Source organism: Silurus meridionalis, chromosome 26 (assembly GCF_014805685.1).
Source record: "Silurus meridionalis isolate SWU-2019-XX chromosome 26, ASM1480568v1, whole genome shotgun sequence".
NCBI classification, from domain to species: domain Eukaryota; kingdom Metazoa; phylum Chordata; class Actinopteri; order Siluriformes; family Siluridae; genus Silurus; species Silurus meridionalis.
Window position 1 is genome coordinate 708,749 of NC_060909.1, and position 143,226 is coordinate 851,974.

General features: G+C 42.6%; 7 protein-coding genes and 1 pseudogene across 10 annotated transcripts in view; 5 read left to right on the forward strand and 3 right to left on the reverse strand.

Annotated features, from left to right (window-relative positions):
• Window positions 1–1,849: 1,849 nt before the first annotated feature.
• LOC124379851 lies at window positions 1,850–4,898 on the reverse strand (annotated as a pseudogene).
• A 3,608-nt stretch (window positions 4,899–8,506) lies between these two features.
• Window positions 8,507–89,530, forward strand: LOC124379852 (low choriolytic enzyme-like). Of its 2 annotated transcripts, XM_046840436.1 has the most exons (9): window positions 8,507–8,694; window positions 87,183–87,272; window positions 87,394–87,424; window positions 87,523–87,588; window positions 88,010–88,162; window positions 88,249–88,366; window positions 88,465–88,643; window positions 88,932–89,013; window positions 89,086–89,530. In XM_046840436.1, exons 2-9 carry the CDS (start codon window positions 87,207–87,209, stop codon window positions 89,210–89,212), a joined length of 822 nt encoding a protein of 273 aa, XP_046696392.1. In that variant the 5' UTR covers window positions 8,507–8,694; window positions 87,183–87,206; the 3' UTR covers window positions 89,213–89,530. The 2 variants fall into 2 exon arrangements, with proteins under 2 accessions (XP_046696392.1, XP_046696390.1); XM_046840434.1 differs by lacking the exon at window positions 8,507–8,694 and having other exon boundaries at window positions 87,094–87,272; window positions 89,086–89,529.
• On the reverse strand, window positions 26,968–39,121 carry LOC124379853 (high choriolytic enzyme 1-like). Of its 2 annotated transcripts, XM_046840437.1 has the most exons (8): window positions 29,075–29,183; window positions 28,901–28,931; window positions 28,738–28,803; window positions 28,356–28,508; window positions 28,154–28,271; window positions 27,871–28,049; window positions 27,547–27,628; window positions 26,968–27,469 (listed from the first exon to the last, which is right to left on the reverse strand). In XM_046840437.1, the coding sequence occupies exons 1-8, from the start codon at window positions 29,138–29,140 to the stop codon at window positions 27,343–27,345; spliced, it is 822 nt and encodes a 273-aa protein (XP_046696393.1). In that variant the 5' UTR covers window positions 29,141–29,183; the 3' UTR covers window positions 26,968–27,342. The 2 variants fall into 2 exon arrangements, with proteins under 2 accessions (XP_046696393.1, XP_046696394.1); XM_046840438.1 differs by lacking the exons at window positions 28,738–28,803; window positions 28,901–28,931; window positions 29,075–29,183 and adding an exon at window positions 39,036–39,121.
• Window positions 52,924–69,608, forward strand: LOC124379847 (low choriolytic enzyme-like). 2 transcript variants are annotated; one of them, XM_046840431.1, is made up of 9 exons: window positions 52,924–53,065; window positions 67,276–67,369; window positions 67,503–67,533; window positions 67,631–67,696; window positions 67,916–68,068; window positions 68,151–68,268; window positions 68,375–68,553; window positions 69,121–69,202; window positions 69,290–69,608. In XM_046840431.1, the coding sequence occupies exons 2-9, from the start codon at window positions 67,304–67,306 to the stop codon at window positions 69,414–69,416; spliced, it is 822 nt and encodes a 273-aa protein (XP_046696387.1). In that variant the 5' UTR covers window positions 52,924–53,065; window positions 67,276–67,303; the 3' UTR covers window positions 69,417–69,608. The 2 variants fall into 2 exon arrangements, with proteins under 2 accessions (XP_046696387.1, XP_046696386.1); XM_046840430.1 differs by lacking the exon at window positions 52,924–53,065 and adding an exon at window positions 54,353–55,438.
• LOC124379854 (low choriolytic enzyme-like) lies at window positions 74,436–77,043 on the forward strand. Its single transcript, XM_046840439.1, has 8 exons — window positions 74,436–74,532; window positions 74,664–74,694; window positions 75,269–75,334; window positions 75,654–75,806; window positions 76,009–76,126; window positions 76,240–76,418; window positions 76,644–76,725; window positions 76,805–77,043. Exons 1-8 carry the CDS (start codon window positions 74,467–74,469, stop codon window positions 76,929–76,931), a joined length of 822 nt encoding a protein of 273 aa, XP_046696395.1. The 5' UTR covers window positions 74,436–74,466; the 3' UTR covers window positions 76,932–77,043.
• A 3,395-nt stretch (window positions 89,531–92,925) lies between the features above and the next one.
• On the forward strand, window positions 92,926–108,245 carry LOC124380174 (ADP-ribosyl cyclase/cyclic ADP-ribose hydrolase 1-like). Its single transcript, XM_046840996.1, has 8 exons — window positions 92,926–93,377; window positions 104,722–104,851; window positions 105,416–105,551; window positions 105,695–105,777; window positions 106,510–106,583; window positions 107,511–107,597; window positions 107,733–107,816; window positions 107,896–108,245. Exons 1-8 carry the CDS (start codon window positions 93,178–93,180, stop codon window positions 107,960–107,962), a joined length of 861 nt encoding a protein of 286 aa, XP_046696952.1. The 5' UTR covers window positions 92,926–93,177; the 3' UTR covers window positions 107,963–108,245.
• Window positions 108,246–113,145: 4,900 nt separating this feature from the next.
• mtmr10 (myotubularin related protein 10) lies at window positions 113,146–141,085 on the forward strand. Its single transcript, XM_046840573.1, has 16 exons — window positions 113,146–114,108; window positions 114,406–114,466; window positions 123,114–123,250; window positions 124,737–124,809; window positions 127,965–128,107; window positions 132,649–132,742; window positions 132,878–133,025; window positions 133,834–133,921; window positions 134,020–134,108; window positions 134,930–135,060; window positions 136,203–136,272; window positions 136,602–136,672; window positions 136,759–136,931; window positions 137,972–138,142; window positions 138,253–138,441; window positions 139,242–141,085. The coding sequence occupies exons 1-16, from the start codon at window positions 114,052–114,054 to the stop codon at window positions 139,845–139,847; spliced, it is 2,301 nt and encodes a 766-aa protein (XP_046696529.1). The 5' UTR covers window positions 113,146–114,051; the 3' UTR covers window positions 139,848–141,085.
• A 1,453-nt stretch (window positions 141,086–142,538) lies between these two features.
• The window catches only part of mphosph10 (M-phase phosphoprotein 10 (U3 small nucleolar ribonucleoprotein)), a 5,733-nt gene continuing 5,045 nt past the window's right edge, over window positions 142,539–143,226 (reverse strand). The window contains exon 11 of the mRNA XM_046840574.1: window positions 142,539–142,802. Coding sequence (XP_046696530.1) covers window positions 142,653–142,802 — 150 coding nt within the window. The 3' untranslated portion in view covers window positions 142,539–142,652. The remainder of the gene's footprint in view (window positions 142,803–143,226) is intronic.

The following is a 143,226-nucleotide window of genomic DNA, read 5'->3' on the forward strand; positions in this document are numbered from 1 at the left end:
AAATTAACTTCAGTGCCAGAATCTGGAACACCCATGGAATAGAAGCCTGTCACCTCGAAAAAATCCTCAAACCGCTCATTCTGCACATAAAACATCAGCAGAGCTTTAAAAGCCGGTGAGGTCTGCTGCTTCCACGACTGTGCCGGCCACACACTGTTTGTTTTTGTTTATTTTTAGTATTTATTCACACATCTACTGTTTTCTTTATATAAGATGCCCATCATTAAATATGACCAGTGTTGGGCAACGTTACTTTTAAAAGTAATGCATTACAATATTGAGTTTCTCCCCAAAAAATAACTAATTACGTTACTTAGTTACTTTTTATGGAAAGTAACACGTTATATTACTTTTGTGTTACTTTTGCGTTACTTGTATCTCTTTCTCGCCTTACAGGTGTAACAGGTGTCATATAGATCATTGCCATTAAACACTTTCCAGTCGCTCTTCTGTACACTGCTTTTCAGTCTGCCTCGCCGTCAGGAATGTAACTATCGTTCGTGTTCATAAGGTTAAGGGTGTGGGCTGCACACCGGTGATGTGGAGGGAGAACATACCTTTCACTGTCATCTCATACAACATCGTGCAATTCTGTAAATATCACCTCGTCCTCGTCTACATCATTCTTCATCATCAGCTTCAAACATTCTGAACGCTTTTACAAAGTTCACGCTTTTATCAGTAAACGTGGCAGTTTATCTTCCCACAAAGAGCATCTCTGTCTCTCTCTCTCTCTCTCTCTCTCTCTCTGTCTCTCTCTCTCTCTTCGCTGTGATGGCATCATACATGTGTCTCCCACGGAAAACTTTTATTCTGAGCAGTCAGTAGATCTGCAGTGGTGGAAAGTCGGCAAAAGTTTTCTATATTTCTGTCTCCATTTCCATATATGCAACATCAAACACACACACACACACACACACACACACACACACACACACACATCTGTAGTGCTGTGCTTTGCATGCAGATGTTTTTTTGCAGTTGACAGGAGCTTTTCACCAACACATAATCTACACTTAACCATTATTAATTTCTCCTTTTCCTCCACTATTTCACTATAATAAGAACACTTCCATCACAGTGATGTAATGCTCTGCCTGTCATCTCCGCTTCTGACCAGCTTCTGTTCCCGCGGCTCGCACGTGTGAGCGCGCGATTCTACGTCACTACGTTCATTTTAATTCAGTATTGATTTTTTTTATGCAGAATAATTTAACTTAAAGTAACTCGCATTACTTTTTAAAAAAAGTAACTCAGATATTAATGTGTACATTTATAAAGTAACGCGCTACTTTACTCGTTACTCCAGAAAAGTCATATTATTACGTAACGCACGTTACTTGTAACGCGTTACCCCCAACACTGTGTATGACTGATCCACTTTTATACACTCAGACTCGGTTCTGTTTTTTTGGATTTCGATCTGTTTTTTTTTTAACTGTGTTTTTTCTGTCTGTTTCTCTACATTTTCTCCATTCTCTGTTTGCATCCTGCATTTGGTTCCTTCATCCCCTGACACGAGTGCTAACAAGAATCAAGCAGCACAGTCTGAAGCTCCAGTTCTCTTTTTCTTTGATATAAACAAACTAACCATTGTAAGTGCAGATGCTAGCAGCTATGGATTAGGAGGAGTTTTCTTTCAATCTTTCTTTCAAGATACGTACAAATCGAAAAGGAATGTCTCAGTGTGATGAAACATGTATCAGTATGTTATTCATCTGCCCACATACTTTTCACAGTATTTAGTGGAAATTACAGCATTATCACCTCAAAACACCAAAAACTAAAAAAGATGCAGCTCAGCACCTGGTATCAAAACATGAATTCAGACACTGATATTTTATATGCATTGTTTTTTTATTGTTTTTGAAATTTGTATGTGGAAAATAAATTCCAGAGAAGCAGAAATAAGAAAAGCATCAAAAGCACAAACTCGAAGTAAAATAATCCTGAATTTGAGAGAAATTATTATACTTTTTTACATTTTCTGCAGGCGGTTTATGAAAGCATGTGAAACACTGATGATGTTCAGAGTGCTGCATTTAAGTGCAGTAGAGCCTGTTAACACGTAGAATATCATAAAAGCTCATCTCAGTAGCATTTCCGAATGAAACATTATTGTCTGGTATGGGGATGATGGTCGGCTGGCCGTTCTTGGAGAAAGCAAACCTGGAACAATGAAGTGTGTTTGCAATAATAACCTTTTAAGGACATTATTAATTTATTAAATTATTAAAGACAATTTCTGAATAAAGAGAATAAAACTTTACCTCTCATATTGCATGATAGAGTTGTAGTCATATGGAGTGTTCAAATTGTTGGTGTTTACTTTTTCAAAATTATCCTCTAATCCTGTGATTATATGAATCAAAATCAGGTGAGTTTACACCTCAGTTCATTGAGAAACAGAATGTTTTGAGTTCTCAGATGCCATGAACAAAACATTAACAGTCAGAGCTTTATGTACAAATAAATTAATAAATTAATAAAAAATAATAAAAATGATAATAAACAAACTTTATTAATAAATAAGATGTATAATTCCTGCTCTGCTCACCAGGTTTAATATTTTCAAAAAGGATTCTGACGTGTTCGTCACGGTCACTACGGTTCTGCTCATGAACAAATCCCAGAGCGTGAAGAAGCTCATGTTGGATAATTTTGTGGTTAACACAGATGGGATGCTGTAGAGACAAATTCTGCGTTCCAAAAATGCGTCCAACAAAGAGTAGCACCTGTACAGCAAAAATACATTCTCAAGACTTTCATTAAATGAGAACTGGATTGGAGTGAAAACATCTGTTTGTAAAATAGTCATCAATAACAGGATTAGTGACATACCCTTTGTCTGAGATGATATTAATGTAATCTACTTCATTGGTGCGACGTTTAAATCGGATACAGGTCGACTTTTGGAAGGAGTTCAGCGCAGTCTCGATATCATCTATTTCAGGTGTTGCTGTCAGAAAGAGAGAAGCTTTTAAACTTATCTAATGGAGTTCTGATACATTAATTTAAAGGCAGGTAAATAATTATACTCACAGTACTGACTGGAAATGACATAAGGCACATAAACTTTCTTATCACTGTTCCTGGGCCACCTGCATGCACGGGTGGGACATTTATCTGCATTCTGGAGTCCAGTGTACACCGCTATATCACCATGTATAATAGTGAAATCACTCTCTAGCTTTCCTGTTTAGGAAAATACACAACATGACTGTATATTTAACAGTGGGATTCTTATTTTTTACAGTTTCATTTATGTGTCAATTTGTTAATGTTTCATATACAGTATGTAAAAAAACCTGTGACACTGAATTCAGAATAGCACTAACTGTCTACCTGGAATCAGACAATCCTTAATAGACATAATTTTTTATTTAAATTAATTATTAAGATAAAACTATTAGTTTTTTCACATGTAATCAAACACTCACAAAAGCAGAAGGCAAGTAGAATAATTCTATTAAATCATTGCTGAAATGTCCACCAACAATCTCCATCCAACCTGACTAAGTTTGAGAAGATGCCATGGAGAACGGCAAAATCCTACAATCTGAATATCTGTGAAGTGCCAAAAGAACAAAGAATAGTTTTATAGTGTTTCACTGAACTTCATTTTATGTTACTAATAAACAAATGTATAATTTTCCACAAACAAACTCAAAAAAGTTGAGACAGAGACATGTTTTCTGTTCTTTGTGGAAATGATTTTGCTAATTGTTCTGATTTCAAAGTGGAATTTTTGCACATTTCTGATGGATATAAGACTTCAGCCCCTCATTACTCTCTCTTTCATGATGCACTAAACGATTTTAATATCGTCTCTGTGTCTACAAATCCACACTGTTGTAGTAGTTACAGAATGAGGTCTGGCACTGCCCTACTGAAATAACCCTCAGGTCTTTGCCTGCACTTTAGTATCTTTCTCTAAAATCCCAGTATTTAGTTCTCCAGTACATTTATGCTGCATAAATGCTAATTTCACATATAAGCAAGTCACTGATGCTCCTCATATCATTACAGGTGCTGCTTTTAAACCTTTCACTGATAATGAGTTGAAACGTGGACTCATCTGACCGCAGCACATGTACTTTATTATTCTAAAAACCTTTTAGTTTTATTCTCTCTCTCTCTCTCTCTCTCTCTCTCTCTCTCTCTCTCTCTCTCTCTGTTTTTCTTACCAGCATTCTTGTTGGCTCTTTCAATTATGGCAATTACAGAGTCATGTCGACAGACATTGTTGTCATCTGTAATGGAATTATAAATATTAGTAAAAAGTAATATGAGAAAAAGATGTAAAATTTAAAAACATTACAGATAAACTCATTAAAAGTGTGACTCTTACCGATCTCCTCAGAGGTTCCATTACCAAATACCTGTTTAATAAATATATTCTGTGAGCTGATATTTTTATTAAGGTAACATTTATATACTTCATATAGAATTTTTACATTTTCTTTATTTTTTATACATTCTGTAGTTTATGTTGTTAATATTTCTGTAACTCACCCTAATGGAACGACTCTGAACACTGACGCTGAGCAGGAGCAGGACGATGCCTTGTATCAGGTACATGATGAAAGTATCAGTGTATCGGCACTGAGAGTGGAGAATGTGCTGCAGGTGAACAGTTTAAATACTCTCAAGTGGTTATCACTTCCCTTTGTGAAGGAAACACACAGAGCTACTGAAGACCTTTTTAGACTCTGTGGTGGCCTCAATCATTTTCTATGTTGTGGTCTGCTGGTGCAGAAGCATCTCTACTGCAGACAGGAAGACACTGGACATGCTGATCAGGATGTTCAGCTCAGTCCTGGAGATCCCTCTGGACACTGTACAGGAGGTGGGAGAAGGAGGATGGGAGCTAAACTATCATCATTACTGCAGAACGTCTCTCACCCTGTATGAAACAGTTTTATCTCTGAGCAGCTCCTTCAGTGACACACAGTTACATCCTGAGGAGCGAAACAGAAGATCTTTTCTCTCTGCTGCTATTAGACTTTATAATCAGAGCTGCTCAGTGAACCAGTCACCAAAATACACACTGTTACTGTTTAACTGCAATAACAACAATAACAACGTTTTTAGTAATAAATGTACCATAACAATAATTTAACTATAATAAATAATGAATTAATAATAATTATGTGCAATATGTGTGAGAGTGTAACTACTTATTGTTTTTTTTACTTTTGTATTTATACACTGTAATATAACCTTTGCTGCTTCTTTGCTATATCTTTTGTAAAATTGTAAAATTTCGTAAAATTCTTCAAAGTCTGTTTGAGGGAAAAATGCCACAAAACTCGCTGATTTACACCATATTTACAATATTTAGAGTTTTTTGTCTTCATGTTCTATGCTGAGTTTGGTTTCACTAATAATAAACATACATTTGCATAAAGCATCAATATTTCTCCATGTTGATTCGAGAATTAAAAACTTCAAAAGTATTAATTTAAGGTAGATTTAGAACAGATACAAATGTGTGATTAACTTAATCACACATTTGTATCTGTAAATGTGATTAATGGCTACTTTTTTACTAAAATACATGTTAAAGCCCATACAGAGAAGCTGAGGAGACCAGGTGGTGGTGGAGACCTAAAAGAGAGAGCAGGTGGATGATGCTTTTGAAGGGACCGAGTTCCAGCCTGACGGGACAGTCAAAAATGGAGGAACAGAGAACTACAGGACAGAAAAGAGAGTTATTAAAAAGAAAACAGGATCTTTTTCTGCTATAACATTTTGGGCTCATCATAGCTGATACCTGAAGATGTATCACACAGCTGGATCACTGAAAATGAGGTTCACTGGTTATTTGTATCTTTTGTTCAACAGAAGTTGATGATCATTACACCCTGGGAGGAGCTGCTTGGATTTAAAGGTTATGGTTGCGTCTGCGCAGGGGTTTGAATATCAGATGGTAAAAAGGTGAATATCAGCACTAATAAATTAACTGCCACTGAACACAATACAAGACCTAAAGCCCTCATTACAGTTTACATAATACTGATCTGCTGAACGATACAAAATAGGTTTAATGTTTTATATATATATATATATATATATATATATATATATATATATATATATATATATATATATATATATATATATATATTCATGGGACTTTGCAGTCCTTTATTCATGACATGCCATTTGTGTTGTGGAACATGATTTTTCTCATGGGCCCCTATGATTGGTTCTTGGCCACCACATTAATAACAATTCCTAGACTCCCCCTGACAGGAACGTTCGTTGAGGGCAGTGGTAGTCCAGTGGTTAAGGCTCTGGGTTACTGATCACAAGGTCAGCGGTTCAAGCCCCAGCACAGCCAAGCTACCACTGTTGAGCCCTTGAGCAAGGCACTTAACCCTATCAGCTCCAGGGGCGCCTGCATCATGGCTGACCCTGCGCCTGACCCCAGCTTCCAGGTGAGTTGGGATATGCGAAAACTAGAAATTTCCCCACTGTGGGACGAATAAAGGTTAAATTATTATTATTATATCGGCATTTTCTTGTCACCTGAGTCCGTGTTGTCCAGGTAGGCTTTTTATTTTATTTTTTTGTTATTTAATGTTTTGTTTAACCGAATTGTGTGTGTGTGTGTGTGTGTGTGTGTGTGTGTGTGTGTGTGTGTTGTTTATAAATTTTTGTAAGGGTGGGTGCTGGTGGTTTTGGTGGTGGTGATGATGCACTTGGGTGGACAGAGCTCATGGTGTATGTGGTTTGAGCATCTCCTCCCAGTTTTTTTTTTACTGTGCATATGTATGTAAAAGCGCAAATTTCTTCGTTCTTCATTTGCTTCACACAGGGTGATTTTCAGTGGTTATTTCTTTTTTCCCCCTTCTATTCCTGATATATTCATGAACGTAGCTTCTTCTTCTTCTTCTTTCGGCTGCTCCCATTAGGGGGCGCCACAGCGGATCATCCGTCTCCATACCCCCCTGTCCTCTACATCTGCCTCTTTCACACTAACTACCTGCATGTCTTCCTCTCCACATCCATAAACCTCCTCCTTGATCTTCCTCTTTTCCTCCTTTTTGGTGTCTCCATCCTCAGCATTCTCCTACTGATATACCCCATGTCCCTCCTCTGCACATGTCCAAACCGTCTCAATCTCACATCCCTCACCTTGTCTCCAATACGTCCTACATGCGCTGTCCCTCTAATAAACTCATTTCTAATCCTGTCCATCATCATCACTCCCAACGAACATCTCAACATCTTCAGCTCTGCTACCTCCAGCTCCACCTCCTGTCGCTTACTCAATGCCACTCTCTAATCCATGCAACATCTCAGGTCTCACCACAGTCCTATAAACTTTCCTTTCACTCTTACAGATACTCTTCTATCACAAATCACTCCTGCTATCACTCTTCTCCACCCTGCCTGCACACTTTTCTTCACTTCTCTAACACACTCTCCATTACTCTGCACTGTTGACCCCAGGTATCTGAACTCCTTCACCTTCTCCAACTTCTCCACCTCTTCTCCCTGCAACCGCACCCCTCCACTGCCCTCCTCTCATTCACACACATGTACTCTGTTTTACTCCTACTGACTTTCATTCCTCTTCTCTCCAGCATGTAAATCCACCTCTCCAGGATCTTCTCCACCTGCTCACTACTCTCACCACAAATCACAATATCATCCGCAAACATCATAGTCCAGGGAGACTCCTGTCTGACCTTGTCCCTTAACCTGTCCATTACCACTGCAAACAGGAAAGGGCTCAGAGCCAATCCTTGATGCAGTCCAACCATTTTCATGAACATATACTTTCCCAAATATTAAGTCATGACCAAGGTGTGCATGTAGCTCTTGTCATCTTGTCTGGGCAGAAGTAACATGCTGTTTTATTTTAGAGTTTTAGTATTTGTGTGTCAGTAATAAGGGACCTTGTTTGCATCTGCATTATTAATCCAGTTATTCAGGTTGCACAAGTCAGTGCACTCTTAGTGCTGGTCCCAAGCAGGATAAATGTGAAGAGTTGCATTAAGAAGGAGATCCAGCGTAAAACATGTGGCAAATCAAATTTGCGGATCACAAATCAGAATTTGTGATCTGCAAAGGAGGAGGTTTATGGATGTGGTGGCAGGTATTTTGTAAATTGCAAGGTGAACTGCGTGTCTGTACATAGTGTCCTTTATTATTAATGTGTTTACTTATGAATGTGTTTATTATTAAAACTTAAAAAGAGTTTGGTCTCCTTAAAATGCTGTCTTATTGCATTAATTCATATTAAGCATGAATAATGTCCATTAATGTCCATCTCTGACTTTTCATTGTTCCAACAAACTTTTTTGGTTGGTTCCCTGGACGATAACACGAGGGTGGGCATACTCGATCATCACACCTAGGTAACTAGATTATCAATAAAACAAATAGTTTTGCATAATCTCTAGTAATATAAACCCATACCGTGTGCCACACTATTATTGATGACTTTATTTTGTTAAACAGTTTCTGTAACTGTAATGTAATATAAGGAGTCTTAAGAATGTATTCATTACTGTATAGATGATACTTGGAAGGCAAATTTTGTCCTTACAAACCATTGTCTGTGTTTACAATCCTGATATTTAACATGCACTTCTTTATTTTCTGGGCTTTTCAGGGCCGGGCTTTTAGATTTATTTAGCTTTAAAACCAGGTCAACTTTAAAGCAAGAACTGTGTTCGGGTATGAAAATCTCACTTTAAGAACCTCAGAGACTGTAAGTTAAGAAAAAAAGCAGTTTATTGATGATTATATATGTTTATAAAGGCAATTGTATTAGGGTAAGATCAGTCTGAGTGAAGGGGAAGAAGATTCAGGGCACAGATGTGTCACAGATGTGAGGCTGCATAAAGTGGTACAGGACGTGTGCAGACATCTGCAGCCAGCATGGTTAAACATCTAAGCTAAAGACACCTTTTTGACTTGTCTTTCAAAGCAACGTTCATGTGCAAGTTAAAAATGTCATCTTACGCCAGCTCCAATTAACGTTAATAATAGACTAAAACTTGTAGCATTATTTAGTGTAAGTTAAAGCTTAATTTTTTGCACTTATATTATTTAGTATAAGTATATTTGGCTTTATGGAGAACTCTGTATATGAAAGAGCTAAAAACATTCATGCTTTGGATAGTTTCTTTATTAATATAAGTAATAAGCATTATAATATATTTGAACAGCATTAGTGAAATCATATGTAAAATTAATATAAAAATGAGAGACAGGAAATTAATTAAAACCGAGGTGTGAAAGATATTTCTAGACAATGTGTGAACATGTTAAAATGGTGTGAACAAAACCATGTATGATGTGCAAAAACTGCAAAGTCAGAAAATGGTTATAAGAAAAGGTGTGAAATTTGCAGGAAATATTTGCAAAAGGTGCAAAAATAAGAGATATTTGGTGGAGGAGGTGTGAAAGCTGCAGGACATGCAAAGATATTTAAACTAAACTATACAGAGGTGAGATGAACGAGGATTCAAAGAAAAGGGAAAAATTTGCCATTATGTGTGAATGTGAAAAGAAAGGAGGATGCAAGACCTCCTGAGATTAGTGAAGAATGCACATTGTTAAAGAGGAGTTATTGGAGAAAATCTGTAAGTGTATCAGGGTGTAGAGAAAAAGGGGAATTTTTTAACTCGACTTTGCACTTTTATGTGCCATTGCTGTTTAGTAGGTTTCTCCTGGAGAGCTCGTTGGGGTGAATTGATTGACTGCAATAAAGCCGATTTGCTCCTTCTCATGTCTTGACTGGAAGATTTATTTGTTGGTGTATTATTTTATTATTTCATAATGAATATTTTGTTTTATTTGTATTTAATTGGTGAAAAGCTAGAAGAGATTTGAACTTCGAGCCACATAGTGAATGTATCTGCTGAGACATGGGGTCTGAGTTCCCATATTTCTTGTTAATTAAGTTTCGTCATTTTTGCTTTTTATAATTGACCATGATACTGTTCATTTAAATTCAGTCATGCATAAAATTAAACTTGGAAATCTGGTAAAAAAGCTAAAACACATCAGTAAGTAAAAGCTTAAAATAAATCACTAACTAACACATCACTGTGTTTCAATGGTACAATGGAATTCAATTTCATTTAATTTTTTTTCATTTGTATAGTGCTTTTAACAAAGAACCTTATCTTCAAGCAGCTTTACAGGAATAAATGTGTTATAAAGTAAATGTATTAATTAAGTGCTTGTAAGTTAATTCCTTACAATTTAATGTTATTCCTAATTAGCAATCCAGTGGAAACTGTGGAAAGGAAAAATTTCTTGAGATGACATAAGGAAGAAACCTTTAGAGGAACCAGACTTAAAAGGGAAAAACAGTTTGAAAACAAACGCATTTCCCTTAACAAGAGCATGAAAAAAAAACAAAGAGCAGAAAAGGAACATGCCCTTACAGGCCGGAGCCAGGAAACGTGGAACGTCGGATGGATCCGAAGGGCCCTGGGCAGCCTGAGGCGCACAGCAACCGGGTTAATGACCTTGGAGATGGGGAATGGTCCCAGAAATCGCAGGGCGAACTTGCGACACACAGCCTTGAGAGGAAGGTCCCGAGTGGAAAGCCACACCTTTTGACCAACCCGGTAATGGGGTGCAGGACAGCTTTGGGAAGCTCTAAGAAGCGCAGTGCGGGCCCTCCTCCAACTGAGTCGACAGCGCCGAAACTGAGCCAATGCAGATGGGACGGAAGCCTCAGCCTCCTGGGTAGAAAATAGAGGGGGTTGATAACCATAAACCGTCTGAAAGGGAGATAATCCCGTGGCGGCAATAGGTAATGAATTATGGGCGTACTCAACCCAAAACAGCTTGGAGGACCATGAGGAGGCATCTTGTGCGCGAAGGACACGGAGTCCTGTCTCTAGCTCCTGATTGAGCCTCTCAGTCTGGCCATTGGTTTGCGGGTGAAACCCAGAGGAGAGGTTGATCGAGACCCCTAGGAGGCGAAAAAACTCCTTCCAAAATCTGGCTGTGAACTGAGGCCCCGGTCAGAGAGGATGTTACGAGGAAGACCGTGCAGGCGGAAAACGTGCAGGAGAAGGAGCGCAGCGGTCTCCTTAGCAGAAGGCAGTTTGGCTAGGGGAATAAAATGTACCATTTTCGAAAACCGGTCCACCACGGTAAGAATGACTGTGCTTTCGGCGGAGGGGGGGAGACCGGTAACAAAATCCGGGGCAATGTGAGACCAGGGGCGTTTAGGCACAGGAAGTGGACGTAGTAACCCCACCGAACGGCCCTTCGGATTCTTGTGTTGCGTGCAGGTGGGACAGGCGGCAACAAATTCACGGACATCTTTCCGGACAGTGGGCCACCAGAACCGCTGCCGGAGGACGGACAGAGTTCGAGGAAACCCGGGATGACAAAACAGAGGTGAGCCGTGACACCACTGGAGGACTTGGGACCGCAGCTGCTCGGGAACAAAGAGTCTGTTAGTAGGGCAACCCTTGGGACCCGGCTGGTCCATAGTGGCAAGTTTAACCCTAGCCTCGAGATCAAGGTCCAGGGCATGCATGGTAACTGAAGGAGGAAGTATGGATGTAAAGGTGGATTCTTCTTCCTCCACAGGGGAGTGTAACCTGGAAAGAGGGTCAGGCTTCCCATTCTTAGATCCCGGGCGGTAGGAGAGAGAGAAATTGAACCTGCCGAAAAAAAGTCCCCAGCGAGCCTGGCGAGGATTGAGGCGCTTTGCAGTGCGTAGATACTCCAGGTTGCAGTGATCAGTCCAGACCAAGAAAGGGGTCTCAGCCCCCTCTAACCAGTGTCGCCATTCTTCTAGGGCAAGCTTGACGGCCAGGGGCTCCCGTTTACCAATGGGGTAATTACGTTCAGCTTGGTTAAGACGGCGGGAGAAGAAGGCGCAAGGGTGCAACTTGTTATCAGTAGTGCCCCTCTGGGACAGTACAGCGCCTACCCCTAGGTCAGAGGCATCGACTTCCACGAACTGGCGAGAGGGATCGGGAAAAACCAGGACCGGGGCAGAGGTGAAGAGGTCTTTGAGTCTGATGAAAGTTCGCCAAGAGTGAATCCCAAGAAGGAGGTGCTAGAGACATGGAACTCACATTTCTCCGCTTTGACGTACAGACGATTCTGGAGGAGGCGCTGGAGTACCAAACCAACGTGGCCGACATGCTCATCCAGAGATCGGGAGAACACCAAGATGTCGTCCAGATATACAAAAACATAATGGTTCAACATATCACGCAGCACGTCATTAATAAGAGCCTGGAAAACCGCTGCCGCGTTGGTGAGGCCAAATGGCATGACCAAATACTCATAGTGACCCGACGGGGTGTTGAAAGCCGTCTTCCACTCATCCCCTTCCCGGATGCGAACGAGATGGTATGCGTTTCTAAGGTCCAGTTTAGTGAAAATGGAAGCTCCTTCGAGCTGTTCGAACGCCGTGTCCATTAAGGGGAGCGGATAGCGGTTCTTGATGGTGATGCTATTGAGACCACGATAATCAATGCAGGGGCGTAAAGTCCCATCCTTCTTCTCAACAAAAAAGAACCCCGCACCGGCAGGGGAGGAGGAAGGGTGAATAAGGCCAGTAGCAATTGAGTCCTGAATGTACTGCGTCATGGCTTTTTGCTCGGGGCCTGACAGGTGATACAAACGTCCCCGGTGGGGCGAGGACCCGGGTAGGAGGTCGATGGCGCAGTCATATGGCCGATGAGCAGGTAAGGAGGAAGCTCGGGCCTTGCTAAATACCTGACCTAGGTCGTGATACACAGAGGGAAGTAACCCTCTGGAGTCTTAGGGTGTTTTTGACCCCTTGAGAGATTTTGATGTGCTCTTACATTTGGTTATTTTTAGTTGCTTTTAAAATATATTATTGACAAACGGCTAATTACAATGTATTCAGCACAAACTGGGCTACCATAATATGTAAACAACTTATATGTGTTTGTTTGTATTTTTGACAAAATAAGGTTTATGCGTGGTTTTTGAAAAAGCAACAAAAAAACTCACTGAAATAAGGCCACAAAACCGATAGTAAACATGTTTCCCCAAGACTTTTTGAGAACAGATCTTCTAATGTAGGTTTTTTTATTTTTAATCATGTGAAAATCATCCTGCCTGCTCATTCACCTTAAACAATACTTTGATTTAAAATTTAAAAGACACTTTCTACTTTGAAAGGCCATATGCGAAGAGGCGTCGACATGCTGTGACTGACAGCTTCGTAGACAATGGGTCGCATAATGAGCTGTCGATTACATAATGAGCTGTGGATCACTGAGCCAGGATCACAGTGAGAAGTACAGTACTACAACAAGGAATGTGTTTCCTTTGTGTTTATTTAAAATACACATTAGCAAGGACAGCATTAAAAAGGGAATTGTGTAACAATAAAACAATACAGTACAGTATGTATAAAAAATAAAGAGTGCAACAAAAACTAACACAATACACTACAGTAGGGTTCTGCAAATCCTAGCCTGTAGGGCTACAATACTATGCATTAAATAATAATAGTGTATCCATTTGAGGAATCAGCAAAAACAAACAACTTGAACCCCCACTTAGTTGGCTTAGCTTTCATGTACTGTGTCCTCCAAGTGTTAGCTTTGCATGCTACCATCCTCTCATCCACGGCTAAATGTCTTCTAGGATGATAAATTGCTTTGCATGTCTTACGGATTGTGTCCATAAGCGGTTTTACTCTGAACAGACGGTCATGTTCAGATGTGCCCCTCTTTCTGTCATTTTCTTTGTCTGCATCTGGGTGACTCATGTGTACATTCCACAAAATGTTCCTGTATCTGTCCCTTGACATTATTGTTGCTGGAAAGGGAACTGTAAAAATACTGCTCTGTCACCAGTAGTCTATGATGGAGGGCAACTTTAATTCAATTCAATTCAATTCATTTTTATTTGTATAGCGCTTTTAACAATGAACATTGTCTCAAAGCAGCTTTACACAGATAATGTGGTGATTAAACATAAATATGTTCTTTGTAAGTATGTTTGTCCCTGATGAGCAACTGTGGCAAGGAAAAACTCCCCGAGATGGCATAAGGAAGAAACCTTGAGAGGAACCAGACTCAAGAGGGAACCCATCCTCATCTGGGTTGCACCAAATGTCCATTTGAAGCAGATATACAATGTTGTGGGGTACAGTGATGATGATCAGAAGCAAACTGCACTCCCGAGTCAGTGCAGCAGACCGCCGACACCAACTACAGTCCAATCCGTCCTCAAAGCACCCGTTCTACTCCGAATTAAGAGACCGTCCCGAGCTGCACAGAAGTGTGAAGATCCAAGGAGGGAAGAGGGGCAGGAACTGGTCACTGGAGCCTCAGGAGCATGTTTAACTCGACCGAAAGAGAGAGAGAGAGAGAGAGAGAGAGAGAGAGAGAGAGAGAGAGAGAGAGGGTGACGGAAGAGAAGGATATGGATTATTAAGTGTAACTATTGGTGTACGAAAGTTAATGTCACTGTGCAGTTTGGACTCCGGCAAGACTCGCTATGGCAGCATAACTAAAAGGGAGAACCAGAAGGTAACACAGACATGAGGGATCTCTGGGATAAGAGACGACCCACCACACCACCGTCAACAAACCTGAGTGAACGTGTGAATGTGAGGGACGACAGCATACAAATATACCAGTTCACCAAACACTCTATATCCATGTTCCCTCCAGATCTGTGCCTTTACCTAAGAGAAATCTACTGATAAAAGGCTTGACTAAATAAATACGTTTTCAACCTCGACTTGAACACTGAGACTGTGTCTGAGTCCCGAACACTGATTGGAAGGCTGTTCCATAACTGTGGGGCTTTATAAGAGAAAGATCTGCCCCCTGCTGTAGTCTTCATTATTTGAGGAACCAACAGATAGCCAGCACCTTTTGATCTAAGTAGGCGTGGAGGATCATACTGGTACAGAAGTTCACTCAGATACTGCGGTGCGAGACCATTGAGTGCTTTATCGTCAGTAGTAATATTTTATAGTCAATGCGAGATTTGATTGGGAGCCAGTGTAGACTGATTAAAACAGGGGTGATGTGGTCATATTTCCTAGATCTAGTGAGGACCCTTGCTGCTGCATTCTGGACTAACTGAAGCTTATTGATGCACTTACTCGCACACCCAGACAGTAAAGCGTTACAGTAGTCTAATCTAGAAGTAACAAAAGCATGAACCAGTTTTTCTGCATCCTGTAACGACATCATATTTCTAATCTTAGCAATATTTCTAAGGTGAAAGAAGGCGATTCTGGTGATATTATTCACGTGAGACTCAAAGGAAAGACTCGGGTCAATAATCACACCAAGGTCTTTGACAGCCGTACATGCTGAAACAGAAACACCATCCAGAGATGCTACGCCATCCAGAGATGCCAGAGATGGACTTTACCATTGCCATGTAAAATAAGAGCCCAATGTAGCGACACATCTCACTCACGGTTACATCTCTCCATTTGTATTTGCGTCCCTTGGCCTTTGCCCTTTTTGGAGCAGGTGCTTGATCACATCTGTTTATGAAACACACACACACACACACACACACGCACACACACACACACACACACACACACACACGAACATCACTAATTGTGTCATTGGTAAAGTTGTTTGCATGTCATACAATGCAATAATGATTCAAACTAAATATAATTTAAGAAAATACAAAATATGTACTTACTCAGGATGATTCTCGGTCGAACTCAAAATGGAGCGACGCCTACATAGCCTGGTGTGAGTTTCCAGTGAAGGCAAGAGTGATGCAGCCACACTCCTAAAAATAATCAAACAATATATTTTAGGATGATGAATAAACTTGAACAATATATATTTGTTAGCATGCATTGTACAGCCTATAGGCCTATTTGTTGATGGGCAATAGGACAGATAAATGTTTGTTGATGGGCCATAGACCATAATGCATCTCAGACATTTACACCATCACCATTTACAGCTGAGCAAATAATATTGTCATTGATAAAGTTGTTTGCATATGACATACAAAGCAATAATGATTCAAACTAAATATAATTTAGGAAAATATAAAATATGTACTTACTCAGGATGATTCTCGGTCGAACTCAAAATGGAGCGACACCTGCGTGGCCTGGTGTGAGTTTCCAGTGAAGGCAGGGGTGATGCAGCCACACTCCTAAAAATAATCAAACAATATATATTTTAGTATTTTTGATGAATACACTTGAACAATATATTTGTTAGCATGCATTGTACAGATAGCATTTACACCTCAGCATTTGGGAACATCTCTGCTAGCTAACACTACATAACAGCCTTTCAGGATGATCAGTGACACCAACCAAAACTGAACTGAGGCTAAAATATAACTTTATATAACATCAACAATATTTAGGGCATACAATCACAAACAGTTAATGTTACAAATGAGCAGATATTGGTGGATATTTGTTGTAACATTAAAAGGCAATGCTGACAAAAGCGAGGCAGAGATGTCTACAAACAATATGAGTTTTATATGATCAGAATGTAAGACTAAATAACTTACAAATTGTAGCAACTTGCTGGAAAGTCCTCGCTCTTCAAAATGCAAACGCTCCTCATCGGAATCGCAATCTTCTTCAGATGAAAAGGTAAATTCTCTGGCATTCTTTTATGCCACTGCCCGGGGTGTGTGTGTGTGTGTGACTCAACGTGTGAACTGTTTTACCTGTGAATAGCGGGGGGGCGTGTCTGCTCGCAGCTCATTATCAGATAATGAGCTGCGGTGGAAAATCTGTGCCTCTACTTGGTTTTACATGATTTACATTTATTGAAAACATATGTTTTTTTATTTCACCGACTTATTCTAAAACTACACACTTTAAGCTGTCTAAAGATATATTTTTTATTTCCGTGTGTCAGCTATTGGCCGAGTTTCAGCGCTTTTTGATGACGCGTTTCTAAACAAAGTTTACGCAGACAAAGGCGACAGATGGCGCACCCTGACTATTTTATTCATTTAAAAAAAATACAACGTTTTGTTTATGTACTGAGCATACACAAATGAAAGTAGACCCTTTACAGATTTAAATGATGTATTACTTTGACATTTTTGATCAAATATGACCGAGCAGTTTCAGCTCTTTTTGCTGGCATCTGAGAAAAAAGCCCGTTTGGGCGCCGGCGGCAATTCAGACGCCAGAGGGTAAAGTCAAGGTCCAAGGCCTCAAAAGAACCAGAGGCTGATGGCTGGACTAAACAGTGGGAATGGCAGAAGGTTCCCCACTCTAGGACTCCACCCGTGGACCAATCCAGGTGGGGGTTGTGTTTCTGCAGCCAGGGAAAAGCGAGCATGACCGGGGTGTGAGGGGAAGAAATGACCAAAAAGGATAGCCACTCCTGATGTTGACCGGCAATGGTGACCCGGATGGGCTTTGTGCGACAGGTTGCCTGATAAAGGAGATGGCGTCGAGGGCTTGAACTTGAAGGGTGGCTGGGAAGGATTCGGTCTCAATCCTCAACTGCTGAACTAGATCCTGATCCAGAAACTCTGAGTCTGCCCCTGAATCCACAAAAGCCACAAGCTGGTGCTCCTGTCCCCCAAAGAGGATGCGGATGTCTAGGAGTGGTGGACCTCTCCATTAGCGACGAGCCCGGTCTTTTACTGGGCAGGAAACCGGCATGTGTCCAGCCTCCCCACAGTAGAGACACAAGCCTCTGGAGCGACGCCTCTCCTTTTCATTTGGGGATAGGTGTCGGCGGGCAATTTTCATAGGACGGGGTGGAGAGTGGGGTTCTGGTACAGTAGTGTCACAAGGGAATGTTCGACGTCGGTATTGCGGTGGAGAGCGGTGACGATCGGAGCGCCGAGAAGTGTGCTCCAAACGCCGCAATTCGCGTAGCGAGGGCAATGAGGCCATCTAAGCCCGATGGAAGTTCCCGGGCGGCTAACTTATCCTTAACTTCAGCAGCCAAACCACGATAGAAGGCGTCATAGAGGGCAGTGGGGTTCCATCCGCTATCCGTAGCAGCGGTGCGGAACTCAGCGGCAAATTCAGCCACCGAACGCTTACCTTAAGTGGCAGAAAACAGCAAGCGTGCCGCATCGTGACGAGGAGAGGCGGAGTCGAAAATTTTCCAGAGTTCGCTGGAGAAGGAGGAGTAAGACATGCAGTGGGTGGTTTGGTTCTCCCATTTAGCGGTGGCCCACTGGAGAGCGGGACCTGATAGCAGGGAAATCACATAGGCCACCTTGGCTACTTCGGTGGGAAAAGAAGAGGGTTGAAGTTGAAAGATAATGCCGCACTAAGTGAGAAAGGGGCGGCAGTGTCCTGGTTCCCCGGAAAAACGTGCCGGTGGTGTTAGGTGAGGTTCACGGGAACTAACCACGACCGGAGCAGGTTCCATCTCGGTTGATGGTGCAGGTGAGGCGACGGGTGTGGCTACAGCCGAGGTACTGGGATTTTGAGCTGTGCGCTGCATGAAATCTTGAAGTGCCGATCCAATCTCACATACACAAAGCCAAAATACAATCTGGCAAGGGATAACAGGAGCCGGCGTCTATTTATACACACAAAAGATGGCTGCCGCGTCGTGCCGGCGCCGCACCGGAAGCGGAAGTTGGATTACCGGAAGTGCGCACGCCGTCGGCTGACAGCCAGACTCAAAAGTCGACCCATTCTTATCTGTGTGGCACCAAATGTCCATTCGTTACATGCATAATTGTTGAGGTAGAGTAATTCATTGAGTAACACTTACATGCAGAACTGTTTATGCAAACAGTGGTCTCCAGTTAAAGAGAACTTTATCCAGATGTAGGGTGTTCAAGTCAAGTCAAGTCAATTGTTGGGATAAATCCAGCAGATATGTAGGACAAGAACACTAGTCCCTTAGGATATGTGTAACTTAACACGGAGAGAAAGAAATGAGGGGCAACAGGGAAAGATAAATAAGGATTAAGTATTCTCATTGTTACTTAAACTTTTAAATACTCTGTACAGTGTGAACAGAGTGCAGGTAGGGACTCCAGCAAGAATAGCTAAGGCTTACCTATGCACTTATTAGAACATCCGGAACATAAAAAATTGCAATAGTCTAATTGTCACCCGAGACTGCCAGCATTTCCTGCTGGTTCCGTAGATCACTCACCTCCCGTGGATTACTATCCTTCTGAGGATTACTCACGGTTCATGGATTACCTCCGTTCCGACGATTATATCGGCTTTACGGACTCATCCCGGTTTATGGTTCGTGACTCTCCGTGACTCTGTGCTGTGCTCTGTTCACATCAATAAACATGATAGAGCTACTCCTGCTTCCGATTCGTGGTCCGTACCCTGACAGAAGGTCTGACCAAAACTGAAAGAGGAACTCCGCTTTGAGAGCCCAGGGGAATTCCCGGCTTGCTTCTCCGGCGAGATGACCGAGTGGGGGCAAATCCTACGGAGCGAAAGGAAGCGTGCTGTTAATATCATGAACAGCAGCTACACTAATTCATCTCCAATGCTTCTCTTTCTCTAGGCATCCTGAGGTTGCTCCAGCTCCAGTCACATCCCACCTTATGAAGATTGTGGACCTTTAAAGAAGTAGATGCCCACAAACATCCCAAACCAACCAGCCAAGATGGTCACATCATCAACGCACTTGCCGATGTAGCTGGTCACTGTTGACGTGTACTCCTTTAATTTTATGAAATTGCCGTTGGTTGCAGCTTCCCTGAACATATCCCAGTCAGTGCATTTAAAGCAGTCCTGGAGAGCAGACATGAATCCTGCTGGCCAGGTTCTCACCTGCTTTCGAGCTGGTCTTGAACGCCTGCTGAGTGGTCTGTATGCTGGAAACAGCATAACAGAGATGTGGTCTGAGTACCCGAGGTGGGGGCGGGGCTTCGCCCGGTATGCGCCCGGAATGTTTGTGTAAACAACATCCAGCGTGTTTTCTCCTTTGGTTGCAAAGTCCACATTCTGGTGAAATTTCGGAAGCACAGTAATAAGATTTGCACGATTAAAATCTCCGGAGACTATAAACAATCCGTCAGGGTGTGTGTTTTGAAGTTCGCTAATGGTCCATTAGAGTATACTGAGCGCTTTCTTAGCATTAGCGCTAGGTGGTATGTACACTCCGAGCACAATAGCGGTGGTGAATTCCCGTGGTAAATAAAAAGGTCTAAATCTCACAACCATAAACTCCAACAGCGATGAGCAGTAGGTAGAAACAAGTACAGAGTTCTTACACCATTCCGTGTTGATGTAAACACACAGACCGCTGCCGCGGGTCTTACCGCACAGAGCTAGAAGCCAGTATTAGACAAGAATGGGACAACATTCCTATTCCTAAACTTGAGCAACTTGTCTCCTCAGTCCCCAGACGTTTGCAGACTGATATAAAAAGAAGAGGGGACGCCACACAGTGGTAAACATGGCCTTGTCCCAACTTTTTTTGATGTGTTGATGCCATGAAATTTTAAATCAACTTATTTTTCCCTTAAAATTATACATTTTCTCAGTTTAAACATATTATATGTCATCTATGTTGTATTCTGAATAAAATATTGAAATTTGAAATTTCCACATCATTGCATTCTGTTTTTATTCACAATTTGTAAAAAAAAAAAAAAAAGTGTCCCAACTTTTTTGTTTCTGATACTCTTTCCAGGCACCCATTTTCAACTTCACTACTGAGTTTATTGGAGCTTACAGATGACATCACAGCCCTGGAGGAGTCCACCAAAACAGCCTGGCCAATGTCACGAACATGACTGAGCGATGCCATAGAAAGCACAAAGGTTGATACTGAATTGCAGGTGATGAGATACGTGAAACAGGAATGGCCAAAGTATCCTTCACAATTGGCAGAGTGCGTCAAGCTGTATGAGATATGTTGTTTGTAAGTCATGATCTTCTAACCTATAGTGACATGTTCATTATTCCAAGCAGCATGAGAGCGAAGGTCAGAAGAAAAAGGTCACATGGGGATTGTCAAGTGCAGAGAGCATGCAGAACAAAGTGTTTGTTAGCCTGGCATTAGCAAGGAGAAAATTTTTCATATTATCAAACAAATCTGAACAACATCAAGAACCTCTAATGACTACCCCATTACCAGATGCACCTTGGTTGAGAGTTGTGGCTGATAATTGCGAGGTTGACAAAAGAGATCTTGTAGTGGTCGACTATTTTTCTAGATTTATCAACATTGCTTATCTTCCAGACATGTCAAGAAAGATTGTGATATTGAGGTTGAGCAAGATGTTTGCCAGTTAGGGTTGTCCTGATATCCTTGTTACTGGCAATGGTCCACAGTTCCGTGTTCAACAGCTTCAGGATTATTCAAAGGCATATGTTTTTTTTTACATGACCACAAGTCCACATTGTTCACAATCCAATGGAGAGGCATAAAAAGCAGTGCGAACCACAAAACATTCTCTAGCAAGAGGATCCTTTTCTAGCTCTTCTCACATACAGAGTTACACCTTTCCAAGCGACAGGATACAGTCCTGCACAGTTGATGCTTGGACGCCAGCTGACGATGCTGGTTCCTGTCTTAGAAAAGAAACTGGTGCCTGAGTGGCATGATTTCTCAAAGGTGAGGGCGAAAAATCCAACAATAAGCTGTATTATAATAGACTCTATAGTTGTCATTTATTGCCTTAACTCAAACCTGGAGATCATGTTGCAGTCAAGATAGACAGTGAGAAAGGCTGGAACAAGACTGCCACAGTTGTTAATTAACACACTACTCTGAGATCTGACATAATTTACACAGAAAATGGAAACATGAGAAGAAACAAAAAATATCTAAATTTTTTCAACTCGCATGAGTTTCACGAACAGAGGAGTGTGGATCAAGAACAAACACAAGCCGAACACCAACAAAATTTTCAAAGTCAAACCAAAGAGCATGATGTTCCAGACCAACCTAAAAAGGTTGTTACTGCCATATAGTACATAGATTGCTATGTGGTAGTGGGAACAGTCACATGGTTGGGCGGAGCAATTGTAATGATGGCCAGGTTTCGCTTATCAAATTAGTGGGTCTATAAAAGGAGCAGTCGGTGTCTGGTGGGAGTGCGTTTTCCTGAACACTGATGTCACCGGATATCCGGCGCAGCTGGGAGAGGTTTGTGTGGTAAGGACTTAGTTGTCATGCCTGTTTGGTAGCCTGATTGTGAGGAATGGGTTCTAAGGGTGGTTTGGTTTCTTCTTTTAATGTGGATTGAGGAATCCAGTCATTATCAGGTTAAGATCATCCCACTTCCTTGTTTAGAGTTTGCGGCACATCGTAACCTGGTTGAACCAGTAAGTTGGTTAACTGTCAGGTATTAATATTTGATGTCAAAAGATGCTAATTTTGTGCTTATTTCTCTGTAATTAGGATGTGAGACACTGAGAGCCATTGTAGTGGGCTGTATTTCCAGGGCTGTTTTACCCGGGCTGTCTTCTTTGGGACGCGCCCAAATGCCACACTACAAGGGGCAGAATAATCCCCAGTATTTGTGTGGGTGACCGGTGCTCTACCCCGACTCCCTAGATAGTCCTTTGTGTGTCTAAATAGACAAGTTTCTTATGTTCACTTCAAAAGAAAACACTGAGTAAGAAAATAACTGCTTGTTTGTAATTATGTTCATGAGTATTGTAAAACACTCATGTTGATACTGCATAATAGATTATAACAACTCAAAAACGGGGAAAATGAATGATAGACTGGTGATACCTTCAGGTTACATACAGTAATATTGCCAGGATCTTCCGGGCACGCGGCGTGCACTTCCAGTTGTGCGGCGCTCACTTCCAGGTCGGCGGCCATCTTGCCCTTTTTCCCCTCACCTCCTGGTATTTAAGGACACCCAAGACTCGGGGCCAGATTATTTCACCGGCTTCCAAAGTCCTTGAGAATACTCTTGCCACCCTGCCAGCTTTGGATTTTGTACCTGTACTCTGTACACTGATCCTGATCCTGTACCTTATTTTTTGGTTTTGAGCTCTGGACTGGTTTCTTGTTTGTGTTTCTCCTCTGCCCTTCATTGTTCTGGTTGCCAGCTCTTTGCTTTTTTGGACTGTTTTTTGGCTTTGGTTTTGTCTTCCCTGGATTGCCCTGTTTGCCTGAGTTAAGAACCTGGACTGTTGTTTTTTGGACTGTTGTTTTGTCTTTGCCCTATCGTTCAGTTTGCTATCTTTATTAAAGCCTGTTTTTTCCTTAATCCTGTCACATCCCGCATTTGGGTCCTCCCTCCCAGTCCCCACTCTCCCAGTCACACCTACATCTCCTGACAGAATAATCTGGCCGTGCATCGTGTCCTGCCACTTCCTGACTAATATAGTGAGTAGCTCCTACCTGTTGTGACATGCTCAGCTAGTATGCGGAATTCAGGGTCAGAAGGTGATTTGGGGAAATTGATCAGAGTGAGAGTTTGCACATTGCTGAGTGGTTGTTAAAAAGGCTCAGAAGCGGAGAGCACTTCTATTACCTCTTTTATTTTCCACCCTAACATTAAACTTCCCATCTCTGAATGTAATTATTCTACAAATTACTCGTTTCTTCACAGAAAATTTATGCAGTGCATGTACATCTAAATACTCACTATTTGCTGCAAGGACAAATCAGACCAAACCAAAAAACCAAACTCAACACTTAACCATGAGTTCTCTAAGAGTTAGGGCCGCTCTCTCACATGCTCTAACGCCTTTTATTTTTAGCGCTCTAAAAGTAAGACAATCCGTTAGCGCCCTCTAACAGACAGCTTTATATGATCCCTTTAAAACATGTTGAGTTGCCTTTTGTAAGATTTTGGTTTTGTTTGCTTTGTTTCCCTTTTTGAATTTCTCCAAATATTGTGCCTCTAATTTTTTTTGTGTTTTGGACATTATAATAATAAAAAATAATGGAACTAAAACTTTGGTTTAAGTCCGTCTTTGTGCTTAGATTTCTTTCTTCCTTTTTAAGAACATGACCTGAGGAGAAGAGATTATTTAGTGAATATAAAATAATATTAATAATTTAACCTAGAGGCAGCATATGATTAAAAAATGCACTGGGCCTAAAAAATACTTTATGGAACACCAAACTTTATCTAAGTCACCTGGCAGCTGACTTCCAATGCTGATCCTCTGCGGAAATCTGCCACCTCCATCTGTACCAGCAGGTAGTATTGGAGTGTGAGGCCCGCCTACTAAATGATTCTGTACTTCTGGCCAATTTTCAACTTTGCTCTGTGTTTATTGATTTTCGGTATTAGGCTGGTCGCAATTGCTGCTGTATAATTAATTTAATGATGCACCTGCACATGACCCAAGTGAAAGCCCACATGTCATTCTTCCACCTACTTGATTGCACTCTGTTTTGGATTCAACGTGCACATAAACATCCAGGATCTCAGGAGAGCTGCTTTATACACCCACTGAAAATCATTACTTTAAATGATTATATCATCCAAATAGCCAGAGGAATATGCATTTTGTGCAAAGTTGATTCTATGGAACAAATGGTAAAACATTTCTAGAGTTCTGAACATCCCAAACAGAAGGGCACCAAACTGGCACAACTCAAACAGATTGGAAAATAGGCAGTTATATATTAGATGAAGGAACTTATAAATCATGTTTTCTGGCATGTTTATTGATTACATAAAAAAATCATGGTTTTTGATTAAATTACCAGCCCATTTGTCTGTACATTGTTCTTGATGTGACAGCTACACTATCTAACATTTTTGTGTTTCTCACCTCAAAACAGTAAAATGTATTAAAAGTGATAAATCTTTAGGGTCTCTTTAAGAAAAACAATTTAGAAGATAACGGAGAAGAACGCCTCTTCCACACACTGAGTGGTATGGCTTGCAAAGTGGTATGGCTTCCTTTCTATCACATTGCACAATCCATAAAGTAATTCCAAGTAATCTGTTTACTAATAGCTTGACAAGGTCCCTGCTTCTTTTAAAATGGACTTTAATAAAGGACACCGTGTGCAATGGAACAGAAAACATGGTCAGTATTAGCCATAGCTATCAATTGTTAAAGGAATAATGGTATAATTTCCACTATTAACATAACTGCCATTTTTTAATATATAGTATTGAAAAGCACTATATATATTATATTTTATATATATATATATATATATATATATATATATATATATATATATATATATATATATATATATATATATATATATACACCATATAGGCAGATGTTTGTGGTAATATGACAAACACACCTAAACCGTTGCAAGAACAAACTACCCAGGTTTTGCTCCAATCCCAGTGGGTGTAGAAGGCTTTAGATAAAATTAAATAGAGGAAGTCAGGTGGTACTGGACCTAATCTAAACCTCCTGTTGAGAGTTGTGCATTGAATTGCTGCAGCATAGACAGGTTGATCTGCATGTCCGTCTCCTCTGCCATTAATCACCAGTTACAGAAAATCATCTGCTGAAAGTAGTACAAAGGGCAACCAACCACTGCGAGTGTAAGAAACTGAAAATGCCAGCATTGTAACTAGTTCACACTTTGAGTGTCACATGTGGCACATGGACAAGAGACACAACTGGAGATGTGGTGGGGCGCAGTGGCCCCTGGAGAACCTACTGGCTATTAGATTCTGCTGCATGATAGTTTTAAAACCTTGCTAATGCTTGATGTGCAGAATGAATGGTTTGGCAGGCTTCCATTTCCATGGTTATCTTAGATTTCAGCACTAGAGTTAGTTTTGGTACCCTAGAACACTAGCATGTGAGACTATGGAGAAAACCTGAGAGACAGGCAGAGCAAGCTCTTTATTTTGAACACATTCTCAGTGAGCTTATGAAAAAATTAACACTTATCAAAAACAATGAAGTAGCTTTTGCTTTGTGAGGTCTAAGCACACAGGCTGTGTGTGTTCCTGAAAGCACAAAAAGAAGGTCAAAGGTGAACTGATCATAATAAAACACAGATGAGAATCCAGAGATGGTGCTAGACCACATGCCACATGTTTAGGTCTGAAAAGAAAGAAAAAGACAATCTAGAAAATTGTGTTTCTTTCAGGCCATGGCAATCCACAAAGCTCATTTTACAATAAAAGCTATGTTGGAATAATGGTTAGGCTCTTGTTTACTAGTCTGAAGATTAAAGATTAAAACCATAGCTATTCTAGCTGCAAGTGTGGGGCCCTTGAGCAAGGCCCTTAACTTTTCTGCATAATAGCTGATCTCAGCTTTTACACAATTAGTATATGTAAATAAATGCATGCTATTACCAGCGCTTCCAACCTTATTGCAACAGTTTGGGGAAGAACCACATATGGGTGTGAGAGCATGTTCCGAAGCATTCAGGCCGTCACAACAAGACTGTGTAATAGTTTCTTTCCACAAGCCATCAGGCTTCTCAACACAAAGAACTGAACAGAACTCACACACACTCACTTACACACACACACACACACACACTCACTGTGTGTTACTGTTACTGAACTGTACAACCTGGACTAAACACAATCATCACTCATCTCGATCCACTCCACCACCACTTATCTATTTATTATTATTTATACTCGCACCTTTATATTCAGTATAATGTTTACATGCTGTCTTTGCACCTCCTTGCTGCTGTTTTTTTGCACTACATTGCTCTGTTCTGTTTGTACTTTCTCCTGGGTATAGTTTTTACATTTCTCCTCACACAGTACTGTATATTTTAGTATACAGTAGGTTTACTAGTCGGCGCTATACTTGGTTTTTGTCTTTTGTCTTGTCTTGTGTTGTCTGTCTGCACTCTGTCTGTCTGTACTGTTCTTTTGTTTGCACTGTTTGCACCAGGCTGCACTCGATGCACTTTATGTTGTTTTGTTGTTTAGTGTAGCACCAGGGTTCCGGAGGAACGTTGTTTCGTTTTTACTGTGTACTGTGTACCACTGTGTATAGTAAAAATGACAATAAAAGCCACTTGACTTGACTTGACTTGAGATAATATAATGTGATAGAAGATGGAAGAAAGATGCAGCCCACCACCTGTTATCAAAATATGAATTCATACACTAATGTTTGTATGCATTATTTTTTTTTTTTTGAAATTGCATGTAAAAAATAAATTCCTTGTCACACGTAAATTACAGATTACACAGTGAAAATCTTTGCATATCCCAGTGATGTTAGGAATCTGAGGGCACCGTCGGTCATGTTACAGTGCCCCTAAAGCAATTCATCAGAAATAAGAGCCCTAAAACTTGCAGCTTGATGATTATGGGGTTTGAACCACTGACCATTTGATCAGTAATCCAGTGCCTCCCCAAAAAAGCAGATCTAAATAGCATCAAAAGTAGAAGCAAAATAAATCCAGATTTAAGAAAATAATATATTTAAAATGTGACATCGGAAAGCAGAACATTTGTGAAAGCATTCGGAACACACTGATGATGTTCAGCGTGCTTCATTTAACTGCAGTAGAGCCGGTTAACACGCAGAATGTCGTTGTGGCTCATCTCGGTGGCACGTCCGATGGAAACATACTTGTCTGGTGTAGGGAGGATGGTCGGATAGCTGTTCTTGGAGAAAGCATACCTAGAGCAATAAAGTGTGATTTCAGTTATGCATATAATCGTGCTGTTATTTAAATAAGACAGAAAATGATATTTTACCTCGAATAGTGCATGATGGAATTGTAGTCATATGGAGTGTTCAAATTGTTGGTGGCTACTTTCACAAAATTGTTTATTCCATCTGTGAATATATTAATCACATAATTAGATCATTAACTGCTTTTTACTGTCAGAACAAACATTTTAGAAATAAACTGGATTTCTAGATTCATCACTAAACATTTACATTTCACTTACATTTCAGTTCATTGAGGAACAGAATGTTTTGAGTTCTCAGATGCCATGAACAATGTTATGGTCATTAATTAAAATGAATAAACTTTATTAGTTCGAAATAAGAAATTAAATTGATTCCCTGCTCACCGTTCTTGATATTTTGGAGAAGGATTCTGACGTGTTTGTCACGGTCACTACGGCACTGCTCATGATGAAATCCCAGGGCGTGAAGAAGCTCATGTTGGATAACTTTGTGGTAAACACAGCCGTTGCGATTTAGGGACAAAACCTGCTTTCCATTAATGCGTCCAACATAAGAGTAGCACCTGTACAGCAAAAATACATCCTCAAGACTGCTTTCATTACATGAGAACTGAATGGAAACATCTGTTTGTCAAAATAGTCATCAATAACAGGATTAGTGACATACCCTTTGTCTGAGATTATATGAATGAAATTTACTTCCTTTCTGCGAGGTACAAATCGGATACAGGTCGACTTTTGGAAGGAGTCCATTGCACGCTGGATAACATCTATTTCAGGTGGTGCTGCCAGAAAGAGAAGCTCGTTAAAGGTAATTAATGAAGCTCTGACAAATATTCCTTTGAAGCCAGATAAAATATTATACTCACAGTACTGACTGGAAATGACATAAGGCACATAAACCATCATATCTGCGCTTCTGATCCACATGCACTTATTAGAAGTACATGGATCTGCATTCTGGAGTCCAGTGAACACGGCTATATCACCATGTATAATAGTGAAATCACCGTCTGGTTTTCCTGTTCAGTAAAACACAATTGTGTGTTTGACACTGAGATTCTTAGTGTATGCAGTTTCATTCATGTATCAGTTTATTCATGTTTATTTTATGTCCCAAACCAATGACACTCGATCTAGTGAAAATGTTTGTTAGTACATCAGTACATTATTATGTGGTTTAGTGTTTATGAATGTGCTCACTCTCTCTCTCTCTCTCTCTCTCTCTCTCTCTCTCTCTCTCTCTCTTACCAGCATTCTTGTTGGCTCTTTCAATTATGGCAGAAACTGAGTAATAATCGCTGTCAATGCTGTTATCTGAAATGGAATGAACAATACTAGTAAAATGTAATATGAGTATTGATGTAAAAATAAAACATGGTACAGATAAATTCATTAAAAGTGTGACTCTTACCAATCTCCTCAGAGGTTCCATTGATGAATGTCTGTTTGATAAATACATATTTACATATACACATTTTAATTAAATACATTAATTATATTGATTAAATACATTAATTAATATATGTATTATTTTCTTTTAATTGTCCATAATATATTTAATGTAATTAATATTTCTGTAACTCACCCTAATGGAACGACTCTGAACACTGACGCTGAGCAGGAGCAGGACGATGCCTTGTATCAGGTACATGATGAAAGTGTCAGTGTATCAGCACTGAGAGTGGAGAATGTGCTGCAGAAGAACAGCTTAAATACTCTCAAGTGTTTCTCACTTCCTTTTCACACAAAGCAGCTTCACTTTCTAGAAAATCTTTTCCAAAAAATGTGCAGCCCTTTTTTTTTTTAAGTACTTCTGAACCTTTTCTAAAAGTTTTCAACTGTTCAAACTTGAGCTGATATAAATTCTAATTATATTAAATAAATAACATTTATAAAGCAGTTTTTCAAAATTGTGTAGATTAAAATCTCAGGGCTACAGATTTATTGGTTTAATTACATTTTATTTGTATAGCTATTTTTAATAATGGACATTGGAAAATAATATTATCTTTATACACGCATTGTTTATGTTAATGTCAGAGGAGAGTTCACAGCATGCAAAACTGTTTGTGGAAATTCTAGTCCTAAACCATTGCAGAAAAATGGTTCTTATTCATTGCAGTCCAAAGATTTCCTAAGAGTTTACTATCTTCAGTAATCTCAAGGGTTTTATAGATCGACGAAACAGATACACTATATGACCAAAGGTTTTTGGACACCTGTCTATAAGAGTCTGTGTTTTTTCGACATTTAGTCCCATTTGCTGTTCGTGGTGTAAATCATGTCTTTAAACCAACAACTTACTCTTTTGTTCTGCTTCTTAGCAATTCACACACCTGTCCTATTACACATTTAGTCTGATTCTTCAATAAACATTTTCTAGACACAACACTGTTATAATATCCTCCACTCCTCTGGGAAGATGTTTTACCAGAATTTGGATTTTGCTTGTGGAGATCTGTATCTGTATAAAGTCAGGTACTGATGTAGGTGAGGTGAAGAGATCTGAGGTGCAGTCAGTTCACATTCATCCCAAACGTGTTTAACAGGGCTTAGGTCAGAGATCTGAAGCAGGGGATCTTTCACTCCAACCCATGTAAAGAAGATTTTCATTGAGCTGGCTTTGTGAACAGGGATATGGTGATGCTTACATTTCATTTACAGAATTTAGCAGATGACTTTATTTAGACTAACATACAAAAGTGCTTTGAACTCTCTATCAATCAATAAATTAACACTGGTTCACCAGGTTGCAGACTTAGGATTGCATCAGCCTAAAACTCTGTTAGAAGGAATTAGCATCATTTATTTACAACCCTTCTCCTTCTTTTGGATTCTACCATTAGGGGTCACCTCAGTGGATCATCCATTTCCAAACTACACATCTGTCTCTTTGAAACCAACTACCTGCATGTTTTCCTTCACCACATCCATCCATGAACCTTCTCCTTGGTCTTTCTCTTTTCCTCCTTCCTGATGTCTCCATCCTCAGCATTCTCCTACTGATTTACCCCATGTCCCTCCTCTGCACATGTCCAAACCATCTCAATCTTACCTCACCTTGTCTCCAAAACATTCTACATGCGCCATCCCTCTAATAAACTCATTTCTAATCCTGTCCATCGTCGTCACTCCCAACAAACATCTCAACATCTTCAGCTCTGCTACCTCCAGCTCCACCTCCTGTCTTTTACTCAATGCCACTGTCTCTAATCCATACAACATCTCAGGTCTCACCACAGTCCTATAAACTTTCCCTTTCACTCTCACAGATACTCTTCTATCACAAATCACTCCTGCTATCACTCTTCTCCACCCACTCCACCCTGCCTGCACTCTTTTCTTCACTTCTCTAACACACTCTCCATTATTTTACACTGTTGACCCCTTTCGCCTTCCAGAATCTTGTTAAATATGTATCTTCCATTATCTTTACAAGACTTCAAAATGCTGACTTATGTTTCCCACTTGTTCTGGGTAAATGGTAAAAGAATGCACATGTGAGGCAAATATTTAAAACATTTTATTTTAGTCCAATTACTACAGATTTTGTAAGTATTGTACTGTACTTAACCCTGCATCTCTGCTTCTGAACCACACGATTGTGTGGCAGCAGTTACTTCCAAAATCTGTGACTGTTTGTTAATATGAAGCTCATACTAACAAAACTGATCTAATTTCACAGAGCAATGCCAGGATGGATGTGGCTGCTAAAGCAGCTGCTTTCACTCCATTAATCAATGAAACTCACTTTGTGATTTGTTCCACTCCTACAGTTTCCATGCAGGAAATGCAAACTGCAGCGACACCACCAGAGAAAGCAGCCTGGAAAACATCTGACTGCCTCATTCGTGATGGGGTGTGGTACCACCCTAATAATCTTCCTTGCCTTCCAAAAGAATATTTTTACCCTTATGAGAAATTGAAGCAGAGGGTAGACCATGCCTCAAAATAATAATACATTTATGAATCTATTTATGTTCCAAAGTCCAATGTTAAAAGTGCTATACAAATCAATTTTAACTGAACTAGATTAAAAAGTCCTAAAATACAGTTCAAATTCACACATTTTTTTCCCGCATTTTTTGGACTGCATTTTAAATGCATTTATTATCATTAGAATTTATATTAGCCCATAGTGGAACTCAGAGCACAGAGAACATTTGCAGAGAAGCTTCAAAAGTACTGTATGAAAAAGTCTTGCATATGAAATACCAGGAAAAACTTTAGCAGAATATTTTCTAAAAAGAGAAGCTGTGAAAGGGAAGCGATAAACACTTATACCTGTATTTAAACAGTTCCTGCCCAATCATTCTCCACTCTCAGTGCTGAGACACTGAATGAGACTTTCATCATGCATGTTTAAAAAGTTTACATCTATTATCATATTACATTTTACAATTACTGCTATTTCTATTTCAGATAACTGCATCAACAGTGAGTATTACACAGATTCTGCCATAATTCATAGAGCCAATGAGAATGTTGATGAGAGGATGTGTATATATATATATATATATATATATATATATATATATATATATATATATATATATATATATATATATATATAGAGAGAGAGAGAGAGAGAGAGAGAGAGAGAGAGAGAGAGAAAGAAGTGAGACTGAGAGAGAGAGAGAGAGAAGTGAAAGAGAGAAAGAAGTGAGACAGAAAGAGAGAGAGACTTTTTTGACTTTTTACGGTCCTTTATTGGAACAGGTCACATCTTGCTTGAGCACATGAGTCTCAATAAGCAAATAAATAAACCAAAACATTTCAACAAACTAAAGACAGTGAGCAGTTAAAACTGATTAAAAGTTATTTTAGCTCTGGTGTAAAACAGAGTTCTCCTTCTTCCACCGAGCACAGAGCTTCCTCCCAACACCACACTTCTTTGAACTTCACTAAATCGTTCATGCTTTTATAAAAATTAAAATCAACTAAAATCCTTGATTTAACAAGCCTGGAAAAAATTCTTTCCGCATCACAGTCCATGTTTTGAGCGATTTTGGTCTTCCTGCTCAGATAGATCGCCATTTTCGCCTGACCAAAGAAAAAATTAATCAGCTGGCATTTAAACCTGTGTGCCCTGACATATTTAAAACCAAGAATAAAAACCTGAACATTAAAATCTACAGAAAAAGACTAAGATGTTCTGTAAAAAAACAAACAGCGACTGTAACCTGGGGCAATAAAAAAAAAGTGTGAAATACAGTTTCCCGCTGTGAACAGAAAGGACAGTTATGCGTAACGTCAGGATTTAAAACCGAAATAAAAGCGTTTACAGACATAATACCATGTAAAACCCTCCATTGGAGGTCAGCAGCCCTTTTTGTTAATGATGGTTTATAAAGTGCCCTCCATTCTGGTGTAATATCATCATTAAAACCCAAAACCTTTCTCCAGGGGGTGTCTACCCTCCCACTCAGTGTATTCTTGTTTAGAACCTTCACACAGGCTCTGTAGAGCAGCTTCCCCGACACTGACCCAAAGTTCATCGCACTCACACCCCGATCCTCCAGGAGCGGGCCTTCACAACCGTCAAGGTCGGGAGCAATGTCCAGCCGAGGAAAAGGTCCCGCCTCTGTGGAACAGGTCTCGGTGGCCTGGTAGTTACTCAGCAGAACATGCTCCTCCAGTGTTAGGGCAGACCTCCATCGGTGTAGGAGCCGATTTACAACACGCAGTGACCGCAGACCCACACATGCCGCCAGGTCCTCTGTCCGCGAAAGGTCCTCGCCTGCGATACCCACCAGCTCCCGGAGTGTCACAACCCTTGAGAAGATGAGTGCTCTGGACAGTGCAGGAGCGGTCACACTGGAGATGTCCAGCCGTCCACCATGAACCAGGGGCTCCTCCAGCAGCCAAAACAGCGTACTACAGTCCTTTCTTTCTTTTGTAAAACAGTTCCAGATTTTAAAAAGCCCACGGTAAAAAACTGGTAATCCACAAACATCCAGCATCTTTGTGTCCATTAAAAACAAAGTTCGGTCCAGCCCCAGTAGTCCGACTGTGCGTAAAACTCCATGGGCTGCTGCTCTCATGCCACGTCTTCTGGTCCAGTGAGAAGTTTTTGGAGGAACTGCAGGCGGAAAGCCGCAGTCCTGCTGGCTAGATGGATCAGCCCCTGCCCCCCTTCCTCCTTGGAACCCAGTGTAGACCGTCCCAAAAGAAGTCCACTAGCATAGCCTGGATGTTCACCAGCAGGTTCGGTGGTGGCTCCACACATGCCATCTTGTGCCAGCGGGTCGACGCGGCTAGGTTGTTGATTACCAACATTCGCCCCCTGTAGGACATACTTGGGAGCAGCTGCTTCCACCTGCACAACTTGCCTTTAACAAGCTCCATGGTGCCTTCCCAGTTTTTATGTACACACTCATTATTTCCAAGGTAGACACCCAAATACTTAAAACCACCAGTCTTCCACGCCAGACCCCCTGGTAGTGAAGGCTGCTCTCCTCCCCACTTCTCAACTAAAATAGCCTCACTCTTTCCCCAGTTGACCTTGGCAGAGGATAAAATTTGAAATTCATTTCCTTGTCTGATGCCTCTGTGCACTCTAAAAGGGGCACATAAACCACCATTAACCTTCACTACACTCTCAATTTCACAATACAACACCTTGATCATGGCCATGTAACCTGGGTTGAACCCGAAGGTTTCCAGCACCTTCCACAAATATTTATGCTCAACCCGGTCAAAAGAAGTTTGATGTCAGTGCACAGTAATGAGACCGGGCGCCAGTTCTTTAGGTGGGTCAGGTCTCCCTTCTTTGGCAGTAGGGTCAGAACGGCTCTCCTACTGCTCAATGGAAGCTTTCCCCCACGTACACTGTCCCTCAGGACCTCTAGCACATCCTCCCCTATCACTGGCTAGAAGGCTTTGTAAAAATCGACAGGGAGACCGTCTATACCCGGCGCCCGCCCATTCTCCATGCCTTGGAGGGCCTTGTGAAGTTCAAACAGCGTCAACTCCCCATTCATCTCTCTGGCAGCTTGCTCAGAGAGCTTAGGCAAGTCCACAAGGAAACTTTCCTCCGCTATCTGTGCCTCTGACAGTTCACTGCTGTACAGCTTCTCATAGAAGCTTACTGTCCGCTGCGAATTTCAGTGGGCTCCGATAAGAGATCCCCTGACTTTGTTCGCACCGCGTGCATGAATCTTTTTTGTCCATTTTTCTGCTCTAGACTAAAGAAGAACTTAGATGGAGCATCCATCTCAGCCGCATTCTTGAAGCGTGAGCAGACCAGCGCCCCCTGTGCTGTGATGTCTAACAGGTCATTCATCCTATCCTTTTTGTGCTTGAGGGCTTCATCGTGCCCTCGATTTCCTGTGGTCCCCAAATGCTGGAGTTCCACTTCTTCAATCTCCAGAGCTTTTAACGATCTAGCGACGTCCCTTGTGACATTGAGAGTGTACTGTTGACAAAAGTCCTGGACTTGCAATTTCGTAACATCCCACCACTCTTGTAACGAGCTAAAAGCTGCCTTTCCAGATCTAAAAACATTCCATAAAAAAATAAAAGATTCCCTAAAATTAACATCATCCAAGAGTGTGGTGTTAAAATGCCAGTAGGCACTCCTAGGCTTTACATTCAATTTCTTGATTGTGCACAAAACCATGCTGTGGTCTGAGATACCTACTGGAACAATAAAACAATTGATAAAAGATGTCAGCTGATGTTTAAAACAATAAAAACGATCAAGCCTGGTCATTGAGAAAAAGCCATCAGTGGCATGGGCCCACGTGTACTGCCTCTGTTTCTGAAGCCGCGTGAAGTTCAACGTGATTCCTGTCTAAAATATCTGCCGTGCAGTTAAAATCACCACCTAAAATGAGAGTATCTGCAGTGCTGCGGCCAGCAATGACGCTATCCAGCGTATTTAAAAAAATCATCCTCTCCACTGGACTGGTGGGAGTGTACAAACAGATAAAAACAAACGCCTCATTCTCATAAAATGCTCTCACTTTTAAAAGCTTCCCATTTAAAATCTCCTTAACTGAATAAGACACAGGAATAAAATTGCGAGCAAACAGTAAAGCTACACCACCACTTCTTCACGTGTGATGACTCAAAAGTGGCAGCCCCTCCCACTCCTTCACCCAATCAGCATCATTACTGGGATCGCGGTGGGTCTCCTGTAACATTAAAACATCCACACGCTTCTGTTTAACTAGCTCGTATAGCTTCGCTCTCTTGCTATACTCTCTCGCGCCATTAACATTCAGACTCGCAACCCGGATTCCGTCCATCGAAAAAAAATAGATAAAATAAACAGAGGGTAAAGACCTCTCTAAAATAAAAAACCCCAGACATCAATCCTCCTCAGAGTTTTCCCGATTTACTCTCGTTATCAATTTCTTCAGCCGAAACACTTCTACATCTATAAAAGCACCTTCACTCCTAAAATGTTAAACATCATGAATAAATTGTTTTCTGTCTGGGAAATACTCTTCAATTAAAATATTCTTCTGCCATTTAGTGGTGCGTAAAAAATCTTTAATGTCTTCCACTTTATATACAACATCGATGTTCTCCTCCTGAGAGTCGACACTAAGGACAGAGTCTGACATGCAGTCTTCACTTTTCTGATTCCTGTTATGCTGATTTTGTGTCCGTTTTTGTCTGTTTTACGGCTCGTCCCTTACCTCTTTCTTTTGGTTGGAACTTTAAAAAATGTTTCGTCCTCCATTTCCACATCTCCCCCCTCCCCGTGCCCTAGTGTAGTGACTGGCGTTTCCAAACATGGGCTCTGCACCCCAGGGCCTGCCTCCGCCAGCACAGGCAACTCGAGCACTGCACCCGAAACCACTGAGCAGGACCCCCCTTCACCCGGTTCAGCCGAGCAAGATTCTTGCTGGTCTGGGTCGGCCTCACTGGGCTTCTCCGTGACCGGCTTCACCGAGCAAGGCTTCACTTGGGTCGGTTCGGCAGGGGTTTCTCCGGGATTGCTGCAGCTGCAGTGGGCTTCTGGGCTGCAGGCTGGACTGGGGACCCGTTCTCCTCTACTACTGGTGCAGCAGCCGCTCCAGGGCTTTCAGCAGTCAGCTGAACTGAAGCCGCAGGGGGAACGGCTCCAGCAGGCTGGCCTGCGTCCCGCTCCGGTCGCTCAGAAACAACGGTGTCACTGGCTTTATCAGGGCATGCCTGGACAAGATGGCCTATCTTGCCACACTTAAAACATTTCATATCGGTATCCGAAGTCACAAAGATGTTGTAATCGTAGCCCTCCAACCGTAATTTTAAAATAGCGTTTAGCTCTTCAGTACCATCTTTAAAAACCATAAAAGCCATCCTCCTAAATGAGTACAGGATTTTTACCATTGGAGAGGAACCACCAAGGAAGAGTTTCTTAATGGGGGAGACCACACGACCAAACCGGGACAACTCTTTATGAATCTCTTTGTCTGAAATAAAGACTGGGACATTAGACAGGATAACTTTCTTTGCAGGGGAACTGAGGGGGAAAACACGGATGAGTTCATTATTTATTACAATGCCTTTTTCAGCCACATTTTTCCCTCTATCGATATCATTAAAAAAAAACACGATTGCACTGTTCATCCTCGAAGCAGCGACGATATTCGCGTGCCCCACCACATCACCGATAGCCAGCACACACTCTTCAACACCCGCCGAACACACCACACGAACAGCGTGCCGGCGAGTCAAACTTTCACACAGCTCCATACTGAGCCGCCATTCTCTCTCACACACACACACACACACACACACACACACACACAAAAGCGCACACGCGTCTGCACTCACCACTCGCTCTCTCTCTCTTACACACACACCCCAAAGCAATAAATATTCCGAGGATTAACTCAGAAAAAAAGGCAACAAATGCCGGAAAAAAATTGGCAAGACGCCAATCGCTCTCACGCTCAACACGCCACTCTCGCCTACACCGCCACGCATGCGCAGAGAGAGAGAGAGAGAGAGAGAGAGAGAGAGAAAGAAGTGAGACAGAAAGAGAGAGAGAAGTGAGAGAGAGAGCGTGAGAAAAAATGAGAGAGAAGTGAGAGAGAGAGAGAGAGAAGAAGTGAGACAGAAAGAGAGAGAGAGAGAGAGAGACGTGTGAGAGAGAAAGAGAAAGAAGTGAGAGAAGAGAGAGAGAGAGAGAGAGAAGTGAGAGAGAGAAGAGAGAAAGAAGTGAGACAGAGAGAGAGAAGTGAGAGAGAGAGAAGTGAAAGAGAGAAAGAGAAAGAAGTGAGACAGTAAGAGAGAGGAGTGAGAGAGCGAGAGAGAAAATGAGAGAGAAGAGAGAGAGAGAGAGAGAGAGAAGAGAGAGAGAGAGAAAATGAGAGAGAAGAGAGAGAGAAGTGAGAGAGAGAGAAGAGAGAAGAGAGAGAAATGAGAGAGAGAGAGAGAGAGAGAGAGAGAAAGAGAAGTGAGAGAGAAGTTAGAGAGAGAGAAGAGAGAAAGAGAAAGAAGTGAGACAGAAAGAGAGAGAGAATGAGAGAGGTGTGTGAGAGAGAGAGAGAGAGAGATCTGAATTCTTACCCATGGTTGACCTGTATCTGATTCGTTCCTCTCACCAATGAAGAACTTTAAATTTTCTACATATTTCTGTTTTATCGTGTTTATGTTAACTTGAATAAAAACATTTCTATTAACTTTTTATTGTGCCAACAAACTTGTGTTCTTCCTTTAAGTGGTTTCCTGGTTTGATGTACTCGAGAATAACATCTAGATCAGGGGTCACCAACCTTTTTGAAACTGAGAGCTACTTCTTGGTTACAGATTAATGTGAGGGGGTACCAGTTTGATACACACTAATGAAATAACAATTTTGCTCAATTTACCTTTAATTATATGTTATTATTAATAATTAATGATATTCATCTATATCTAGTCATCTTTATTTTACTATTGTAATTTTCAAATTCACACTAATGCAAGTGTGATTTAAAAAAGAACAGCAACAAAATAAATTTGAAGCAGCTCATGGGTTAATGGCGCTATGGTGAACTATTTTTAGAAAAGGCACACAGGCGACCCATGTGGTCCTTGTGGGCACCATGTTGGTGACCCCTGATCTAGTAGAATATCAATAATGTGCGATGTTGCCACAATGGCATCTGCAAAGTCTAAATATTTTGTTTCCTTCTAAACTATGGGGTAAACTCGCCTGTTTAAGTTTAGAATAAATTTGTCCATGTTAAAAATGACTTGTTTATGTGGAATTAAAAAGCTCTCAAATAGATTTTTAAACATCCTATGAAGAACCATTTGTTTTAATGTTTCATTTATTTTAAATGTTGTTTTAGGATTTTCTTTATTCCCTATTTAGTGATCCTAAAGCAAATCATACAGTAATTAAACCTAGAAATCTGGTTAAAAAGCTTAAAACATCCATATTTACTCTTCAATGTGGAGACCACGATGTTAAAACTGTATAATGTCATTTCAGAGAGAAATCTGGATTCAAATTTTTTCTAATTTCTTACTGAAGAGTTTGACAATAAAACACAGTTAATATTATAATTATGATTAATGTCAGGAATCCCTCTGCCACACACCTTCGGTGGCTGTCATACCTCGGTGGTTCAAGGAAAGCCCTGCTTCTTCGCTCATGCGTGCCCCGCCCACATTGAGCTCATCGCAATCGGGCTTCAATCAGAACAGCTGAGACTCATTCCAATCACTCATCACGCCGACTAGATAGATAGATAGATAGATAGATAAATAGATAGATAGATAGATAGATAGATAGATAGATAGATAGATAGATAGATAGATAGATAGATAGATAGATAGATAGATAGATAGATAGATACAACTTTATTGTCATTGCCTAGTACAGGTACACAGCAACGTAATGCAGTTTGGCATCTACCAGAAGTGCAAAATGTAGCAGTCGTGCAAAAATGCAGATAAATATATGGCATATTTACAACAAGTGATAAATATATAAACATATGTAAAGTGAATAAATATAAAGTCAATAACAGTGCAGAGACGTGTGGACATCAATTTAGAGTACAGGAATGGTTCTGAGGCTATGGCATTTAAGAGTAATGTGCAGAAGTGAAGGTTAAAAAATTATGGCATTTAAGAATTAGCAGCTAAATAACCAGTCGACTATATATATATATATATATATGAAGCATATGTACAGTGAATAAATATAAAGGTAGTGACAGTGCAGAGACGTGTGGACATCATTAAGAAGTACAGGAATAGTTCTTAAGGCTATGGCATTGAAGAGTAATTAGCAAGTCGAATAAACAGTCTACTATATATAAATATATAAAATAAAAATAAAATATATATATATATATATATATATATATATATATATATATATATATATATATACACAGGTTATATACACAAATGAATGAAATGTTGGGCAGAATGTACAGTAATGATATAAAGATGCATAGATAAAAATAGTGCAGATGTAATGAGTAATAGAAAAGTATGTGATATGTACATGTATTGTACAGAGGTTATATACAGTGTTTTGTTTTGTGTTTAGTTTGTAGTGATTAGCGGTGTAGTGTAGAGTTCAGTAGTGTGATGGTGGATGGAAAAAAGCTGTCCCTGAACCTGCTGGTTCTGGTGCGTAAGTTCCTGTATCTCCTTCATGAAGGAAGGAGGTTAAACAGTTTATGACTGGGATGTGAAGAGTCCTTGATAATGTTGTGAGCTCTGCGCAGACATCTGCTGTGGTGAAGGTGTTCAGTGGCAGGTAGTTGGCGCCAGTGATGCGTTGGGTGGTTTTGACCACCCTTTGCAGGGCTTTTCGTTCACTCACAGTAGAGCCTCCGTACCATACAGTGATGGAGTTGGTCAGGATGCTCTCAATGATGCAGCGGTAGAAGCTCGTTAAAATTCCCGGGGACAGATGAGATTTCTTAAAACTTCTCAAGAAGTACAGGTGCTGTTGTGCTTTTTTAACCAGAACTGACGTGTTCTGCTGCCATGTCAGATCCTCAGAGGTGTGAACTCCCAGGAACTTAAAGCTGGAGACTCGTTAGGTAGATGTCTCCTGCTGTTGGATTTCCAGGAAGTCCACAATGAGCTCTTTGGTCTTCATGGCGTTGAGAGTCAGGTTGTTGTTGGCACACCATGCTGTCAGATTTTGGATCTCTTCCATGTAGGCCGATTCGTCGTTGTTGTCGATCTGGCCGACCATGGTGGTGTCATCTGCATACTTGATGAAGATGTTGGAGTTATACAGAGGAGCACAATCATGGGTGAACAGGGAGTAGAGCAATGGGCTCAAAACACAGCCCTGCGGTATGCCAGTGTTCAGAATGAGGGTTGAGGATACCTGGTTTCCCAACCTGACAGATTGAGGTCTGTTGGTGAGAAAGTCCAGAATCCATCTGCAAGTGGAGGTGCAGATACCCAGGTGACTGCGCTTAGTGATCAGTACAGTGGGGAGGACTGTATTGAACGCAGAGCTAAAGTCAGTGAACAGCATTCTGATGTAGGTGTTGCTTTTATCCAGGTGGGTGAGAGCTGAATGAAAAGCCGTGGAAACTGCATCCTCTGTTGACCTGTTCGGGCGGTAGGCAAACTGGTATGGGTCCAGTGTAGGTGGTAGGCCCGCAGTGAGGTGATTTAGGATCAGTTTCTCAAAGCACTTCATAGCAATGGGGGTGAGTGTAACTGGCCGAAAGTCACTCAGGCATTTAGCAGCAGAGTGCTTAGGCACTGGTACGATAGTAGTGGTCTTCAGGCATGTAGGTACCGTGGCTTGGGCCAGTGACAGGTTGAAAATGTCAGTAAAAACCTGTGCCAGTTGTCCAGCGCATGCTCTGAGAACACGCCCTGGTATGCCATCCGGGCCAGCTGCCTTTCGTGCATCCACTCTGCTAAACACTAAATAGACGTCCGTTGTTGAGAGTGAAAGTGGGCTGTAAGCAGTAGAAGAGTCCGTGGTTGTTGTGTAATGTCCTGTGCTTTGGTCAAAATGAGCAAAAAAGTGATTGAGCTCGTCGGGTTGGAAGGCACTGCTGGTTGGTTGAGCTGTGCGTTTGTAGTCTGTGATGGTCTGGATGAATTTCCACATGCGTCTGGGGTCAGAGTTGTGGAAGTGCTCTTCTATGTGGAGTTTGAATGTGAGTTTTGCTTTCCTGATGCCCCTTTTCAGGTTGGCCCTGGGTCTGTTGTAGTCCTCTGCACTGCCAGATTTAAAGGCAGCATCTCTTGCTTTTAACAGGAGACAAACTTCAGAGTTCATCCACGGCTTCTGATTAGGAAAGCATTTCACATGTTTGACAGTAGTGACATTGTCAATGCATGTGTTAATATGTTCCAAAACAGATGATGTGTAAATGTCCATGTTCGTGTGAGAGTCCAGTGTGGCCTGTGAGGCAAACATATTCCAGTCAGTATCCTGAAACTGTTGTTGTAGAGAAGAAATGGCCCCCTCTGGCCATACCTTTAGTGTCCTCAGAGCTTTTTCACACGTTTGATCAGTGGTGTGTATTTGGGTAGCATGAACAAAGAGAGGTGATCAGACTGACCCAAGTGGGGAGGGAATGGCTGTGTATGCCCCAGGTATGTTTGTGTATACCTGGTCCAGTGTTTTGTACCCTCTGGTAGAGCAGGAGACATTGTGGTGAAATTTTGGTAAAACAGATTTCAGGTTGGACTGGTTGAAATCTCCAGCAACAACGATAGTTCCTTCAGGATGTGCAGACTGCTGTTTGCTGATAGCTGCATGCAGTTCCTCCATAGCTAGCTTAGCATTAGCATCCGGCGGAATGTACACTGCAGTCACAACAATGGCTGAGAATTCTCTCGGTCAATAAAAGGATCTGCACTTGATCATCACATACTCTAAATGAACAGAGCAATGACTTTCAGTGACAGTAGAGTCCGTGCACCATGAGTTGTTAACATAAATGCACAGACCTCCACCTCTGCGCTTACCAGAGTCCTCTGCCGTCCTGTCCGCCCGATAAACACTGTGACCCCCGAGCTCAATGGCGCTGCTGGGAATGTTGTTGTTGAGCCATGTTTCCGTAAAAATCATGACATTACGTTCCTTAATCCGTTTGTGTGATGATATCCGGAGCAGCAGCTCATCCATTTTATTTGCAAGAGACCATATTAGCAAGGAAGATGCTAGGAATCGATGGGGGTTTAGCCTTAGCTTACCTCGCTTCCCCCTCCTTTGTTTACAGTCTCGCCGCCAGTGCTGTGGTCTCGTTGTCGGCCGAGCTAGATCAGCGGTCCGTGGTGTTCGGGCGATTTCCCGAGGGAGTTCAAAGTCTGTTGAAAGCCTGTATCTGTGAGTGTAGCCGATGTCTAGTAATGCTTGTCGGCTGTATGAGATGTGTGCAAGCCTGTTCTGAGTAAATAAACTTGCTGTTGATGGAGAAATTGCTACTAAATCGCAAAATCTGGAGAGACGCTGGGCCTCGCGTTGTGCACGCGCCGCCATCTTGGTCATCTATAAACCCCACATCCACCCACACTCGGGGTCCGTTATTGTATATGTTGGTGTATGTTTGTGCATGTTCATAGTGGTATGTTCTGTTTGCGTCTGCGCCTCCAGCTACGTGCCCACTCCGCCCGGACTCCTCGTTCACTCCATGGCTGCGTTTGCCTTCCCAAACGCACCCCGGACTACTGACATTTCTCCGTCGCTGCCTCTGTGCTTTATCCGTAACGCAGAGTAGTGATTATTTATGGACTGCCTTTTGCTGGATTATCCCAATCTCTGCGGGTATTTTGTGTTGGCTCTGCCTTTCTGAAAATAAACACGCTTGCTGATATTCCGGCTTCCGCCTCCATATCCTCACGCCTAACAGAATAACGGACCCCTGAAAGGGAATATAAGGACAAAAAAGAGAGGAAAAAAAAGAGAAGGACATGATCGGATTAACGCCGTGGTCCTGGAGGTCGGGTTCGCTTGGCCGCGATCAAGCGGCAGCCAAGCTCCGCCTCCGGGAAAACCCGGACGCCCACAGCCATTTCTCAGTCATGCTTGGCAGCGCCACACCCCCTCGATGACGTCTCGGGACTTCCGGCTCGCTTCTCCGGCAACAGGGCTGAGTGAAGCGTATTTGTACGGAGTGTGAAAAGTTACATGGCGGCGTACCTGTCCAGCTTCCCAAAGGAAGGAGCGAGGATCGCATTTAACATCTCTCTACTGACTGGGGAAACCCTCTCTCTTGCCCCTAAGTTGTGGGACGCGACTGGAGGCGAGTTCGGCTCATGCACCCGGCTCCTCCAGCTTCTCACCAGGGAGCTCGGAATGATCACGGCTGATCTCCATCTCCTCTGCCCCGCTTCAAAGAGCGCCGTTCCGCCTCAGGTTTTCCAAGGGATCTCCACCGTGCTCCAGGCCATCCAGGACGGCTCTGTCTCACTACAGGACCTCCAGGAGCTCTCCTCCCTGCTCCAGAACCTTCGGGATGGCTCCGCCCTGCTCCAGGGCCACAAGAAGAGCTCCGCCCCGCTCCAGTACCTCAAGGAGAGCTTAGCTCTGTTCCAGAATCCCCAGGAGAGCTCAGCCCCGCACCAGGTCCTCCAGGATAGCTCAGCTCCGCTCCAGGTCTCCAAGGAGAGTTCAGCTCCGTTTCACTCCAGAGAGTCCCCATGAGCTCTGTTCCGCTCCAGATAGTACCCATGAGCTCCGTTCCGCTCCAGTGAGTCCCCGAGAGCTCCGTTTCACTCCAGAGTCCCGAGGAGAGCTCAGCTTCGCTCCAGATTCCTGAAGAGAGCTCAGCTTCGCTCCAGATTCCTAAAAAGAGCTCAGCCTCGCTCCAGGACCTCCAAGAAAACTCTGCTCCATCCCAGGACCTCCAGGAGAGCTCCGCTTCGCTCCAGAGAGTCCCAGAGAGCATCTCTCCGCTCCATGGTCTACAGGCGAGCTCCTCTCCACTCCAGGGTCTCCAGGTGAGCTCCTCTCCGCTCCATGGTCTCCAGGCTAGCTCCTCTCCACTCCAGGGTCTCCAGGCCAGCTCATCCTTGTTTCAGGGTCTCCAGGGGAGCTCCTTTCCGCTCCAGGGTCTCCAGGCAAGCTCCTCTCTGCGCCAGGGTCTCCAGGCGAGCCCCTCTCTGCTAGAGGGTCCTAGAGAGTTTCTCTCCTCCCAAGGGGTCCCCCGAGCACACGAATCAGCTCCAGGACTGCGAAAGGGAAGTCAAACCGCTGCCCCGGGCTCCACCGAAGGCCATGGCTCCAGATCCAGACCTCCGCCGAGGATGTCACGCTGCCTCCGGTCTTCGCTGAGGGCATCACTCCACTCCAGGTCTCCGTGGTGGACGTCTCCCCACATCCAGTCTTCGCTGAGGGCATCACTCCGCCCCAGGTCTCCTTGGTGAATGTCTCCCCGCATCCGGTCTTCACTGAGAGCATCGCTCCGCTCCAGGTCTCCGTGGTAGCAGTCCCTGAGCTCCAGACCTCCGTGGTGGGCGTCTTCACTGAGAGCATCGCTCCGCTCCAGGTCTCCGTGGTAGCAGTCCCTGAGCTCCACAGCCTTCTTAGGTATGTTTTTTAACATCTGAATCTGTTAAAACGCAAGTTCCGCTTGTTGGTTCTGTCCAGGCTGCCCCCTGCTGACGGTCTTTAATGTTAAATCCAGTGATCTGCTTCATTCCCGTCCACATATCTCTAATGTTGTTTTGCTGAAGTTTACTCTCCAGCTTTTGTTGATACAAGTCAATGCACTCTCTCAGTCTCCCCTGTATCCTTTTCAGTTCATCCATGTCACCAGACCTAAAAGCTCTCTTCTTCTTGTTTAACAGTTCTTTCAAGTCGCTGGTGATGAAAAGGTTTGTTGTTAGGATAACATCATAGCATTGTTGGAGGAATAATAATGTTGTGGCAGAAGATGACGGATGGAACCGGCGGTTTAAATCTCCTCCACTTTACTCTTATCTTCGTACCGGCTCTGTATCTGTTGTGTTTCCTCCTGATCTCCAGGGGATTCTCGTGCCTGACTCTGGTAAGAAGTGCTGGTTTGGAGAGTGCAAGCAGCTGATCCGCTGGCAAAGGGCATGATGCACCTCATTACATGGTTCCTGCCCCACCCCGGCACCCCCAGAAACCTGGGCCGTTAACTCTGCCACAATCAGTGCTTCAGTGCTCAGCCAGCTCCAGTGAGCATCCTCCTCGGTTTCCGAGAATGCAGCTCTGGTTCCTCTGAGACTTCAGGGCATCCACATCTTAAACTATATCCATGCCCTCATGATGGAACTGGGATTACGGCTGAATGCCAAAAAGAGTGTGCTTTCTCCATTACAGAGAACAATTTATCATCGTATGGGATTTGACCCTGTGTGCAGCTGTCTCCTGCCTGCATTGCCTGCATTGCATCCATCCTTACGGCCATCAGTAGGGTCAGAGAAGGACAGTCACTCACTGTCAAGCAGTTCCAGAGACTGCTGGGGCTGATGACCACTTGGCATCCTGCACATGAGACCCCTTCAGTGGAGTCTCAGGACCTAGGGGGTTTCTCTTAGAGGGGCAATCTGCTCCATGCAACCAAGGTCACACGGTGAGCCCTGCGTGCCTTAGATGGCTGAAGAGATCCTGGGTTCCTGTCTCAGCACCCCATGTTGGGAGTTCCCGGTCATCATGTAAGGGCATGCAGGGCTAGGTGAGTGAGGACCTAAATGATGATGCACACAGGGGTATAGAAAAAAAAGGCTTTAGTAATAAAAAAAGTAATCAGGCTGAGCAATGGGGCAAAGGCAAAAACACAATCCAAAAACAGTCCAGGGTCAAGGCACAGGCAAAATGGCAATGCAGGAAAAACAAAAACAAAAAACCAAAACAGTGCAAAAATCCATAAACCGGAAAACTAGGCAAAACAGGGCAGAGCAAAAAAAACTAACCAAAAAAACAGTCCAGAATCTAAACCAGGTAAATAGGCAGAGCAGAACAGGGATCAGGAACAGGATCAGAAACCAGGGCAGGCAGGGTGGCAAGAGTAATCTCAGGGGCAAGGAAGCCAGTAAAATAATCTGGCCAGGAGCTAAAGTCTTGATTGTCCTTATATACCGGGAGGCGCGGGAAAAACGGCAAGATGGCCGCCGGCCCGGAAGTGCTCACCGCGGAACCGGAAGTGCGCGCCGCGAAACCAGAAGTGCATGCCACGAAACCGGAAGTGTGCCCAGGAGATCCTGAAAATGCTTCCCTCACGGGTTGGGTTTCTAAGTTGTTGTCCCACAACCTGTTATGCTCCAAGCATTCTCTCCTCCTCTGTTTTAGGCCCCAGACCAGGAGAGGCTTAACTGACTGTGTTCAGTGTGAACACTGGACGTTTATGTCCACAAAATGAGTCTGTGGAGGAAGTTGGAACAACTATTTAAATATGGCCCTCCTTCAGTATAATCTACACACATTATGATAAACTACATACTATAGATTATAATGTTATAAGAGTAGTGGGTGGATATTAAAGAGAGATTATTTCTCTGATAACATTCACAGACACTGATGAGCAAGATGTTGCCTAAATCCGCCACTGTCAAGCGGCAATCAAGAACAGTTCAAAACATACTGTGCGTTTGACCAGTTTTTATTTACTCATACATAAGGAACAACTGATTTCACTAAATGTAGTTGAGTACAAAGTTATTTGACTTTGAAATGTCAAATAACTACTTAAAAAACTATTTAAGTACAGTAACGAATTACATTTACTTTGTTACTGTCCACCACTGCTATCTATCTATCTATCTATCTATCTATCTATCTATCTATCTATCTATCTATCTATCTATCTATCTATCTATCTATCTATCTATCTATCTATCTATCCTCTGTCTGTTGGTAAGTCTAAATGTCAGTGTATTTCTGTCTAGGATGTTTATTATTGTAGTAATGTACTCATTATGAAAAAATAAAAAGCCATTCTCAGATTCTTTGTGTCAGTGCACTAAACCGATGCTGAGATACTGCCTTTTTTACTGTTTGGCAGCTTTGTTGTTATAGGCAAGTATTTTAGATTATTCAAAATACGATTGATCAGCTTTTATGTATCAAATTGTTTATGTTTGGACAAGTCACATTTTACCAGACAGTTGTATGGTTGCCATTGATACTCTAGCAAGAAGAGGAAAAAAATGCAGAATAACAGTAGGGTACCTACACAGCTTCAGTGCTTGGCTTCCTAATAATAATAATGAGTTTGCTGTTATATTATCCAACATTAAAACAGGAATGTTGTTTTCAGAAGTACAGATAGTCATTAAGTATGAGAAGGATCATGCATACTCTGAACTCTGATCTTTAAAAGCGTTTATCTCTATTTCCAGGCAGCATTTGTGCGGTGAAAATACATTTACATTGACATTTATGGCATTTGGAAGATGCATTTACCCAAAGTGACTTTAAAGCAGATGAGGTTAAGGGACTTGCTCAAGGGCCCAGCATGTGGCAGTGAACTTGAGATCTTCTGATCCAAAGTACAGTGTCTTAAACACCGAGCTACCACCTTATACTAATACAGACATAGCTGGAATTTATTATATCCTCAGATGCACATGATGGTGTAATATAAAGAAAGCTTTCGATCACAGCTGCATAGTATATGGTCAGATCTGTCCAAACTATTTTCAGTGTACATTTCAAGGTGTGGGCTGAAAACTTTATTTATGTTTTTCAGTTCCTGTTACACGATAGATCCTCATTGACCTCTCTTTGAATTTTTTGTTCAAGAATAATTTTTTTGCTTTGAATGCGCACATCAGTTTCCAATGACTAAATATTTTTTTGTAAAAGTCAATTATCTGGTGTATTTTTCCTCTTGGTGAAATCTTTATTCTGGATTTCCATGAACCTTTTTTTTTTAATATTCTCAATTGAATTGTAATTACATTTAAATTAATATAAAATTTACTCAGGATTTGAGGAACACTGAGTAAAGAAGATTTTAGATCTGGTGCATACAAGTGTTTTATATGCTGAAGTTCAGTATAATTTTACTGTATAATGTTTGAGTATAGTTTTCTTTATTCACCTTGGTCAGAATTCAGCAACTGAATTTTAATGTCAGATTTTCTCAGAAAGTGTTAGCTGAAGATCAGGGTTTCTCAACCCCAGTGTCACAAATGAAAGTCTGCAGAGAAGTAAACCACAATATTACAGTAGATAAGTAAAAGAAAGCACTTACAGGCAAAGATGAACACATACTGTAAGTACATGCAGTTTCACCACAGCGAACAATGTTTCTTAATACAATTTTGTAACACATTTGAGGACATTTTATTAAGGTATTACACCAAATCCTGTAAATTCTTCGAAAATCTATAGCTGGATGCTTGGCATCTTTTTTTGGTAACAAGTTTGTTTTGTGTTTGAGAATTTGTAGTTTATGTGTTATCGGCGCTTCATATTACATTAAATCAGATTAGATTCGACTTTATTGTCATTGTGCAAGTTACATGTACAGAAGTACATGTACATGTAACCAGAAGTGCATAAGTGGCCTATTTACAATAAATAACAGTAGATAAACCCGGTATGAGGTCCATTTTGCTAGGCCTTTAAAAAAATATATATATAAAATGATCTTGCAGGCTAGATATAATTGTACGCCAGGCAGGATGTGTTTTGTTTGACATATTGTTGTTTGACACATATGCTCTAGGGCAAACTTAATAGTTTCATTAATCAGAGGTCAGGCAATGAGTCTGAGGCATAGACCTTTACAATGAAAGAGTAAGATGGGTAAAAAAATAGAAGGAATAAAGGAGGGGATGATTAGTGCAACATGGCTGTAGTCACAGGTGATCAGCAGTAACATTTTGCATAGCTTAGGAAGCACTGCAGTTACATCCAGTTGGTTGCCTTAAGCCATTCTGCCACTACTGCCCCATCACAGCACAGAAACTGCTCTGGTTAAAATCACTAATGACCCGTTTTTAGCTTCAGACCAAGGCTACATCTCGCTGTTAGTTTTGCTAGTGCTGCATTCAACACTATAGATCATGATCTTCTCCTGGATTGCTTACAAAATTACATTGGCATTCAGGGACAGGCATTAAGCTGGTTTAAATCCGACCTGTCCGATCGTTACCATTTTGTAGACTTAAATGGAGAAATATCCAGGTTACTGCAAGTAAATTATGGGGTGCCACAAGGTTCAGTTCTAGGACCCCTGCTTTTCACAATATACATGCTTCCCTTAGGATAATTATTAGAAGGCATGGGATCAGCTTCCAATGTTATTCTGATGATACCCAGCTATATATCTCATCTAAACCAGACGATACACTCAATTAGCTCGGATAACGGAGTGTTTTAAAGAAATAAAAGACTGGATGACTCATAACTTTCTATTTTTTAATTCTGATGAGACAGAGATTTTGCTCATTGGCCCAAAAAGCAGTAAACAGAAGCTCCAGCATTTCAACCTGCATTTAGAAGCTTGTCCATGCATTCATGACCTCCAGACTGGACTATTGTAATGCATTACTAGGTTGATGTCCTGCTTCATTAATAAACAAGCTACAGTTTGTCCAAAACGCTGCAGCCAAAGTTCTCACAAGGTCGAGAAAATATAGGACGGGTTACCAACGACCGCCACAGGCCACTATTGTAAGACGTCTACGGAGACAGCAGGGAAAAAAGAAGTGGAGGAGAGTGGAGGTTCGGGTTGGTACTTTAAATGTTGGTACTATGACTGGTAAAAGGAGAGAGGGAGCTGATATGATGGAGAGGAGAAAGGTAGACATGTTGTGTGTTCAGGAAACCAAGTGGAAAGGGAGTAAGACCAGTAACATTTTAGGTGTTTAAACTGTTCTATCATGGTGTGGATGGAAAGAAAATTGGTGTAGGGGTGATTCTGAAGGAAGAGTACAGTAAGAGTGTAGTGGAGGTGAAGAGAGTTTCTGATAGAGTGATGAACGTGAAGCTGGAAGATGAAGGCGTGATGATAAATGTCATCAGTGCTTATGCTCCACAAGTGGGTTGTGAGATGGAGGAGAAGGAAAGATTCTGGAGTGAATTAGATGAAGTGGTAGAAGGTGAACCTAGGAATTAAAGATTGGTGATTGGGGCAGACTTTAATGGGCATGTAGGTGAAGGGAACAGAGGTGATGATGAGGTGATGGGTAGGTAGGTCTTAAGGAGAGGAATGTGGAAGGGCAGATGGTGGTAGATTTTGCTAAAAAGATGGAAAGGCAGTGGTAAATACTTATTTTAAGAAGAAAGAGGATTATAGGCTGATGAATAAGAGTGGAGGAAGGTGCACACAGGTGTTTTAAGAAGGTGGAAGGAAGAAGGAAGAAGTGAGATCAGCTATTAGGAGGAAAAATCAGGAAGACTGGAAAGTCGGTTGGACCAGATGACATACCAGTAGAATCATGGAGATGTTTAGGAGAAATGGCAGTGGAGTTTCTAACCAGACTGTTTAACAGGATTTTGGAAGGTGAGAGGATGCCTGAGGAATGGAGAAGGAGTGTGCTGGTACTGATCTTTAAGCATAAGGGAGATGTGCAGACCTGCAGTAACTACAGGAGAATTAGGTTGATCAGTCACACCGTGAAGTTATGGGAAAGAGTAGTGGAAGCCAGGCTGAGAGAAGAGGTGACCATCTGTGAGCAGCAGTATGGTTTCATGCCGAGGAAGAGCACCACAGACTCATTATTTGCTTTGAGAATGTTGATGGAGAAGTATAGAGAAGGTCAGAAAGAGTTGCATTGTGTATTTGTGGATTTTAAAAAAGCGTACGACAGGGTGGAGAGAGGAGTTGTGGTATTGTATGAGGAAGTCGGGTGTGTCAGAGAAGTATGTGAGGGTGGTGCAGGACATGTTTGAGGACAATGTGACAGCAGTGAAGTGTGCAGTAGGAACGACAGACTGGTTCAAGGTGGAGGTTCGACTGCATCAAGGATCGGCTCTGAGCCCTTTCCTGTTTGCAGTGGTGATAAACAGCTTAAAGGATGAGGTCAGACAGGAGTCTCCACGCACTATGATGTTTGTGGTTGATGTTGTGATTTGTGGTGAGAGTAAAGAAAAGGTGGAGAAGAGCCTGGAGAGGTGGAGGTACACGCTGGAGAGAAGGGGAATGAAAGTCAGTAGGAGTAAGACAGAGTACATGTGTGTGAATGAGAGGGAGGGCAGTGGAGGGGTGCGGTTGCAGGGAGAAGAGGTGGAGAAGGTGGAGAAGTTCAGGTACCTGGGGTCCACAGTGCAAAGTAATGGAGAGTGTGTTCGAGAAGTGAAGGAAAGATTGCAGGCAGGGTGGAGTGGGTGGAGAAGAGTGATAGCAGGAGTGATTTGTGATAGAAGAGTATCTGTGAGAGTGAAAGGGAAAGTTTATAGGACTGTGGTGAGACCTGAGATGTTGTATGGATTAGAGACAGTGGCATTGAGTAAAAGACAGGAGGTGGAGCTGGAGGTAGCAGAGCTGAAGATGTTGAGATGTTCATTGGGAGTGACGACGATGGACAGTATTAGAAATGAGTTTATTAGGGGGACAGTGCATGTAGGACGTTTTGGAGACAAGGTGGGGGAGGTGAGATTGAGAGGGTATAGACATGTGCAGAGGAGGGACATGGGGTATATCAGTAGGAGAATGCTGAGCATGGAGTCACCAGGAAGGAAGAAAAGAGGAAGACCAAGGAGGAGGTTTATGGATGTGGTCAGGGAAGACATGCAGGTAGTTGGTTTGAAAGAGGCATATTCTGCGAACACGCCTGTTACAAGGAGCTACTGAAGGTGGTGCCTCAGGCCATAGCCTAGCTAGATATAGACTGACCGCCGATCAGCAGAAAGTTCTCCCGTCCAGCAAGCTTGACCAGTGCTTTCTGCAACCTGCATTGCAAACTTTGTGCTGGAGGTTGCCATTCATTCCAGATCGCTCCATTTAACTTTCATCCTGCTCGAAAGTGAAATCAGATACAAGAATAGAAAATATGCACAAGCAACATACCTGTAAGATATCCTTGATCACTAGTCCTAGATGAGGTTGACCCAGAACACTCAGTTCTCGTCTATATCCGCTCTTTATACGCTTACGCTGTGAGAACACCTTTTGGTATGGCTAATCCTCGCTTTGTTGCTTCTGCTAAACGAATAACATGACCAGATTTGGAGTTATTATCGTTAACCGTTTTTATGTTCTCACAGTATGGTAATATGTATCTTGTTGCCATTAGTAATTATAGTAATTCTGCTGTATGCTTCTAGAATAAACTTTTTGTGTATGTTTCTGTTGACCATACCCTAAACTATCCTTTTGTGGCATGATGTGTTACTTCGCTCGTACACACAAAGTGGTTCCTTTATTTCTGTTTTAGGCTTATCTTTGCAGGCCCAACATGACCTTGTGGGATTGTCTCACACACACACACACACACACACACACACACACACACACACACACACACACACACCTGGCAGCCTCCCTTTCTCTCCATCTCTGGAAGTATATCTTCATGTGTGTAACAATAAACTTTGGAACTTCTCTGAAAGCTGACTTGTGTGTTTCATTGAGACTTCCCGTGCATGTAGGAGAGCAAAGATCGAGAGGAAAGGCTGAATTCAGGGGTATCCTGTCCAGGGGACAGAAGGCAATCCTGCCCAAGTGGCAGAGGATAAAACATTCCTTACAGTTCTTGGGGGCTCGTCCGGGATATCAGTGTTTGGGTAAGTGCTGATTTGGTGTCTTGTCATACCGTTCAATGTGTAGGCACGCACCTTGTATTCATAAGCGAACTTGTTGTCGACGTTGTACCGTTGTGTAGCGCGCTGAACCGTCTCTGCAGTCACAGTAACTTAAGACATCGAAAATGTCATTAAACCGCCTTATCTATCTTGATCTCTGGCCTCCAACCTTTGTGTCCAACCTTTGTGTCTAACATTGTCAGACAGTTGTACCTCTATTGGGTCATTGGTAATTCTGGAACTAAATATCCTAAACCAGATCCTGAGGAAGCCCCTCGGGACTGGATGAATCATTGTGGTCTCACCTTTCATACTACCCCTGGCTAGACAATTTAGCAGGGTGGACTGAACCACAACCTCAATTTCTGACTTATCCTCGTGGTGGTACCTGAAGTCTGCACATTCCCAAATTTATGAAGGTTTGGCGATCCTAACTGGGGTTATTCTTACATGGGTGATAGTTATCAAAATGGGTAGAAATGAATCCAATCTGGGATGATTATCACTCCATACCGAACTCAAAAAGAGAGCTTAAGTCTCTGCACAAAATCGAAGCCAAGCCAAAACAATCTCTCTTGCCAAATGCTCCACCCCCATCCTATCGGGATGGCGGGTTAGTGTCTCCTTCGGTCCCAAAGATCGATCCTCCTCCCTGGCCCAAAACCCACACTAACGCGGTATGCGTATGATGTTTGTGGTTGATGTTGTGATTTGTGGTGAGAGTAAAGAAAAGGTGGAGAAGAGCCTGGAGAGGTGGAGGTACACGCTGGAGAGAAGGGGAATGAAAGTCAGTAGGAGTAAGACAGAGTACATGTGTGTGAATGAGAGGGAGGGCAGTGGAGGGGTGCGGTTGCAGGGAGAAGAGGTGGAGAAGGTGGAGAAGTTCAGGTACCTGGGGTCCACAGTGCAAAGTAATGGAGAGTGTGTTCGAGAAGTGAAGGAAAGATTGCAGGCAGGGTGGAGTGGGTGGAGAAGAGTGATAGCAGGAGTGATTTGTGATAGAAGAGTATCTGTGAGAGTGAAAGGGAAAGTTTATAGGACTGTGGTGAGACCTGAGATGTTGTATGGATTAGAGACAGTGGCATTGAGTAAAAGACAGGAGGTGGAGCTGGAGGTAGCAGAGCTGAAGATGTTGAGATGTTCATTGGGAGTGACGACGATGGACAGTATTAGAAATGAGTTTATTAGAGGGACAGTGCATGTAGGACGTTTTGGAGACAAGGTGGGGAGGTGAGATTGAGAGGTATAGACATGTGCAGAGGAGGGACATGGGGTATATCAGTAGGAGAATGCTGAGCATGGAGTCACCAGGAAGGAAGAAAAGAGGAAGACCAAGGAGGAGGTTTATGGATGTGGTCAGGGAAGACATGCAGGTAGTTGGTTTGAAAGAGGCATATTCTGCGAACACGTCTGTTACAAGGAGCTACTGAAGGTGATGCCTCAGGCCATAGCCTAGCTAGATATAGACTGACCGGCCGATCAGCAGAAAGTTCTCCCCGTCCAGCAAGCTTGACCAGTGCTTTCTGCAACCTGCATTGCAAACTTTGTGCTGGAGGTTGCCATTCATTCCAGATCGTTCCATTTAACTTTCATCCTGCTCGAAAGTGAAATCAGATACAAGAATAGAAAATATGCACAAGCAACATACCTGTAAGATATCCTTGATCACTAGTCCTAGATGAGGTTGACCCAGAACACTCAGTTCTCGTCTATATCCACTCTTTATACGCTTACGCTGTGAGAACACCTTTTGGTATGGCTAATCCTCGCTTTGTTGCTTCTGCTAAACGAATAACATGACCAGATTTGGAGTTATTATCGTTAACCGTTTTTATGTTCTCACAGTATGGTAATATGTATCTTGTTGCCATTAGTAATTATAGTAATTCTGCTGTATGCTTCTAGAATAAACTTTTTGTGTATGTTTCTGTTGACCATACCCTGAACTATCCTTTTGTGGCATGATGTGTTACTTCGCTCGTACACACAAAGTGGTTCCTTTATTTCTGTTTTAGGCTTATCTTTTGCAGGCCCAACATGACCTTGTGGGATTGTCTCACACACACACACACACACACACACACACACACACACCTGGCAGCCCTCCCCTTTTCTCTCCATCTCTCTGGAAGTATATCTTCATGTGTGTAACAATAAACTTTGGAACTTCTCTCTGAAAGCTGACTTGTGTGTTTCATTGAGACTTCCCCGTGCATGTAGGAGAGCAAAGATCGAGAGGAAAGGCTGAATTCAGGGGTATCCTGTCCAGGGGACAGAAGGCAATCCTGCCCAAGTGGCAGAGGATAAAACATTCCTTACAGTTCTTGGGGGCTCGTCCGGGATATCAGTGTTTGGGTAAGTGCTGATTTGGTGTCTTGTCATACCGTTCAATGTGTAGGCACGCACCTTGTATTCATAAGCGAACTTGTTGTCGACGTTGTACCGTTGTGTAGCGCGCTGAACCGTCTCTGCAGTCACAGTAACTTAAGACATCGAAAATGTTATTAAACCGCCTTATCTATCTCGATCTCTGGCCTCCAACCTTTGTGTCCAACCTTTGTGTCTAACATTGTCAGACAGTTGTACCTATATTTGGTCATGGGTAATTCTGGAACTAAATATCCTAAACCAGATCCTGAGGAAGCCCCTCGGGACTGGATGAATCCTTGTGGTCTCACCTTTCATACTACCCCCTGGCTAGACAATTTCGCAGGGTGGACTGAACCACAACCTCAATTTCTGACTTATCCTCGTGGTGGTACCTTTAAGTCTGAATACCTGAAGTCTGCACATTCCCAAATTTATGAAGGTTTGGGCGATCCTAACTGGGGTTATTCTTACATGGGTGATAGTTATCAAAAATGGGTAGAAATGAATCCAATCTGGGATGATTATCACTCCATACCGAACTCAAAAAGAGAGCTTAAGTCTCTGCACAAAATCGAAGCCAAGCCAAAACAATCTCTCTTGCCAAATGCTCCACCCCCATCCTATCGGGATGGCGGGTTAGTGTCTCCTTCGGTCCCAAAGATCGATCCTCCTCCCTGGCCCAAAACCCACACTAACGCGGTATGCGTATGATGTTTGTGGTTGATGTTGTGATTTGTGGTGAGAGTAAAGAAAAGGTGGAGAAGAGCCTGGAGAGGTGGAGGTACACGCTGGAGAGAAGGGGAATGAAAGTCAGTAGGAGTAAGACAGAGTACATGTGTGTGAATGAGAGGGAGGGCAGTGGAGGGGTGCGGTTGCAGGGAGAAGAGGTGGAGAAGGTGGAAGTTCAGGTACCTGGGGTCCACAGTGCAAAGTAATGGAGAGTGTGTTCGAGAAGTGAAGGAAAGATTGCAGGCAGGGTGGAGTGGGTGGAGAAGAGTGATAGCAGGAGTGATTTGTGATAGAAGAGTATCTGTGAGAGTGAAAGGAAAGTTTATAGGACTGTGGTGAGACCTGAGATGTTGTATGGATTAGAGACAGTGGCATTGAGTAAAAGACAGGAGGTGGAGCTGGAGGTAGCAGAGCTGAAGATGTTGAGATGTTCATTGGGAGTGACGATGGACAGTATTAGAAATGAGTTTATTAGAGGGACAGTGCATGTAGGACGTTTTGGAGACAAGGTGGGGGAGGTGAGATTGAGAGGGTATAGACATGTGCAGAGGAGGGACATGGGGTATATCAGTAGGAGAATGCTGAGCATGGAGTCACCAGGAAGGAAGAAAGAGGAAGACCAAGGAGGAGGTTTATGGATGTGGTCAGGGAAGACATGCAGGTAGTTGGTTTGAAAGAGGCATATTCTGCGAACACGTCTGTTACAAGGAGCTACTGAAGGTGATGCCTCAGGCCATAGCCTAGCTAGATATAGACTGACCGGCCGATCAGCAGAAAGTTCTCCCCGTCCAGCAAGCTTGACCAGTGCTTTCTGCAACCTGCATTGCAAACTTTGTGCTGGAGGTTGCCATTCATTCCAGATCGTTCCATTTAACTTTCCTCCTGCTCGAAAGTGAAATCAGATACAAGAATAGAAAATATGCACAAGCAACATACCTGTAAGATATCCTTGATCACTAGTCCTAGATGAGGTTGACCCAGAACACTCAGTTCTCGTCTATATCCGCTCTTTATACGCTTACGCTGTGAGAACACCTTTTGGTATGGCTAATCCTCGCTTTGTTGCTTCTGCTAAACGAATAACATGACCAGATGTGGAGTTATTATCGTTAACCGTTTTTATGTTCTCACAGTATGGTAATATGTATCTTGTTGCCATTAGTAATTATAGTAATTCTGCTGTATGCTTCTAGAATAAACTTTTTGTGTATGTTTCTGTTGACCATACCCTGAACTATCCTTTTGTGGCATGATGTGTTACTTCGCTCGTACACACAAAGTGGTTCCTTTATTTCTGTTTTAGGCTTATCTTTTGCAGGCCCAACATGACCTTGTGGGATTGTCTCACACACACACACACACTCACACACACACACACACACACACCTGGCAGCCCTCCCTTTTTCTCTCCATCTCTTTGGAAGTATATCTTCATGTGTGAAACAATAAACTTTGGAACTTCTCTCTGAAAGCTGACTTGTGTGTTTCATTGAGACTTCCCCGTGCATGTAGGAGAGCAAAGATCGAGAGGAAAGGCTGAATTCAGGGGTATCCTGTCCAGTGGACAGAAGGCAATCCTGCCCAAGTGGCAGAGGATAAAACATTCCTTACAGTTCTTGGGGCTCGTCCGGGATATCAGTGTTCGGGTAAGTGCTGATTTGGTATCTTGTCATACCGTTCAATGTGTAGGCACGCACCTTGTATTCATAAGCGAACTTGTTGTCGACGTTGTACCGTTGTGTAGCGCGCTGAACCGTCTCTGCAGTCACAGTAACTTGAGACATCGAAAATTTTATTAAACCGCCTTATCTCTCTCAATCTCTGGCCTCCAACCTTTGTGTCCAACCTTTGTGTCTAACATTGTCAGACAGTTGTACCTATATTGGTCATGGGTAATTCTGGAACAAATATCCTAAACCAGATCCTGAGGAAGCCCCTCGGGACTGGATGAATCGTTGTGGTCTCACCTTTCATACTACCCCCTGGCTAGACAATTTAGCAGGGTGGACTGAACCACAACCTCAATTTCTGACTTATCCTCGTGGTGGTACCTTTAAGTCTGAATACCTGAAGTCTGCACATTCCCAAATTTATGAAGGTTTGGCGATCCTAACTGGGGTTATTCTTACATGGGTGATAGTTATCAAAAATGGGTAGAAATGAAACCAATCTGGGATGACTATCACTCCATACCGAACTCAAAAGAGAGCTTAAGTCTCTGCACAAAATCAAAGCCAAGCCAAAACCATCTTTATTGCCAAATGCTCCACCCCACCCTATCGGGATGGCGGGTTAGTGTCTCCTTCGGTCCCAAAGATCGATCCTCCTCCCTGGCCCAAAACCCACACTAACGCGGTATGCGTATGGTCAAAATCGGCCCGTGGCCTCAATTACATCTGCCATCGATCGGGGAACTTAGAGACATTATCAGGGTTCTTCCGTCCCCATCTAAACCTCTGCATTTCGTTGACATGCTGATGAGCTCTACCCACCATAATCAGTTGACAGGCGCAGACTATAGGTTTATCCTTCATGCAGTACTAGGGGACAGTTACGATGAGGTAACTCTTATTGCCGCGGTGCCCAGTTTACACCCTAGGAATGATGAGATTAAAATGGAAACAAAAACGGAGGTGGAAGACGAGGGGGAAGGGTCGAAAAAAAGTAAGAGCAAAACCACCCACTATTATTATCACTGGGCTGAGCAATTTGCTCTCCCAGCGTTAAAAAAGGAGTTGACCAAATTCCTACTCCAGCAGCAGCAGGCCAATAGAGATCTCTCTCAAGTAACTAACTGTAAACAGGAGAAGGGTGAAACTACTTCCAAATATTTGACCCGATTTAGGGAGACTTGGACTTTATTGGGAGCGATGGAGTTAGAGGACGCAGACAGTAACCCTCTGTTCCTCACAACTTTTATGCATAACTGTCGTCCGGAGGTACAGAAAGTCCTGAAGTATCAGCTCACTGATCGTTGTAACATGACGGTTAGACATTTAGGGGAGAGGGTGCGTACGATGGAAGGTGATGGCATATTAGAGAGTAAGCAAGTGGCCTGCCTCGCTGTGGCAGGAGGCGGGGGTTTTCGGGGAAGAGGCAGGGGAAGGTGAAATATGTCTGGTGCTAACTCCAACCAAAACGGCCCGGTGTATGTTACTACTGCGGTAAGAAGGGACATTGGGCTATAGAATGTAGAAAGAGACTATCGGATGAGAGTAAGAACCCCACCGGCTCCCCCCCTCCACCGCCTCCTCCTACAGAACCTAGCCCATTTGCAGGAATGCAAATCAGCCCCTATGACGCATAGGGGTGCCCACAGAGCGTAACCCCTACCATGCTGCATTGTACTTATGAATCCCCTCAGTTAAACGAGATGCCATTTCTGGAACTTTGCATCGATGGCACCGTGTACCCCTTTCTCTTTGATATAGGGGCGACAATGTCAGTGGTAGGCAAACAATATGAGGGACCCATTTCTGGTCATTCCATTAGCTCTGTGGGTATTGAAGGGGTTGAAAAAGAAACACCATTTACTCCATCCGTGCTTGTAACTTGTCCTTCCGACACAAATATTTTTCTGCAACATCGTTTTGTTTTTATGCCTGATTGTCCATTTAATCTCTTGGGCCGAGATCTCATGAGCAGGCTGTACATTTCTCTCACCTTCTCCATCTCTCCTCTGGGCGGAGCATAAGGACGAGATGTGGGCTTGGTTCATTGTCCTCCATATGAAGCTAAACTAAAACATTTGCATCCTGTGTTTTAACAGTATCCTCTCTCTGAGTCGAAGTTGCAGGGAATAGACAAAATCCTGACCTCTCTGTTACAACAGAGTGTGATCAAGCCGTGTGTGAGTTCATACAACACACCCGTTAATTCGGTTCCTAAGCCAGACGGCAGTTGGTGCTTTACTCAGGATTTGAGAAAAATAAATGATGTTGTGGTTCCTGTTGCACCTGTTGTGCCCGATGTGGCCTCTATTATCGCTTCAATTCCATGCAATCATACACACTTCTCGGTGATTGACTTGTGTTCTGCCTTTTTCAGCGTTCCTGTAGAAGAGCAGACGCAGCCTCTTTTCACCTTCACGCACAGGGGGCACCAATATACTTGGACACGTCTGCCACAAGGATTCATTGACCCCCCTGGCAGTCTTTTCCGCTGTGGTAAGGGATGCACTCTGTGATCTTGCCCTCCCCTCTGACTCTGTTGTCTTACAGTATGCAGATGATCTCCTGGTCTCCACAGTCTCCGAGGACCTCTGTGAACAAGCCTCCCTGTGCCTCCTGCGTCATCTGGCAAGAAAAGGATTCAAGGTATCCAAAACCAAACTACAGTTTTGTAGAACCACTGTGAAATACCTAGGGTTCGAACTCTCTCAAGGCAGCAAACGGCTCTCTAAAGATCGTATACAGGTCGTTCTTAACACAAGGCATCCCTCCACAAAGCATGCCCTCATGGCTTTCCTGGGCCTGATTAATTACTGCCGTCCATGGATACCTGACTGCTCTTTCCACAACAAACGTCTCCGCTCTGCGATCTCACACAACGATCCTTTGCAGCACCCGCTAACGTGGACACCTGAGATGTATGAGGCGTATGAGGCTTTGCGGTCGGCTCTGTGCTCAGCTCCTGCTCTCGGACTTCCGAACTATCATAAGGTTTTTCACCTTTATGTGTGTGAACAGGACGGAACTGCCTCTGCTGTCTTGGCGCAGGAGCATGGGGGGGCATGAGACCATGTGCGTTCCTGTCCAAAACACTTGACACCGTGGCTCAGGGTTTACCTGCGTGTCTCCGTGCGGTGGCTGCCTGTGCTGTGATGGTTCAAGACGCTGAAAAACTAGTGTTGTCTCATCCTATGATCTTGCATTCTCCACATCAGGTGAAACAGGTCATTCAGAACCTACACACACAACACATGACAGCACAGAGAAGATCCGGCTATGAAACTATCCTTTGCTCGACCAGTAATCTGGAAATCAAGGCCACCTCCTCTTTCGACACTTTAGGTCATGCCCTTGCTCGTTTGATTAATGCACAAGATGACACTCTGTCCGACACCACACATGATTGCTGCTCCAAGGTCGTTCACTCTACTAGTATACGCCCTGATTTGTCTTCCACTCCTTTAAACAGGGTTGAGTCACTTTTTGTGGACGGCTCATGTTCAAAGCCGTATGACGGTAAATTTCTGTGTGGTTACTCTGTCTGTTACTTACCTTTCCTTGCGCATGATTTTGGCTGCATCTGGCAATCCTGTGGTTTCCTCTCGTGTGAGGGGAAATCCATTTCTCATTCGTCCTTGGTTCAGGACCTTATCACTGCTTGCTGTCTTCCTCGCACACTGGCCATCATCAAAACAAAATCCCATTCTTATGACAACAATGTGAAGGCCAAAGGCAATTCCTTGGCTGACAGTGTGGCAAAAAGTGTGGCTCAAGCTCAGGTATTCTTCCCCTCTCTTAGCACTCCTATTGATACCTGTCTTCTTTCCTCCGCTCTCATTCCTGATTTACATTTGCCATCTGTCTAATCCTCAGCCACCCCGAATGATTCTGCCTTTTGGCAATCACACAATGCCTATTTGGCCTCCGATGGCCTTTGGTACAGTGCAGATGGTCGCCTATGCCTTCCATCTCACTGTGTTCCTTTCCTTGTGCGTGAGTTTCACGGTGTTACACATCGTGCACGAAGGGGGGTGAGGGAGGATATGAACCGATTTTTTTGTATAACTAACTTAAACTGCATGATAGACTCGATTTTATCCAGATGTCTGATCTGTGCCCAGAATAACATCACCAAGAGCGCAGCGAAACACGAGTGCCTCCCACTACCCTCTGCTCCATTCTCTGAATGGCAGATTGACTTCACTCACATGCCTCCCTGTGGTCCATTCAAGTATCTCCTGGTGATGGTAGACAAATTCTCAAGGTGGGTTGAGGCTTTCCCTTGTCAACGAGAAAATGCTAAGGTCGTCACACGTATCTTAGCCAAAGAGATTTTACCACGATATGGTGTTCCTCACGCGATTGATTCAGACAAAGGAACACCATTCACTGCGAAGGTAACGCAGGACTTATGTAAATACCTATCCCTGTCATGGCGTTTCCATATTCCCTATCACCCTCAGTCCTCCGGTATCGTAGAGAGAACTAACCGGACGCTTAAGGACAAACTGACTAAGGCCATGCAAGCTACAGGTAACAAAAAATGGGTAGACTTACTACCTGCAGTCCTTGCCGAAATGAGAATGACTCCGCGAAAAGATGTCCACCTATCACCACACGAAATTATTTTTGGGCGACCATTTCCAACGCCCTGGAAAAAAGGTAAACCAGCGATAGGTACAGCTGATCTGGATGTGCACATCGCCGAGTATTCTGCTGCCCTGATTGATACACTGTCAAAACATTATGAACTGGTCTCTAAATCTATACCTGTCATCCCTCTGACACCAACCCATCCCTTCCAGGTGGGGGATGCTGTTCTGGTTAAATCTCTAAAACCCAGGCGATTGGGTGAATGCAAATATGAGGGGCCAGCAGAAATACATGCACAGGTGTATTAACTGACCTTTTTCCACAGTGGATCCATGCTACCAGAATCAAGAAATGTCCCACTGGAGTGATCCTCTTAATTGTGTGTACATGTTCCTGTGTATCACTATTTTCCTTTATGTTACAGAAGCATAGCCTCTTGACCTCCCTATGAGTTCTCTAGGAGACGTGTATCGGGTTCCTGTCATCATCTATCGAGGTTCGGTGACAACTCCTCAGACCCTTCTGTGCCGACTCTTCGGGCAGCCTCACAACTGCAGGACGTGTCAAGGAAAGCGGAATGACAATCTCTCATCAATCCAGGGAGGTAACACAACCAGTGACCAGTATGGTTGTCCTTTTTCTCCTAATCGTCAGCCTTGGGGCTGGGATTCCCGCCCAGGCTCACCCACACGACAACACCTTCTGGCAATACGCCAACTGGACGGCTCGTCAGCACACAGCAGGTCCATGCTATGTGTGTCAGCAGTTACCATCTGCAGTAGGGTCCAAGTCCCTAATACCCAACTCCCGGGACGAGACTGAAATCCTTAATGCTGCCGAATCCACCTGTATGAATGCCTTCTGTCTGAATGATCCTGTAATCCCAGATACTCAGATACACAACCTTACACATCGTGATCGTTGTCTTCATGTTTGTAATAGACCAACTCAGAAACTGATAGACCTCCTGATTGCGGTCACAGTAGCCTGGACCCATTCCTCGGAGGAGGAACTATTTAGCCTTACCTCCATAAAACCTCGCATTTCAAAAGAGTATGTTTTCCCCTTGTGCTTCCACCGTGATGGACCTATTTCCCTCGGGGTCACCCCCAACCGCCTTTGCGCACATACCTTTTCTGAATATTTTGTCAATCAAACATGTCCTGACACGCGTATCTGTTTTCTGATTCACCCGGGTAATGGCACAGTATATAGAACAGAGGATTGGTATTGGGTGTGTGGGAAGCAAGTATATACAGTGCCCTTCACAATTATTGGCACCCCTGTTTAAGATGTGGTCGTGGACTTCAAAAAATTCTCCTTTTTTTTTTTAAACAACATAGAACAAATGCAAAAAAAGAGAAAAATCCAACCTTTTATTTAAGTACATTACTTTGGTGGTAAAAAAAAATCACACATTTAGAAAAAAAAAAAAACTTGAAATCATGTGTGCCACAATTATTGGCACCCCTGATGTTAATACTTTGTACAACCTCCTTTTGCCAACAAGACAGCACTTAATCTCCTCCTATAACATTTCACAAGATTGGAGAACACAGAGAGAGGATTTTGACCATTCTTCTTTGCACAATCTTTCTAGATCATCCAGTGTCCTGGGTCCTCTCTTATGCACTCTTCTCTTTAGCTCGCCCCACAGGTTTTCGATTGGGTTGAGGTCTGGGGACTGAGATGGCCATGGGAGGACCTTGAGTTTGTGACTGCTGAACCACATGTTTTGGATCATTATCCTGCTGAAAGACCCAATGACGACCCATCTTCAGCTTTCTGGCAGAGGCCATCAGGTTTTTATTTAAAATATCCTGGTACTTCAAAGCGTTCATAATGCCATGCACCCTAACAAGGTTCCCAGGGCCTTTGGAAGAGAAACAGGCCCACAGCATCACAGATCCTCCACCATACTTCACGGTGGGCATGAGGTGCTTTTCGGCATACTCATCTTTTGTTTTACGCCAGACCCACTTAGAGTGTTTGTTGCCAAAAAGCTCAATCTTAGTCTCATCTGACCAAAGCACACGATCCCAGTTGAAGTCCCAGTACCGCTTAGCAAACTCCAGGCGTTTACGTTTGTGAGTGTTAGTGAGAAAAGGCTTTTTCCTTGCATGCCTCCCAAACAGCTTGTTGGCATGTAGAGGCGTCTGATGGTTGTTTTGGAGACTCTGTGACCCCAAGATGCCACTCTTTGATGCAATTCTGTGACGGTGAGCTTGGGAAATTTTTACTTCTCTTACCATCCTCCTCACTGTGCGTTGTGGCAAGATAAACTTGGGACCTCTTCCAGCCTTGTTTGTCACTGTTCCAGTTGTTTTAAACTTCTTAATGATTCCTCTGACTGTAGATACCGGCAAGTTAAGGCGAGTGGCTATTTTCTTGTAGCCATTGCCTGACTTATGAAGGTCGACACACATCTGCCTTACTTGAATGGTGTGTTCTCTTGTCTTTGCCATGTTGACAAATGGGTAAGAGAATTAGGCCTCTGTGTCACGTCATATTTATACCCCAGGGAAACAGGAAATCATGAATTACTAATTAGAAGTCCCTAGATACCCTGACCAACCTTAGCAACTACAGAAAAATATATTTTAAAAAAAAACAATTAAATTTTTCAGAGGAATTGTTAGGGGTGCCAATAATTGTGGGACACATGATTTCAAGTTTTTTTTTTTCTAAATGTATGATTTTTTTTACCACCAAAGTAATGTACTTAAATGAAAGGTTGGATTTTTTTCTTTTTTTTGCATTTGGGTTCTATGTTGTTTTAAGAAAAAGGAGAATTTTTAGAAGTCCACGACCACATCTTAAACAGGGGTGCCAATAATTGTGGAGGGCACTGTATGTATCTAACGCATAATTGGGGTGGGGTGTGTGCTCTTACCTGATTCGGCTCGTCGTCATATATATATTCGGACACCTCAACCAAACACAGACCCGGCAGAAACGGTCCGCTGTCTCTGATCCTGCCTTCCCTCCCCCTGAACATCAGCTTAAATCCCGTTTTGCTAAGTTTTGGGACGCCTTTTTCCCACAATATGGTATTATAACGCTGTTGATGGTATACGTACTGAGCTCACCGCTTTGCGCCTGACAACCCTACAGAATAGATTAGCTTTAGATATCCTGCTGGCTGAAAAGGGTGGTGTATGTGCATTGGTGGGGGATAGTTGTTGCACATACGTCCCTGACAACGACGATGAACACGGAGTCATAGGGCAGGCAGTTGAGAAAATGCGTGCCACGGCTCAGGCTCTTAAGGATGATGAAAAGGGTAATCAAGGTAGGGGATGGGGATGGTTGTATACTCTGTTTGGTCATTGGGCGCCGTATATTTCTTTGATAATCCCGACTGTCATCGTTTTCCTGTTGCTATGCCTATTTGGACCATGTATTTTTCAATGTATCCAGCGATCATTCCGTATGCTTTCTGGTTATCAACCCGTCCCTCGTGTTTCTGATTATTATCCTATTCCTATGCGACATGTCTGTTAGTTTAAGTTGTGATTTATCCATTCTAATTTATCATGGATAAAACAGGGGAATTGTAAGATATCCTGGATCACTCGTCCTAGATGAGGTTGACCCAGAACACTCAGTTCTTGTCTATATCTGCTCTTTATACGCTTACGCTGTGAGAACACCTTTTGGTATGGCTAATCCTCGCTTTGTTGCTTCTGCTAAACGAATAACATGACCAGATTTGGAGTTATTATCGTTAACCGTTTTTATGTTCTCACAGTATGGTAATATGTATCTTGTTGCCATTAGTAATTATAGTAATTCTGCTGTATGCTTCTAGAATAAACTTTTTGTGTATGTTTCTGTTGACCATACCCTGAACTATCCTTTTGTGGCATGATGTGTTACTTCGCTCGTACACACAAAGTGGTTCCTTTATTTCTGTTTTAGGCTTATCTTTTGCAGGCCCAACATGACCTTGTGGGATTGTCTCACACACACACACACACACACACACACACACACACACACACACACACACACACACACACACACACACACACACACACACACACCTGGCAGCGCTCCCTTTTTCTCTCCATCTCTCTGGAAGTATATCTTCATGTGTGTAACAATAAACTTCGGAACTTCTCTCTGAAAGCTGACTTGTGTGTTTCAATGAGACTTCCCCGTGCACGTAGGAGAGCAAAGATCGAGAGGAAAGGCTGAATTCAGGGGTATCCTGTCCAGAGGACAGAAGGCAATCCTGCCCAAGCGGCAGAGGATAAAACATTCCTTACAATACCATAATGTTTTTTGGCCCTCTGAATGTTTGTGACAAAATATAGTATTGAATCAGCAGTAGTGAGCATCATTGAAGTTGCTGAATGAAGTAGTGTTCCCATAGTGAACACAGTAGCATATTGTCCATTGCAGATGGACACTTCTCCATGTCTTCTCACTGACACATTTGTACACAATCTGCATTGGCTCTGGATACTCACTTGCACCTGGAATAGGGTTTTCAATGTGGCTTGAACCACTACTTCGACCATGATTGTAGTAGCTTCTCTCCCACTTCCTTTCTTTTTGGAGAATAATCAAACCCCAAAACCATGATGGCCCACGACACTACCTTGCCATGGAGGAAGCCTGTAAAATGGGAAATTTTGCAAACATCAGAAATTCTATCATGTTAAGTAACTAAATCATAAAAAACAAAACTAAATACCAAGAAAAACACTTTTTGTACTGTTGCATAAGATTCTCTATAAAGTGAAGCTGATTTCTTAGAAAGGGAAGTGATAAACACTTGAGAGTATTTAAGATGTTCTTTTACTCCACATTCTCCACTCTCAGTGCTGATACACTGACTGAGAATTTCATCATGTACCTGATACAAGGCATCGTCCTGCTCCTGCTCAGCGTCAGTGTTCAGAGTCATTCCATTAGGGTGAGTTACACAAATATTAACCACATTAAATATATTATGAGTAATTTAGACAAAATCTAAAAAGCTGATATGAAGTATATAATATATACAATATAAATATAGAATATAATTATTATTTGATATTATTCAATAGGAATTCTGTAATGCGACCTCTGAGGAAAATGGTAAGATTTACACTTATAGATAATTTATCTTCACCATTTAGAAATTATACATCCATACTCATATTACATTTTACTAATATTTTTAATTCCATTTCAGATAACAGCATTGACAGCGATTATTACTCAGTTTCTGCCATAATTGAAAGAGCCAACAATAATGCTGGTAAGAGAGAGAGAGAGAGAGAGAGAGAGAGAGAGAGAGAGAGAGAGAGAAAGAGAGCACATAAAAATTAAATATCACATTATAATGTAGTCATGTACTAACAAACATTTTTACTAAATCGAGTGTCAGTGGTTTTATAAACATGAATAAACTGATACATGAATGAAAATAAAGTATAACATATTAAAATGAAATCCACAATTGTGTTTTACTGAACAGGAAAGCCAGACGGTGATTTCACTATTATAGAAGGTGATATAGCCGTGTTCACTGGACTCCAGAATGCAGATCCATGTACTTCTAAAAAGTGCAAGTGGCCCAAGAAAAAGAATAAGAAAGTTTATGTGCCTTACGTCATTTCCAGTCAGTACTGTGAGTATAATTCTATTTTGTATCTGTTTTTAATGTGTCTGAGATTCATTATTTACCTTTAACAAGCTTCTCTTTCTGACAGCACCCTCTGAAAGATGTGTTATCCAGCGTGCACTGAACTCCTTCCAAAAGTCGACCTGCATCCGATTCATTCCTCGCACCACTGAAGTAGATTACATTCATATCATCTCAGACAAAGGGTATGTCACTAATCCTGTTATTGATGACTATTTTGACAAACAGTTTTACCTCCAATCCAGTTCTCATGTAATGAAAGCAGTCTTGAGAATGTATTTTTGTGTACAGGTGCTACTCATCTATTGGACGCATTAAAGGAAGGCAGGTTTTGTCTTTAGAGCGTAATGGCTGTGTTTACTACAAAATTGTCCAACATGAACTTCTTCACGCTCTGGGATTTAATCATGAGCAGAGCCGCTGTGACCGTGACAAACACGTCAAAATCCTTTTCAAAAATGTTATCAAAGGTGAGCAGAGCAGAAATTTCACTTCTTAATTCTTATTAATAAAGTTCTTATTATTAATTTATATTATTGGCTATAACAGTTTAATTTAAATTCAGTTAAAGTAAAATATTGGTTTATTTTGGCACAATGCTAAGACCGTTAATGTTGTGTTCAGGGCATCTTGAACTCAAAACTTTTTGTTTCTCAGTAAACTGAGGTGTAAAATCACCTGTTTCAGTTTGGGGAAAATGTGCAGTGTTTAAAATCACTTGTTCATGTGGATTTAAAAAGCTCTCGAATAGATTTTAATACATTATATTAGGATCTGATTCTTTAATGTTTCATTTATATTAAATGTCGTGCTTTCTGATCATTCTTCTTTATTGAAAAAACCTAAAGCAAATCTTACATAAAAGGAAACCTAGAAATCTGGTTCAAAACTTAAAATACACCTAAATCTTGACTGAGGACCATGTTGCAATGGTACAATCAAATAACAGAGAATTCTGGGCTCTTATTTATGCATTTATTTATTTTATTTCTGAATAGTTTTGTTCTCTGTAATTATGTGATTTTATATATTCACAGGTTTTGTACACAATTTTGATATTAGACGCACCAACAATTTGAACACTCCATATGACTACAATTCTGTCATGCACTATAATAGGTAAAATAAATATATATTTTTTTCTTTTAAAATGACAGTTAAAGGAACAATTATATTCATAATTGCAAACACACTTTATTGTTCCAGGTTTGCTTTCACCAAGAACGACAAGCCGACCATCATCCCCATACCAGACAATAACGTTCCGATCGGACGTGCCACAAAGATGAGCTATTATGATATTCTACGTGTTAACAGGCTCTACTGCACTTAAATGCAGCACTCTGAACATCATCAGTGTGTTTCACATGCTTTCATTTACCGCTTGCAGTTTATATATAATAAAAGTACAATAATTTCTCTCAAATTCAGGATAATTTTACTTTGAGTTTGTTTTGTTTCTGCTTTTCTGGAATTTATTTCCACATGCAATTTTCAAAAACAATAAAAAAAAATGCATATAAAATATCAGTGTCTGAATGTATATTTTGATACCAGGTGCTGAGCTGCATCTTTCTTAGTTTTTGGTGATTTGTGGTGTTAATGCTGTAATTTCCACTAAATACTGTGAAAAGTATGTGGGCAGATGAATAACATACTGATACATGTTTCATCCCCAAACTGTTACTACAAGGTTGGAAGCTCTGATGTGAAAAAGGTGAAGATGGGTGCAGGTGCAGCTTTTAATATCAGACACATAAACAAATTAAAATCAAAATCAGCATCGGGGTTACAAACAGGCAAAGTTCAGGTAAAGAGTAAACAGACTCATGGAGACAAGGGAGAGAAATAAATTTACTTAGAGAAATGGCGACATGTTCAATATTAATTTTACCCGCTGCATTTAGTGCTTTTAACATGCTGTGTATAGAAAAATCTGAAAAATGTAGCAAGTTATCTAAGTGGAAATCATACCATTATTCCTTTTACATTATATAGCTAATGGCTAATGAACATGTGTATTATACTGTTGCAAACTGTTACCTTATCTGGCAGAACTTCACTTCCACCCAACTACGCCTGCATTACACAGCTAGGAATCCCCTACTCCTTCACTGTCACATTTCTCAATCGTAGCAGCAGAAGAGATACTACAATTTCTCCAATCCATCCACCTGCCCTTCCACTATGCTCCAGACCACCTTACAAGACCTTCATCACCACAAAACCTCAATGGATTCAAAGCATCTGGCAATGTTCCAACTACCTTCAAAAGAGCAAGGGTTATTACTGCTAAGGCTATCCTTCAGACTTCAACAACTACAGACCAGTATAACCTTTCTTTCCAAAAGTGTGAAATGCACCTCTCTGTATATCTCTTTAAGAACAACCTCCAAGATCCCAACCAGTCTGGTTTAAAAGTTCCATATTAAACAGAGATTGCCATTTTGGCTGTTTCTGAGAAACTACAAGCTGCTAGATCAGCCAAGCATCTGTTCTCATCCTCCATTTCATTTCCGCTGCATTTGACACGGTCAATCATAAGAACCTCACAAATGCTTTGCTTCCTACCTAGAAGGCTAAAAGGTCACTCATATCAGGTAACATGGAGGGCTTGACATGCAGGCACCAGTGTCCCACAAGGCTAAATATTTGGTCCTCTCTTTCTCTCCCTTCATACTCACTCTTTTGGCAGTTATATCCTCACATGGGTTTTCTTCTATGCTGATGACACTCCACTCATCTTCGCCTTCTTCCCCTTTAGATGCTACTGCTTCTGCTCAGATATCTGCATGTCTGGTGGACATATCTTCATGTTCGACTGCTCATAAGCTGAATCTCAATCCAGCAAAACTGAACTGCTGGTCATTCCAGGTGATTCATCTCCAGGTCACTTTCAACTGTCCTTTTCCTCACGTGACTCATGTTGCTAATCTGAGTCACTCTTGTTGATTTCTTCTGTACAACATCAGGTCTTGATTTAATAAATATCTTAATTTTTAACTATTATTATTTAAAATTAACTATTGCCCGTATTCTATAAAATAATTGAATAAATATTTAGAGTAATTTTGATCATTATAAGTTCAGACTTACTAAGTGCATCATGTTTTACATATTAGGTGTTTTTTTTTTAATTACAGCATTAAGGAAATGTAAGGTAGCTATATAAAGTAAGTGTTATGCGTGAAGCTGAGGCAGAAGCCGGACTGAAACAAAACAACGTTTAATAATAATCCAAGGCAATGTCAACAAAAACACTTGCAATACGGTAATATCCGGTGGTGCGCGAACCAGAGCGCGGCCACAGAGTTACAAACCACAAGCAAGGCGGGTCGTGCAGATATATCTAACGGTGCACGAAGGGAAGCGCGGAGCTGAACGAAGGAACAGGGGATGAACCACGCCTTCAGTCAAGTCCTGGCGCCAAACAACCTCAGCAGCGGGAATCGTAGGCCGAGCCACACCGTCCATGTTGACCAGGAGCGGAGTGTAACCCTTGGTAAAGCCGAAAGACCGGGTAACGCCCTCCACGGGGTTCAGAGGCGAGATGCCGCCTTAAGTGGAGCTAGGTAGTGTGACGCTGTCTTTGGAGGGACTCGGAGGCGAGGCCTCGCCTTGGGAGAAGCTCTGGAGCGAGACGTTACCTTGGAAGGAGCTTGGGAGCAAGACGTCTCCTTGGGAGGAGCTCACGGTCCTTAGGTCATTCTCCAGATGCGGGACCTCCTCCGTTGAGGCGATGAGGTCTGTGGGTCGGCCCTTAACGGCCTCCGGGACCGCACCATCGCGATTTGGTGGCTCTAGAAACGGCCAGGGGTTGTCAGCCGGGTCGTGGACAGCGATGGAGCTCTCCACAGGGCCTCCACCCACTACTCCATCCTCGGAGAAGTCCCGTGGAGCGATGGTGCCTCCACTAGGACCTGGGCTGGTGTCTTTACTCCCTGGAGGCCTTGAGACTGTCAGGCCATTCCTATGCGCACCTACACACCTACAGTGTGACTCACTGTCGACGTCGCTGTCGAAGAGGCTCAGGAGCGAGACGTCGCCCACAGAGGGGCTCTAAAACGTGACTTCACCCAGAGAGGAGCACAGCACCATGGTTTTGCCCGGAGAGGAGCTCGGTGACGTGGCTTTGCCTTCAGGGAGACTGTGAAGCAATCCTTCGCCTTCAGGGAGACTTGGAGGCATGGCTTCACCTGCATGGAGACTTGGAGGCACGGCTTCGCTTGCATGGAGGCTTGGAGAATCGTAACGGAGCTCCCGGGGAGATCCTGGAGCGGTGAGGAGCTCTCGGAGACACTCTGGAGCGGAGAGGAGCTCTGTGGCGTGGCGTCACCTTTAGGGGAACTCTGTGACATGGCTTTGCTCTCCAAGAGACTGTGGGGCGAGCCGTCGCTTTCGGTGGAGCCCGGGGGCAGCAGTTTGATGTCTCTTTCACAGTCCTGGAGCCAAGTTGAGTGCTCTGGGGACCCCTTGGGCGAAGAGGAGCTCACTGGGAGACACTCTGGAGCGGAGAGGAGCTTTGTGGCGTGGCGTCCCCTCTAGGGGACCTCTGTGACGTGGCTTTGCTCTCCGAGAGACTGTGGGGCGAGCCATCGCCTTCGGTGGAGCCTGGGGGCAGCAGTTTGACGTCCCTTTCGCAGTCCTGGAGCCAAATTGAGTGCTCTGGGGACCCCTTGGGCGAAGAGGAGCTCACCGGGAGACACCGGAGCGGAGAGGAGCTCTGTGACATGGCGTCACCTCTAGGGGAACTCTGTGATGTGGCTTTGGTCTTCGAGAGACTGTGGGGCAAGCCATCGCCTTCGGTGGAGGCCAGGGGCAGCGGTTTGACGTCCCTTTCACAGTCCTCGGGACACTGGAGCAAAGCTGAGCTCTCCTTGGGACACTGGAGCGAAGCTGAGCTCTCCTCGGGACACTGGAGTGAAGCTGAGCTCTCCTCGGGACACTGGAGCTAAGCTGAGCTCTCCTCGGGACACTGGAGCGGAGAGGAGCTCTCGGGGGTGCTCTGGAACGGAGAGGAGCTCTCTGTGGAGACCTGGAGCGGAGCTGAGCTCTCCTGGAGGACCTGGAGCGAAGCTGAGCTCTCCTCGGGACACTGGAGCGGAGAAGAGCTCTCCTGGAGGACCAGGAGCGGAGCTGAGCTCTCCTGGAGGACCTGGAGCGGAGCTGAGCTCTCCTGGAGGACCTGAAGCGGAGCTGAGCTCTCCTGGAAGACCTGGAGCGGAGCTGGGCTCTCCTGGAGGACCTGGAGCGGAGCTGAGCTCTCATGGAGGACCTGGAGCGGAGCTGAGCTCTCCTTGAGGACCTGGAATGGAGCTGAGCCCTCCTGGGGATTTTGGAACGGAGCTGAGCCCTCCTGGGGATTTTGGAACGGAGCTGAGCTCTCCTGAAGGTCCGGGTGAGGATCTCCTGGAGACCCTGAGGCGGAGAAGCGCGCCGGGAATTCCGTGACGTCAGCGTGGGGGCGTGGCGCTGCTGAGCACAACCGAGAAACCGCTGCGAGTTTCCGGGTTTAGGTAATAGATTAGTGTGTGAATGAGCCACAGGTGATCTCCAGGAAGCCCGATTGCCAGCAGCTCTGTGCGGGCGTGGCACGCATGAGAGATGGAGCGAGGTGCTTCGGGGAATGCTGCGGTTTGACAGCCGCCGAAGGGGGCGTGGCAGGGGGATTCCTGACAGTAAGTAATTGGAAAAGTGTTAAAATAATAACTTATTGGAAAAGAGTACATTTTATGTATTACACAAGCACAGCGTTTGTGTTATAAATACAAGGATAATCATCCTTTACCCATATATAAACATGTATTCTATACCCATATATTTGTCACATATATATATATATATATATATATATATATATATATATATATATATATATATATATATATATATATATGGGAAATTATATATGTATGTATATATGGTGTGAAAGAGGCAGATGTAGAGGACAGGGTGGTATGGAGACGGATGATCCGCTGTGGCGACCCCTAATGGGAGCAGCCGAAAGAAGAAGAAGAAGAAGATATATATATATATATATATATATATATATATATATATATATATATATATATATATATATATATAAAACAGCCATTTTTATAATATAGTATTTTGAAATATATGTGCATATATGTACAAGCATTTAACAGATATTTCTATAATTGTGAATTCAAACATGATGTTTAAAAAAAGATTCAAAAGTACTAAAAAATAAAGGTGCTGCATATGGAATAAGAAAAAATTTGCGAAAGACTTTTTTTTAGAAAGAGAAGCTGCTTTCTGTGGAAGGGAAGTGGTAAACACATATGAGAGTATTTAAGCTGTTCTTCTACTCCACATTCTCCACTCTCAGTGCTGATACACTGACTTACACTTTCATCATGTACCTGATACAAGGCATCGTCCTGCTCCTGCTCAGCATCAGTCTTCAGAGTCGTTCCATTAGGGTGAGTTAACAGACATTCTACATAAAATACAATATGTGTAATTTAGAGAAATTCTAAACAGAGGTCTATATGAAGTATATAAATATGTACTTAATAAAAATGTCAGCTCACAGACAATATTTATCACACAGGCATTCGTTAATGGGACCTCTGAGGAGATTGGTAAGAGTCACACTTTTAATTCTTAACATTTTTCAATTGTAAGGCATATGCTGTAGCTGAGGATGAGGCCGAGGATGGTTCCACATGAATAGTCTAAAAATCCTTTAAGTTACTGAACAGGGTTAAAATTAAGGACCACAAAAATGAATTTGGACTACATTTACCATGAACAGATTTTGACTTAAAGCTTCCATCAGTGAAAGGCTAATAACCTCAACAATGATAGAACTATAATAACTGGCATTCAGTGTCACCATGTCAACATGGGTTCCTTTGCAAGCCTGGTTTCTCTTAAGGTTTTTTCCTTATATCATCTCAGACCATTTTTCCTTTGTCTCCTGGCTAGCTCATTAGAGAGAAACTTGTATGGATTTATTTATTATTTTGAAATTTACATTTGTGTGTTTTTTGTTTTTTTTCTGTAAAACATGCTTTGGGATCATTTCCAATGTTAAAAGTGCGATACAAGTAACATTTTAATTAATTGAACTGAATGATGAATTTATCTGTTACTGTTAGAGATTTTACATCAATGCTATCTTTTAATGTTTTAATATTGTTCATTTCATTTCAGATAACAGCATCGACAGCGATTATTACTCAGTTTCTGCCATAATTGAAAGAGCCAACGAGAATGCTGGTAAGAGAGGGAGAAAGAGAGAGAGAGAGAGAGAGAGGGAGAGAGAGAGAGAGAGAGAGAGAGAGAGGGAGAGAGAGAGAGAGAGAGAGAGAGAGAGAGAGAGAGAGAGAGAGAGAGAGAGAGAGAGAGAGAGAGCACATTAATTGTATTAATTGCTATAGTAATTAAACACCCACCCTCATGATGATGTACTCATGTACTAACAAACATTTTCACGAGATCGTGTCAGTGGTCACTGATCAAACTGTTGATAAACATGATAAAAATGGAAACAATAAAAATTTCAGTGTCAAATACACAATTGTGTTTTACTGAACAGAAAAGCCAGAGGGTGATTTTATCATTACGCATGGTGACATAGCTGTGTTCACTGGACTCCAGAATGCAGATTTGTGTACTTCTGGTGGGTGCAAGTGGCCCAGGAGCCGAAATGGGAAAGTTTATGTGCCTTACGTCATTTCCAATGAGTACTGTGAGTATAATTATTTACCTGGCCTTAAAGGAATGTGTGTCAGAAATCAATTAGTCTATATATATCGATAAATAATCAATAAATTATAATTTCATATCTACTCTTGCAAGTATCTTCTTGTCTCTTGACCTGTTCTGCTCCCTGAACCTGCCTGATCCATCCGATTCCCTTTACCTTTAACAAACTTCTCTCTTTCTGACAGCACCCACTGAATTACGTGTTATCCAGCGTGCAATGAAATCCTTCAGAAAGTCGACGTGTATCCAATTCAGACCTCGCGGCAATGAAACAAATTACATTGATATAATCTCAGGAAATGGGTATGACAACAAAACAATTACTGATGATACTATTAAAAAAAAACACTTGCTTTACCTCCTATCCAGGTCTCATGTAATGAAGCAGTCTTGAGAATTTCTTCTCTGCTGTACAGGTGCTTCTCCTACATTGGACGCATTCGTAGAAAGCAAGTTTTGTCCATAGAAATAAATAAATGTGTTTACCGTCATGTCATCCAACATCTGCTTCTTCACGCTCTGGGTTTTCATCATGAGCAGAGCCGTAGTGACCGTGACAAACACGTCAAAATCCTTTACAAAAATATTAGGCCTGGTGAGCAGAGCAAGCATTTCACTTCTTATTTCTCATTAATAAAGTTTCTTCTTTTTTATTAATAAAATATTGGAGACTGTTAATGTTGTGTTTATGGCATCTGGAAACTCAAAACATTCTGTTTCTCAATGAACCGAGGCTTAAACTCACCTGGAAACAATGTGCAGTGTTGGAAATCCAATGAATAATATTGTTATATGATTGTTATATGATCTATGTTCACAGATAAAGTGGACAATTTTCAAATAGAGCTCACCAACAATTTGAAAACTCCATATGACTACAATTCTGTCATGCACTTTGAGAGGTAAAGTATTATTCTCTTTCTTTTTTCACATCATAATTAAGCTTACAATCATAATTGTAAACATACTTTGTTGGTATAGATATGCTTTCTCCAAGAGCGACCAGCCGACCATCATCCCTATACCAGACAAAAACGTTTCCATCGGACGTGCCACCAAAATGAGCGCCAATGACATTCTATGTGTTAAAAGACTGTACTGCAGTTAAACGAGCCACTTTCTGAACATCATCGGTGTGTTTCACATGCTTTCACAAACTGCTTACAGAAAAATGGCAAAGTTTAAAACATTTTCTCAAATCTGAGATTATTTTGCTTGAAGTTTCTACTTTTCTGCTTTTCTGGAATGTTATTTTTATTTTTTTCATTTTTACATGCAGAATTAAAAGAATTAAAACAGTTAAAAGAAAAATAGAAGCAAAAAAAAAGCTCTTTTTCTGAAACATTTTGCATGTTGAATAAAAAGCTCAAAGCGTTATTTCTTGCTTGAAAACATGTCTTTGTATGCAACAACAATCATTTTCAACATCAGCTCTATAATGTTCAATAAATATTGATGTAATTGTTACTAAAATATAACTTGGTTCAGTTTTTCAATATTAAATCATTGCGGTAAAATTTTTATAGATATTTTTGATTGTTGTGACATTTTAACTAAAAATTAGTTTAAATTTATATATTGTATAAAATATAATATTTATAACCCAAATCCACACATGTACATACTGTTATGCGAGGTACGGAGGCGGAAGCCGGAGTAACGGCAAACATAAACTTTATTCAGCAAAGGCAGAGCCAACACAAAATACCCGTGCAGACTCGGGATAATCCGGCAAACGGCAGTTCAAAAGAATACAACCACGGTGTGTGAAGAAGGAAGCGCGGCACGGGGTGAAGCGACGGGGAAGCGTCTCTAGTCCGAGGTGCGCTGGGAAAGCCAAACGCGGCAGTGGAAAGGACGCGGAGTCCGGGAGGAGAGAGTATGCAGCGGCGGCAGCGGAAGCAGCGGAAGCGCGAACACACACATGAACCTACAATAACGGACCCCGAGTGTGGGTGAGTGAGTGGTTTATATGGAGGCAGGGAGAGAGTTCATAATGCGCTTCAGCTGTGTGTGATTTGCGCTGCACGCTTGGGAGCGCGCAGCGGCAAAGGCAGCCTCTGAAGGAGGCGTGGCAGGTGGATTCCTGACACCACCCCCCCCCAAAGGGGCGGCACCGGACGCCCCCAAGCCGCCACCAGCCCGGTGGGCCCGGGCACTCGGAGGAGGGCCCCTCCAGTCCTCCAGGGTCAAAGGGGACCCGGCCGGAGCCGTCACGGAGCCAGGAACAGCAAGGAAGGGCCCCAGGCGAAGCGACCACACCTGCGTAGAGCCGGGACGGAACACAGCCCCATGCGGAGGCCAAGAACGGGGTGAAGTCCATGGCGCAAGCCAGAGGTGGAGAGACATCCACCACGGAGACCTGGAGCAGAGCGACACCCTCAGCGAAGGCTGCAGGCGGCGCGACGAACCCCCTGGAGACCCGGAGCGTAACGACGACCCTGGCGGAGACAGGAGGCGGAGAGACGACCCCTGTGGAGACCCGGAGCGGAACGACGTCTTCGGCGGAGACAGGAGGTGGAGAGACGACCCCTGCGGAGACCCGGAGCGGAGCAGCGTCTTGGCGGAGACAGGAGGCGGAGAGATGACCCCTGGAGACCTGGAGTGGAGCGACGCCTCAGCGGGACAGGAGTCGGAGGCGATTCCCCTGGCGACCTGGAGCGGAGCGACGCCCTCAGCGGAGACAGGAGGCGGCTGTAGGTCCTCGGCGGAGACCTGGAGCTGTGAGACGGCCACAGCGGAGACCCGGAAGGGGGTGACGCCCACGGTGGGGACCTGGAGCAGAGCGACGCCCTCAGCAGAAACAAGAGGCGGAGAGATGACCCCCACGGAGACCAGGAGCGGAGCGGAGCCCTCTGCGGAGACCGAAGGCGGAGAGACCCCATCCACGGAGCTCTGGAGCAGGCTGACACCCTCGGTGGAGACTGGAGGCGGAGAGATACCAACAGCGGAGACCGGAGGTGGAGCCACGCCCTCAGCGAAAACCGGCAGCTGAGCGACTTCCCCTGCGGTGGTCTGGAGCTGAGAGGCGGTAGCCCTGGAGACCTGACACGGCATGACGTCCCTGGCAGCAACCTGGAACGGACCGGCCTTACCCGGGAAGGACAGCAACGGGACCTCATCACCCACGTGGACCTGGAATGGAGAGACAACCTCTGTGACTACCGGAAGCAGGGCAGAGCTTTCGACGAGGCTTACCGGCTGGAAGACCCTCGGGGTGGAGACCGGAGATGGAGCGATGCCCCTGACTGAACACAGAGGCTGACTGATGACTTCAGCAGGGTTCATCGTTGTGAGTTCACCCTCCAGGGAACACAGGAGTGACCTGTCCTTGTCCAGGGAGCTTGGAGACAGGATGTCCCCGTGAGAGGGGTCCTGAGGCGAGCCATCACCGAGGAAGGAGCTCGGGAGCGAGGCGTCGCCGTGGGAGGAGCTCTGTGACGTGACTTGGTCCTCAGAGTGCTCGTGGGGCGAGCCGTCACCTTTTTGGAGACTGTGGGGCGAGCCGTCGCCTGCAGATTCAGCCAGGGGCAGTGGTTCGACATCCCCTTCATAGTCCAGGAACTGAGGTGAGTGCGCTGGGGACCCCTTGGGAAGAGAGAAGGTCTGTGACGTAGCATCGCCTACAGAGCGATCGTGGGGCGAGCCGTCGCTTCTTGGAAGACTGTGGGGCGAGCCGTTGCCTGCGGATGAAGCCAGGGGCAGCGGTTCGACGTCCCTTTCGCAGTCTTGGAGTGGAGTGGAGAGCTCTGGAGAACGAGAGGTGGCATCGCCCTCCGGGAGACTGTGGGGTGAACCGTCGCCTGTGGAGCCCGGGGGCAACGGGACGACTTCCCTTTCGCAGTCTTGGAGCGGAGTGGAGAGCTCTGGGGCACGAGAGATGGCATCGCCTCAGGGAGACTGTGGGGCGAATCGCCGCCTGTGGAGCCCGGGGCAACGGGACGACTTCCCTTTCGCAGTCCAGGGACTGAGGTGAGAGCTCTGGGGATCTCTTGGTGGAAGCGGAGCTCTGAGATATGGCATCGCCTTCTGGGAGACGGGGGGGCGAGCCGTAGCCTTTGGTGACGCCCGGGGGCGACGGGTCGACGTCCCTTTCGCAGTCTCTGAGACGAGTTGTGTGCTCCGGGACCCCTTTGGTTGAAGCGGTGCATGGGCTTGGAACCAAGCTCTCCTTGGGACTTGGGAGCACAGAGGAACTCACGTCAGGAACCGGGAGCGGAGCCGAGTTCTCGTCAGGGACCTGGAGCACAGAGGAGCTCTCCTGGAAGCCTAGGCGCGGAGAGGAGCTCGCCAGGAGGCCCTGGGACGAAGCTGAGCTCTCGGGGACTCTCTGCAGCGGAGCCGAGCTCTCGGGGACTCTCTGCAGCGGAGCCGAGCTCGGGACTCTCTGCAGCGGAGCCGAGCTCGGGACTCTGCAGCGGAGCCGAGCTCGGGACTCTCTGCAGCGGAGCCGAGCCTCGGGACTCTCTGCAGCGGAGCCGAGCTCTCCGGTTCGCTCATGGACAGAGAGGAGCTCACGGGTTCGCTCAGGGACAGAGAGGAGCTCACGGGTTCGCTCAGGGGCAGAGAGGAGCCCACGGGTTCGCTCAGGGACAGAGAGGAGCTCACGGGTTCGTCCAGGGACAGAGAGGGGCTCGCTGGGTCGCTCAGGGACAGAGAGGAGCTCTCACGGAGGTCCGGGGCTGGAGCCGAGCCCTCACGGAGGTCCTGGGGCCGAACGGAGCTCTCCTCGGGACACGGGAACGGGGAGGAGCTCTCAGGGCCGTTCCGGAACGAAGAGGGGCACTCTGTAGACACCCGGTGCGGAACGGAGCTCTCCACAGGACCCTGGAGCGGAACGGAGTCGTCCCGGAAATTCTGGAGCAGAAGGGAGAGTTCCCGGAGGTCCTGTAGCGGGACAGAGCCGTCCTGGATGGCCTGGAGTACGGCGGTGATCCCCTGGAGAACCTGAGGCGGAGCGGACCTCTCCTGGAGGGCCTGAAGCAGGGCGGAGACCTCCTGGAAGCTCTGGCGCGGAACAGCGTTCTCGGGCCAGGGTGAGGAGATGAAGATCAGCCGTGGTCATCCCAAGTTCCTTGGTGAGCAGCTGCAGGAACCGGGCACAGGAGCGGAACTCTCCTCCAGTCGCATCCCACAACTCACTGGCAAGAGAGAGTGCTTCCCCAGTCAGTAGAGAGATGTGGAACGCGATCTTAGCACTCTCCGTAAGGAAGCTGGACGGATACGCCCATGTAACCTTCCACGCCCGTAAAACACGCTCCACTCAGCCCTGTTGCCGGAGAAGCGAGCCGGGAGTCCTATGACGTCATTAGGGGGGCGTGGCGCTGCCGAGCGTGCCCGAGAAGCGGCTGCGAGCTTCCGGGTTTTCCCGGGGGCGGAGCTTGGCTGCCGCTTGATCGTGGCTGAGCGAACCCGACCTCCGAGGCACGGCTCGCGCCGGGACCATGGCGTTAATCCGATCATGTCTTGTCCTTTTTTTTTTTTTTTTTTTGTTTGTATATTCCTTTTCAGGGGTCCGTTATTCTGTTATGCGAGGTACGGAGGCGGAAGCCGGAGTAACGGCAAACATAAACTTTATTCAGCAAAGGCAGAGCCAACACAAAATACCCGCAGACTCGGGATAATCCGCAAACGGCAGTTCAAAAGAATACAACCACGGTGTGTGAAGAAGGAAGCGCGGTACGGGGTGAAGCGACGGGGAAGCGTCTCTAGTCCGAGGTGCGCTGGGAAAGCCAAACGCGGCAGTGGAAAGGACGCGGAGTCCGGGAGGAGAGAGTATGCAGCAGCGGCAGCGGAAGCAGCGGAAGCGCGAACACACACATGAACCTACAATAACGGACCCCGAGTGTGGGTGAGTGAGTGGTTTATATGGAGGCAGGGAGAGAGTTCATAATGCGTTCAGCTGTGTGTGATTTGCGCTGCACGCTTGGGAGCGCGCAGCGGCAAAGGCAGCCTCTGAAGGAGGCGTGGCAGGTGGATTCCTGACACATACAGAGATCTTTTGGTCAGCAATGAAGACCTGTTTTTATTTTCCCAACCTTCTGGAACACAATTCAAATATAACACCCAATGTATTTCTCCCATTTAGAACCCTGGCACCAGTGGTGGGCCGGTAAGACCCTCTCTGCCGTCCTGAACTCTATCAGAATAACTGACTTTCTATTGAATACATTTTTCGCCCATAAGTTTATTACAAATAGTTGATATTATTTATTTCAGAGCATTTCTTCAGTGCAGCATCTGTATACGTTGGAGTTTCTATCCATACAGATTCCAGGCCCCTTGCAGGCTTTTAAACACTCATTCACACTGTCTGTGATGCAGTGCTCTGTTATACTGTGATTCTGTATAATATTGGTGGTAATAAGAGGTGGATCGGACACCACTGAAGGCCTGGGGGTGAAATACATGGCCCATCTCTAAATATAAACTTTCTCAAATCTGTGTTTATTTTGGCTTGAAGTTTCTACTAAATATTGATCCTCTCTCAGTTCTGTTCTGGAATTCATTTTTCTTTGACACAGAATTGAGCAAAATGTGACTATTTCCATGACCACATGGCATCTATAAAATAAAAAGAATGCTCTCTTTTTAGATAAATGTAGAAGGCTAAAAGCTAATGCTAGTTTACCAAAGCACAATCTGCATCTTTATTGAAAACAGCAATATTAATGCCACAATGTAAAAAAAAAAGGAAAGATGTTTGCACTTTTGATAGCACCAAGGCTACAAATAAACCTACTTTTATTTTATTTTAACCTAAGGTTAAAAACGTGGCAGAGTTCAGGCAAAGAACGGACAGATGAAAGCAGGCGAGGCAGAGACATAAACAGTGAACAGTTTCAAATCACATCAAATTAGCAGCAATTTCCGGCACAAAAACAACCTGAGAGCATAGTTAGGAAGTGTGTTTGATGAAGACGATGTTATTTGTAACATATACATTGCATTACAGTGAAAATCTGTTTTTTCACATATCCCAGTTAGGAAACTAGTGTCAACCAAAATAAAGAGCCCCTGCAGCAGAGATCATTTGGCCTCTTGGGTTAAGGGGCCCAAAATGGCAACTGGGCATCACGAGGGATTGAACCCCAACTTTTAATATAAGAACATTTGAGTTTTAGCCAATGAGCCTCCAACTAATCATATTGCAATATGCCATCAGGAGAGCCATTAAGAGTGTGTGCAGGGTAGTGAGTGAGCACTCTGTGGAGAGCAGTTTGGAACAGCCATCATTGTAGCTCACCATGTTTGCTGTGAACTGGATTGTTATGAACTGTGGATTAGTCTGAACTGATTGCACAATTCTCTAGATGGTCTTTTTTAGGCTGTAGTTTAAAGATTAACTTTAAGGAGTGTTGAGTTAAAGGAGCGTTTCGAAAAACATGACATAAAAACAGCCTTTGCGGAGTTAATGTTCTGCCCATCTTACAGAGTGTTCCCACCAGGGTTCTATAGAGTGGTGCCAAAACCAAATCCCAAGATCCTTGAATTGAGTTTGAAAACTTGAAAACCAGCAGCAGTGAAACTTTGAAGCATCAGCAGATGGGTTATGGATGACCTGAAGGTCACCACATGGTTAGAGAATCTCAATAATTGGACAAGGATGAGTTTTAAGCCAGCAAAATCAGGGATCTTTGTGCTCAAAATGGGGAAAGTGGTGGACAAGTTCCATTTCAGTTTGTTGAATGGAGCCAACATTCCATCCATCACCAAACAGCCAGTTAAGAGCCTTGGTAAGCTTTTTGATTGGAGCCTGCAAACCTCCACCTCTGGATTAAAAGCAAGACACCTTCCTGTCCCCTGATGATGTGTCCCAGTGCATCTGCATGATGTATTTTACAACTTACAGTAGTAAATATGAAGATAAATGAGATCTTTGCCCAAACATAGCACATGGAACTCATTTAATGCATGATACATGAAATTCATTTAATCCTCACATGCATGAAGTGGAACGATATAAAATAAGTACCGCATCTTGATGTATGATTACGGCATTAAAGTTCACGATTGTCAAGTTGCTGAAAACATAAAAAAAATATATAAAATATTTCAAATATAAGTTGTGAAGTTGCTGAGAAGATGAACTGATACAAACGGGACAAAAAATATCTATTATGAGTAAATTTAAAGGTGAGAAGTGAAATCTGTGTGGATGTGTGCAGGTTTATTTTAGATACTTTTGATTCTTACTCATCTCTCATTGACTGTTTTTGTTAAAAAATTAGATTTTTGTGTTGAATGTGGAGAAAAGTTCAAAGTGAATCAGTTTTATATGTAATATTTAACATGCTCCTATTTTTCCTCTTGATGTAGTTTTCATTCAGGATTTTTTTTTCTTTTTTTTTTCTTTTTTTTGGTTGATTTCTGATAGTCACACACTTTCTGCATTTTTCTATAATTGATATCTTCTTGAATTCTTTTCTCTGATATCTTCTTGACTTTTTCATCACACCTCTTTTAGTCTATGACTATAAGCAAATTAATTAAATGCGTTTAGGAATTAAGGAACAACGAGAGCAGAGCCTTTTGGATCAATTGCATTTAAATGTTTTCTATGCTGAAGTTCCATTTTGTTTTAGTGTATAATGTTTGAGTATTGATTACATTGTCCCCAAAAAAAAAACTTCCTTAGAAGGTGTTAGCATGAGACCAGGTTTCTCAACCCCATGTTACAGTAAATAATTGAAAGTTGGCCACCACTTACAGGCAAACGTTAACACAACTAATCTTGCACAATGTGACCACAATAAAAAATGTTTTATAAAACAATTCTGGAACACGTTTTTTTGATGCTTTATAATGTATTTACTCCACATAGTGTGAATACTCTGTGAATCTATTCCGGTCATTATGGCACTAAAATACAATTATTCATGTATCCTAACATGGACAGTCCAAAACTGCAGATACTGTCGCATGATAATCAAATGGTTTTTCAGGCATGTACACACACTTGGAAGAAACCCACTGGCTAAAGGAAGTGAATTCACACTTTAATACGGGTCGAGAGATTCTGCATTTTATTGCATTTTATTGGTGACACCACAAACATTTTACTGTCACCAGATTTTCCTGATTCCTGCTTCATTGCACCTTCATGTACTTCATGACCTTATGATGTGATAAAAAGATTCAAATACAGATACAAAGAATTATAAAAAGTGAATCGAAATCATATTTGTCGTGAAATGAAATTTAATTTCACTGTGCACAAAAACAACAAACACAAAAAGCCTCCTGTCCTGCTGAGAGAAAAAATATATTTTCTGTCTCACAGAATTACAGTCATAAATAGGTTATAAAATTTGAATCAAACACTCGCTTAAACTATTGGACTATTGAGCATTCATGGTTACGTGCTCTCCATCACCCCAAACTATTACAGCCCAGGACACCACATTTACAGTAAAAAAGCCCATAAAATGAGAAATCTTACCAGTCTCAGAAATTCCATCATCATAAACAAAGATTAATAAGAATGGCAGTAAAACTTCAGAGTTACATTTCCTGCAAATGTCTCCTGCATAGGAATCACAGGATTAGGCCTGTTTCTCTTATAAACCCCACAGTTATGGAACAACCTTCCAATCAGTGTTCGGGACTCAGACACAGTCTCAGTGTTCAAGTCGAGGCTGAACACATATTTATTTAGTGGAGTGTTTAGTCAGTAGGTGTTTGTGAGGTAAAGGAGCAGATCTGGAGGGATCATGGATATGGAGTGTTTGGTGAACTGAGATATTTGGATGCTGTCGTCTCCTCACTCTCACACGTTCACTCAGGTTTGTTGATGGTGGTGTGGTGGGTCGTCTCTTATCCCAGAGATCCTCATGTCTGTGTTTCCTTCTGCTGCTACAGTGAGTCTTGTTCCTACTTTTACCCTGATCACTGTACAGTGTCTTTACCTATAATAAGGAGACTTAATAATCCAGATCCTTCTCTCTCTCTCTCTCTCTCTCTCTCTCTCTCTCTCTCTCTCTCTCTCTCTCTGTCACCCCTCTTCTCTCTCTCTCTCTCTCTCTCTCTCTCTCTCTCTCTCTCTCTCTCTCTCTCTCTCTCTCTCTCTGTCACCTCTCTCTCTCTCTCTCTCTCTCTCTCTCTCTCTCTCTCTCTCTCTCTCTCTCTCTCTCTCTCTCTCTGTCACCCCTCTCTCTCTCTCTCTCTCTCTCTCTCTCTCTCTCTCTCTCTCTCTCTCTCTCTCTCTCTGTCACCCCTTTTCTCCCTCTGTCTCTCTGTCTCTGTCTCTCTCTCTCTCTCTCTCTCTCTCTCTCTCTCTCTCTCTCTCTCTCTCTCTCAATAAACATGCCTCGGGGTTCCAGTGATCACTGTTGCTGCTCCTCTCTTCTCCACGGATCTGCACACTCCATGTCCTGGTCTGCCTCTGGATGATGACGACTGGAGGCGACTCTGTGCAGCTGGAGATGTTTATAATCTACAGCCTTGAGATCCATGATTTCAAGTTCAAGTTCAAGTTCAAGTAGCTTTTATTGTCATTTCAACCATATATAGCTGATGCAGTACACAGTGAGATGAAACAACGTTCCTCCAGAACCCCGGTGCTATAAAACAACATAAAACAACAATCACAGAAACAGAAAAACACAGGGCCAAGAACTAGTGGAAAAAATCCTCGCCACATAAAGTGCATGTGTGCAACTGGTGCAAACACTGCAAAAAGACAACACAAGACAGTGCAGGACAATACACAATACACAAAATAGCTCCACCAGTAAACCTGTCCTAACGAGATATGGTGCACAGTAGCAGAGAAATGTAAACAGAATTGTGCAATTCAACAATAACAATAGGTACTGAATAATTTGTATGTGAAGTGTATGATGTGTGTTGAGTCTGGTTTGTGCAGATCAGTCACACAGTGTGTGTGTGTGTGTGTGTGTGTGTGTGTGTGTGTGTGTGTGTGTGTGTGTGTGTGTGTGTGTGTGTGTGTGTGTGTGTGTGAGAGTGTGTGTGTGTGTGTGCGTGTGTGTGTGTGTGTGTGTGTGTGTGTGTGTGTGTGTGTGTGTGTGTGAGAGTTCAGTTCAGTTGTTTAAATGAACATTTTGAGGATTTGGACTGTAGTTAATATCCACAGTCTGCTACACAGACTCAGGACTACAGTTTGCATCTGATCTCCATCACTGCACCTCAACATCGTTTATCTGTAATAGATGGACAGATAAGGATGAGGTTCCCTCTTGTCTGGTTCCTCTCAAGGTTTTCTAAATACCAAGAAAAACATGTTTTGGACTTTGCGAAAGATTTTCTAGAAAGAGAAGCTGATTTCTGTTAAAGGGAAGTGAGAAACATCTAGTAGAGTATTTAAGATGTTCTTCTACTCCACATTCTCCACTCTCAGTGCTGATACACTGAGACTTTCATCATGTACCTGATACAAGGCATCGTCCTGCTCCTGCTCAGCGTCAGTGTTCAGAGTCGTTCCATTAGGGTGAGTTACAGAAATATTAACCACATTAAAGACATTATGAGTAATAAAAAAAATACAATCTAAAAATGTCAATATGAAGTATATAAATATGTTCTTAATAAAAATGTCATCTCACAAATAGGCATTTGGTAATGTGACCTCTGAGGAGATTGGTAAGATTCACAATTTTAATGATTTTATCTGTTTTGTTAACATGTTTCATCTTTGCTGATTTTACCTTTTAATAATACTCATGTTAATTCCATTTCAGTTAACAGCAATGCCTGTCGGTACGACTCCGTTTCTGCCATAATCGAAAGAGCCAACGAGAATGTTGGTGAGAGAGAAACACATTCAACACAAAACCTCATTAGAATGTATTCATACTTACTGTAACTCAGCATATATATTTGTGCATATGCATAATAAATGTAAATAAAAGCCCTTATGTGCCCTACTAAAAATGAAGGCTCCTGATTGTGGAGTTAAATATTGTTAATATTATTTTATAACCATATATAATTTGTTGGGTTTGAATGAATATAAATTCAACTATCAACATTAGCATTTTATTGGAGGAAATTAACACAAATGTGTATTATTTCTGGGGTTTTTTTGGTGTTTAAGTTGGCATTCACTTACAAGTTAGAAGTTGTATGTTTAATAGATCTAATGCTCTGGTTTTTGGTTATATTAAAGATAAATAAACTAATAAAATGAATAAAAATGCATACACTAAGTTATGCTCTACTGAACAGGAAAGTTAAATGGTGATTTCACCATCATGCATGGTGACATAATGGTGTACACTGGACTCCAGAATGCAGCTCCATGTACTTCTCGTGGCTGCAAGTGGCCCAGGAGCCGAGATGGGAATGTTTATGTGCCTTACGTCATTTCCAATGAGTATTGTGAGTATCACGTTTACCTGGATTTAAAGGAAGATGTGTCGGAAATCCATTGGCTTTCTTTTGACACGATTCTCTCATCCTGACAGCTTCCTCTGAAAGAAGCGTTATCCAGCGTGGACTGGACTCTTTCCAAAAGTCCACCTGTATCCGATTCATACCTCGTACCAATGAGGAGCAATACATTGATATCATCTCAGGAAGTGGGTATGCCTACAATTCTTTTCTTGTTCTTAAATCTATTCCATTCCGTCCTGTTCTCGTGTAATAAAAGCTGTTATGAGCATTTTTTCTTTGCTGTGCAGGTGCTTCTCTTCAGTGGGTCGGAGGCCTGAAAAGCAGATTTTGTCCCTAAAGAAAAAAACCTGTATTCATTATCACACGGTCCAACATGAGCTTCTCCATGCTCTTGGCTTTAAGCATGAGCAGAGCCGTAGTGATCGTGACAAACACGTCAAAATCCTTTTCCAAAATGTCAAGCCTGGTGAGCAAAGCAGGAAATTCATTCCCTCAAAAAGCACTTTTTTATATCTGAAACTCTCATGTAGATTTTATTATAATTGTTTTTATTTTTAAGGCATATTGTATATAAAAATATTGAGTCTTGTTAAAAGGGTTGAACACGAATGCTGGTAATCACAATGCTTTATGGTGTGATAGAATTACATGGCATTTTTATAATATTATTTATAACTTTTCTGATGAACTTGCTCACACAAAAGAAGAAGATATTGCAGTCAAAAGTGTAATTGTGTGATTCATATATTTACAGAAAAAGTGAGAAATTTTGATATAGAAGACACCAACAATTTAAACACTCCATATGACTACAATTCTGTCATGCACTATTCAAGGTAATTTATTTATTTTTATTATTATATATTTAAGTGCACAATTATAAATGCATATATACTTTGTTGGTCCAGGTGTGCTTTTTCCAGCGACAACAAACCGACCATCATCCCCATACCTGACAATAATGTTTCTGTTGGAGGTGCCCCTGAGATGAGCCCCAACGACATTCTACGTGTTAACAGGCTCTACTGCACTTAAACCAAGCATTTTCAACATCATCAATGTTTCATTTCTTTCTCAATTTTTTTTGATCATTTTGCTTATAGTTACTACTAACTTTGATGTCATTTTCATTTTTCACATGCACTGATAAAAAGCTATTAAACTGCATGCAAAAAATCAATGTCTGGATTCGTAGTGTGATAACGTGTGAGCTGTAAACATAAATGCTGCGTGACTCCTGTGCGTAAAGGGTTCAGTGGCTGCTGGGAAATTTAGTCTTAGTCCATAATCCTGACAGAGCAACTCCTCTAATATCCCATACGGATTGTCCTGGGAAGTCAAAAAAAAAAAAGATATTCTCCATTCATGGGAGTGACCACCAATGTGAAGCTCAAGAGACCAAAGGGGGGCAGCATCCTCCAAGAGGTTAAAGTGACACTTGCAAAACAAGTGGACACCAATGGCAAGGTTAGGCTTTGCTGCCCTGATGCTCTCGGTGGTGCAAAAGTCTCTGGTTCATATGTTACTGCAAAAAACTACAGAAAGTGACAATAATTATCTAAAGTAAATGAATATCTCTTGTGATCAACAAAATCTGCTGTCCTGACTCATTTGGAGTAATGTACGTATCTCTTATCTACCTGATTACAGGTGTGACCACATTGATGGGCTTTTTATTATGTACTCAACACTCTTTCCTTATATTTCTATACAAGACTAGTGTGTGTATGATGAGTCATGATATAGATGAAGATCAAGCACTTTGCCTCAGCGTCAGTTTACACAAGCAGTCAGAGCATTTGCTTTTATTTAGTATTGAATGGTAACGTCGTCCCATTAGCAAAACATTACAGCTTATATCCCGGGACTGGCACGTGCATGATAGCAACAATACTTTAGAGTTCCAGGGACCGATTTCTGTGACTGTTTACTTAGCAAACATAAGATATTCCTTTATACCCAACACTTGGACTGTTTTGTGTTTTTGATACACTGCACTTTAATCTAACAGTCAACAAGTCCAGTGATAACAATAAATGTAATGTTGTATACAATTATCTTGTGTTTAATAAAATCATTGAGTAATGTACAGATTCCTTACATCAGATTACTGATCACCCTGCACATATTTACCGATCAGCCTGCACACTGCATTTCTCACAAAGACATATATACACTAAGGGGTTACACTAAATCGCTTACAAAATTACATCGGCATTCAGGTACAGGCATTAAGCTGGTTTAAATCCTACCTGTCCGATCGTTACCATTTCGTAGATTTACATGGAGAGCTATCCAGGCTAATGCAAGTAAATTATGGCGTGCCGCAAGGTTCAGTTCTAGGACCCCTGCTCTTCACAATATACATGCTTCCCTTAGGAAATATTATTAGAAGGCATGGAATTAGCTTCCATTGTTATGCTGATGATACTGAGCTATATATCTCATCTAAACCAGGCGATACAGCTCAATTAACCCAGATAACTGAGTGTGTTAAGGAAATAAGAGATTGGATGACCCATAACTTTCTACTTTTAAATTCTGATAAGACAGAGATTTTGCTCATTGGCCCAAAAGCTAGTATACAGAAGCTCCAGCATCTCAACCTGCGTTTAGACGGATGTTCTGTAACCACTAGTTCAACGGTAAAAGACCTGGGAGTTATTTTAGAGCAACTTGTCTTTCAAATATCATATCAACCAAGTTACAAAAACAGCCTTCTTTCACCTTAGAAATATTTCTAAGATAAGAAACATGTTGTCCATATCTGATGCAGAGAAGCTCGTCCATATAAAATATGATCACATAACCCCGATCTTATCGTCCCTACATTGGCTTCCTGTTAAGTTTCGAATAGACTACAAACTATTACTCCTCACTTATAAAGCACTAAATGGTTTGGCTCCCATGTATCTCTCCAGTCTTTTAACACACTACAATTCGCCACGCTCCCTGAGATCTCAAAACTCTCTGGGCTTCTAGTAGTTCCTAGAATAGCAAAGTCCACTAAAGGTGGTAGAACATTCTCACATTTATCTCCTAAACTCTGGAATAGTCTTCCTGACAATGTTCGGGGCTCAGACACACTCTCCCAGTTTAAGTGTAGATTAAAAACATATCTTTTTAGCAAAACCTACACATAACACACATCGCATATCATAACCTTGTGCTTCCAGAACATCTGATCACATGCACATTATCAACTTGTGCTGTTAATATCATGAACAGCAGCTACGCTAATTCCTCTCCACTGCTTCTCTTTCTCTCCCCATCCCGAGACACCCTGAGGTTTGGCCAGCTCCAGTCACCTCCCACCTCGTGATGATTACGGAGCTTTGAAGAAGTAGATGCCGAACTCACAAACATCCCGAACCATCTAGAGACGTACCAGTGCCATTTGGATCCCGCTACATGTGTGGAGTTTGACATTGGACCTCCTGGAGTGTTTAAAGGCTCTGGCATGGAGAAGCTGATGCTGGATCTGTGGTGATCACAAATGCTGAGCTCATAAAACTCGGAGCTACTAACCATATAGACTGTATAAGACTGCAGAAAGAACATCACTTATAATCTTATACTCCAGTAATCATGTTAGTTCTCACTCTCCAGTGTTCTGTATTGTTGAAAGATTTATGATCAAACTCTTGATGTCACCCAAATGAGGATGGGTTCCCCTTTTGAGTCTGGTTCCTCTCAAGGTTTCTTCCTCATAACATCTAAGGGAGTTTTTCCTTGCCACAGTCGCCACGGCTGCTCATCAGGGATAAACACACACCATTCACCTTCACTGTTGATTTCTGTAAAGCTGCTTTGAGACAATGTCTGTTGTGAAAAGCGCAATACAAATAAACTTGACTTGACTTGACTAAATACAGACACAAACTGCTTTGAACATGACTAGTTTTATTAAAGCTTCATGTACATACCCAGGTGTTTTCTTTTCAAACGTTGATCATTAACTGTCTCTTTAACACAAAAGTCTTTTGTTTAGAGAGACAGCTTACCCAGACTGCTAACCCAAGGTCAGCACCCAGAGGCTTTTCCAAACACATTCCTGTGAGGTTTCCTTGTAGAAATATTTCACCGGCTTGATATATTATTAAAGGGGAAAGAAATGACACATTACTATTTAAAAGAAGCCATAAATATTCTTTATTGTGTAATAATTTTATCTACATTGATGACTGAATTTCAGGTGATGTGATGGGGTACTTTAGAAGACAGTTGTGTCTAACAGGTGACAGCACTGATATTGTATTCCAGTCCATAACAAAACACTGTGATTAGTGTGAATGCGTTCAGGTGGTCCTAAAGATGAGATTCAGAATTGTGTTTACTGTCATGCATCTGAATAAGGTGCTAAATAAAAATATTATTATTATTATTATTATTATTATTATTATTATTATTATTGCATTTCCCTAAAACATTTCATCAGTATATATATTTTATTCTGTAGTATTTAATCTTATTATAGATGTTATTTTAATGTGTTTTCATGGACATGCTCTGGTTTCTCCTCTATGATCTATCCAGAGATATTTACACTGTGGGTTGAGGAATTGCAGGAATTGCAGGGGGTTTGTGTGGGAGAAATTAATAACACCGAGAGACCTGCTTCACACATTTTGCTCTTGAGTTTCGCATTGTGCAGTAAAAAGAGAAGGAAAAAGAGTCAGAAATCAGTCTTTTCCCCCTAATGAGAACAGCAGATGTGCTATTCATCCCGGCTGTGCAGATGTTTTGTTGTTAGCTCGGCGCTTTGGGGGGTTGGGGGGCTCTATCACATCTGTCTCGGTAAACGTGAAGTGTTTGAGTTCTCAGAGATTTCACAACACCAAGAGGCGGAGCTCAGGAGGAAATCTAATCCTTCTGCTGTAGGACATTGCGACAAACTGGCGAAGCCCCAGAAAAAGTCCAGGGTGCGGAACTTCTCACTTCTCTCTTGAGCTTTAGTGGATCTCTGCAGCTCCTGGAGTTCAGATACAGTTTAAGTGAAAATGGAAAGTGAAAAGGTTAAACGGCATTCGGGCAGAAACCGAAGGAAATGGTGTCTAATAGGATTCGCTGTGCTCCTAATTGTGGTTGTGGTCATCGCGATTATTTGCGGAGTAACTGCACAAAACAAATTGCACAGTTTCAGGAAAGTCGTGATGGAAAGGTGTGAAGAATACCTGCAGAAAAACAGTCACGTGACCAGGTAAGCTGAAGAGCTGTGTGGACTTTGGACACATGATAAAAGTAGTTTAACTTTTTTATTGCAGTGTTTAAAGTAAAAAATAATTTATTCAGAATTATTAGAAATATATATATAAATTAGAAATATGCCCCCCGGGTGGGCTTTGTTTTCTCTAGTTATTCTGCTTGTACCGCAGAATCTTGTTAAGATGTTTTTTTTTTCAGATGTTTTATTTGAAGATATTCAAGTTTTTGTACTTAAAAAGCACCTGTTTATTTATTTAATTTTCTGTTATCTTCTATAATCAAAGTATCAGAAAATCTCGTTTAGTATCAGTAAAAGTTTGTTTATTGTTTTTTCAGTAATAAAATCGAGGTGGACCGAAATGCGAGTTTTTTTTTACTTTTATTTTAAATAGAAATGTAAAAGGTTTACTTCAAGTTTACCAGGAATAAAAAAAAAAATAGATGATGTGTTTGGTTTGGTCGCAGACATGTTCCTCATGCTGACTCATTATTATGTTTGCATTAGATTCCAAGAACTCATTAAGAGTTATTATGCAAGTCTTATTTCATTATAAAAGGTCAGAACGTATCTTAGATTTTTCAGGTTTAACAGTAAATAATGGACCCGGTACAGATGTTTACACCAGAAGGGTTGATTGGAATATTTTATAAACTGGTTAGTTGTGTTAAACTGGTTTATTTTTTAGAAAGAAAAAAAAAAACTGGATAAGTGTTGGACATGTTCCAGAGGTTTGAGAAAAACAGTTTTGATGCACTTTCGTGAATGAATTCTTCCAAGCTTGACCCAATGATGGAGATCTTTAGGCAGATGCTCCCATTATGTCCTTTACTCAGGTTTGATTTTCCTGAAAATGAATGTAATTGACAACCCAAATGAATGAAAATAACAGGTGCATGTGGAGAACATTGTCTGCACCATTGCCTCTGTTGTGCAAATTAGTTAAGTTTATTATGCAAATAAAAAAAAATAGAGGAGGTTCTGATGGACTGTTGCCACTTCACACAACAGTACAGTTAAAAAGTCTAAACCATGAAGCTTTGTTTTGTCTAAATGCTCCACCGGTGGAAAAAGAAGTCCATTAACATGCTAAAGGGCTGTTGTGAAACTGGGAGTTGCTCCAAGAGGCTACAAAGACTGACATCAACCTCTGCATAAGTTCTTTTGTCAGCTACATCAATAAGTTCACTGATAAGAGCAAAAGCATTTTCAAATGTGTTTCAACTTGTATAAATTTGTTCATCTCAAACTGACAGAATGCACTTTTCATTCAGCTACGGTGAGCCACTGGCTTACAGGTTTTGTCTACCAGAAAGCTTTGAGGAATGCCAAGAGGAACTTTAGAGACAGTGTGGAATCTCATCACTAGAGCTCTGGTATCCAGTGAATGTAGAGTGTTCTGTGTGCCATTATAGCCCACAGTGCATTCAGAAAGTGTTCACATCTTTTCACTCTTATTCACAATCTGTTGTTTCAGCTTTATGTGTTCAGTATAATTATTTATCGTTTATAAATCAAATTTGTGATCATTATAAACATATTCATATCATTAACAACTGAAACATCACACTGACAGAAGTATTCACACTATTTGCTGAAATTGATCTTAGGTGCATCTCATTTCTTTGGATCAGATTCCAGATGTTGTTTGCTTGCAAATTCAGCTGATTGAGCATGATCTGAAACAGCACACACCTGACTACATAAGATCTATTTCATATTTTAGAATGCAGATAAGAGCAAATATTGTAGGTTCTCAAGAGCACAATGGCCCCATAATTCTCACATTAGAAGAAGGTTGGGAAAACCAGGAGTGTTTACCTGGACAAACTGATCAATTAGGGGAGAAGGGCTTTGGTGTGAGGTGACCAAGAACCTGATGATCAGTCTGGTTGAGCTCCAGAAAGTTAATGTATGGAGATGGGAGAAACTTGCAGAAGTTCATCCTTCACTGGTGTGGGCTTTTGGCAGAGTAACCAGATAGAAGCTTTTCTTCAGTCTATGACAGGTTGGATTTATTGTTTTGGCTGATTGCTTTTATTTTCTTCATACTGAGTTAGAATCTGAATGTGACCAAACTTAGTGTGTCAACATTATTGTGAAACACTTGTGAAACAGGGTGAGATGTTGATCTGAAGGTTGGAAGCTGCTCTGAATAAGTGCATCGGCTAAATGCAAAAAAATGTAAATGTTATATAACAGACAGTCATCTGTGGCTTATTAGATGTTAAATCTGGTGAAAAATGTTGACTTTGACACAGGAGGCATATATACGCATTCTCTTGCAATTAAAAATATAAAATGTAATACATGTTTTTTTAATTCACACGTCTGTATACACACTTAAACATGTAAACACAGACAGTATGATAACTCCTCATTTACACATTCATGCATTCATAAATTTCAAGATTTAAGAGTTCATTTTTATATCTACAGGAAACACTCTGTTACACCATCCAATAAATGATCATTCTGTGAGTCTCCGGGACACAATAAAGACTAAGTGAAAGAAAAATAGACATAAATTACAAATGTACAAAGTTACTGTAGTGTAAATACTAGACACAGAAGTGTGTGATATAAACATGAAGACATGTAAGTCTTGTGAAATTATTCATACATACAATTACAGTGAATTACAAATAATATGATGAACATGATGTTTTAGAGGGAGAGCAAAGCGTCGTATTAATGTGATATAATATAGTATAATATAGTTTAATGTAGTGAAGTAGTAACAGTGTCAGGAATCCGCCTGCCACGCCTCCTTCAGAGGCTCCCAAGCACGCAGCGCAAATCGCACACAGCTGAAGCACATTATCCTCTCATTTCCTGCCACCATATAAACCACTCACTCACCCACATTCCGGGTCCGTTATTAGACGTTCATGCGTGGTTGTGCAGGTTCATGCTGAGTATTCGCTTATGTGCTTCTCCCGCTGCGTGCCTTCTTCGCCCGGACTCCTCGCTCACTCCACGGCCGCGTTTGGCTTCCCCAGCGCACCTCGGACTACCGACGCTTCCCCGTCGATTCCCTCCGTGCCGCGCTTCCTCTGTAACGCACCGTGGGTAATATAATTGAACTGCCGTTTGCCGGATTGTCCCGAACTGCACGGGTGTTTTGTGTTGGCTGTGCCTTGGTTCTAATAAAGTTTCTGTTTGCCGTTACTCCGGCTTCCACCTCCGTGCCACGCCTAACAGAATAACGGACCCCTGAATAGGAATATCGGACAAAAAAAAAAAAGGAAAAAAAAAAAAAGAAAAAGAAGGAGAAAAAGGAAAAGGACATGATCGGGTTAACGCCGTGGTCCCGGCGCGAGCCGTGTCTCGGAGGTCGGGTTCGTTCAGCCGCGGTCAAGCGGCAGTCAAGCTCCGCCCGGAAAACCCGGAAGCTCGCAGCCGCCGGGCACGCCGGCAGCGCCACGCCCCTTCAGGACGCCACAGGACTCGGCTCGCTTCCCCGGCAACAGAGCCGAATGGAGGGATTTTTTAAGCAGCGTGGATCGATATGTGGAGTTAAACCCAGCCAGTTATCCCACCGAAGAGGCGAAAATCACCCTCCACATGTCTCTTCTACCCGAGGAATCTCTCTCCCTTGCCAGAGAGCTGTGGAGCACGATGGCGGGCGTTCAGCTCCTGCACCCAGTTCCTCCAGCTTCTCACCAGGGAACTCGGGATAACCACAGCTGATCTCCATCTCCTCTCCCCGCTGCTGAGAACGCTGCCTCATCAGAGCTTCCAGGAGGTTACCACGCTGCTTCAGGCCCTCCAGGTCAGCTCTGCTCCGAAGGTCCTCAAGGGATCTCCGCCGTGCTCCAGGAGATCCAGGCTGGCTCTGTTTCATTCCAGGACCTCCAGGAGCTCTCCGCTCTGCTCCAGAACCTTCCGTGGGTCCAGCTCCGCTCCTGTGTCCCGAGGAGAGCTCCGCTCCGCCCCCAGGACCTCCGTGACTGCTTGGCTCCTTCCCAAGACCTCCATGAATGCTCGGCTCCGGCCCCAAGACCTCCGTGAGTGCTCGGCTCTATACCTGGACCTCCAGGAGGGCTTTGCTGGCCCCAGGTCTCCAAGGAGAGCCCAGCTCCGCTCCAGGTCTCCAAGGAGAGCCCAGCTCCGCTCCAGGTCTCCAAGGAGAGCCCAGCTCCGCTCCAGGTCTCCAAGGAGAGCCTGCTCCACTCCAGGTCTCCAAGACAGCTCCGCTCCGCCCAGGTCTCCAAGAGAGCTCCGCCCGCCCAGGTCTCCAAGAGAGCTCCGCTCCGCCCAGGTCTCCGAAGAGAGCTCCGCCTCCGCCCCTGAGCGACCCCGTGAGCTCCGCTCCGTCCCTGAGCGACCCCGTGAGCTCCTCTCCGTCCCTGAGCGACCCCGTGAGCTCCTCTCTGTCCCTGAGCGACCCCGTGAGCTCCTCTCCGTCCCTGAGCGACCCCGTGAGCTCCTCTCCGTCCCTGAGCGACCCCGTGAGCTCGGTCCCGCTCCAGAGAGTCCCCGAGAGCTCGGTCCCGCTCCAGAGAGTCCCCGAGAGCTCCGCCTCACCCAAGGGACCCCCAGAGCTCTCAACTCACCTCCAAGACTGCGAAGGAAGTCGTCCTGCTGCCCCGGCTCCACCGGCGACGGTTCGCCCCACTGTCTCCTGAGGCGATGCCATCTCTCGCTCCCCAGAGCTCTCCACTCCACTCCAAGACTGCGAAAGGGAAGTCGTCCTGCTGCCCCGGCTCCACCAAGACGACGGTTTGCCCCACAGTCTCTCTGAGGGTGATGCCATCTCGCTCCCCAGAGCTCTCAACTCCGCTCCGAGACTGCGAAAGGGAAGTCGTCCCGTTGCCCCCGGGCTCCACCGAAGACGACGGTTTGCCCCACAGTCTCTCTGAGGGTGATGCCATCTCTCGTTCCCCAGAGCTCTCAACTCCGCTCCGAGACTGCGAAAGGGACGTCGAGCCGCTGCCCCGGACTACATCCGAAGGCGACAGCTCGCCCCACAGTCTCCCAAGAAGTGACGGCTCGCCCCACGAGCACTCAGTAGGCGAAACAACGTCACAGACCGTCTCTCTTCCCAAGGGATTCCCAGAGCTCTCACCTCAGTTCCGGGACTGCGAAAGGGATGACGAACCGCTGCTCCTGGCTTCATCCGAAGGCGACGGCTCGCCCCACAGTCTCTCACAAGGTGACGGCTCGCCTCGGGACCCCTCTCACGGTGACATCCTGTCTCCAAGCTCCCTGGACGAAGACAGGTCACTCCTGAGCTCCATGGAGGTTGACGTCGCACCGACGAATCCTGACGAGGTCACGACTCAATCGCTGTACTCGGTCAGGGACATCGCTCCATCTCCGGGCTCTGTCCAGAAGGTCGTCCAGCTGGTAAGCCCCGTCGAGAGCTCTGCCCTGCTTCCAGTAGTCACCGAGGTTGTCTCTCCACTCCAGGTCCCCGTGGATGATGAGGTCCCGTTCCTGTCCTTCCTGGGGAACGCCGATCCGTTCCAAGTTGCTGCCAGGGACGTCAGGCCGTGTCGGGTCTCCAGGGCTACCGCCTCTCAGCTCCAGACCACCGCAGGGGAGGTCGCTCAGCAGCCGGGTTTCGCTGAGGGCATGGCTCGCCTCCTGTCTCCGCCGAGGGCGCTGCCCGCCCGGGTCTCCGCAGGGGTCGCCTCCGCCTCCTGTCTCCGCCGAGGCGCTGCCCGCCCGGGTCTCCGCAGGGGTCGCCTCTCCGCCGCCTGTCTCCGCCCAGGACGCCGCTCCGCCCGGGTCTCCGCAGGGGTCGCTTTCCGCCTCCTGTCTCTCGCCGAGGACGCCGCCCGCCCGGGTCTCCGCAGGGGTCGCCTCTCCGCCTCCTGTCTCCGCTGAGGACGCCGCCCGCCCGGGTCTCGCAGGGGTCGCCTCTCCGCCTCCTGTCTCTGCCGAGGCGCTGCCCGCCCGGGTCTCCGCAGGGGTCGTCTCTCCGCCTCCTGTCTCCGCCAAGGACGTCGTTACCCCCGTGTCTCCAGGGGTTTCGTCGCGCTGCCTGCAGCCTTCGCGGAGGGCACCGCTCTGCTCCAGGTCGCCGTGGTGGATGTCTCTCCGCCCCGGGTTTGCGCCGTGGACTTCACCCCGTTCCTGGCCTCCGTGTGGGGCTGTGTTCCATCCTGGCTCCGTGACGGTTCCGGCCGGGTCCCCTTCGACCCTGGAGGACTGGAGGGGCCCTCCTCCGAGTGCCCGGGCCCACCGGGCTGTTGGCGGCTTGGGGGCGTCTGGTGCTGCCCCTTTGGGGTGTCAGGAATCCGCCTGCCACGCCTCCTTCAGAGGCTGCCTTTGCCGCTGCGTGCTTGGGAGCGCACACAGCTGAAGCACATTATCCTCTCATTTCCTGCCACCATATAAACCACTCACTCACCCACATTCCGGGTCCGTTATTAGACGTTCATGCGTGGTTGTGCAGGTTCATGCTGAGTATTCGCTTATGTGCTTCTCCCGCTGCGTGCCTTCTTCGCCCGGACTCCTTGCTCACTCCACGGCCGCGTTTGGTTTCCCCAGCGCACCTCGGACTACCGACGCTTCCCCGTCGATTCCCTCCGTGCCGCGCTTCCTCCGTAACGCACCGTGGGTAATATAATTGAACTGCCGTTTGCCGGATTGTCCCGAACTGCACGGGTGTTTTGTGTTGGCTCTGCCTTGGTTCTAATAAAGTTTCTGTTTGCCGTTACTCCGGCTTCCGCCTCCGTGCCACGCCTAACAAACAGGACTATTATTCATTTGGTTCTTCAGTTTAGTGACATCTTCAATTTTACTGAATAACTTTAAGCTAGTGTTTAAATGTTCTACATTCTCCATTGTCCATGACCTACTGTATATTGCACGGATTTAAATGTCAAAATACCAATAGATTAAAAAGAAATCCCTTCCAGAACTGGTTTCCAGACCAGTGTACACATCACTTTTCTTTCTCATAAAAGAAATAATACTTAAAGAATTCTTGATCTTACTCAATATCAAACTTTTATTCCTGGTGACTCAGACCCTGAAAGTGTAGATTTAGAAACACATTTATTCAGCTAGAATGTTTAAGACCTACAAGACCAGATTTAACATTTAGTAGCTGTTTACATTTGATTTGCACCTGTGCATGACTGAAAGGCCTCACACAGGCTTCTGCAGGAGTTATTCAAGTGTGCAAGTGTTCACTCAGAGCATAGTTGAATAATTACTAGTTAAGCACTATTAATTAGACAGTTGAAAAAAATTTTCCTTCCAAGGAACAGTCTTTTATAACAATCATTAATAACTGAATACAACAGAAACACTTATTTCAAAGTAATGGAGAAAGTTTAACCCGTTTTCTTGGATGTGCTTTTAAAAAAAGTTCTGAAACTTTCGACAAAGTTGTTAAACTGGAAATGAAATCCTTTAAGCATTGGGTTGTTTATAATAGTTTTATCTGCAGTATGTATCTTCACCCATTTTGTAATTGCATGAGCAAACGGGACACGATTCATGACGTTCTGGTAATAATGCCGAAATTCTCTTTTCTCAGCACTCACATTATCACCATTCTTATCAAAGGTTTTATAATTATCACTCCACTGCACCACTGGAAATGATGGCAAGAGGTTTGAAATGAGCTCGTGCTGGTTCAAAACAATTCCCGACACTCCAGGGTCAACAACTCCTAGTTCCAAAATACCTTGTTTCCCTTGTATTATGCTATAGTATGTATAGTATCAACACTGATTTTGGTCAGGATCATTTGGTTGATTCATCATACAAAATTATCTTTAAAATATTTTACAATAGTCACTGTGACTCATCCACTACTTTTACTGCGTTTCCTTTTTAGCTTATTAACGCATAGTCTGTTTGTCCTTTATCGGGTTTAAAAGCTCAAAATTACCTGCATGTTGGTGAGGAAATGACCATTTTATTTTTGATGACCAAACCCTTTAAAGTCTTTAAATGTTGTTATGACTGCAATAGGTTTAAGGAAATGGTGTTATATTTTACTCCTAAAGAGCCGTTCTTCTGCAGCTCTAATAAAGAATTTAGAAAACATTCAACTTACACAAAAAGAAAAATAAGAGAAAGAAGCAAAACAGTACCATTGGTATTGCCTGCTCCTGATCCAAAACTAGTCTTTGCCTAAACAGAACAGCAAAACCCTGTAGGTCATGTGATTACATGTCTGATCCTCCATGTGTCTCAAACCCATACTGAGTGCACCAGGAGATCATTTAGATTCATTTGCACGGGTCTGCGGTAGGGACTATATATATATTTTCTAAAATAACAGCTTCTGTATCTACAATGTATAACCATGAAGTGGATCTGATTGAAGGTGTAGTGATTGGTGTACTAGAAGTTGAAGAAACCCCACCCACTGTTCTACAATAAAGTTGCTCTGGTGATTGAGGAAGAAGTGGAAATACACTTGAGTCACCACAGTCTTTAGAGTTTACACAAAATTAATGAAAAAAAAAACATATTGTAAGAGGAAGTCCAACTCAAGGTTTATTGTTTTTTTTGCATGCTGAGATGCTACAAGGCTCAGAATAAAGTGCTTTGAGTCTCTGAGCAGTTTTTTGAGCAGCAGTGGGGTGGTGTGGGAGAACTTGGGCAGGTTGAACACAAGTCTTACAGCTGCATTTTGGAACATTTGCATTGGGCGAAAATCGTTCAGAAGAAGACCTGCCAGCAGAGAGCTGCAGTAGTCCAGTCTCGAAATGACAAGAGACTGAACAAGCACCTGAACAGCCTGTGTGAACAGAAATAGTCGAATTCTTCTGATGTTGTCGAGAAGGAACCAACAAGAATGAGCCACATTAGCAACATGTGAGAAAAATGACAGTTAATTGTCCATGGTTACCCCGAGGGTGTGAGTGGTGGCTGAGGGGAAGTCATAAGAGAGTTATGTAGAGCTATTCTGATATCCTGACCTGGAGATCTACTGATCCATGCTCTGGACAAGGGCGTCTGCTAAATGCATAGCAGTGGTAATAAAACCCATGTGAGAATATGACTTCACCAAGAGGGTGGGTATAGCAGGGAAAAGGAGAGGACCAAGTACTGAGCCTTTTGGGGCACCAGTGTAGAGTCTGCGTGGGTTAGATGTCAACCCACATCATGATACCCGGTAGTCTTATGGTTGACCGTGTTGAATGCTGCTGACAGACAGTTGGTAAAAAAAAACAGTGTGTTCCAGAGTTTTAGAAAGAACTGAGAGAAGTGATACCGACCCGTCTGTAGTTGTTGATGTCCGATGGATCCAGAACAGGTTTATATAAGTTACTGTCAAATTCCTGGCAGCTTGAATCCAATTCATTATATAGTCTTTATTTTGTAAATCCTGAGACTGTTCTGCCAAAAAATCTCATGAGACTTAAAACATTCTTTATGCATTATGCTGCTGCTACATGACTGACTGCTTAGACAATGTAGTAATAAAATGGACAGCGAGGGCCTGCTACACTGTTTTCTTTCCTCAACTTATTTAAATGATTAATAAATGAAGGAATAAATAAATACATAAATAAATATCACCTTGTCTTTTTACTTGAAATTGCACTTTTGGTTGTTCTCTCTGTGTCACAGTTCTGTACATTCTAAAACTAAAATTAATATCAAACAAAATCAATAAATCATTTTTACAGCATGGGACTTAGCCGGGGGTCTGTGACCCCTAGGGGTCCGCTTTGGTACCACAGGGGGTCCGCAAATTATGTTAATGTTGAATCACAGCAAATTGAATATAATATTAAAAATATTTTAAAATATACTATAAATATTACATTAAAGTTCTAAATTAAATAAAATTAAAGCTGAAGTTCATGTAAATGTATAATTAACCACCTGATAGTAAAAGGAAAATGCATGAAACTGCAAATCTATTTGCCCCATGCCTCTGCCCCATGTCTCTATCTATTATCTGTCTTTGACCAGAAAAACTTTAAAGAGTCCTGCGTTAGAAGATAAAGAAACGTTTCTAACATTTATTTCTACGGACCACGAGGAACACATTTCCGATCAGAAACTTGAAACAGGGTCAGGCAGCAGTCTTGTGTTAACCACATCCACCTCTGTGCTGTAGCGTTAATATAATCTCCAGTCCAAATGTTCTGATGATTCAGCAACACCAAGGTTGTCACAGAGCACTCACTTTCAGAATTCGATTTGGTTCCAAACCAATAAAATAGTCAAACACTTCTCTCAAAGCATGTTATGTTTTTAGCCAAATTTGTGTTTTAGCGACTTCTGTTCTAGAGCCCTCGCATGAGTCTCTGATACATTGGGAGTTTATATAAGTGAATACAGTATGTACACTTGATCCACATTTCTCACCATAAAACAGATGAGATCTTTGCCCCTTGTTTTGGCAGAGTGTTGCATGCCTCAGTGATAAGCTCACCCTGCATGTGCTGACAACTGGGTAGTCATGGGCTGACCTTGAGGGTGAACTTTTGAGGTTCATGGTTTTGATTGACTATAAGCTTTGCTACAGGATTTGTCATTGTGCAGCCAAGGTTTTAGGGACTGGGGATTCCAGTGATGTAACAGCTGCTGTGAGAATGAATGCAGTTCTGAAGTTCCTGCTCTGTCGCTTTTTATCAGTTTGCTTTACAGATGTTCGATATTTGGGTTATTTTAATGAAGTGAATATTATTTGGAAATCTAAATTGTATTGAAAGAAACAATTGTTGAATTTTTTGTTTTGTTTTGTTTATCTTAATCCAAACATGAATATCAGAATCGGAATACTTTATTGATCCCTTTGGGAAATTGTTTGGTTGCAGTTGCTCACAGTAAAAGATTAAAGTAAAATTACAATTAAGAAAATATAAATAAATAAGCAAATTTACATATTAAAGTATGTGACGTAAAATTAAACGAACTCACCACAACACACGTGACCTCATTTACATGATTTTTTCTAAAGTAGTTAAAAAAGAAGGTTTTGGGCTCATGATGTTAATAATAATCAATCAATCATCCAATCAGTGTTTGAGTCATTAATATTATTCTATTAATAGATCAGTGTGCTGAGAGTCACATTCGAGTCTTTTCACATCAACTAAGTTGATTAAGTAAAGAGTCTTGTGACAACATTTATAGTTTAATAATACAATATATTATTATATTAGAATATTATGCATTATAATATGGTATAGTGCTTTTGGATACTTAAGTACATTTAAAGGCAAGAACATTTGTACTTTTACTTAAGTGAAAGTTTAAAGGAGCACTTTTACTTTTTCAGGAGTCACATTTCACCGTGTGTCTCTACTGTAACTCAACTACATGCTTTTCTGTATTTTGTCCACCACTGTAAATACAACTATACATTTCTCTTTGTGCAAATTGCCATTTTTTCTTTTTTGTTTTCAAGGAACAATGACTGCAAGATTATCTGGGCTGCTTTTGAGCAGGCCTACATTGGAAAAGATTCATGTGATGTTTCTCCTGAGGCGTATGATCCTTTAATACGTTCAGTCAAACAGGATGCTGTCTGTAATAGTGTAAGAATGCATTTTTTATTATTTTTTGCCATTTGACCGACAACCTCATCCAGAGTGACTTACAGTATCTCGTTTATGCAGCTAAGCACTTTGTGGTGCTGGAATTTGAATTTCTGTTCTAGGTGTTAACAGATAGTGGGATAATTGATTACAATACTACTGTGGTGAAGACCAAAGGCAGTAACTGAAACTGTTGAAAGGATGCTCGGTAGCTGCTGTGCACATAATGATAGGATGGTAGTAAAACAGAAGCTTGGGATGGGTATAGGACAGTTTTTAAGATTACAGCAGCAGTTTTTAGCAGATCTGCATTATCCAGGTGAAATCAGGGATTTAGGAATCTGGGGAAAACGAGTGATTTCTAATGTTGCATTAGTAACTCATTAAATATTTCTATCCACCTCTTTGACTATCTTAATAAGTGGCAGCTGAACAAGCTAGATATTTTACTGAACAAGCTAGGTCCACAATACAGTGATATTATATAATGATATTAATAAATAAGTCCTAATGTTTTCTAGTGGTAAACTCTATTTGCAAATATATCTACTGGTTTCTGTGCAGATGCTCTTCTGGAGCAAAACCAAACAGATGGCACATGCATTTACTGCCAAAAGAAATTGCCTGGCTACTCTAGAGGATACGTTGCTTGGATTTATGTTTGATGACCTGACCTGGTGCAGCAAAAACAAAAGCAAAGGTACAGCACATCAAATCATTCTTAAATGTATGGTTCGCATAGAAGTGCTAATCAGGTGAATGAATGGAAGGATGTTGTCATTATAATTAGATAAATTGAATTAAAATATGATATCTTAAATATTACATGTGCTCCATCACCAGAAACCTTCACAACCGGTTGTCCAGGTTGGTCAGATTGTCAAAACAACCCAGTTCGATCTTTCTGGCTGAAGGCTTCCATTAATGTAAGTATATCTCACTTCCACCTCGACATACATATAACAGTCCTATAACACTGTGCATATGAAAAGCACAGTAATAATTGACTCTCTTGTGCAACAAACAGGGAAAGAATGACATTTTTCAGCCTGTGGAGATTCTAGTAGCTGCACCAGATTGAAATGACAGATAACACAGTGGAATAGTGATCGGTTTTGTCTGAGCAACAACTGTTTCTTTGCACAGCTTGTAATCAATGGAGCTTTGTCTTTGTTCTCATTGAAATGCTTTACCCACACTGCACTTCTTCTCTTTGATTAAAAGTTGAGCTGTCCATGATCACACTTTTGCTAACCTTTAAATATGCATTTATTTTATAGCACTGGAATAAGTAATATATGAATAATTCATGGCCAGAAATCTGGCATTTGGAAACATTCAGAAAACCTTGTACTATAGATATATTCAAGATTCCTTAGTTGGAAATGCAGCATTTTCCAGAAATGTTTAAATCTACAGCTTACCAGAGACTTGCACTGTTATCCTTCATATACACACAACAATATGTAGTGTTGCTTCAGTTTTTGCGAATGATTATTAATTACCCACTTTAGAGGTGGTGCAGAAATCAGTGGAGTATCAGTGGAAATATTCCATCCATAAAAAAACACATTATATTATAATATTTACATTAGAAACATTACAGGTCTTATATTCATATGGAGAAACCCTGAGTAATTCCTTTATATTTTCACCAGTTTGCTGCCACTGCTTGTGGGAATGTGTCTGTGATGTTAAATGGATCCTTGGAAACCCCCTTCAGCAACTCAAGGTAACATATAGAAAAATATCAACATATTTTACGAAAGGTTTGTGTTCAATGAGAATTAATTCTCATTTTGTGAAACCGTAATGTTAAACCTAGTTGATCTCAGGCAAATAACTAATTGAATAAATTCTAAAAGGCCACAGAATTTTGAAACTGATATGTCAGATACGTCTTTAATCTACACTTAAACTGGGAGAGTGTGTCTGAGCCCCGAACACTGTCAGGAAGACTATTAACAAGTTTAGGAGCTAAATGTGAGAATGTTCTACCACCTTTAGTGGACTTTGCTCTTCTAGGAACTACTAGAAGTCCAGAGTTTTGAGATCTCAGGGAGCGTGACGGATTGTAGCATGTTAGAAGACTGGAGATACATGGAGATAAACCATTTAGTGTTTTATAAGTAAGTAGCAGTAGTTTGTAGAAACTTAACAGGAAGCCAGTGTAGGGACGAGAAGATTGGGGTTTTATGGTGATATTTTCTCCACCTTGTGAGAACTCTGACTGCTGCATTCTGGACAAACTGTAGCTTGTTTATTAATGATGCAGGACATCCACCTAGTAATGCATTACAGTAGTCCAGTCTGAAGGTCATGAACGCATGGACGAGCTTCTCTGCATCAGATATAAACAACATGTTTCTTATCTTAGCAATATTGCTAAGGTGGAAGAAGCTGTTTTTTGTAACTTGGTTGATATGATTTTTTAAAGACAATTTTCTCTAAAATAACTTCTAGGTCTTTTACTGTTTTAATTCCCAGAATTTAATAATAGAAAGTTCTATTAAGTTCTAAAGTTACATTCTTTTAATCCGTTGTGGCGACCCCTATTGAGAGAAGCCGAAAGAAAGATTTAATGGCATGTGCAAACGTTTGGGCAGCTTTCTTATAATCTTATAATAACACATCATTTGTTTTGTTTTCTTGAATAAAGTATATTTGGAAGTGTGGAAGTGAAGAATTTGGATCCTAATAAAGTAAAGGGTTTGACTGTACTGCTTGTCACCAAGGACACAGATGTGTAAGTAGACTGTAAATCTGTTAGTAAATGTGCAGATGTGTTCATAACACAAAACCTACTTTACTACCACATTACTGTCTATGACTAGATCATTCTAACATTATCTTAAAGAGATCTTGTGCTCTCTTTTAACAGGACCACATGCCGACATCCCTCATTTCAAAATCTACAAACCAGTTTGAATCCAAATTTTTCTTACAACTGCAGAGAAGTTCCTTAGTGAGTATAATATTGTGAGATTTTGTTTTGATGTTCGTTGTGTCTACTGTAAATGTTACAGTTTTGTTTTGGTGTCTAGTTCCAGAGTTGAAGGCTGTATTTCTGATCCAGAGATTCCGTGCCGCAGCTGCCTAAAAGAACGCTGAGACCCCGGCGCTCGTGTGTAATCTTCACTCTGTACATTTCCTGAATTGAAATAGTGAAACACCCAGTTTCTGTAGTACCTCGATTAATCGTGATTGCTGTAGATGTTATGTTGCTACTGTTTACTGACATAAAGACGAGACTACATTAAGACTGTGATTTAACTTTAAATTGTTTTGCGTTAGCAGGACATTTAGATTCTGTTAAACCTTGTGTAACAAATACTTACTTCAAGTTCATGTACATGTCAATTTTAAATAAACATTTTTTCTACCATTCATTTTATTCAATAGCTGCTTGTCACTTTTATTATATATATATATAAATCAGAGATCACCTAACTAGTGCCAATTATGAGAAGAGCTGAAAAAAAGGGAAAATGCCATTTTGAAAAATATGAGGTCACTAAATAGCTGTGTTGGGTACTGAACTCTTCTGTATAATACATTAGATTGTTTCTGACTGTACAAGTCCATATAGACTTTAATTTCAATATAATTTTTGCTATAATGCAACATTTAATTTCGGCCCTCAATCAAGTTAGATTTTTGGCCCTTCATAGAAAAAAGTTTGGGCATTTCTAATATAAATGATATGCAGAAGATCCAGAGATTTGTATGCCACTGGTGACTTCCACTGTGATCATTAACTGTTGCTAGGTTCCCTTTTATACTGCCGCTGCAGGGTGACTTATTGTTTACAGCTACAGTGAATTTGATCCAAAAAAGAGACAAGAATTAAAACCGGTTTCATGCAGTTTGCAAGATGGATCCCAGTTCTCTTTAATATCCATGTTAATGAAAAAATTAGACAACTTACAAATTAAAACATTCTCCTAAATAACTATCTAACACATGAATGGAATTATAATCATTTGTCCCATGAATTGCATTAAACTAACTACAAAAAAAAAAAAAACTCCAATTGCCAACATAAAATACTGCAGGTTTTATTAATCCTCCAAAAAGTGAACCAACATTTAAAAACAAGGTGAGAATTATTCAATAAACCCTTCCTGCTGCTACAGTCTTTCATTGGAACAGCAGCCAGTATAAATACATTTGACAGTGAAATTTGGAAAATGTATTCCATTACAGTTTAGTAAAGGACTTCTTCACTGAAAAAAATTAAAGTATTTGAAAAACAGTTGTGGAGGTCCAACTTCTGACAGCATCTCCCGATCCAATCGTACCTAGAACTCCACAACTACACTGCTTTACACGTATAAGAAGGGAAGAGTCCTTTCAGGCCCCATCATAGCACAGAAACTGCTCTAGTTACAATCACTAATGACCTGTTTTTAGCTTCAGACCAAGGCTACATCTCTCTGTTAGTTTTACTAGATCTTAGTGCTGCATACGACACTATAGATCATGATCTTCACCTGGATCGCTTACAAAATTAAATCAGCATTCAGGGACAGGCATTAAGCTGGTTTAAATCCTACCTGTCCGATCGTTACCATTTTGTAGACTTAAATGGAGAGCTATCCAGGCTAATGCTGGTAAATTATGGCGTGCCACAAGGTTCAGTTCTAGGGCCCCTGCTTTTCACAATATACATGCTTCCCTTAGGAAATATTATTAGAAGGTATGGGATTAGCTTCCACTGTTACGCTGATGATTCCCAGCTATATATCTCATCAAAACCAGATGATACCCTCAATTAACTCGGATAACTGAGTGTGTTAAAGAAATAGGAGATTGGATGACTCATAACATTCTACTATTAAATTCTGGTAAGACGGAGATTTTGTTCATCGCTCAACCATTTTGCTCATTAAAACATTCTCACATTTAGCTCCTAAACTCTGGAATAGTCTTCCTGACAGAGTTCGGGGCTCAGACACACTCTCCCAGTTTAAGTGCAGATTAAAGACGTATCTTTTTAGCGAGTTCATAACCTTGTGCTCCAGAACATCTGATCACATCACATTATCAACTTGTGCTGTTAATATTATGAACAGCAGCTACGCTAATTCCTCTCCACTGCTTCTCTTTCTCTCCCCATCCCGAGGCTTCCTGAGGTTGCTCCAGCTCCAGTCACGTCCCACCTCATGAAGATTGTGGACCTTTAAAGAAGTAAATGCCTGCAAACATCCAGAACCATCTAGAGACGTACCAGCGTTATTTGGATCCCACTTCCTGTAGAGTTTGGACACTGGGCCTCTTTGAGTGTTTAAAGGCTCTGGCATGGAGAAGCTGGTGTTGGATCTGTGATGATCACAAATGTCGAGCTATTTTATGAGTTGCTCAGTAGCTCCTAGTTTTATAACCATAATGACTGTAGAAGACTGTAGAAAGATCATCACTCATAATCACACACTCCAGTGCTCATGTTAGTTCTCACTCTCCAGTGTTCTGTAGTGTTTAAAGACTATAATCTTGATGTCACCCAGATGAGGATGAGGTTCTGCTTTTGAGTCTGGTTCCTCTCAAGGTTTCTTCCTCATAACATCTAAGGGAGTTTTTCCTTCACCACAGTCTCCATGGTGCTCATCAGAGATAAACACACATCATTCACCTTCACTGTTAAATTCTGTAAAGCTGCTCTGGGATGACGTCTGTTGTGAAAAGCGCAATAGAAATAAACTTGACTTGATTTGAAATAAATATAATAAAATGCACAAGATTGGATAATTATTATGAAGTGTGACTCTCAAAAATCCAAAAAGTGCTGAGGTGAATCATGCTAAGAACAAAAGACATCAGTCAAGCAAGTTTTGCTGCTCATTAATTACGAAAGGATTATAAGGCCATCTCCAAACAGTTTAAAATTATATTCTGAAGAAAATGTCCTTTCATTCCTTTGGTAGGTTATTTTTAAAAAGGAGTAATATTCAAACTGTTTAATAATATGAAATCAAACTAACAATCCAATGGATAATTTTAGCATTTTGCTAATATTATGTAGTTAGTTAAAATGTTCAGGCATCAAAATGAGCCACATTTTAAAAGACTGCAATGAATTGGTAGCACAGCTCCTGTTCGAAAGGTTTACAGCAGAAAAGCACACAGCTTTAATACACAACTTTAGATGATGTTCATTGGGTTAAAATCTCAGTAAAAGTTTCAAGTGCAATTAAATACTCCGTGGTAATTAAATATAAATTAAAAGTGAGTTTGGCTGGTTTTCCATTCGCTTAATTAAGCTATTCTACAGTCAGCCACTAGAGGGCATCGGAGATCATTTAGCGTTTCTATCAAACCCCATTACAGCATCTACACACTACAACACAACTAATCTTATCACACAAGAACACACACAGTGAAAGTGTATGTACCTTGGTGTGTGTGCAGGAGTGGTGATGAGTTTCCTGTTGAGTAGCTGTGTGAGATACGGTCTCTCTTCCTAACAGTGAGACTGGAGCTCTGGTACGAGTCGAGAAGTGTGTTAAGTGTATCTGAATAAAATCCAGAGATTCTGCACACAGAAAGATTCAGACAAAGTTGGTGAAAAATGTCCTTTAATAGCGAGGAGTGGATTTTGTTTATGTGCTACTGCTCTGGATTCTGTTTTCTCATTTCTGTTCAAACCGTCTCCCAACACTGTTACGTCATACATATTCACCCCTGCAAATAAAAAATGAGTACGTTTTCATTTTCTGTATTTTCTTAAGATGATTTTTGTTGCTCTGAATAAGTGGGAAAAAAAACACTACACCAAGGTTTATTCATGTTTTTAATAATCCACATAAAAATACTCCTTTTATATTAAAACAAATATGAAAAATAAAGTCAAATTTATTGGGATATTTGTTTGATATCACCTTGTTTTCTGTGACTGTGTAACTTCCCTGTTGTCTCTTGTCTCAGAGTTCCTTTTCAGCTGACAGTTGGTTGGTTTGGCTTCTCTCTCTGTGTGTGTGTGTGTGTGTGTGTGTGTGTGTGTGTGTGTGTGTGTGTGTGTGTGTGTCTGTGTGTGTGTGTGTGTGTGTGTGTGTGTGTGTGTGTGTGTGTGTGTGTGTGTGTGTGTGTGTGTGTGTGTGTGTGTGTGTATCTTTGGATCAAATGAAATGGTTTAAAAGCAGCCGTATGATATGTTTTATAAATAAAGAAAACATTAATGGTAAAAAACACCTCGTATATTTATAGTCATATACTGTACATTTATATGACAGTGTTGTTTCAACACAAGAACGTTTCCAATTCAACACTCTAAAATTACTGAGCAATTCAAGAATAGTTCTGCATTTCAGCACCAATCACTGAACAGCGCCTCAATAGACAGTCAGTGTGGAGGATGAGGATGTGGTTCCTCTCGGGGTTTCTTCCTCATACAATCTCAGGGAGTTTTTCCTTCATCACATTCACCATTGTCTCACTCATTAGGGACAAACCTACAATTATAAGGAACAAACTTATCAGCAGTAAATTTATACATTATTTTATGCAACTTTATGTTCTAATATATCTTATTAAAAGAGCTACACAAAAATGAATTAAATTAAATGAAAAGTTTAATTGAACAAATTTTGTCCACCAGGGGACGCCAGAGCTGGTATAAAATCACCCCCATTACTTCACCTCCCATTTAATCAAACTCTGAATGTTCTTTCTCACAGCATTAGATCTCATTTTACATTAGTGTAATATTTACTATAATATAAATATAAGCTGCTCACAAAGGAAACTGTAATCAGCTATCAAACAAGTGCCACTGATTCAGTTTTAGAGACTTTACACTAATAATTATATTGAAGTGTATAGTTACAGTTTCACACTAATACGTCTAATAACCTTGTCATTTCTTCTAATTAATTTTAGACACAAAAATAAATATTGTACATTTTTATAATAGAAAAAACCTATTAGGAACCATTTCCTCTCTCTGTTTGTTTCCCTCCAGTTTTTTTTTATTTTTATACAAACGCATTGGATTATGGGATATGTAGTACGACCACGGCTACAACTCTAAATTATTTCATGATTTCCTTCAGAAAATCAGCATTCATAGTAAAATTCCCACGTGAGTGATTCTGTGCATTATTCTAAGTCAACAGCGAAAAGCGGAATTTTACAATTTACAGCCAAAATCTATTCATTCTTTGAGTTTGGATCATCAACTTCCGGGAGCTCTGACGTGTCCGCCTCGTAATTCTGACCATCCAATCCACGAGTGTTTAATTTGCATAACCCACGCCCTTCTCACGCCAGACCCCTCCCCCTCCCCCTCCCCACTTTTTAGGAGTAAACATGGCTGCGGCGTTGGCGGCGGAACCGCGAGCGCTTCCAGTCCTGACCGTGTTCATTCAGCACTAACGGGCAGGAGGATGAGGAACCGCAGTGGTGTCGCGATGGGAAGAAGAGAAGAATAAGCAGGAGATGAGGAGCTTTTTCTGAAATTTTGTCGTTTTTTTCCTTTTTAAACTGGAAACTAAAGTTTGTTGTGTGGGAGAAGTTTTGACAGGAGCTTTGGATTTGCTGTGAGAGAGAGAACTTTAGCGTAGCTAACAGACTTCCAGCTAGCATGAGGTCTAATCTAATGCAGTAGATTAGAATAGATCACACACATTCGACCTTTAGGATTCATTTCAGGGAGAAAAACTTTTACTCGGAGGAATACTGAGCATCTACTGGGAGATTAGACTGGGACAGTGTAATAGTAGATTAAACTGGGACAGTGTACTGGGAGATTAGACTGGGACCGTGCACTGAGAGATTGGACTGGGACCGTGCACTGAGAGATTGGACTGGGACAGTGTACTGGGAGATTAAACTGGGACAGTGTACTGGGAGATTAGACTGGGACCATGCACTGAGAGATTGGACTGGGATAGTGTACTGGGAGATTGGACTGGGACAGTGTACTAGGAGATTGGACTGGGACTGTGCACTGGGAGATTGGACTGGGAAACCCTTCATGTCACCTATGTGTATGTAGATAAATAAATAAATATCCTTCATCACTTCTTCATCCTGGGAAGATGGATTTGGTGTAATCTTGCATCATCATCATCATCATTCCAAATTCTGGATAAGTAGAATATACAATGGTGCTGATCCAAACCCATTCCCAAAGTTTGTCCTGCTAGAAGATCTCCAATCATCTGCTGTGGTTTGGATATCGAACCGCTTTCTGGGTTGGAAACATGTTCTCTCCGAAACCTCCGAAGCCGACGTTTACGTCTTATCTTTCCCCACTTCAGGTGAGAACATCTTAGAAAGGTGCCTCTATTTGTACACCTTTGAGATTTTCCATCTCCTGGACCATGTTTAGAATTCAAGAGACATCATGAATGTGCACCTTTCCAGGTAGAAAAAGAAAAAAACCTACTGTCACTAGGAAAGAGTTTCTCTGTCCTGTAACGTGCACGTGACACATACAAACCCCTGAAGATACAAACCCTGGCTGCAGAGACCAGGAAAGGTGCACGTGGTGATCTTTAATTCTCATGACCTTCTCGATTGCAGTCTCACACGTGTCTTGTACTGTGTCCCTGCAGACCGACACCAAGAAATATCTCCCGGTGTCCACCAAGAAGCTGGAGGCCAGACTCCTGCCAGGTATTTATAGATTTATTATAATAATAATCACAATGTGGTTTTTCTTTCTCCATAACAAATTCCATTTTAGTTCTTTTTTCCCTCATCCCTCAAGTTTCTTTATTCCATCCGGCTATTTTTCCTCCTGCTACTCTGCATGATTCCTGCTTGATTTGTTTAACTTGTAAACGTGAGTCCGGCTCGTCGGTCCGTTGCTTCGTTTGTTCGGTGCATGTAGCAGCGTTGCTCCACCCTGCGACTCTCCGGACTGCACGTGAGCTGGAGAAAGATGATTAAATGAATACGATGTTCGCGAGATGTTTCTCCTACACGCTTCCTGTGTACGGGACGGCGTCTAATCCGGTCTGTTTCCTTCACCCAGGCGGGCTGAGAGTTTGTTCCTCCTGGTTGTAGAGACAGAGCGAGATGTAGAGTCTGATACACACCCTGAGGCTTAGACCTGAGCTGGGTTCTGGGCTCGTCCTGTTTAAGGTCCAGTGCATGATTGCTGTCACGTCTCTTTGGCGTGTAGGCTGTGAGTGGTTGCACCACCATCTTCTGTAATCAGTAGATCTGCAGTTCCAGACAGACTGTTAATCTCAGACTATCTGTGATTATTGTTTAAAGAAGAGACAGTGAGCGAAATTAGTGCTTAGCTCTTCTACACCTCTTTCACTTGGTTTGACTGGTGGAGAAGCTGCACCTTCTTCTCTGAGACTGATGGACAGAGAAGTCATGTCTTCTTAGGTGGTCTGTCAGGTAGATAAACCTGGGACTGACAGATGAAGAGAAGCCACACCTTCTTTACTGGGACTGACCGAGAGAGAAGCCACATCTTGTTCTGTGGAACTGATTGGTAGAAAAGCCACACCTCCTTCACTGGGAGTATCAGGCACAAAGGCCACGCCTCCTTCACCTGCCCTGACAGCTAAAGGAGCCACGCCTCCCTCTGTTGGACTGAGAAGTTAGTTACAGTGGCCACGCCTCCTTCATTGGGACTGATAATTACAGTGACCACGCCTACTTCATCAGGACTAATACTTACAGTGACAACGCCTCCTTCATTGGGACTAATAATTACAGTGGCCACGCCTCCTTCATCAGGACTAATAGTTAGTGACCATGCCTACTTCATCAGGACTAATAGTTACAGTGGCCACGCCTCCTGACCCCTCCGGAACAGACTTGGATGCCACGCCTTCTTTCCTGTACCTGACAGGTACCTTGCTGACCACAGACGAATGCACTGAGTTTGATCAGCAGTAAACATTGAGACAGATATCAAGTAAACGAGCAGCAGCACCAGACTTCTGCTTTCCTGTACGTTTCAACTCAACATGAACATTAAACCTCTGTGAAGCTCCAGACTTTAAAACGTTCACGCCTTATAATTAAACTGCACGTCTTGGATCTTCCCTGTTACTGAAATATACACAAGCCACGTTTTTAGTTTTTTATCCGCTTGTGTGTCTACACACGGATTCCACCTTAATAATGTGGCTACACTTCCGGTGGCTGCAATGACGCCAGTCTTCACCAGTCATAGTGTTATTATTATTATTATTATTATTATTATTATTAGATCAGCGGTGTATAAATATATACACAGGGAGTTTAAAAGATCTGTGCTGTTGCTCTCTGGTACTTATTATTGTTGTGAGAGCACAAGGACAGTTTTGGGAATAGACTCTGAGATGTTTACTGGACATCAGGACATCACCACCAACATCATGATTGATTTACAGGTTCTTCTCATTCACTCAGCGTTCGTGTCAAAGCTTGAACGTAGATCATTTGCGTTGTCGTGCTCTGGTTCATCATCTATTTATTCATTTCTTGTAAAAACGGAACATCGACGTTTACGCTTCCTCTTAATCATATTTCATGTTTGCAGCAGGGTTTCATGTTCACACGTCACTTCCTCATGCTTCTCCAGGTTTCTGTGTTGTTGTGGGTTACATGATATTGCTATGGGTAATAATATTATAAATAGATCAATGTTGTAGACAGCTACAGGTTCTTCTACAAATGATTATGAAGCCTGGTGTTTATCTCGCTGAGCAGTCGAGGGGTAACGGTGGCGACATTGGGATTTAAACTCATGACCTTTTGATCAGCAGCCAGACACCTTAACCACTGGATCTACCACTTCTCACTTCTCGAGCACATATCTCTATATCTAGCTTTTTGGGGAGATTTTTTTTGGTCTATCGAAAACCAGATTAAAGACAGAGTGCAGTCGTTATCTTCAAACCGCTGTGCATAGATGACTAATGAAGCATTCAGCCTGGATAATCAGGAATCAGAAGTTTTGAGAAGATACAGCCTACACGCTTGTTGTTGTATGTAGCATCAGGGTTCAGGAGGAACGTTGTTTCATTTCACTCATTATACTGCATCAGATATATATATGGTTGAAATGACAATAAAAGCTTCTTGACTTGACTTCCAGCAAAGGTTTCCGATTTATAGGTTTCCGATTTATATCTAGTTACTAAAATACGGAATACCACCTTATACTCACTCCTGGACTTCCAGCCAATCACAACCCCGGATTCACAAGGACCAGGGTATATGTATATATTAGTGATTGGTAAACTTCTGGAGAACATTCCTCTAAACTCGTGTTCGGAAATGACATCAGACGTGACCTTTTTTAGTTCCTCTCTTAAAATCTTTGAACAAATATGCCAAAAATGAACCCTACCTGATGGACTTCATTCTAGTTAACAGGAAATGCTACACGGCACGTGCACGTGCACGTGAGAAAGGGAGCTGCGTCAATGTTCTTGACACGGCATGACTTTTTGGCGTTTCACGTTACGTTCATGGGATTAGTGTCAGTAACGGATCTGTAACAGGGAGCTCAGCGGGTAAGATGTTGGTCTTCGGATCAAAAGGTCGAGTTCAAATCCCAACACCTGGAGGTCTCTAGTGGTTAAGGGGCTCAGATTATGCTGGGATTTGTTCTCACAACCTATTAAACATAAGTCCACTGTCGTATATAGAGGTCGAGGAACAGATGAATCCATACAGATAGTTTTTCCAGCTTCCGGTCATCTGTGATTAGGTGAGCGGCCTCTAGAGGCGAATCTCTGACACCATGTGCTGTTTGTTCTGACACATGAGACTGCACGCTGCACGGAGAGTGCTATATATTATTATTATTATTGTATATTTATTATTTACAATTTATTCATTATATAAATATATTTATTAATTACCCTATTTATATTTCATTTTGCTAATTTTTATGATTTATTACAGTTTTTTTTTTTCAGGATTTTACATGGAGAGTTATTATTATTATTATTATTTATTTTTATTTTTTTTTTTTTTTATTTTTTAATCCAGTATCTTTTTTAAAAAATCGTCTGATTAATTGGTTATCGGTCGAGTACAATCCGACCTCGGTATCGGTAAAATCCACTATCGGTTGACCTACTGTTATATACAGATACACTTCTACTTCTCACCATCCTTTAATTTTGCCAATATATAATACAGATGTGAATTCAGTGGGTACGTTGCGTCAAGATGCCATTTTAAAACCATTGTTGTAGTTTTGTTAATAATGACATAACCAAGAGGCTTCATCAGAGGAATGCACTGTAATGCTTCATCTCCTCCGCCACATCAGCAGTCCAGGGCTACTAATTAATAGAGCAGGAGGCCTGGCTGCTGATTATACACACACACACACACACACACACACACACACACACACACACAGAAGCCTTAGAGCAAAGCAATACTTATAAACAAGCAGAAACCAACCTGCTGTCAGCTGAAAAGGAACTCTGAGACGAGAGACAACAGGGAAGTTACACAGTCACAGAAAAGGTGATATCGAGCAAATATCCCAATAAATCTGACTTCATTTTCCACATTTGTTTTAATATAAGAGGAGTATTTTTATGTGGATTATTAAAACATGACTATACCTTTGAATGTGACATGCAGGTGGACAGCAAAGAAGCCGTAAGTGATTTCAGTCGCTGTGTAGAGGTTTTTACTCGTCACGTGTACGTTACAAGGCAGTTACTTTATTCTTTGCATATCACAGCGATGTTATGGAACTGTGGTCGGAGCGAAGGGTCACAAGCGACACAGCACTTTCAGAGAAGAAAGCTCAAGAGCCCAACAGTGGCAGCTTGGTGGTGCTGGGACTCGAACCCACAACCTTCTGATCAGTAACTGAGAGCTTTTAAGGATTCTGTCGCCTGGAGTAGACGTGATACCGATAGCTAGGTTCGATCGTACTCGCCTTCAACTAATTAATCATCCGATATTTTTTACAAAGAATACTGGTTCAAAAAACATAACACTCCATGTAAAATAGTACTAAAGTTTAGTTGCTTAGTTGTCGCACTGACAGCGGACCTTCTCAGATTGGACGCTGCCTGGAAAAACTCGTTATGGGTTTTTGACGATAGTTTCATCAATCGATCATGAATCGATCAACCTCTAGTCTGGACTCTGACTCGGAAGTGTTGAACTGTCATGTACGTGACCCCTGGGCCACAAACCGGCACCGGTCTGTGGGTCAGTTGGTACCGGGGGGGCCGCACAGAAAGAATACATAACTTACATTATTTCAGTTTTATTTATGATCTGATTCTGAACGATGTTTTATTTTGGAAAATGACCAGATTTTCTCCTCCACATCTGTCTATGACTCACTCTTGATGCAGGTCATCATGCCTCGGTCACATGTCTTACCTCCATCCACTACCTTCTTAAAGGAGCTCCGGTCACATGTCTTACCTCCATCCACTACCTTCTTAAAGGAGCTCCAGTCACATGACTTACCTCCATCCACTACCTTCTTAAAGGAGCTCCAGTCACATGACTTACCTCCATCCACTACCTTCTTAAAGGAGCTCCGTCACATGACTTACCTCCATCCACTACCTTCTTAAAGGAGCTCCGGTCACATGACTTACCTCCATCCACTACCTTCTTAAAGGAGCTCCGTCACATGACTTACCTCCATCCACTACCTTCTTAAAGGAGCTCCAGTCACATGACTTACCCCCATCCACTACTTTCTTAAAGGAGCTCCGGTCACATGACTTACCTCCATCCACTACCTTCTTAAAGGAGCTCCGGTCACATGACTTACCTCCATCCACTACCTTCTTAAAGGAGCTCCGGTCACATGACTTACCTCCATCCACTACCTTCTTAAAGGAGCTCCGGTCACATGACTTACCTCCATCCACTACCTTCTTAAAGGAGCTCCGGTCACATGACTTACCTCCATCCACTACCTTCTTAAAGGAGCTCCGGTCACATGACTTACCTCCATCCACTACCTTCTTAAAGGAGCTCCGGTCACATGACTTACCTCCATCCACTACCTTCTTAAAGGAGCTCCGGTCACATGACTTACCTCCATCCACTACCTTCTTAAAGGAGCTCCGGTCACATGACTTACCTCCATCCACTACCTTCTTAAAGGAGCTCCGGTCACATGACTTACCTCCATCCACTACCTTCTTAAAGGAGCTCCGGTCACATGACTTACCTCCATCCACTACCTTCTTAAAGGAGCTCCAGTCACATGACTTACCTCCATCCACTACCTTCTTAAAGGAGCTCCGGCCACTAACATATAATACATTACCGCTAAATTCAAACCCCCGAGAGAGAAAAATGAACAAACAACAACACAGTGGATTCACGTTTATTATTATATTGAAAAAATACCAGTTTTTATGGTCATATCATTTTATTTTGTTGTATTTATCCACCACACATTAAAGACCGGTCCGTGAAAATACTGTCCCACATTAAACCGGCCCGTGGAGCAAAGAAGTTGGGGACCGCTGATGTTTAGTGTAAGATCAAAACTTTGTGGACACCTGGCCATCAAATTCAGTGCTTTTTTTTTAGTCCTCATTTGCTGTTCTAAAAACTATATTAGCTGTTTTACTGTTTTAATGTGAATGTGTATAAGTTAAGATGGGAGAATACTAGATGAATAGGAAAAGGTTGAAAAGTCCAATCAAATCAGGTGATCTTGAAGCTGGGCAGCTGTGGAACATTCTTGGAGATATCTATGAAAAATGGTCCACTATAATGTACACTATAAAGGCAAGTTGTAATGGTGTGAGAATTGAAACATGGCTTTTATGACCATGATAGTATTCCCAAATATATAAAGTAGAAAGAAAAACTGTCCCTGACACAGAACCAAAACAAAGCAGCAATAAATCCAGGGCATAAAAAAGCAACTCGTGTGGAGTGTTGTGAGTTATATCCTGCACAAGAACTTCTTCTCTTAAAAAACACCCAGCTACCATTGTCCAGCCTGCTAACAAACACGCCGCTTCTTCTCTTTAAAACCCAAGTGCTTACAGCTGTACGAGCCACACCCTTGCACTATTTCTGTTTATGGCCCACCCTTCTCTTCCTTTCCTTCACTCCTCTCTCTCTTTCTCTTCTCCTGCATTCCCCAAGAGAGAGAGAGACAGAACTACAAGCTCTTCTTCCTCCTTTTACATCCGAGGTGGGGGTTTTGGGGAAGGAAGTGAACCCGTTCCAAGTAACAGAGAGAGAAGTAGGTTTGGATCAAGTGTTTGGACGCAGACAGAGACGTCTCGGGGTCTGCTGTTCATGTCGCTCAGCCCTGTCTCAGTTTATCATTAATAATGTTAGAAATAAATCACATTCCGTTGCTCTACACCTGAGAAAAGTGAGCTGGACATGTTCTCCGAGTGTCTCAGTGAGCTGGACGTGTTCTCCGAGTGTCTCAGTGAGCTGGACGTGTTCTCCGAGTGTCTCAGTGAGCTGGACGTGTTGTCCGAGTGTCTCAGTGAGCTGGACGTGTTGTCCGAGTGTCTCAAGTGAGCTGGACGTGTTGTCCGAGTGTCTCAGTGAGCTGGACGTGTTGTCCGAGTGTCTCAAGTGAGCTGGACGTGTTCTCCGAGTGTCTCAGTGAGCTGGACGTGTTGTCCGAGTGTCTCAGTGAGCTGGACGTGTTGTCCGAGTGTCTCAGTAAACTGGACGTGTTGTCCGAGTGTCTCAGTGAGCTGGACGTGTAGTCCGAGTGTCTCAGTGAGCTGGACGTGTTTTTTGAGCGTCTCAGTGAGCTGGACGTGTTTTCCGAGCGTCTCAGTGAGCTGGACGTGTTGTCCGAGCGTCTCAGTGAGCTGGACGTGTTGTCCGAGCGTCTCAGTGATAATCAATCCGTGCTCATAGAATCGTTCGATGCACAAATCTTAGTTTTATATGAGTCACATTGAAACACCTGATCATATAAATGGCTCTGTTCTTTATGCTGCTCGTTTCTCAGGACTAAAGTGCACAGGTGTTTGTCTCAGATAATCTGTTGATGATTTGCATGATCTCTAACCTCAACCCTATTGAACACCCAGGTCTCCTCACCTCACCTACATCAGAATCTGACTTTATAAGAATTTAAGAATCTGGTCACAAGCTTCAAAATCTTTAAGAAAATGTTTTTTTTCTCGTGAAAGGAGGAAGTTCTCAGCCATGTTTATTCACCAAGATGGTCTCTCTTGCATCGAATGTCACAAGGATGCTTTAAACGTGTATGTAAAATACTCGGTTTATTTCTCGCTGTTGAATGGAAAAGAGTACAAGCGAGTCACGTCTTTGTTTTTCCCGATCCGTCCTGATGTGTTCCAGCTTGTGTATGCAAAATCAGTGCTGATTTGAATTGGCGGATGGCAGTCAGAACGGGTAGCAAGCACCGACATGTGTCTCGCACAAGCTCATTTCTCTTCACCACCTACCAACTTTCCTCATTTGCCTTCAACGTGCTGATTCTCAGAAACAGATGACTGAAGCTTTAAAGCTGAGTTTTGTTAGTTTGCTATAGTAGTTAGGGGTAAAATGGTCCACTTTTCCTACCAAACCGTTTCAGTACAGGACTTTCAGCTCGCTAAACACGTGTCATCGCATCAATCTGATTTATTGGGTTTTATTGTGATTATTTGATTTGGTATTTAAACCAAGCCAACATTTGATTTAAAATTGTTTACAACAAAACGCGACAAGCATTTTTCTGTTTTGCGTGTATTTCCTCCCCCTGACTGTACCGATATTCCCCCGAACCCTGACCTGAGGTACGTATTAAAGCGTGAATTTTGTGCACACACCTAATAGTCAACCTAATAGAACAAGCTCTTCTTCTGTTTGAGTCTCTGTCCCAGTCGGAGGTATTTCCATGGCAGCATTAGATTCCTGACTCAGGGCTTTTGTAACTGCAGGCTCATTAACTTTGCCCTCGAAGCCCAGGAATGCACATATCACCTGTCAGTGTGGAGAAAGCGATACTTCACCTAGAGAACCTGAACAAGACACGGGTCATAACTCGTCTGTCTCAGGTTTCACTCTGTCGGATTGGGATATGAAGTGAGGAATGTGTCCACTTTCACGACCCAAAACATCTCGTTTATAGTCCGGACTTCTGTGTCTGTTCCGGTACTTTCCTTGCTTTCTTTAATGCTTGATACAAAAAAAAACCCACGATAAGGAACAGCTAGACTTTTCTCTCTCATCAAAAGGGTTTGTATTTATACACCCTGAAGATTTCAACGTCCCCCTGCTGATGTCTTTGATCTGTTTATGATCCTGTTTAAACTCATTTCAGTCATGAGACTTTAAACTCTCTGGGTTCCTCGCTCTTTTTCCGCAGGGGAGATCGTCGTAAACGAGGCGAATTTCGTGCGGAAGTGTATCGGGGCCGACAGCAGTCAAGATGACCTGTGGGGAAAGCTCATCTGCACCAACTTCAAGGTGTCCTTCATTACCCACGATGCCTTGCCTCAACAGGTAAGCAACAAATCAAGCGACTAGAATGGTTCTATGTAGGAATCATCATAGCTTGACACTAGAATTACATAGAATACAGATTTACATGGCAGAGGCAGAGCTGCGTCTTCCTGCAGACACAACAGGAAAAGAACATCTGGCTTTATTTCATCTTTTTTTTTTTTCTTTTTTTTTGCACTACAAAGGTCCATGAGTTAGAAGTCAGAAAGCACGTAATGAAGTAGTAACGCTTTTCTGTCTGTTTGGACCGAACAAATAAAACTATCTGCACCCTATTGAATTGCAGAGCAGCATAGCAGCGTGTTGAATCGAATGAAAATCGGATCGCGGCGCATCGTAACGTTGAGAATCGCATCGCATCCGTAGCTGCATCATGTGTATCTTTAACGTATTGCATCGTTAGCTATGCATCGAGATGCAAATCGCATCAGCCTCAGTTATGGAGACGCTCGTCACTACTGTGACTGCACGAGGTGTCTGAAAATATCTGGTTCTTTCCCGCACTCTAGTAACTGCATAAGATCCATTTCTTCATATTGTTGCGTCACCAAAGTGTAGCTCATATTACTCAATGAAGATCTCCTTTACAGCTATTCTCATCGCTGTTGTAATGAAATGGAGATTAGGAGTTTATGTAGAAAAAGTTCTCTGCAGGCCATATTTCATATTACTGCAGTAAAGTTCACTCCTCCTCTCTACTGTAACATGAAGGTCAGGTTTATGACTTACTTTTTAGGGCGGGGCAGTTGCATAACTTGTTAAATTGCTTGTTTTTTTTCCCTCGCTGTGCCTTTTCCTCTTCAGGAAGCATTTATTTAAATATATATATATATATATGTGTGTGTGTGTGTGTGATTAGATAAATAAATATAATAAAATAAAGGGTTTATTCTCAGTGAAAGATTATTTTTTTTTAAACCTTTAAAGCATTTTACGATGTTCTTCAGTAAAATCGATTCCAGAACGAAGCAAGAAAATGATTAACCGTGATCCGGACACGAGTGAGAAATCTGTAAGGCTCATGTCTCATGTACTAATCCACTAGCAGTGTAATGATCACAGAGCTTCTCAGTATCAGCAAGTGAGATCAGCTGACACCGAGCACGTGATCTGGCCGAGAATGCAGAAACGCAGCACGTGAAATTAAACTGCTTTCATTTAGTTGCACTTTTCTTTTTTTTTTTTTTTTTTTTCAGCCATTCTGAAGAACACTCTCTGACCAAAAGTTTGTGGACACCGTATCGCCATAAGATATGCTTTTTGAAAGAAAAAAGAAATAAAGGTGCTTTAATAATATAATTGTGTTCCTCTAATTTTGTGCCAAAAAAGAAAGAACCACATATGGCTGGAGAAGTCCAGTGTCCCAATACTTTTGTCTGTATAATGTACAAGTGGATTCCTGGTTACTTCTGTAGTCTGGATTTTACAGTGTCTCGTTCCCAATGTTCTCTTTCTGAACACAGTGTCGGTTTGTTTTGTCCTACAGAGGTTCCAGTGTGTCCACCGCCTCCTGGGAGAACATGATGTCCCCCTGACATGTGTGGAGCAGGTTGTAACTGGTAAGATGATCTTGGGGAAGCTCTTTCACCTCCATGTTACACCTCCATGGTTGGTAATATTGTCACTCACGTTCACGTTAGTCCTATTATACGTGGGATCGTAGCGTTTGACTTGTCGAGTCGTGCAAACCAGATTGAATATTAGTAATAAAAGACACAGAGGTTACCAGAAATGTGAGTCTTGGACTGATCTAATGTCCATATTCTTTGTGTTTCTTGGCCCAGGAAACACACATATATATATATATATATATAAATAATGGCTCAAACATAGTCCTGACTCACACTGTCTCCTCTGAACATTAGATGATGAAATATGTCTGCCACTTGAACTATGTAAATGTTTGTTTTAATAAACGTATCTTCTGCAGCAGAGGTAGTCTTACTAGAGATACTCCAGAGCCTCCTATTCATCAGAGCCACTGAATTTCTGAAATTTTTCGATTTGCTTCTCAATGAAACCACGTTTCCGAAACTGATAAACACGTGTGAAACAACTTAAAAGAAAAAAACAGGCTTCAGTACGAGAGCAGCGTATTGCATCATGACCTGTTTGGATGAAGGACTTTCCTCCCCCCCGGACCAAACAGCAAACCGTTTAAAGCCGACCTGCCTGCTGGTGAGATCATTGGTCCAGACTGTGGCCTGGAGCTGCAATGCCTGGCTGGGATTAGGCTTGTTTATGTAAGATCATTGCTGCTGCTCGTTGCTGATTTAGCCCCCCTGAGGCCCTGTGTTCAACTGATGGAGCATGAAACCGTGTGTGTGTGTGTGTGTGTGTGTGTGTGTGTGTGTGTGTGTGTGTGTGTGTGTGTGTGTGTGTGTGTGTGTGTGTGTGTAAGAGAGAGATTTTCCCTGCTGTCTGTGCGCCTGAAACAAAGGTCCATTATGAGTGACTCCAGGCTTGGCCGAAGTATAGTGAGTGCTTTTCATGGTCATGCTGCCAGAGTGAAGGAGGAGTGTGGGCCACTGAATGTTCCTCTAATGCATGGAATCTAAAAACTGGAAATGTGCTTTGAAGTTTTTCAGATTTCATATGACATGGGGAACTTCACATCATATAGTCATGTTTAATCGAGTCAGTGTAAATACGCCACTGTCTGGCAGAAGGTCCTGGAGCATTTACAGGTCTACTCTGTGAATAACTAGTTTGAAGTAGAAGAATTGAATCATACAATATGTGGTTCAAGTTTGTGGACACCTGACCATAAGGTACATTTGTGGGTTTTCTCATTCCATGTTTAGTGTCTGTTTGCTGTAATAATTAGCTCCACACTTCTGGGAAGATGTTCCACTAGATTTTGGAGTGAGATTATCCAGCCACAGGAGTGTGGAGGTCTGAGGTGCATTCATTCCGAAGGTGTTCAGTAGAGTTGAGGTCAGAGCTCTAACGCAGGAGATCTTCCACTCCAACCCATATAAAGCATATTTTCATGAAGCTTGGCTGTGCACAGTGGTGCATTGTCATTGCTGGAACAGGTTTGGGTCTCCAACTTTGGGGAAGAACCACATACGGCTGGAAAAATCAGATGTCCCAATACTTTTGTCTGTATATTATCTAGGAATTGCGATGTCCTGGAGTAGTTACGAACCCGAGGTGGTCTAGAAGGCGATATATTTCATGAGAATATAAAAAAGAGGCACTGAAGGATTCTTCAGGCCACATCACATTTATTTTCATGTGCAGTCACATTTCTTTTTAACCTGCTTGATACCACTTTAATGATCTTCATGGGTCTGTTTGATTGCTGCTGTTTCAGCACCATGGTGTGTGTTTGTATACATGTTGAGTGAGTATACGGGACCAGTCACAGGTTTGAAGACACCTTCTTCTTCAGTGGTTTTAAACTTTAATCTTCAATGGAGCAACTTTTGCTCTGATGACGGTTTGGCACACTTTTGGAATGGTTTTCCACAATCTTGAGGAGTTCCTGGAGGTGTTAAGTGCTTGTTGGCTGCTTTTTCTTCACTTTATAGTCCAACTTCTCCCAGACTATCTCTGCTGGTTTTAGATGGAGTGATTGTAATCAGGTCATCTGATGCAGCACTCCATCCCTTTCCTTCTTAAACAAATAGCTCTTACAGAAACTAGACGTAGGTTTGGGGTCATTGTTCTTTCGGAAAACAAGTGATGGTCCAATGCTGGTTAAGTGAGTCCCCAATTTTAATTGTCACCAGCAAAGCACCTCTACATCATCACGCCTCCTCCTCCATGCTTTACAGTGGGAAACACACATTCAGCATTTGTCCGTTCACCCTCTGAACATCTGATGAAGATATGGTTAGAAACAAACATCTCAAATTTGGACTCGGACTAAAGGACAGTTTTCCATTGATCTAATATCTGTTCATTGTGTTTTTTGTCTCAAGTTTCATCTGCTTGTTGTACTTCCACATTTAAATCAAATTAAAATTCGATTTGTCACATACACATTCCAAAGTAATTGCTCCTTCCCATGAAGTCGTGACTCATGCGGTCTTCTCTGGTCAGTGGATGTTGAAATATTTCTGCCCCTTGAACTCGAGAAGCATTTATGTAAATCGTCAGTTTCTGAGGCCTGGAATTCCAATAAACTTATCCACTGCAGCAGAGGTAGCTCTTTATCTGTCCTGGGGCGGTGGTCCTCATGAGAACCTGTTTATTCATAGCGTTTGATGGTTTTGGAGACTGCACTTGGGGATGCTTTTAACCTTGAGATTTTTTGGATTGACTGACCTTAATCCTTAAAGTAATGGTGGCTCTTTACTTAACTGAGTGTTTCCTGCCTTAATATGGATTTGTACAGTAGTCATAGTAGCATTAATAGGGCTCTTGACTCTAGGTACATACCATTTCCTGGAAACTGATGCTCCGAAGCACATTAAGAATGCAACATCTCACAAATGCACTCCTGTGAAGGCACACATGTGAACTGAAAACCATTCCTTGTGAATCTGAGGAGAGAATGGCAGGAGTTTGCAGAGATGTATAAACCATGTATCTGGGTTCCTTAACATGTTTTTGTTTACTACAGAATTCCACGTGTGATCTTTCATAGTTTGGACGTCTTCAGTATTAATAAACAATGTAGAAAATAATGAAAATCTACTGAAAGAGAAGGTGTGTCTAGACGTTTGACCGGCACTGTAGGTGTTCCAATGTGTGCTGTTCACAGTGAACGATGCAAAGGGTAAGCAGAAGGTTCTGGGCTCCAACAAGAAGCTGAAGTTTAATCCCACCGAGTTAATCCTGTACTGCAAGGATTTCCGGATCGTCCGCTTCCGCTTCGATGAGGCTGGACCTGAGAGTGCCAAGAAGGTACACACACACACACACACACACACACACACACACACACACACACACACACACACACAAACACACAAAATGGGTTAATGGGATGCCAGCATGCTTCTGAGGATCTCTGCCTTTGTACACATGGTGCATTTAAAACCAAACAAATAGACTACACGCACGCGCACACACACACACACACACACACACTCAGGGATTAGTGTAAAAGAAGATTTGGAGCTGATACACTGATGCATTGGGACATTGAGAAGCTGTGGGATGGAGTGGATTACAGTTTGTGCGCTTCTCCATTCCCTCTTTCCTTCATCCTGCCTCTCCATCTGGCCAACAGTGTGTGGCTGAAATAAGCAAAAGTCTGTGTATGAAGACGAGCCAACGCTTTTCTCCAAACCTACCCAGCTATCTGGGGCCCAAATGTTCATTTTCTGAACTTGTCCAATTTATTTGGTATGTCTGCCTTTCAGTCCTAAAAAGAATGCATTGTTCTAGTTAGTGCACACACACACACACACACACACACACACACACACACACACACACACACACACACACACACACACATACACACATACACACACACACGCACGTGTTAGGAAGATATATACCGATCTATTTACGAACATTGACAAGCTGAACATAAATACGATTTATTTTATTTTATATATCACCTTCAGAACAGTCCCCTTGTTCTTCTGGAACATGTCGGGACCTTCTGCGAGATGGGTCTTCATCTTCGGGAAAAGGGCAAAGTTCGCAGGAGCCGAATCTGGCGAGTAGAGTAGATGTAGAAGTGAGATCGTGCTGTTTTCAGTGAGAAACTCGCTTGTGAAGAGAAGCTCAGTGACAGAGTGCGCATGTGGTCAGAACATGTGAATGTGGTCAGAACAGTACACAGGACCATGTCTTTCGGCACACTGACTTATAAGGGTTGGTGCTCCCTGTGACTGTGTGTGCAGCCTTGTGCTGCCATCTTTTACCACACTTTGTGTGTGTGTGTGTGTGTGTGTGTGTGTGTGTGTGTGTGTGTGTGTGTGTGTATCAGCTGTTATTTTTTTCTCCTTTACAAACGGACTTTGACTCCCTGCACAGTTGTTTTTCAGCATATTAATAAAGAAATGTATCTCCATTTTGTCACATATTTGGCTCAGTCTGAGAGGAAGGAACACTTCATGCTGAAAGATCTCTTCACCCTGGGACAGACCCATGCTCCATGACTCACTCTGTCCTTTCAAGGCCGCCTGCTTGTCTCATAACAGCCTCTGTTGCCTGGAGAAATGTGTGTAAAATCAACATGAACATTCCTCGCAGTACCCCTGACTCACCAGTCGAACCGGAGCAAAGAACAAAATCTCCATTTCATCACTCCTCGAGCGTCACAGCTTCTGATTGGCCCGTTCCTTCATCCTGACTAAGAGCAGGCTCAGATGAAAGAGTTCCACACTATGTTCGGAATGGTTCTTAGTCATCATGGGGAAGGATCAGAGAGGTTCTCAGCGTAGGGGAGGGGAACACTTGTTTCCTCACAGCGATGAGAAAAGGCAGTAGTGACTCACATGCCATTAGTGTGAAGTCGTTTTTCACCTGGACTCAACCAGCACACTCTGGGAGCGAGTAAAAAAAAAAAAAGAGAAGAGAACAGGAAAACAGAAGAGCGGAGGAGGGAAGGAAGGGCGAAAGATGTAGAGGCAGAAAAAGTGAAAGCGTGATGTCGCCGACTCGAGTCAGAGTCTGCCAGCTTGTGAGAAACAGAAGACGGGGGCACAGAAAGCAGGAGAACAAGAGGAACAAAAAGGCCATTGAGGGACGAGGCTCACTTTCCGACCGCTCAGCGAGCACACATGCATTCGTGTTGCAGTTCCGTTCCAGAGCCTCTCGGAAGCCTCCGGGACAGAATGCTGATCTCTGGAGCTTTTTTGTAGAGCAGACAGACTGCAGTTCACCCACACACCCACACACACACACACACACACACACACACACACACACACACACACACACATAGCCAGAAAAGCATAGTGTTGGTTCACACAGCACATGTGAATGATTACAGAGCTCGGGTCATTCTTCAGACACTACTCTTTTCACTCCTACTGAGAACTCGGGCATTCAGCATTCAGCTGTGCGTCTCTTTTTATACTCAATAAGCATTGAATAAAAATATATATAAATATATTCCATTTGAATAATAATATATACCATGTATTTATTTAGAATGACAGTTAAATAGAGACAATTCATTACCTTAAGAAATGAAGACTAGTCAATCTGAAAAAAAAATCTAAAAATACATCCGGGTGGTTTAATGATAGTGATTGATTTTATGGACTTTTACTGAACCTGGGTGGATGGAGGGAAGGAATATTATTATGGATGGATGGATGGAATGTTATGATAGTGGTGGATGAAGAACACAAAGCATGTGATTGAGTTACAGTAGATCCACTCTGTAAAGTTTGACTGCAGTAAAAGTGTCCATTTAAACTTTCACTTTAGTAAAAGTACAAAAATATTTGCCTTCAAATGTACCTAATTATCCAAAGTGCTGATTTATTATAACTCTAATGTTCCTATTATAATTTTTATCTCAAGACTCTTCACTTAATCACCTCAGTTCATGTGTAAAGACTCGAATGTGACTCTCAGCACACTGATCTATTAATAGAATGATATTATCCTGTACAATACTGCAATCCCAGGCATTTTATTCTATCTGGTATTAACAAAAAGACATCAAAACACACACACACACACACACACACACACACACACACAGCTCAAGTCTTGACTCATGGCAGGTGTTCTGATGTTTCATTCTACTCATAATCATACCCCTTCCACCACCTGTCAGAGCCTTCATGTTTTTTCTGCTGTCTGAGGAAACTGGGTTTTTCCTCTGTGTGTGTGTGTGTGTGTGTGTGTGTGTGTGTGTGTGTGTGTGTGTGTTTTCTTTGTGCCGGATTGGAATGGCTGTGTGGGATTTAATCACACGTCCCGTGTCTGGAGAAGAGGGTTGTGTAATTACTGCATCCAGTTTAGAGAAGGGAGTTCCATGTTTTTTTTGTGGAAATTACAGAGCCACACGCGCGCACACACACACACACACGTGCACTTGTAGCCACACCAGTACCTGCATGAATGTTTTTGTTGTCATAACCACTGATACCAGTTTTTTTTTTTCTCATTCTCTGTTCACATGATGTGTTTACATACGTTTTACATTATATTCCACATAAAAGCCTCCTGTTTTGACTCTCAGACGGACAGTAAAATGAGCAGACAAAAGAAAGCCTGACTAGAACTGGACATTTCATTATCCCCTCTGTTTATCAGTAGTTGGGCTTGAATGTAAATGTGTGGAGGCCTGGCATTTATAACAAGCTACATCAGATCAACCTCCTATAAATGAACATCAGCTTCCCTCAGCTTTCACCATTCAGTCCAGACTTTTCTCCTGAGACTTACAATGATCACATTTATACAGCTGTGCATTTGAGTTTAAGAGCTTTTGCTTAAAAGACCTACAGGTTGGTGTTGCTGGGATTTGAAGTAGTAACCTCCTGATTAAAAGCCCAACATTTTAGCCATTAAGCTACTCCTCCTAGATTATATACACAAGATAGGATGGGAGGAAAACCCACAACCCAAAAGATTGAACACCCGTGTACTAAATGGTGAAGACCCCCAACATGTAATCTTTGTAGAGCAAGCAGGACCATTAAACCCATATTAATGGACTGTAATCCACTTAACTACCATAGACAACTCGTTTACTCCAGAAAATACCTCCCGAGTCCTCCAAAATAAAAATCCGAGAACATTAAATAGTAAAATAAAACGTTAAAATAGCCATTGATGTTCCATGGCATTAAAAGGAACGATAAACAAACACCCCTTGCACTTCAATATCCAGAGTTTGCAGTGAAAGCAGGTTTGCTGCTCAGCTAGGACTTGATAATGAGACTTTTAGACTTTTGGCTCAAAGCCCGTAGCAGCCAAACTCCATGAGAGGTGAATAAACAGACGAGCAGAGGGGCAGCTCCTCTCTATAAAGGACGGAGATTTGAACACATAGACCTGCTTATATTTTATTCTTGCAAATTTAGCTGAGAAATGGTGTATGAGATCATCTAAAATAAGATATCAGGGTTTCATTGAAGCATTAATATCTCAACCTCTATTCAGGTTAGATATCTCTGTTTGGTAGCAACGTCTAGACGGTGTATAAACATCCATCCTCCATCCTTTAGCTCTTATCCTCTGGTCAGTGGGCACACTGGATTCTGATTGGCTGGAAGATATACAGCGCTGCTTCTACACACCTGTGGCAATACTAACATCCACAGCTATTTATTTCCCAATTACCTTCCTGAGCTCCATGGAGGAGTTTTGCATGTGGTGGAATGTATATGATGAATACCGCCTTTGTAGTGCAGAAAAAAAGATGAAATAAAACCAGACGTTCTTTTCCTGTTGTGTCTCCAGGAAGATGCAGCTCTGCCTCTGCCATGTTAATCTCTATTCTATGCGACTCTGTTGTGCCGTAGGTTTGCCTCGCTATTGCACATTACTCTCACCCAGCCGACAGCCAACTACTGTTCGGGTTTGAGTACGTTGGTACACGCTTCCACGGTTCATCAGGTAATTCTCACACACACACACACACACACCTATGTGCGGTGATTCCTAAAAAAATGAACTCTCAAACCAGTTCAGTAGTACACATTATGTAACCCAGAGCGAGTCATTCGGATCTGTGTGTGTGTGTGTGTGTAGTTGAGAAGGTGAATGGAGTGGAGTCGGGGAAGAGTGTACAGACGGCCATGTTTGACTGCTCTTCTGACTGGGACAGAGAGATCAAACGCACCGGCGGCACAGAATGGAGAGTGTGTGCCATTAACGAGGAGTTTCTCATCTCACCCAGGTGTGTGTGTGTGTGTGTGTGTGTGTGTGTGTGTGTGTGTCTCAGTTGGCATGTGTATGTGTGTGTGTGTTTTTTTTATTTCATGTGCGCTTCAGTTTGTGTATTTGTGTATGTGCACCCCTGTGTGTATGCAGTGTGTTTTCTTTGTATATATGTGTGTCTGTGTGTGTGTGTGTGTGTGTGTGTGTGTGTGTGTGTGTGTGTGTGTGTGTGTGTGTGAAAGTGTGTGCATGCATCAGTATTTGTTACTGTACCTCTGTGTCTGTGTCTCTAGTCTCTGGAATTGTGTGTGTATGTGTGTGTCTCTCTGGCTGGGTGTGTGTGTGTCACTTTGTGTGCGTTTCTGGATTTTTGTGTTTGTCTGTATGTCTCTGGATGTGTGTGTGTCTCTGGATGTGTGTGTATGTGTGTGTCTTTGGATTTGTGTATCTGTTCACCCACAAACAGTCTGGATTATAAGTGAAATTTAGGATTATGTAAATCAGGAATAAATCCAGTTCACTGCCTACATGTTGAATAAGTAAAGCTCAGTGTTGTGTAACAGGATTATTCTACTCTTATACAACACCTTCATCTGCCACTGCAGTTTCCTTCTCTTATATCTGAACCTGCCCTGAAAAGAGCGAGCAGCGATTGGCTGCTGATGTTACGATCAGATGTTCCCTCAGATGATGTGGTTAAAGATCAGAACCAAGTGACCTTGAAAATGAGGCAGACACTTCACAGTCGCTGTCTACATCCTCATCTTTTTTTCTAACACTGATAGTAATGTATTCGATCTTAAAAGTGTGTTGTGTCTCGTCTGCAGTCTCCCAGAGTTCTTTGTGGTTCCGTCTTCGTTGGCGGATCAGGACCTGAAGCAGTACGCGTGCTACTTTAAAGCTCAGCGTCTCCCGGTGAGCAGACACCTCCTCTCCCAATGCCTTCACTGCTGTCCTGAGAGCTCTCTGATTAATGTGTGTGTGTGTGTGTGGGTGTGTGTTTGGGGGAGTAGCTATGGTGCTGGAATCACCCTAACGGAAGTGCTCTGGTTCGTATGTCCCACATCACCGAGCCCCAGCAGCAGAGGAAGCTGGATCAAAGGTATGGACAGTGAAGAACGGTGAAAGTTCTCATCCACTTCTCATTAAAGGTGCCAATTACGGAAATTTTCAAGACTGGAAACTTTCCATGGGAATTAACGGGAATGACATGAATAAACTGGGAATTTACAGAATTGCAGGTTGGATAATAACAGGGAACTTAAACACAGTTAAATGTTGTTTATCCTGCAGGATCATTTTAATTAAAACAACCAGATTTAATACAATTTCAGTAAAATTTCTACCTGCACATTCATCAATCACACGTACTGCAGGGTTACTGAGGCCACGCCCCCTACAGGCACTGTGCGTTCCTGCATCACATAACACACACATTTCTTCAATCCTGCACACAAAATAATGTCCAGAAATGTCCATCATTGTGAAGATTCACATAATTACATAAATATTACATACATTTATGTCTGAAACGTCCTCATGCTGTGTGTAAACTATTGTGCAACATAAAACCACATCTTTATTATTTGCTCATTTTATACTTTATATTATATGCACAATATGGACAAATGTATTGGGACACCCGAGTTTTCCAACCATATGTGGTTCTTCTCCAAACTGTTCCCATGACACAGATGTATTTATGGGTTGGAGTGGAAGATCTCCTGCAATAAAGCTCTGACATCCTCCTCATCTCACCTACATCAGTACCTGACTTTACTAATGCTCTTGTATCTGAAATCGCCACAAAATCTTTTCTTCCCAGAAGAGTGGAGGTTTTTATAACAGTAAATGCGGTCAGGTGTCCACAAACTTTTGTCCACACAGTGTATAATTTTTTAATGTGTTTTTGAATTCCGTCAGGATTTGCAGCGCGATAATCAAAAGCCACCCGATGCGCAGCACCGTCCTGAAGACAGATTTGGACGAGAGCCTGCCGAGCATCCAGGAGCTCCAGGGTGCGTTAGTGAAGCTGCGGCAGGTCTGCGTGATCGGTAAGCGTCCTCACCTTCTCCCTGCTTTCGCTCTTACTCTCGTCCCCTCTGTTTGCTCTAAATGTTTGCTTTCCAGAACAGGATTTTCAAAACATGAAACGTTATAAACTGAACGGTGTTTTGTTTGTTTATCATCCTGGTGCTCAAATGTTGACACCTGCAGTGTTTATTTAATCCTCTTTATTATGACTCATCACCTGATTATCACTACTTTATTATTATACTCATATTATTAATATTTATATCAATCTGATCATCTGTTTATCTCTAATTGCGCAGTCGTGCATAATAAATGCTCAGTATGTTGGTATCAGTATACTGTATTATTTTATTAAAGTACATTTCCTCACTTCCATCATCAGTGATCTAGTGGTGGTCATGCAGAGCTTTGGTGGTCTGTCCATAATCTCCCATTCAGAAATGTTGTGACCCTGAGGGTGTCGGTGATTTAAAAACCTCCTGCTATCAGTTATAACGGTGTTCGAACTGCAGATGTCCTAAAAAGTCACGATTCATAAACAATTCGTTCTTGTTTTCTCAAATCACGACTTATTTCTCTCTGAGTTTTCAGCTTGAGCGTGTTGTGGAAGCATGAGCTTCATCATCACTCCGTCCAGCCTTTCTTCTAAATCACTCGCACGTGTTTCAAGATTCAGGATTTTTAATCTGTGACCAAGTTACACGTTTATATACACAATACAACTCACAGAAACGAAAACCTGATCGGCCGCTCGGAAAATGGCGCATTAAGTAAAAGGTCCATCAGTATGGAATATAAAAGGATGTGAGAAAAAAAAAGAGGTAAGAAAAGGAATGATTTGTAATCTTGAGAGAAGTATTGCGATCATACCAGCAGGCGAGACACGATCCTGACGTCTTAACTCATAATCACGCTGAGATTCACCTCACACGATCACCATTCTTATAAAAGTCTGTACAGCGAACAATGGCTTCAAAACCAACTCACGCTGGACTCCAAACCCTTTGTTTTCCTGCGCCACCCTGTGTTTTCTCTCACATTTAGAGAAAAGAAGTAAAATCATGCAGTCCCACTTTATCACGATTTGGCACGTTAATATTATAGACAACTGTATACGTGTGTGTGTGTGTGTGTGTGTGTGTGTGTGTGTGTGTGTGCGCAGAGCCCTTCGAGGAGTCTGAGGAAAAGTGGCTGTCGTCCATGGAAAGTTCACGGTGGATGGAACACGTGAGGTATGAATAAACAGCATGCTGGTTCTCTCACAGCCTCGAGATCGCAGCACGGCTCAGACACCTTCCTTCATATCTGCGTAGGAGTTCAAACCCGAACCGAGCAGATGATGATGATGACGATGATGAAGTATAAGATGTATAAGACGGGCTGAAACCGTCTCAGATCGTTTGCTCAATATCTCTGAATAAACACAGTTAGATTGGACGTGGTCAGAGGAATAAATGTGAACTTCAGTATTAAAAAAGAAACTGATGTGATGTGCATGTGGTTGATATGAAATTTATTTACCTCCAGGTTTTAGTGTTAAATCTATATGATGTTTTTTCAGGGCATTTCTGAAGCACGCAGTGGAGGTCGTCTACATGCTGGAGGGGAAACAGTCCTCCGTCATTCTGGAAGGTAAGACACACTGCTCTGTCCTGTTAAAATACGCATCAGTGTCATTTCCATCATCTGAAATGAGGTTCCCCCGTGTTCCCCTGCAGAAGTAGAAGACCGGGACTTGAGCTGCGTCATCGCGTCTCTGGTGCAGGTGATGTGCGACCCTCATTGCCGGAGTCTGGCCGGGTTTCAGGGCCTGGTACAGAAGGAGTGGGTGATGGCTGGACATCGCTTCCTGGACCGCTGCAATCATTTAAAGAAAAACGACAAGGAGGAGGTAGGAGTGCTGAGACGGCTGGAGAGTTGCACCTGTAGGACAGGAGTTGCTGGCATGCAATCTGGCATCGAGTCGACATTAACTGCAAGAAGGGGAATTTTTTTCTGGAACATGCTAGCATGAGAACGGAAAACCTGGTGGCACAGATGTGCAACTGTCTTTTTAAAACATCTGCCTGACACAAGCTGCAAATCTGCGTGCTCATGACTGGAGGTCGATTGATTAATCCGGAGACAGTTAAATAAATCTGCACATTATGACTATTTATGCGTGTGTTCTGTGAGGAATGTCCCATCACATCATTTGTTGTTGTTGTAATAAACCCAAACCATGCACCACCTACGCTTGAGTTAAAGCACCAAAGAAACCGAAGATCACGAGACGCAGAAAATATTTAGCAACTTCTGCTTTAAAGCGGCAGAGAAACTGCAGGGGAAAGTGATTTCATTACCGGAACACATCATTTCAAAGAGAAAGAGAAAGTAAAAAAAACACAGCCATGGGCAAAAGAATAATAAAAACTCAAGTTGGAAAAGATATTCAGGTTCTACGTTGAGGGAACTTAGCGTTCCCAGGCCATGCGGTAAAAAGATAGCAGATGTACACGACAGGAAGACTGGAAGTGTTTTAAAAGATCATTCTTGTGTGGCATTTAAAAATATAATTTAGTCCCTGTTTTTTTGTCTTGTGTGCGAGAACAGAACTCTCCCAATCCAGCAGGTGGCAGTAGTCTATATTCGCGATCATTACTAATGGATTCCAGTAGCTTTTTTCGATCGTATCTTCTAAGTTCCAAAGACAAGAAGTCTCTGTGCGTTCCTTCTTTACTCTGTCAATGTTCGATCAATTTGCTAAGCTGAATAACCAATCAGAGTTCTCTTTCTCGCCGACGAGCTCCGCCTCTGATTCACCATACAGAGCATGTCAGATGCATGTCTGATAAAACAGCTGACGCTCTCCGAACAGAGCCAACGGTGCGGGTAAACCCATTTCAGTGAACCTCTTCTCCTGATGTCCTTCTCCGTCCTCTTTCTCCACAGTCGCCACTGTTTCTGCTGTTCCTCAACTGCGTCTGGCAGATAATGGAGCAGTACCCATCAGCCTTCGAGTTCACTGAGATGTACCTCACGGTGCTGAGCGACAGCATGTGGGTTCCTGTCTTCAGCACTTTCCTTTTCAACTGCCCCAGACAAAGAGCAGAGCACAGCAGGGTGAGTGATCTAGAAAAACAACTCTCAGCTTCTCAAGGTGTTTCTTTGTCTCTTTATAAGAGGAACGTCTATGTTTTTTTTATGGTGATTTCTCTCCTCCATATCGTCAGGACTTTGCCCTGAGTAAGAGCATATCCCTGGGCCAGGACAAAGTTCTGCAGTTCCCCCCTGTGTGGGACTGGTCACAGCAATTCAGCCTGAAAGATCAGGCGCTCTTTAACAATCCTCTGTACGTGGGCAAGAGCGCCCCCTGTGTGCACAACGGCACGGTGCGGACCTTCACACACCGACGGAGCAAGGTGAGGACGTGCGATAATGAGACACGTTTATTTCTTCTCGCTTTCATACACATTATCAAAGAAAAAGAAAAAACTAATATAAGAAATTTAGTATTTTATTTTATCAAACAAAACCCTAAATACCGATCAGAGAAGAATCTAGAAAACGACACACGAGTGAGGAGAGGATTATTCCTAGTACAACACCATCTCCCTGTAAAGTGTAAATACAAACAGAATGCAATGATTTGCAAATATCATAAACTCATATTTTATTCAGATTTGAAGAAATTTTTTTTTAAATGGATAAATAAATAAATAAATAAATAAATAAATAAATAAATAAATAAATAAATAAATAAATAAGGTCGTTTAAATTTGCTGCAACACGTCTAAAAAAAAGTCGGGACGGGGCAACAAAAGTCTAGAAAAAGTAAATGTCATTTAAATGTTGTAGTTTTAGAAATGTTTTAGAACCATTGCGTAACTAATGAGGTTGATGGACAGCAGGTCAGTGAGATGTTTGTATGTTGAAGTAAAGATGGGCGGAGCTTCACCGATCTGTAAATAATTTCAGAATAACGTTTCTCAGCATCAAGTTGCAAAACAGTTAAATATTTCATCAATTACAGAACATAATATCATCAAATTATCAAAGTTTTGAAGAATCTCTGTGCACGAGGGACACGTATCTGGTGATTTATCTGTAGAACTGTGAGATGTGGATCAGATTTGGGTTCCTGTGAGAAATTGACACTAAATATAAAAACCGTATGTGTGTTTATTAATTATAGATGGTGTCATTGTTTTTTTTTTTGTAGAGAAACTACAGTTCCACGCTGCGAGGTCTTCCCTCAGACCTGAAGAACGGTGGTCTGGCTGCACTCGATACCTTGCCGAGGCGTAATTCCCTGATGCCGCGACTCCGTACGGACGTCTCTCAGGCGAACGAGAAGCAGCAGAGCCCTGCTGAACACTTCCTGCAGGACTGGCTTTCTCGCCCCGCCGACCTGCAGGGTCTTCTGCTGCCCCAACTCCTGCCTTCCCACCTGCCCCTGTGGAAGCTCTACTTCCTGCGCTGGGTGCCCGAGGCTCGCATTCCCAACGGCGGCCCCATCACCACCTTCCACAAGTTCTCCGTGCTGGTGGACGAGATCGAAATCCTGCAGAACCAGCTGAGGCAGTACACTGGAGGGACGACTCCGGCACGCAGCCTCCAAGACGAACCCAGCAGAATGTACTTCAGGGCAGGATCGTCTCCGAGCGAGTCTCCAGCTCCTAATCCTGACTTCCTCAGCTCTTCGTTCCCCTTCTCCCCCATGGGCAACATGTGTCGCCGTAGCCTCCTGGGTACTCCCCTTAGCAAATTCCTTAACGGAGCCAGAATTTGGCTGTCCACCGAGACGCTGGCCAACGAGAACCTCTGAAGAGGTCTCCTGTGGCGCAGCAGGCGCGTTTGGAAGTCTCTAGAATGTTCTTCTTTATTCACACTGGTTATTTCGCAGCGCTCCAGCCAACATCGCGATGTTAAGATGCGTGAACTGATACCACCATCTGCCCAGAGCTTTATGTTTTATAGGAGCAGGAGATGTTCTGTTTCTTCTCCACTGCTTTGTGGGAATATGGTGTAGAATCCGGCACATGCCGATCGTCCACGATTTATTTGCCAGTTTTTAAGTGTCTTAGGTTTTGTTTTTGTGTTTTTCGGAATGAATGCGCACATCCTTCTACACAGGTTCCCTCTTTACTAAACTGCCAGTACTGATTGTGTTTTGATGTTTTTCTCCTTCGCTTGTTTGGGAGTGTAAAGTAAAAGCTGTGGTAGAGAAATCTGATCAAACTTTATTTTAGTATGTAGTTCTATACAGTTTGGAAGAGATCTTCTGGAAAGGTCTGACTGTCTAGCTAGATTTTTACACACACACACACACACACACACACACACACACACACACACTATATGAACAAAAGTATTTGGACACCTGCTTTTCCCAGCCATATGTGGTAGTCATTCAAACTGTTCCCTCAAAGATGGAGAGACACTTGTCTTTGGAGAGCATTACATTTTCCCTTCACTTGAATTCGGAGATGTTCCACCATGACAAGGCACAAAGCCAGCTCCATGAACATATACATTCCATAGATTGGAAGATCTCCTGTGATAGATCCACATTATTGAACAATGAATTATGACACTGACTGGCACCCATCAGCACCTGAGTTGACCAACACGTCAGAAGGAACATCTACCCAGAAGAGTGGAACTTTATAATAAGAGCAAATAGAAGACAATGTGGAATAGGAGGTTTAGAAAGAAGCACATACCAATCTTATGGTCAGGTGTCCACAAACCTGTGTTCATACGGTGTATCTCACACACACACACACACACACACACACACACACACACACACACGGGCTGGTCCTCGTCTGTTACACAATCGCTTGAAGCGGTTCTGCAGTCGAGCGCATCGTATAGCGACAGGCACATAATGAGTCGAGTTTGTGAAGGAACTTCAGAGGTTTTATTCTTGGAAGAAAAAACAAACAGCACTTGTTACCTCTTTTTGGTTTGTTTTCTTCTAAAAGCTTTTCTTTGACATGGGTTTCAGGGTTTGGGACGTGGCGTCGGACGATGTGTCCATAATAAACTGTTCTGATAGGATTTCATTGTCTTGTTAATTTCAGTAGGTTTTTTAGTTATTTCTCCGAAAAACTTTGCTGTTGAATAGCAATTTTTTTTAACAAATGATTTGGTGGAAATGTTTGTGAAACAATCGCACATTAATATTGTGATTTTTGTTTTTCTTTTGGGACGTATTTACCCTTCCCTATTTTATGTATTTGGACTAAACCTTTTTTTATTTTAACTTTTTATTGTTTAAAATGGTACTTTTTCACCCAATAATCCTAAATCTTAATAATAATAATATACAGAGCCTGTGAGAAGTTTAGAAACTGGGTCTATTATGGTGTTTAAGAGACAAACGCATGTTCCTTTTGTTTCTATGGAACACTTTAATCAAACAAATATATAAAAATCCTCCTTTAGCATGAACAGCTTTACACACTTTCAGCACCTGGACAGTTCTCCAGATGTTCTTCACCAGTCGGTTTCTTGTTCGTCTTGTTGGACGGTGAAGTCGCTTTCATTGAGTCCAGACGGAACTGCATGGTGTTGAAAAGTGTGGAATGGGAGCCATGTTGGTTCAGGATTCCTTTCACTTTCCAGAACATTCCCTGCTCCAAAAACCCTTAAACTTCCACCTCCATGTGTGTGTGATTGTGTGGGGAGTCTAATCCACAGAACTTTCTTCTACTCATTCACTGTCACATTCTTGTGTTTTTATACTGAATTTGTTGCATGGAAGCAAAAGGAACATTCACGTTTCCCAAAAACCATTAAACACTGAGAGGTGATTATTTTTTTTTTTAGAATTTTACCACTAATGCAGTGCACTCGACGCTGTTGCCGAATGACTTGATCTTAACATTTTAGTTTTTTTTCCTGATATTTATTCAGATTATGTAAAGAAGCTGAAGGGTTATTTATTCTAATCCTGTGCCTTTTTTCCTTTAAATCGTGGCCTTTCTATAAATATATATATATAAGGAGTGGATGTGTAGGTTTCTCTCAGGCTGCTCTACGCTACACCGTGAGCTAAAAGGTGGTTATTTGGGCTCCTGTACATCTAAATGTCCTCAGATGAACTGCCACGGCGACGTTTCCCCCCGTGCCGCGTGACCCCACGTGTTTCGCCGCATTGCAAAAAAACGATGCTTCTGATTTTCTTTGTGAATTAAAAACATTTGGTTTGACACTTCAGCTGACTGGTTTCTTCCTCGTGTCAGACGTGGTTCTGCACGTCTGCTGTAATCATGTGTAATATTTATACAATTTATCTTCAATCCGAAACACGTCTTCGTGGTCAAATGAGCGTAATCTCACGTGTTCATAGATGACGGATCATCAGATAATTCGATACGTGACCCTCGTATAAGGTGATTATTATGGGTAGGTGTCATTTTTTCGCTTCTCCTCCACGTCCTGTTTTGTACTGATGAGAAGAAAATCGTTGCTGAACTGATGCAATGAAGCAGAACACAACAAACGAGGATTTTTCCTGAAATATCACAAAACCATTTTAATATAAACACCGGATCGCGATGAGATCCGAACTCAGTTCAACTTTCCAACACTGTACACGACACACACACACGTGATTAGACCTCTATAACTTCAGCTTGTTGGCAGAAATCTCTTTCTGTTTCTTCTTTTTGGCAGCCTGATCCTTCGAGCCCTTGATCTGACTCCGGACTTGGTCCTGAAGTTGGGAGAAGAAGGCTTGAGACGAGCGCAGCGCTTTGTCCATCCCATCGTCCTGTGAAGTGAAACAACCCGAAAACATCAAAATACAAAAGTTTACACTATTTATTATAAATAAATCACATTCTAGTTCAAATTCTAGTGTCGTTTGGGACAGTGAGCCAAAAGTATTGGGACAACTGACTTTCCCCAGACATGTGGCTCTTCTTTAAACTGCTACCACAAAGTACCACTGTATCAGACATCTCTGGATGCTGGAGCATTAATTTGTTCATTCACTTAAACTAGGAGACCAAAACCTGTTCCAGCATGACCATGTCCCTGTGCACAAAGCAGCTGCATGAAGATCTGCTTTACATGGGATGGACAGACAGACAGATTTCGATGGAGAGAGACAGACAGATTTCGATAGACAGAGGCAGATGGACAAAGCTGCATGAAGATCTGCTTTACATGGGTTGGAGTGGAAGATCTCCTGC

Excerpts from the sequence above, each read along its gene's own strand:
- LOC124379854 (XM_046840439.1), top strand. The coding sequence starts at position 74,467 with ATGTACCTGATACAAGGCATCGTCCTGCTCCTGCTCAGCATCAGTCTT. Across the intron at positions 74,695-75,268 it reads TGGGACCTCTGAGGAGATTG|ATAACAGCATCGACAGCGAT; the intron begins GTAAGAGTCACA and ends ATTTCATTTCAG. Across the intron at positions 76,726-76,804 it reads TCTGTCATGCACTTTGAGAG|ATATGCTTTCTCCAAGAGCG; the intron begins GTAAAGTATTAT and ends TTGTTGGTATAG.
- LOC124379852 (XM_046840436.1), top strand. The coding sequence starts at position 87,207 with ATGTACCTGATACAAGGCATCGTCCTGCTCCTGCTCAGCGTCAGTGTT. Across the intron at positions 88,163-88,248 it reads CGTCATTTCCAATGAGTATT|CTTCCTCTGAAAGAAGCGTT; the intron begins GTGAGTATCACG and ends TCATCCTGACAG. Across the intron at positions 88,367-88,464 it reads GATATCATCTCAGGAAGTGG|GTGCTTCTCTTCAGTGGGTC; the intron begins GTATGCCTACAA and ends TTTGCTGTGCAG.
- LOC124379853 (XM_046840437.1), bottom strand. The coding sequence starts at position 29,140 with ATGTACCTGATACAAGGCATCGTCCTGCTCCTGCTCAGCGTCAGTGTT. Across the intron at positions 28,804-28,900 it reads TGGAACCTCTGAGGAGATTG|ATAACAGCATTGACAGCGAT; the intron begins GTAAGAGTCACA and ends ATTCCATTTCAG. Across the intron at positions 28,050-28,153 it reads CATATAATCTCAGACAAAGG|GTGCTACTCTTATGTTGGAC; the intron begins GTATGTCACTAA and ends TTTGCTGTACAG.
- LOC124379847 (XM_046840431.1), top strand. The coding sequence starts at position 67,304 with ATGTACCTGATACAAGGCATCGTCCTGCTCCTGCTCAGCGTCAGTGTT. Across the intron at positions 68,069-68,150 it reads CGTCATTTCCAGTCAGTACT|CACCCTCTGAAAGATGTGTT; the intron begins GTGAGTATAATT and ends TCTTTCTGACAG. Across the intron at positions 68,554-69,120 it reads TTTCAAAAATGTTATCAAAG|GTTTTGTACACAATTTTGAT; the intron begins GTGAGCAGAGCA and ends ATATATTCACAG.
- LOC124380174 (XM_046840996.1), top strand. The coding sequence starts at position 93,178 with ATGGAAAGTGAAAAGGTTAAACGGCATTCGGGCAGAAACCGAAGGAAA. Across the intron at positions 93,378-104,721 it reads AAAAACAGTCACGTGACCAG|GAACAATGACTGCAAGATTA; the intron begins GTAAGCTGAAGA and ends TTTGTTTTCAAG. Across the intron at positions 105,778-106,509 it reads GGCTGAAGGCTTCCATTAAT|TTTGCTGCCACTGCTTGTGG; the intron begins GTAAGTATATCT and ends TATTTTCACCAG.
- mtmr10 (XM_046840573.1), top strand. The coding sequence starts at position 114,052 with ATGTTCTCTCCGAAACCTCCGAAGCCGACGTTTACGTCTTATCTTTCC. Across the intron at positions 114,467-123,113 it reads GGAGGCCAGACTCCTGCCAG|GGGAGATCGTCGTAAACGAG; the intron begins GTATTTATAGAT and ends CTTTTTCCGCAG. Across the intron at positions 136,273-136,601 it reads CGGTGGATGGAACACGTGAG|GGCATTTCTGAAGCACGCAG; the intron begins GTATGAATAAAC and ends ATGTTTTTTCAG.